This window comes from Odontesthes bonariensis, chromosome 20 (assembly GCF_027942865.1).
Source record: "Odontesthes bonariensis isolate fOdoBon6 chromosome 20, fOdoBon6.hap1, whole genome shotgun sequence".
Classification (NCBI taxonomy): Eukaryota; Metazoa; Chordata; class Actinopteri; order Atheriniformes; family Atherinopsidae; genus Odontesthes; species Odontesthes bonariensis.
In genome coordinates, this window is record NC_134525.1 from 28223564 (window position 1) to 28335575 (window position 112012).

The following is a 112012-nucleotide window of genomic DNA, read 5'->3' on the forward strand; positions in this document are numbered from 1 at the left end:
GTAATATCACTGGGCTGCATTGATCTGAAATGAGATTACACTATAGACCAGATAAACAGAGCAGGAGTACTGGATATCATAAGTACAGGTAGATAAAAGAACCTATGTGAGTTTGTGTGATGCTGTCAGCTTAGCACAATGACACGTCAGTATATCTGGCTAAATATAGCAGGGTTCTTCGGAGATAAAAAAATATTCTTCACAGTATTTTTTCATCACATCCATGCATGTCATTGTAAGTCATCCATTTCACACCTCAAATGGCACTTCATAAAATAAAACAAAACAAAAATTAAATATAGGAAAAAAAGAGGTTGTTTATTTTAACTGACATTGTAGGCATAAGGAGGAGTCCAGGATCACACTCAAGGAATGAGTGTACGTGGAGCGAGTGGGTTGCTGCTATTTGTTTGAATAAAAACTCCAAATATTCTTTGGGCTGCACTGTATTAAATGTTTACACAATACCACCAATGCACCAGAGAAATACAAAACGCAATGTTGACAAATGGAGACCACAAACATTTAGAAATGTGATCCTGAAATTATATATTTGCACAGGGAAAAGCACAAGAAATTCTAACCTCAACCCAATTTTCCCTTTTTTTTTTTTCAAGTAGCAGACACAGGTTAACATACATATAAAAATCAATCATCTGACACTATGAAAAGTTGGCAAATCTGTCAAATGATAAAACAACACAATAAAACAGTAAAATAAAACAACACAGTTTTGTTGACAGGCAACATTTTCAGAGGCAGCTCAATCAGGAGTCCCAAACTTACTTGCAGCAGTACAGTAGCAGTAATACCAGTTGGCATTTGATTTGAGAAGTAGTAGAAGTAAATCAAGCAAGAGTCCGCTTTCCCCGTTTGACTCAGTGTCCAGGAGACCATTATCAAGTCTGATTGTTAACCAACCTATAAAGTGCTTTCAAAAAATAATCTCCCCCTCATAATAATCATCTTCATCTATACAACATGTCAGTTTATCAATTCGGGAAATGTTACGAGTAGGAAAGAAATGAGAGGAATAATTAAAAAGGGTCTATTCAGGCACGAGCAGAGAGCTCTTCTCTTTCACTTCCCCTGTCCCCTCCCTCCAATACTTTTCTTCTCCTTTCTGATTTTTGTTTCATTTCTTGAAAGGTGTCAGTCTCCCAATGTTATGCCAGAAGGTGGTTTTGCGCTTAGGCTCAGCCAACATGAAGACCTGCTGCTGGGGTAAAGCAGTGGGAAGGGAGGGGTGTTTCTGTCGTAGGAGGAAGTCGCAGTAAGGTCTGGTCACCGCTGAGAAGGAGAACAACAGATAACAGAACATATCTTTAGTTATGATGTTTTTGTGCAATATGAAGCAATAACATGGTGACATAAGACATATTTGTATTAACAAAAATATATAAAAAATAATGATCAATTACTTAGGAAAACTAAAAAGGAATTACCAATTTTAACTTGACAACTGGCAGTTCATAAAGAAGCCTGTTGAGGCTAGGTGAAAATAATCAGTTCCTTTCCACTAGAAAAATGTGTGGTTGAAATGCCTTCAATTTGAAACCAACTGTGAAGTATTATTGACAATAGCAACCACGAACAGAGTGGAACCTGAATATTTGTTTCTGCTGAAAAAGCCTATATTAGACATTTTGAGGTGGACATGTTGCCAAAGGAGTAATAAAACACCAAACACCCGGAGCAATAAAAGGATCTGAAGAGTATTATCCAATCTTGCAATTTTTGGGTAAGAGACATTCCGCATTATGCACTAGATGCAAAATGTTAAAGCGACTTAGTTGTGTTTAACAGTCTGATGGCGTTTGTATAAAAGCTGTCAAAGAACCTCAGAATTTTGCATCTCAGTCTGCAGTACCTTCTGAAGCTAGGAGATAGAACCGTCTGTGGCATGGTTGGGTAAAATCCTGAATAATTCTCTTTGCCCTAGACACGCAGCATTGTCGGACAAAAACCCAGCAGGATGCAGTGAGACCCCACTGATCCTCTCAGATTGCCTAACCACTCCCCTCAGTGCTTTCCTGTCTGAGGCGCTGCTGGTTAGCGCATTCTCTATCATGCCTCTGGAGAGAGTAGTGAGGACTGATGAGCTGAGATGTGCTTTTCTTCTTCTGCTTTATGTGCTACTAATAATTTCATCAAATTCAAAATTCTACCGTTCCCTAAAGCCCCGAAATGCATACCTTTAGGTTTCCCAGCTGGATGGCTTTTGCAGGCATTAAGCATGGCCTGTTTCTTCTGGACCTCAGTGAGAGTAAAGCCTGCAAAAAAAAAAAAAAAAAAAAAAAAGGTTTGCTTTGAAATTTTCTCAATAAACAATTATTTTTTTCAAGAAAAAACTTAGAAACTGAAAGAATGATCTAATCTAAATAAGCTAATTAAAAAAAACACTGTTTTTTGGGTTTTTTTTGTAGAATTTGAGAAATTGAGTATCTGCGCAGATATTTGTTAGCAAGACTGTGAGTCTGTTTGTATGTAGGTAGGGTGAGGAGGATGAACCCTCTAGTTACATGAGAGGTCCTGACTTTCCAGATATATTTCAGCAACAGTCAAAGACATAAATCAAGTAGTTCACCAGGACTGTCAAGTCCAGCTAATTATGACGACCAATGATATGTTTAATATCAAATATATAAAATTATAATGAAGTATATAGTGGAAGCTTTTGACGATTGAAAACTATATAGTATGATCCTAGTAAAACCAGTGTCAAATCAACTGATGTTATCATGGGATATTTTGTGCTTGATATTGCATAGCTGATTTCTGCTTGGAACAGGAGTAGCGAGTATGAGATAGAGAAGTTAGAGAAGATAGAGACTATGGGTACTCTCAACTATGCGTAATTTATTTGATAATACTGAGGATAAACATTAATCAGAACATACTGATTGACAAGACATATTATTCTTATATCCTCCAACTTTGAATATAATTTCATTCAGCTGAAGATTCAATCTTTATGACAGGTGATCATTTAAATAAACAATAGAGAACTTTGTGAACCTTAAAACTATGTGCTACCCTCTGTCCCTTATTATGATATTAAGTCTTTTTTGTTGTTGCTGAACCTAGTATTAATTGTAGAATTTGAATAGATGTGGTTTGCAGAGAAGGAATCATTTCAAAGTTGTTTTTGAAGACAATGTCAGATGACTTCTTGTTTGGCCTAATACATTTTTAGGTGTTTTCTGATTTTACAAACATGTTGTCTGACAAAAAGTCCAAACTTTGAAAACCATGTCTTTCTTTTAGGCGCAAACACGATCTGTTTGTAAATCTGACCTGTCTCTCGGTCATGGTGGACCTGTCTTCTCTCATCACCAAAGGCTCGGAGCCAGCGCTGTTTCTGTTCAGGTTTCTTGGTACACAGAAGGTGGACTTCATCACCAGTGAGAGATCGAAGTTTGAGGGCATTCTTCACACTGATGTTAAAATCCTTCTCCTTGCCATCCTCTACATCTATCACCTCCATGTGATCCATGTCCATGCGACCTTTGTAGTACAGCATGTCCCGACGCAAAAGATCCTACAATGACACAAAGTGCAAATTAAGCCAACAGTTCTTAAAAAGAGATAGAGAGAACAACACAATACTGTAACAACATGCCTGAATGTCCTTCAGCTAAGTTAATGAAAAATAATGTATTCCAAATTGGGAATTTGTTTACAGAGTAAGCAAAAAACATTGATTATCTTGTAACAACCACACATGATAAAGTCTTGGAAATGCAGTATTAGACACACAATGAACAAAGAGTTGTTTTTTGTAGTCATTGTGCTGGATGTAGAAGAAAAGGGCAGACCAAGATACCACCTTTAAAAAGTCTTATTCAGTAAAGGCTGCATCACGTCAAATTGTTTATGTGGTACAGAAAGGACCAACTGCCATATGAGACATAATGTTTAAGTTCAGTGGTTATGTCTTGAAGGCGTGACGCTATTAAATTGATTGCAGTTCATTAATAGATCATATTTTAGCACATTGATCTTATATCTAACAATTAATCAGTCAATAATTAATCAATGTTCTGACTAACCGAGCATGTTTTGAGCTAATACACGGGAGCTATATATATATATATATATATATATATATATATATATATATATAAGTTATTTTCGTGACTGGATTCCTATTCAGAAAGAATGCACTATTTGGGCTAATCCAATTATATGCTAATTAAATCCTTCACTGTGTGTGCTCTACTCAAGTGTAAAATACAGTTGGGCTTGAAAGTTTTTGGATTTCCCTTAATCTTCTATAATGCTGTACAAATATGACTGAAAGTTTTTCCTAAGTCCTAGAACTAGATAAATGATAGCACAACTGATGGTGACTAATAATTATACTAAAATACTACACTTGTTTTTTTTTATTATTGAGGAAAATGTTTTAATGTCACATATGTGAATGGCAAATGAATATGAACTTCTAAAATTAGCAGCCAACACTCAAAATTAGAAGTGAATATAGAGCCAGGTGTTTTCACTCAGTGGGGTGACAGATGTCAGTGGGTTCCTTGTTTTATTTAGAGATCAGTGATTTATTAAAGTTTAATCTTCACAAAACATGTTTTTCTAGTTGCATCATGGCATCGACAAAGACAATTTCTCATCTGAACCCCATTTGTTGTCTGCATGTGAGAAAGAAAGAGAGTGAGAGACACACAGTAAGAGATTTCCCTGCAAAGTCCATCTTCCTCCCACAGTCTAAAACACTAATACACACTAACGAATAATTCTATCAAAAGTACAGATGAGAAGGAACAAAAATGTACCAATTTTAAGATACTGTGCTACCATATACAGCTAGGGCAACAAAGCATATTTTTTCAGACCACTGCTCCACATTGATTTCTTACTGTGTATCTGGGACATGGTCCACTGAGAGGCATAAACAAAGTTACAGAGACAGTGTAAAGGAACATCTGTCTTGAGTATGGGTTAAAGTTCTCAACCTCTTGGAAACACACAACTGAAAGATGCAGAGAAAAACAAAGCTCCTGTGTTATATGCTGAGGAAGATGTCCTTGACAAACAAGCAGCTGGTAGCCAACTGACCAGTAACAGTGACGGTAAACAAAGACTTGTGTTGCAATAAATGTGGTAGTTGCCACTGAAGTAACATCAGGAAGATAAAATTTGGATTGATTGAGAAGTACTACAGGGTTGAGGAATGATGGATGATCTACAGCAGATGTAAAAAGGTGAAATCCAAAGCAGTCCCTTAGGTAATCAGAGCATTAGGGGCTGAAACAACCCAAAACAGAGAGTGCCAACAACAGATTATGGGCAAAATATCTCTGTACAGGGCAGATCTCTAAAACTTCTAGGGTTTTGATATAGGACCCATACTTGAGGAACACATACACACTACCCCAAAAGCAGGAGGTATGGAAGATATATTATATGTATATATATTTGAATTTCCCCCACAGGGGATGAATAAAGTATTTTTCTATTCTTCTATTTATATTCTATTACAGTACATACATATGTATATATAGTCTAGAATATAATAGAGATATAATCAACAAGTCTCTTTGAGCAGCACTTGGAGACAGTGAGAAAAAAAGAAACTGACACACAGGAACATAAAGGAATATATCTGGCAGAAATTGGGTCATGCAGCAAAACAATGACCCTAAGCTCTTAAGTCATTCAACCAAGGATCAACCGAACAGCATCAAAGTCAATGTTTTGAAAAAACTTTTATTTCACTCAGAAATAAATTATATCAGATCATTTTCATCATTAAATAGAAGACCAAATATAACATTTTGTCCTATTTGTTAAAATGAGGTCTCTTAATTAACTTTGAGGACTTTGTTTGTGAAAATGATGATGATGATGATGGCTGATGTTGCACATCCTTGACATGAAAAATAAAATTCTAAGACCTCATTCTAATTTGTAGACATAGATTGGAATGAGGTCTTAAATTTTTATTGGAGACAGTCCCCATCATTAAAACTAAGACATGTTAAGTCACAGCTTTGAGCTTCGGAAAGTTGTAATAAATTATTATATTTTATTAATTCGATTAAAGGTTGACTTGAAAATGAATGTTAATTAACATAAATGTTGCCCACATTTTGATGCCATCCAAAGTATAAATGTGTAATCAACTCTATCTGAATTAGAGTATTAGGAATAAGGAGGATGCTACCAGTATCAGATTTCTGTTCTCTTATTCCTCTCATAGGGACAATTATTCTTTTATAAATTTATCAGTATCAATTTATGTAGCATATGCTGTGAAATAACGAGGTACCTTTTTGCAATACACCATCTGATAGTCAAAGAGAAAGAACATTCTCTGTTGACTCTTCGTCTGAGGCTGGGAGAACTTGGTCAACTCGCCTGAAAAGATTAGTTCAGAGCTTCTGCTGAGAACGTCTTCACCCTGCATGAATCAACACAAACACACACACACAGCTATTACTTGCTTCTAAGAATTGTTAAATGAAGGAAACCATTTCAGAACCACGTGTCATGTCTTACCTCCCAGTCCTCTATTGAACTCTGCCACTGAGCAATCTTGTCAATGTTCTCAAGACGCCGTTTCCTCTCATTGATCAACCTGGCCACATTTTTCATGGCATTTAAGGCTGCCTCAACATCTTTATAATCCCTAAAAATCAGAAAATGACATACAATAGGCAGTGAGGATAAGATTTAAAGGATAATGTAAAAACTTTTTTGTCATCTAAAATTTTCATCTGATGTTCAAAAGTGACACTGCTAACAAGTACTTATAGAAAGCTTTTTGTGTTTTTTTTTTCCATGCCACAAAACTCCAATCCTGTCCAACAACTCCCCACAACACAAAGCCTCACTGAAAGAGACATGTTGAGGCTACAGTATTTTCAGAAGACGCTTTTGACCTGTTGACCTGTCTGGAAAATAAAGATGCATCAACTAATGAAATATATGGAATTTCTGTCAATTTCTTTAAGAGAACAAAAAATCATTTCTAAAAATCTTGGTGTTTTCAGTACGAAATGTAAAAAAAAAGGCCAGGACATTTTTGAGTTGCAATCATATTAGGAAAATGTTTTTCTATTGACTTTTGTGTTATATGTCAACCTAAACTGCTGGCTGTTTTGTTAGTACTCTCTGACAAAAAATTCTTGATGCAAGTAATTTTGTTAATGGTACCGTTGCCATTACACAAAAGCATAACATGCTTAGTATTTTATCATTACCCACTGCTGAGGAAGCCTTTCACAGTTCTTTCAAAGAAAAAAACAGTTGTAAATTCTGACACTGCTGTACACAGTTAAATATGCTTCATTTCTGCTTTCCCAGCTAGCCAATAAGAGATATTTAGACTTTTGTTGGTAAGTGACAAATTATTATTATTAAATTACAACTATATGTGCAAAGTAAAAAAAGGAGTAAGGTTAAAATATAATAAAGAAAAATCAAGTTTAAAGTCACCTGTGCTGAGGGTTGGTGTATTTGAGGAGTTCAGCCAGCTGCAATGGATACTTGCAGATCTTCTGAACAGGAGTGAGCAGGAAGCCATCCAACGAAATGTCAATCATCTTCTGGAGCAGGCGGCAGGCTTCAAAGAAGAATACATACTTATTGATCTTCATCAGCTTGGACAGCTGGGCGCAGGCATTGGGGTGGTTGTTACAATACTCTGAATAGATCTGGAAATCTGTTTGCTGCACATGAAAAATAACAACAACAAACTGGTTAGTCAAAACAATACTTTGGCTTGATTGTTTCACCAAGTCTAAGTAAATTACGAGTGCACTCACAGTAGTTTAAGGAGTAAGTATAATTTTCAGTTATGTATATCTAATAACTACATTAGAATAGGTGTCACAAAAAGGGCAATGGGACAACTCATAAGAAATACTTATAAAGTAAGACAGGCTTAGACTAACTAGTCTCTGCCATTTAATATGTGCAGTCAAATCAGTCCTATAGCATCATGCTGAAATATCTACAAAACAAACATAGACATAATCAGTCTTTGGATCTGAGTTTTTTTATTTACTTCAGTGACTGAGCTTACATGTTCAAGGAAACAACAGCCTATCTCACTGAGATGTGGCTTTTCCTTGTTGAACTTTTTCTCCAGGCCTTTCAGGAACTTCCTCTGGAATCGGTAGATCTCCTCAATGTTGCCAAAGATTGTGCGAAGCTGCTCTTCAGTGAACATGTCTGTCCTCTTACGGCACTGTTTGATGTAACCCTAAGAGAAAGAGAAATAGAATCTAAATGTGCTGCAGAGAGTTTTAACCATTTCATAACATTAAACACTGACTATCTTACTAGACAGTAAGATAGTCAAGATCATTTTTTTAAATATATTTTTCAATTACTCAATAAGTGGTATGTCTACTTTTGATTTACATTCTCTGGTTGATATGCATCATAGCTAAACATCTTTACTTTAGTCCCAACTGTTCCAGAAGTCCTCTGGGTTTTTCATAAGGAACTTTGCAAACCTGAGCTGTGCTGCTATGTTTTTCTTTTATTTGGGAAAAGTGACTTTCTCTCTAGAATCCTTACAAATAAGCCAAAATTGTTGTCGTAGGTTTTGTCTGTTTGTTTACTTTTTTCAATTTTACTGTCATGAACTTTAACATCTAACATTCTAACTGAAGTTTGCACAGTCTGAGATGTAGCTCTTTCTAGCATGGTTTGACCTGTGAAAGAAGGTGATTTTTTTTCACAAGACTAAATATCCTTATCTAACAGGAGGGTATGTGTTAATTTATAGTGCAAAAAATCAGCTAATTCAAAAGGAAATTCCTAACGAGTGCATGAGTGACCAAACCTCACCATCGGTTTAGACAGTGTTTGTTAGACAGCAGGTGGAGCTCTTCTTCTAATGATATCAAATTAACTTTAAAAAAAGTAACTTTCATCTCTCTATTGACAAGAAGAAATTTAGTGAGCTGACAGCTAATCAGAATTTTTTTTATTTATGGTTAAGACATAGGTTTAATGGAACTGTCAAGACAAGAAATGACAGCATGCCTTTGCATGACTGAATCCAGACCTCACAAATATCTTTCAGGTGCTTGATGTAGTCTCGCTCCGTGCTCATGATCTCATTGATGACGTTGGTTCTCATCTGTTCTTTGCATGGTAAACCAGGTCCTAACAATAAGCTGAGACTTGCCCGGTCCTCATCTCCAGCCTGAGCCTCCTCCAGCTGGGCTAGATACTCCTCCATAGGTTCATCCTGGTTCACACGCAACTGAGAATACAGATAACAGTTGAAAACATTTCTGTTTTTCAGGATCATCTTTTAAAAACTCTTTTGTTATTCTTTCTTTCCAAAAAACATCAGCGTGAATCCCAGTTTCAGCCTATAATTGCTCTTTGTTTACAATTGTGCAATTGATTTAATGAGAACAAAGCATTTGAATTACCACAACTTGCAAAAACGTTTCTTTGAAATTTCTCAACATAGATCCTTGTGTAAGAATGTAGCGCATGAATTTTTTTAAGTCAGGCCTTGATGAAAATGAAAATAAAATGAATTAGTACATTTTACTAAACAATGACAGATAGGATAATAAACTGAGGCTTCAAATAACTGTTTAACAGTTGCAATCATGAATAAAACAATTTAATAAAAGCCGTATGGCTGATCATTTCTGTACTACCAGTCTGGAAAGAGTCTCTCTCACCCGTACAAAGCTGGCAGGGAACCAGCCCTCACTGTCCATGATGCGGCCCCACCACCACTCCTTGTTAGTGGCATCTACTACTTCGATGACATCACCAGCCTTAAAGCCAAGCTCCTGGACGTCCATTGTGACATGGTCCCAGAGGGCCTCAGCATAGACCACACTGCCATCACTGATCAACTGAAGAGGTAGCACCACAGAAAAGAAACGTGTTTCTATTAACTTCATTTCTAGTTTGGTCACATGGCAATGCACCCACTGAGAAAATTTGTCAAAGCTTTGTCTTTAACACTAGATAAGACTAGATATTTTTAACAGAAAGACATGATTACAAACTGGAGGTGTAGAGTTTGCAAGAAATGGGTGTGTACCACAAAGGGGAGATCCACAGTAACACTTAAGGTTCAAGGCAGAGATAGAAAAAAAGCTGCTTGTAAGCCAGGTGACAAAGATGACAGGTGACAACATGGACAGAGCAAAACTCAAAGTTGGCTAGAAAGTGGAGAAGCAGAGATATCCATAGAGCAGAAACTGGAGAGCAGAAAAACAAACTACACAGATGGTACAAGGTATGCTTTTACTAAGACTTTGCTCCCCTCACATCTACAGTCAAGAGTGACAAAGCATCTTTTGTGGTTGGTAGAGGGTTCTAAGGAAATTGAGCACAACAACTAAAGTAAGTAACAAACTATTTAGTGATGAATTGTTAAAGTTGACTCTCTTTTTAGTTGCTATCAAATTTGCCTGCTAAACTAACTGATGCGTTTTATTATTTTGATTACAGTTGTCACAATGTCTCTTATTCTGAAAGAGTTGGACTTTGCTGTATTAAAAAGTATTCACTATATACAAAATGGCATTAATAGGTTTATATGGCAGCTTCTGTTTCTCTTGTCAGTGAAGTGAATTCCACAATGATTTCACTTAACTAAGAGGAGCAGCATGAAGAGAAGTAGAAAGCTGGAGAAGGAAAAACAGGGAGCAGGGAGAACTGTCGTGGCAAAGAAAAAGAGGAGTTGAGAGAGGGTGAAACACAAAAGAGACTACAAGATGACAGGATTAGAAGTTGCCCCAGTAACGCAGTAAATTTTCTACATGTATTTTTTACACATTCAGAATAGAGCATTATGTCTTGCACCTCCCCTGACAACATGAAACAGTTAAAAAGAATGTAATGAGCATACAACGCTGTCATCAGTGAATAAGATTGCTAACTAAAACAATTCAATTTTAGGCATTTTTACTGTAATCAGGTTGTCTGAGATTTACGTGCTAATAGATTTTTATTGACCCCATAATTCCATAATGTCATAGCTGGTTTTAAGACACATACGTCTCTCTGACCGTTCTTGTTTGTTTGTTTTCTCGTTTGTCTCAAGGGTCCCTCAATTTAGACATAGGCAACCAAGTGGGCAGCAGACATTACGCATGTCTGCATGAGAAATCAATGAGAAGCTAAGATGGAAGTGGGCTTAGACAGGAATTCATTATCTGGAAGAGGAAGGATGAGAGACAAATGAAGATGAGACAGAAAGAGGGTGAGACCAGTGGGAGACTGAAACAGTGCTGATGATGAAGACACTGCAGTGATCATATTTCTATTACACACCGCCAGTTTCACCGCAACATGGGCCAAAGCTCTACAATAGCCTCCAGGATGCTGTTCTGTCCCTCTTTTCTGCAGACACAACACAAATTCTGGTGGACCCAGCTCTCACCCCTTTTTTCAGACACTCATCGCCTCCAATGCTAGAAGAGAAAATGTCAATGTATCACACTACACCTCTCGAGGCTTGTTAAAGTCAGTGTTTTATTTTTCTCCCTGTGATCTAACTCTCTGTTACACTGATCCTTTACGGCGATGAGGGATACAGACAATATGACTGTTGCTAAGCAACACATTCACACGATCATGCCTGTTTGATGCCTTACCCTCCGTATTCTAAGTTGACTACATTACAACACGATCCTCTTTTTAGATATTGTAACACTAAACATCTGCATACAGCATTTTTTTTAAATGTTTAGCATTATGTTACTGCTCACAGAGCTCCAACAGTAAACAGTAATGACCGTGTGCGCGCACACATACACACGCACACGCACACACACACACACACACACACACGGTTGCTGCACTGTCACCTATCCCTATAATCCTACAATAAACTGCTGAATGAGGCACAAACAGGTTCTTCCTGGGTCAGACAAGTGCATTTTTTGGGTTCAAACATGCACATACGTATGACCTGAAGTGAAACTGTGAAAATGAATGAATCTATTTCAATAAATATTTACTGTAATGATCCTTGTTTAAAACAGAAAGTAAAACATTGCAGAATTATTCTGACTGGTTTATTATTTTAGCTAAATCACAATCTAATTAAAGCCTGGCTGCCCTAATCACCAGGACGCTCCTGGTGAAGACTGGCTTGTTTGAGGGACTCAAAAATCAGTTTTGGAAAAGCTGGTTTAATTTACATCTTATTCTTTGAAATTTAACTGATGTTTTCACGTGACACTATCAAAAAAGTGTGTATGTGCTTGAGTCTGAGACAATACTACTTGAAGTAAAGTTTGCAGCCACTTACTATGAAAATTAAAGTGTATACATGTTGCAAACTCAAAAAAACTCTGCAGTAAGCAGTTTAGTGATAATTTTCATGCTGACAAACTGTAAAGTAATATTCATAATTCTTGCCATCTTCTGAATCTGTGTTACATTACTCACTTTCCTTTTACCCCTACCGAACAGGTTGGTGGGATATTTCCCTATGAATGTCTGATGTAAAGAATAGATTCGGCAGCAAAGAGATAAATATATGAATACATCATTTGAGTGTAAAGGATTATATCAAATAAACTGATAACAAGCCCTGCTCAAAATTAATTTGCTGTCATTTGAATTTGGCTGATTAATCTCCATAAATGTGTGTGCAGGTAATGAATTTATTTCAGGCTGCTTGATGATGAAGTTTCCCTTTAACAAACATATCTGTTAACATTTGTTATTTGTTATCTACGCTGTTATGTGTCCTTCAAATTGACTTACTTCATTTCACAAATTTACTAAATTCAGATAAAATTAATTTGTTTTACAACCCAGGAGTAGAGAGCACATTTTCAGTCATCGCCATAATTACATTTTTTTCTGCATGAAGGATATTGTGACGCTAAAGCACCTTCCTTCAGTACCGTATCCTGAGATATCAATCATATCGACCTGAACAACTTGAACATTCTTATTTAGTCAAGCAGAAAATGTTTAAGTATGAGTACACACTACTCTAAATCATAGTGTCTACTGTTTGCAAGCTGCAACTTGATATTTTTAGAGTAATTTAGAGTCTTTTTTAAGGTTGCATTCAGCCTTTTATAAAATAAGCAGGTCATATAAAAACAAAAATCAAACCTATATGCTCAGTTCTATTCAAAATGCCAAATAGTAATTCATTCAATTCAATTCAGTTTTATTCATAAAACACATCATATGTCATCTGAGAACACTTCACAAAGTAAGGTTCAGATTTTATGATATTATAGAGAGAAACACAACAATTCCCTTTGAGCAGCACTTGGAAACCGAGAGCAGAAAACACGGGGAGAAACCTTGGGGAAAATCGAGCTCAGGAAGGGTTGTCATCTCTCTGAATCAGTTAGTTTGAAGAAACAGCAAAAGAGAGAGCAGCAAAAGGGTCACACATGTTCGGAGCACAGTAAGTCATGTTTACCTAAGAGTTGAGAACATGTAACAAAGTTAGCACAGCTTGTTATGTCACCTGAAAGCCTTCTGTTTTACCACAGTTGCTTTAAAATGCTTGATTCATCGATTTTCAACATGTGTTGCTTGTTGCTTACTCAAAAAAAAATTATCCTGCATGTACATTTCTTTTCTGCAACAGAGCTCCATTGTTCAACAAATTTTTTTTAAAAATTGAAGTATTTCTTTCTGTTTCACTGACACTTGATTAGAGCATTATAAAGATTAAAGTAATAGTAAGCTAAAATACAGTCACTCACAATGTGCTCAACCAAATGGAAGAGCAAGGCATTAAAGGGTTCAACTAAAACTCCTTAAGAAGGTTACTAAAGGCTTACAGACTTTTTTTTTTTACATTTTCCATTCATTCTTATCCAGCACCTAGAACATAACATGTGGATGTAATTAGTTTTTAATGGGTTTGAGACATTTCAAATACATACAGTAGAATAACACAATCTTCATCCCTCATGCAGCAAACCAACTCCTTCCTTGTAAAGGGGCTGAGACAAAAAAAAAACTCAAAGCCTGGACAACTAATGACCAATGGTCACCACATTTGACTTATTTGTGACAACACATATGAACACACGTCATCCATTCTCACGTTAAATGATCTTCCCATTCCTCCCGGTTGTACCTGTGTTCTCCTGCTGCCATATTGGAAACCCATCGATCTGAGCTGCCTGGTCATTAACAGGGCAGTTCTTCTTGAGTCTCAGTGTATCTGGTCTCCTCTTCCATCTAGAAGCAAGTGTCTGCATTTGTGCATCTCCATTTGTGTATGTGTGTAAGAATATTAGTCTCTGTGAGCACTCTACTGGAAGGCCAGCAGGAACATGAGCACAACGTTGATAACGATGAGCAGCATCATGATGAGGAACACCACTACCTTCTGGGTCTCTGGGGGTAGGTTACAGCGCAGCACGGTGTTGAAGAATCCCATCCTCTGCCTGCTCCACCTTCCAGAGCCATTGCCGCGAGCCATCAGTCCCCTCGCCTCTTCCTCCTCCTCAGCACCACCACCCCTACCCCGTCGCCTTTCCCTGAGTGCTGAGCCTCCACACCACACCACGTCACCTTGTCCTCTTCCTCGACTATTTCCGTCGCTGTCCTGTAGTGCTGCTTTCCACCTCTGCTCAGCTCCGGTGGTCACCTCCCCTGCTTCTCCTGCCACTTTGCCGATGCCCAGCGTTGCCCCGGCCTGCCAAAGGAGGCTCGGTGCCTATCTATATCAGTGAGAGTGAATCAGTGAAGCTATTGTGTTTGCTGAGCACTCCCCCTCTCCTCGACTCCCTTCCTTCTCTTTGTGGCACAGGCACCTCCCCTCTCTTTCTTCTTTCTATCTGCAACCAGTGTAGAATATCTTTTCCTTTTGGCTCTTCTGTCACCCTCCCTTTTGGTCAGGATATCAGGACGATAGCTGGTGGAGGGGATGCTGCATCTCTCCGGTACACGATCATGCCTTCTCCTTTTTTTCCGGCCCCTTCTTGTTATCTATCTATCCGCTTGTTTTCCAGTATGTTTTTTCGATCACTCTAGCCTACATACATAGGCTACATTCTGTTTTATCACTCAATAAACCAATCAGACATTTGTACACCCTCTGCTTTTTTCTTTTTCTCTCTCTATTACAATACCTTCTATCTCCGATAAGAGCTCTTTCTAAAATGGTGCTCTGCCTTGAATCGTGCTACCTCATCCATCCATCTAATAACCAGAATCACCCTCTTTTCTTTTTTTTCCCCGTTCCTTTTCTTCCTTTTTTGGTGTGCCCACCCTTACATAGCTGGCAGCCAATCAGAATGCAAAGTGTGTCGGCATATCCTGGATACCAGAGTAGTTGAGGCAAGGCCATAGCAACCCCTGGGAGCCAGACACGTAGAATGGGGGTGGGGGCTGAGAGGGATACAGGGAGGGGTACAGAGGAGGCCATGCAGAATAGTGGAGCAATCTCAAGGGAAATAGCATCTGCGTGTTTGTGTGTGCCATGTGCTGGATTATAATCTTGAATGTTGTAATAATGTTACATATGTAAATACATATAGTGTAGTATTATATTAAAGTCCATTTGTTCTCACTAAAAAAAAATTAGTTTTTAAACACTGGCTTACAAATTGGTCCCTTTTGTGCTGGTACTAATTAGCATGGGTGGTTGTTAGTAATAACATTATTTAATCTTGAAATGAAAATCATTAGATGTTACTTGAATTAATCTAATTCTGTTAGGTTCAAGATATATATAAAAAAACATACACTCAGACAGTATTTTTGTTGATATTGCTATTGTTTTGGGTCTTCCAATGAAATGTGATAAAAACAGATAATAGCAGCATGTAAAGAAGACTTTCAGGACATATTTAGTAGAAAATAGGGCATGTAGTAAATAAAATAAAAAACAGACTGTTGGATGACAGCAGAAATTATTTTATTTGTGATGAAAAACTTATATAGCCATTAATATTTCAGGTGACTGCACTCGATCAACATTTGCTGACAACAATATAAATGTATTTTGTTGAATTTCTCTAGTTTTCTTACCTTGTGCATTAGTTTTCATTTTTAAGAGTACAAATACAGAATTTCTCTGATGCACTTGTAAATTGTGAGATTAATGAAAAAGAGAGAAAAATTTAGGGCAAATAATCTGGTGCAAGGTGGAACTATTGAACAAATACCTCCATCCAAGAAACTGGAGGACTTACATTTTTCTGGATTTCCAGAGACAGATGCAAAAGGCCCTGCAGACTCTTCGCAAAAACAATACTTACAATACAATACAAAATACTTCTTACAGTTGAAAGTTCAAATAAAATTTACAAAATCACCTTATATCAGTTGACTATAGATCTTAGGATCAAACTCTTAATTTGCCAAAATGAGAAAAGGCCAGTAAGGCCTTTAAAATTCATAAATTGGAATTGGTCACAAAAATTGCTGTGTAATGGTAGTTTTATTCTTATACGTATATAATGCTGTCCATGAAATTTAAAAAAGCAGGGCTCTTTAGTGCTTTAAAATGTATTTAATTATATAGCAATTTAAACATCTTTTTAAGAAAAATAATTAACATCAAGTCATCTAAAATCAAAATGTAAACTAGATACTATTTTAAGGGGACTTGAGCAGTGACTGCGGCTTTTCAGGCACATGTAAGAGAGTCAGGACCATATTTGTAGCCCCATGGTGGATAAACATAGCACAAAAACATTGATAATGCACCACTGCTGCTTGTAAAGCTCAGTGCATTAAGTGTTTGGCAATAAGTAAAGAAAAACTTTTTAACAGACATATCCTCTATCAGTGTGATACTTGGACAGTCAGAGGACACTGTTTCTATAAACTACATTCAAGCTACATTCACTTGATTGTTTACAGACACTACTTATCACTGAGTCTCATATTGTTGTATACAATGTATTCTGTATCCTATACTTTGGTAGAAATGTTTCCTCTCAGAATCTCTTAGTTTCCCTTTATGACCTCACCAACATGGAATTGAAGAAATGAAGGATTTCTCAAACCCATGTTTTAGTGAATTAGCTTGAAGCAACTGACCTGGTAAAGTCAGTGAGCCGTTGATTTCCTCACCTCTCTTTGGACCTGACCTCAATATCCAGGAAAAATCACCATTACAAACTCACTTTACCACTTTACCCACTGTACTTTATGTAGTATTGTCTCAGACTCATACACGTTACCTTTTTTTATAGCGTCAAAAATTCAAAATAGATGGACATCACCATTAATGTGTTCCATCATCTGCAAGAGCTTCACCACAGCTGTCTTTAGTAACTGTTTGCTTGTGGATCTGTCTGCCTTGCGTTGTATTTTCAGCAGATGAAATGGAGGCACAGTTGGAGTTAACTGAAAATTACAGAATTTAAATAACAAAGAATCTGTCACTGTTCAAATATTTCTTAAGCTCAATGTAGCCTACAACAGTGAGCCACTTGATGGCAGTAAAGCTCTGACTCTTTTCAGTTGATCTGATACGCAGGAAAAAATAGGAAACTGGGCGATGGAAGCTGGTTGCATAAATATTTCCACCGAATGACTGTCAGTTTGTCACCACCTGGTGATTTAGAGCAACAGAGACTGCAATAAGATGGGAGAGAGGAGGAGCAACATATCATGACCTGGTTTGATTTCATACCTGATTCCAAAGACAGATTATTAAAAGCATTATTAATTTTGGGGGGCCAAAGGATTTTGTGACATAGATATTTTTCATGCCCAAAGCAGATTCTGGAAGCTTCCATTAAGATGCCCTTTCTCAAACAATAACAACACATGTAGTAGATCAACTGGTGTCACACTGTGCATTATGAATCTTCAGTGAGGTGCTGTGAGAGTGCATGAATCCACTCTGTAAATTACATCTTACTGAAGCTGTGCAACAGCATACTTCAGAGTCTGTATCCATGACGACCAAAGAACCCAGTAACCCCAGAGTACTCAGTATTTTTGCGACCTCTCCTGCTAAAGTCTTGTCCTCTGCTAAGCAACAGCCCTGTTTCACCCTGACACCTCATTTTGCCCTAGTCTGTGCACCCTCATAGGATACCTCTGAATTCTAAAATCTTATTAGATTTTGTCTTCAATTAAATTTGTATTAGTTCTCACTTCTCATAAGAGAAACAAATGCCATGAATATAAGTGCTGCAAATGACAATGGTGCTTTAGCAACACAAAGTTTTTTTTCCATACTTGGTTGACTGTAAATCAAGCGCCCCACTTGAAGTTGGAGAAAAAAATTGGAGACATTTAGCAAAAAAAAATTTGTTTCTTCCATTTTGTATAACACTACCAAACGACAGTGCTGCCTCTCTTTTTCTGCAGAGTCTCTTCATTGATTTTCATTTTAAACTAATGGTAACAATTCTATGACTAATAGTTATCCAAAAATGGTGAGAACTGTTAGCATTTTAAAAAAGCTAGTTCAGAAAATATTATTTCAAAATACTAGTTGTTATGTAAAGACTTCATAATCTAAACATTACATATAAGCTGTAAGCATATCAAATCTTAACATTATCAGTTATAAGCAGTTATTATCAGTAATAATCTTTTCACAGTTAAACCATACAGTTTAAAGTAGGGTTTAAGAATACCAAGTGTTGGAAATTAAAAGACAAAACAAGAAGAAGATAAAAACTTAGCATAGCTGCCTTTATCGCATTCATTGCTTTGTATTATGTAGTATCTAACCATAACTGTGGAGAATGTCCATAATTTGGTGAGACTAATGTTCATTTGTAAATTAACTACCTCATTGATGGCTAGCTGCTCCCCTCCACCTCCTCCTGGATGCCCAAACCGATGTCCAGAACTGCGAAACTCTTCATATAGAAGATCCTCTTCACTGCCCAGCTCGTCACCAAGACCTGCCTTCTCCGATGCCCCATCAGGAACAACCACAGCTAGGACAGCAAAGAAAAGGGGTGTGAGGACAGACACACAGACAACAGAAAGTCTGATTAGATGACTTACACACTGAAGTGGTTTTGTCATCTAACCTATAACTGTTGGTGCTGAACAAGTTAATATTCTTAACTAGAGCAAATCAATTAAAAAAGAGCATAAAGGATTTCAGACCAGAACCTTTCATGCTCATGACAAACAAAAGAATCTCAGCTATCAAAAGGTTGGGACCTAACCCAACACTGAGTGAGAGGCAGGGTACAGCCAGGAAAGGTCACCAGGCCAACAACCATGGACATTCCCACTCCTATGGTCAATTTGGAGTCACCTATCAACCTGACATGAATGTTTTGGACGATGGGAGGAAGCCAGAGTACCTGAAGAGAACCAACACATCCACAGAGAAAACATACAAACTCCATATGCGACGTGCCAGACAAGCCAGGAACTATCTTGCTGTGAGGCGACAGTGCTAACCACCTTGCAGCAGCTATATGGAGGCAGTCATGTGTAAATATTGTCTATATTTTTTGGATTAAATGTCGATAAACAAATACATTCACATGAACTGAAAATAACTGATTTCCAACTGTGATATTGTTTTTACTGTCATTCACAGGCTGGTGTGATAATCTTCTGTGATAAAGGCCCGGTGACACAGCGACCTTGCAGTTCAGCAAAGGATGGGGGCAGAAGCTCCTGTGGCTGCATGTTTGCATAACAAAAACAAAAACAGAGCACACTGCCATCTTTCAAATACTTTGACATCATCTGACAAGTGCCTACAGTCAGACAAGCCATCAATGTCTTGGAGCTGTGTCAGAGGAGTTGACTTAGGGTTAATGTTATGACCATGATTACCGATTACTTTTTGCATTTTCTAATTAAGTTTGTCAATGACCCTTGTATAATTATGTTTTGAGGTCATACCCATCTCATTTCTACCACCAACCTGTATTAAATCATCATCATCATGCATAGCACCACAAAATAAAAATAGTGTACAAAAATGTACAAGCGATGTAGTTTTTGTACATGTCTCTGTAACTAGCATTTATCTGTCAGTGAGGGTGACTGACGTCTGATAATATGATGACAGAGATTAATTGCCATGTTCCACAAAATTTTTCAAAATGAGGATAAATATGGCATAAAATGTCCTCTATCAGCAGCCTCCTTCCATAATAAAGAGGTTCTCTCTCTTTGTTTTGTCTGATCACAGAAAAATCCTTTAAAGTGTCTGAATTCACAGTTTGTGGCTACCTGGCTGATGAGCTAAAAATACTCAAGCGTGTGACAGCTTCATCATAGGCATCAAACTCGCCTGCCTTGCCAACAGCTGTTTCCATGGAGAAAGTATCTGTGGTGACAAATCACTGTCTCGAAACAGAGAGAAAGAGATATAATGCAAGACCACTAAAGGCCCAATGGCCTATATGCAAAAGATGCTCTAAAAGACTCTAAACAGGGACATGATTTACTAAAAACATCTCGCATTTCACATCACCAATATGTGAATACATAAAGGATTATCTTAAACATCATATAACTCCATAATGTCACACCACCATCACAACTATCATCAGGACTGAGAAAATTACAGCTGTTGCCCTGATGAGGGCAGTGTAGGACATCCTGATTGAGTGACACTGTAGAGACACAGAATAGCTTCAGGTATTCACTGGCCTTCATTTGTGAGCAGGGGGATTCAGCAGTTCCATTTTCAGAAACATAAAGGGGAGAAAGGGGGTCCTAAACAGTTATGGCAATATCAAAACATCAACCCCTAAAGAGTGATTAATGAGGTTTAGATAAGGCAGATGAAATACTCTGAAAGCATTATAAACATTTTTTGTATATTCTGTAAATTAAAAACACACACAAAAGAAGCTCTCTGATCACAACTGGATTCAACTGTCAGGGGGCCCAGGACGAAAAATGTGCCGGTCAGCCCCTTCTGATAGTTTAGATTTTCTGCATCAATTTAAACAAAGCCAGTTTTATTTAGGAATGAACATCACTCGCACACACATAAGTGCACGAAAAACAAAAGATAACAATTACATATCTTTGCCAATGTAGCTAATTACAGAAGAGTCTGCAAGATCACCAACACAGAGATTTTGAAAAGGTACACAACAAAATGAGATGTTTGATGATTTAAGATACTGAGATAATAAATACTAAAGGACTCTGTTATAATCAGTATTGTTAGCCCTTGGTCCTAGAATGACTGAATCAATTCAGTACTGTACTACAACTTAAAGTTGAAAACTAGACAACTAGATATTAAAACAATCAAGATCTGGACCTGGTACCACTGACCTTGTACTTGGTTATTCTTTTATGAAGCAAGACCCAAAACAATAAAATTAAAAACAATTCAATACAATAGTTTATATAGTTAGATAGTTAGTTTATAACTATAGACTTTTTCTCCTTCTTTTTACTCTCAAAGAGGGTAAATCTTACAAAACAACATCTAGTAGGGTGTAGGGTGATGTTATATTATATCACAATATCATAAAAGTTTGTGAAACTTATAACTATGTGCTTCTGACTCCTTTCAAAGTACATTGACTTTTATCATGCAAATTCCCAGACTGGAAACTGCCCTAGCGCATACGGTGGGTTGAAATATCACAGTTCAACTTTGGTTTCCAGACTGGCACCACACTGTTTTGCTTTATGGTTGCTTGACATTTTTGTGGGCTTTTGGTGGCATCTATGTGGCTTCCTCAAGTATATACAAAAAATTTTGCAGTGTTCACACAGAGATTTGTTTTGATGACAGGGGTGTTACACCCCACAACTGTAGGGGGAGCCAAAGAGCAAAAGAAATGGCCAAATACTCGTGTTGCTTTAATGAACAAAAACATAACATTCTGTAGAATGGAACTGTGACGAAAGAAGGGTTCCCCGATGCTGATCAATCTATCACAATAAACAAAAGTAATCAGTGTCACTCAGCGAACAGTAGCAGGTTCTTACACAGTCCCTCACAACAGGAAAGGAAAACTAAATTGTACCGTTTACTGTTGACATCTCAGTTGGCTGGTCATCCTGTCCTTGAAAAATGTGCGTGTTAAACACACGCACATTGTGAGATGCTGACAGGATAAAAAAAAACAAAAAAAACACAACACTGATCTAAATGGGTTTGTGTGAAACCACTAAAAGCTGAGGCTAAATCAAATTGCCATAGTGACTTTGGACTGTAGCATTTAATCATCCTTAGTCTCCAAATGTAGGTTAGCCATATTAGTGGATCAGATTTGTCTGCACAGAGAACATTCAGTAGTGACTGGCACGGATGTGTGTGTGTGTGTGTGTGTGTGTGTGTGTGTGTGGTCAGGGGAGGAATTCAAGCGTGATGGTTGCATTTTCATTAGATGTCTGTGTGCTGCATTGTGTCACGTGTCTATTTGCAACGCGTGACTGGATAACCTCGTACAACTAACTGCCCTGAACCACTTGGCCTGCTTACCAGGATGGAGGAGAGAGAGTGTGTGTTTGTTTCTGTCTGTATTTCAAAATAAAAGGATTGTCATTTGTTTCCATTTGTCAGTAAATTCCACATATACATGACACCAACAATTAATGTATTCTTCTCAGAACAATTGCGCATTCATCTGTTTATCAACACCCAATATATTTTCTTCTGCTGTGCCATAGGGGGCACGCTGTTATTCAAGGGGGTAAATGATACAAATGAGTAGTGAGTTGGTAAACAAGTCTGCTGTGCTGGTAGAACGTCTTGAATGTTTTTCTCACAGTCAATAGTGTTTCAGTATTGGAAATACTTAGGTTAATAATGTAATTAAACTACCATGCATTTATACTAAGACAATGAAAGTGGCCCCATGTAATGGCAATGTTGAGCTTTAACCAAACCCCAACTTATATCCAATCTCCCTTTTATGTCTAAAGTTCTTGAAAAAATAGTTGCAGCTCAGCTTTGTGATCATTTACACAGTAATAATCTGTTTGAAGAGTTTCAGTCAGGATTCAGAGTGCATCATAGCACAGAAACTGCACTGCTGAAAGTTACCAATGATCTCCTCTTAGCCTCTGATAGCGGACTTGTGTCTGTGCTTGTCCTGTTGGATCTCAGTGCTGCATTTGATACGGTCGATCACAGTATCTTATTACACAGACTTGAACATGTTATTGGGATTAAAGGAACTGCATTAGGCTGGTTTAAGTCATATTTATCTGATAGATTTCAGTTTGTTCTTGTAAATGAAGAATCTTCCTCACACACCAGAGTAAGTCATGGAGTTCCCCAGGGTTCTGTGCTTGGACCGATTCTTTTTACTTTATACATGCTTCCATTAGGTAACATTATTAGACAGCATGGCATAAATTTCCATTGCTATGCTGATGATACTCAGCTGTACTTATCTATAAAACCAGATGAAACCAATAGGTTGGTCAGACTACAAGCATGTCTTAAAGACATAAAGACCTGGATGACTCAGAACTGTCTGCTGCTAAATTCAGACAAAACTGAAGTCGTTATCTTTGGACCTGAGCGTTTCAGGGAGAAATTGTCTAGCTATATAGTTACTCTAGATGGTATTTCCTTGGCTTCTAGTTCTACAGTGAGGAACCTTGGAGTTATTTTTGACCAGAACTTATCATTTGACTCGCATATAAAACAGGTTTCTAGGACTGCCTTCTTTCACCTTCGTAATATTGTTAAAATCAGGAACATCCTGTCTCAGAGTGATGCAGAAAAACTAATTCATGCATTTGTTACTTCAAGATTGGACTACTGTAATTCTTTATTATTGGGCTGTCCCACATATTCTCTGAAAAGCCTTCAGTTGATCCAAAATGCTGCAGCCAGAGTTCTGATGAGAACTAACAGGAGAGATCATATTTCTCCAGTTTTAGCTTCTCTTCATTGGCTCCCTGTTAAATTCAGAATAGAATTTAAGATTCTTCTCCTTACATATAAAGCTCTTAATGACCGAGCTCCATCATATCTTAAAGATCTCATTGTAAGATATTTTCCTAACAGAGCACTTCGTTCCCAAACTGCAGGTTTACTTGAGGTTCCCAGAGTTTCTAAAAGTAGAATGGGAGGCAGAGCCTTCAGTTATCAGGCCCCTCTATTGTGGAATAAGCTGCCAGTAAATGTCCGGGAAGCAGACACCCTTTCCACTTTTAAGACCAAGCTTAAAACTTTCCTTTTTGATAAAGCTTATAGTTAGGGATGGCTCAGGTGATCCTGAAACATCCCATAGTTAAGCTGCTATAGGCCTAGACTGCTGGGGGGCCTCATCTGACACACATTTCCTCACTTTACTCTCTTTATGTATATGTGATATTATTGTGGTCATTAACTCGTGTTTCCCTGTTCCAACAGATATCCTTTGAATGGTGTTACAGTGCCGCCGCCGCTGCGGCCCTCCCCCCCTTTCTGTCTTCTCAAACCCCAGCTGGTCGAGGCGGATGGCCACCCTTCCTGAGTCTGGTTCTGCCAGAGGTTTCTTCCTGTTAAAAGGGAGTCGTTTCTCTCCACAGTCGCCTCAGGCACGCCGCTCAGGCCGGGAGATTGGACCGAAAAACAAAAAGTTTTCAGTGCAATCTGTTGGTTTTCTTAGCTAGGAAATTGTTTTTGAATTGGCTCTATATGAACGAATTGGATTATTTTATGAATTATGATTATTATTAATTAATTGAATTCCAATTGGCTTGAATTGGACTTACTATATAAGTGCCTTGAGATGACATTTGTTGTTTTTGGCGCTATATAAATAAAAATGAATTGAATTGAATTGAATTAACTTTGCATGTAACCACGCTGACTGAGGAGAATACAACGAGGGAGCTGCATAAATGAGAGCAATATAAGTCTGTCTGTCTCCAGAACAGACACAAAAAAAGTTTGATTTAAGGACGGCTTTTGTCAAATAGTTGAATATAATCATAAGGCATAAAGCATGCTAACAATCCTCCAAAAATTATAAAGGGTAATGTGAACAAGAAATTTAGAATCATTTGCTTTAGGCAGTATGAGCTACAGATACAGAGACATGCCGGGCATATAGTAATTGTTGGAGAAAGAGGAAGCCTCAGTCATAGTGTCTGAAGATGTGCTTTAGCCTTTATTTTGTTTTTGGGGACATGTCTGGCTGGCCAAAGGAGGTTAATCGGTTGCCTGGCTGATGACATCAAAGAAGTCCTAAATTACACAGAGAGAAATCAATGTGGATCATCAGAATAGACACCAGTTTCTCTCGCAATATTGATCCGTATGAGATTACTTCCATGAAGCCACATGAATACAGAACTGAAACTACTGCACTGTTACATGGTTACAGGGTCACACTGTAGACTGATGGACAACCAAAATCTAAATACAAAGAAATTTGTTTTAAAAGTATTGTTCCCTTGATGGTAGAATCCGGCTTAGCCGCGCCTTTTGTTGTTACTTTGTTTTTGGAAAATAAATCACCCTTTACCTTTGAAGTCCGCATCCGTGTCCTCCCTTCACCCTCAACCCACACCTGACAGAATAATCTCACCAGCCATGGACGCGGCGGACTCTGATATCTTCTGGGACTTAATGGAGGCCTTCTGGACCACCACCTCATGGCAGAGGCTGGAGGCAACGAATAAACTGCTGGATTTTCTCTCAGTGGAGCGTACTCTCCTCAACTGGACTGAGAATCTGCCCGATTTCCAGCAGGTGGCGAGGAGTGTGCAGCGTGCCTTACTGATGGAACTTTTCGGTTTGGAACCAGAGAAGGTAGGCACACTGTGCACATCCTCCCTCACCTCTTTTACACCTCAGCCCGCAGATTCTCAGTCCAGAGACCCAGCAGCCACAGTGTCCAGAGACCCAGCCGTCCAAGAGCTGGCCCCAGCCGTCCAAGAGCTGGCCCCAGCCACAGAGGCCTCAGGGCCTGACCCCGAGCCTGACCACGAGGCCATAGGGCCTGACCACGAGCCTGACCAAGAGGCCATAGGGCCTGACCAAGAACCCGACCTCGAACCGGACCAAGAGGCCACAGAGCCCGACCACAAGCCTGACCTTGAACCTGACCACGAGCCTGACCATGAACCCGACCAAGGACCCACAGGACCTGACAAAGAGGCTACAGGGGCAGACAAAGCCTTAGGGCCCATGGGGCCCCGGCCCATGGACTCACCTCTTCGAGCCCCTCCCTCCCACCCCCAGACATTGGGGATGTCTGGGATCCATCCCTTAAAGAGGGGGCTCCCCCCGCGCCGGACGTCCGGCCGACCGTCGGACGGTCCCCGGCTCCTCCTCCTGCCGCGCCGACGGAGGTCTGGGCGTCCGCCAGACCACCGCCTCCTGCCGCCGCGCCGACGGAAGTCTGGGTGCCAACCAGACCACCGCCTGCTGCCACGTCATCGGGGGTCCGGGCGTCCGCCAGACCACCGCCTGTTCCTGCCACGTCATCGGGGGTCCGGGCGTCCGCCAGACCACCGCCTGTTCCTGCCACGCCGTCTGGGCGTCCGCCAGACCACCGCCTGTTCCTGCCACGCCGTCTGGGCGTCCGCCAGACCACTGCCTGTTCCTGCCACGCCGTCTGCGGTCTGGGCGTCCGCCAGACCACCGCCTGTTCCTGCCACGCGGTCTGGGCGTCCGCCAGACCACCGCCAGTTCCTGCCACGCCATCTGCGGTCTGGGCGTCCGCCAGACCACCGCCTGTTCCTGCCACGCCGTCTGCAGTCTGGGCGTCCGCTAGACCACCGCCTCCTGCTGCCCGAAGCCGGTACCACATGCCTGTTTCTGGTCCCCCGCCTGACCGGCTTCGAGCCCCTCCCCCCCATCCTTGGATTTTTAAGGGATGTCTGGGATCCACCCCTTGAGGGGGGGGGCTCTGTCACGCCCATGGACTCTTGTTTTTAGTTTCATGTTTTAGGTCACGTTTTTGAGTTTGAGTCCATGTTTGGTTTTCGGTTCATGTCATGGTTCAAGTTTTTCCTGCACCCTGTTAATTAGTTCATTCACTGCACCTGTTTATTCCCCTCCAGCTGCACCTTGTCCCCAATCACGCTCACTCCCTATTTAAGTTCTCAGTCCTTTTTGTTCCTTGTGAGATTGTTACCCTTACCCATGATACGCCTGCCTGCCTTTCCACGTTCCACGTTCCACGTTTTTGCCAAGTTAAGTATTTATTTATCCGTGCCATGTTTAGTTCCTTATTTTGTCAGTTTGGTTTTTTGAATCCGGCTTAGCCGCGCCTTTTGTTGTTACTTTGTTTTTGGAAAATAAATCACCCTTTACCTTTGAAGTCCGCATCCGTGTCCTCCCTCAACCCACACCTGACAATTACAACCAGTAGTTATTATTGGAATTCAAGGCAGACTTTGTGTAATAAAGAAAACAGAGCAATATGTACATACGTTTCTGGAGTTTGCTACATTAAAAAAGATTATCACTGAAATATCGTTAAAATTAAAATGGGTAGGCTTATGGCACTTTTCCAAAGAGATGTGAGCAGAGACATGGCTAGGCTTTACGCATGGTGAGAGGAGGTAAGGCAACTAATATAAAAATATATAATTTCACTTTTGACCCATTATTTTAAACTAGCTTTAATTAAATAATTAACTATCTTGATGAATTTAAAAGGTATTTGTGAAAATGCATATTTACTTTATGAAATTTTTTCATTATTTTTGTCTTTGATCATTGATGCAAAGAAAACTTTCAGAAAAAGGTGCACCGGTGTATCCTGGTATACTGTTTTAGTCTTGTGCCTCTTCTCTCCTAATTCCTGTGTCCTCTAAATACATTTTAGGACTTGAGCCAAAATTTATTTTCCTGAAATCGAAATTTAAACAATAGGGGAGACAAGGAAGCTCGAATTAGACAGATGAGATGAGCCAACTGTCTACAGTGGAAAACAAAGTAAAGAAGTCTCAAGTTGAGCTGTATCACGGAATGGAAAAATTGCATTATTAGTCCTCTATCCTTAAGAACATACTTTCATTTTATGCAATATCAAATTAGTCATGTCCAGCTCCATCTTCTCCGGGACATTGATTACAATACTCGTCAACACTTAAAGTGCTTATGAAACGAATTTTAATTGTTGGAATTTCACAGTTTTTGCTGCTGATTCTAAAGGTTCCAAGCCTTGCGATTAAAATGAGATATTGTCTGGATAATAATTTATCCGGGAAGTCATGTTAAAACGGGCTCAAAAGGAGCCACATTTTGTCTTTTTGTGCGAATTCTTTTTTTAATGCGTGACGTCATAGGGTTGACACAGCAGTTCTCGTAGTCTAACTGTAATGGCGGCATCTATGGCTAAGACATCAAAGCACGGCAGAAAATATTGTGTTGCTGGAGGAACAAATGGTGTTAGTTGCAAAAATAGCAGCTTCACTGAAGGGATCTCTCTGCACATGTTTCCCAAACCAAAAACTACTGGAACTGAGGCTGACAAGGAGAAGGCAAAGACGAAAGCACGGTGGATACAGTTTGTACGGAGGCATCGTCGTGATTTTGAAGTGTCCTCAACATCCGTGTTGTGCTCCGTACATTTCCATCACAACTGTTTCACTAAAAATGTGGAGATCGCGGGAATGGTTGGGAATAGGAGACGTCTTTTAGCTGAAGCTGTTCCAACTATTGACATCGCTGGACCTGGTGTGCCGACGGAGACTGTCCCTGCTCGAACTACTGCTCGGGCTCGAAGACAGGTGAGTCTGAAATTTCCAGATCGGACATAATTGGACTTGTTTTTTTTATATATAATAATGTTCGCTTACTGTTCGCTTCTGAGAGGCAAGTGTCGACCACTGCTATTGGCTGAGAGCACGGTGGATCGTATCACTGCGTGCTGCCGCCTGCCGATAGCTGCACCTGAATTGCTGCTCGGAAGCAGGGGACTGCTCGCTTTGCTCTTCGGTCTGCACACATATCCAGCTAGAATTGCTGTCTGGTCTCTCCGGTGTTTGCGCCGGCTACGACATCCGAGGCTCCGTGGATCAGTCCTACCGATGGCTGCTGTCAGTCGTGCCGAGGCCGGGTGCCCATCTCCCTGCCGCCGACCCGTGAGGATCCACAGATGGGGCCGCGCACTGGAGGATCTCCGACCCGTTAATCCACGCCATTGTTTATTAAGCTTACATTAAAACCATGTTATTATCACATACGTTTTTTTTAAGTGGCTGGATTTCAAAGTGCCCCTTCGTTAGGTTTCAACGTGTCAAAGACAGCGCAGCAGAATGCCATATCTGCGAAACCGGCATGTTCAAATCTTTTCCAGTTTACCACAGCAAACATACACTATTGTGTCATTTGATTGATAACATCTTAATAATAATCAGCGTGTAGTAGGAGCGATGGCTGTTTTGTGCCGCCGATCCTGTGCCAAAAATGGTAACTTTCTTTCATTTCCATTACCCATACGGAGGTGCAGAGCCTCTACAATATAGATATTAAATCGATTTGTGTGCCTTAAATTCAACAAACGTTTTTCCACATAATGTTAGAGGTGTGTTCTTTCGACCTGCTGATGTTTGTATCAGAATTTTGGTTCCTTTATGAGATATAGGTCCATCAAATGTATGTTGTTTTCGCAGCCAGCCATACTAGCAAATAAGGGAGTCAACCCTATGACGTCACGGTCACGTGGCCAATTTCGCACCAAAGGCCACATAATTCCCACTTTTAAATGGCCGTTTTAACAAGTTATGCCCGGAAAATTTAGTTCAAGTTGGATTGATGGTTTTAGAAAAAGACAAAAATTTCATTCGAATGATAGATGAACATTCGTTTCAGTTCATCTTTAAGAGGACTTAAGTTGGCTGTAGTTGAAGTAGGGCAGTCGGGATGAAAAGGTATGAAAATGTCTCTTTTCAGAGTTGTAAAAAAAATCAAGTGCTACTTAAATAAAAAAAATTTTTAAGACTTGTTAATTCAAAAAAGTAAAAAATTTAAAGTTGAGAATGAGATTTACTTTCATTACAGGTCTCAGCTTTTTTAATGTATAAATAACTGCCATCTACCATAAATTCCGGACAATATAGCGCACCTGAATATAAGCCGCACCCTCTAATTTTAAAAAGAAAATCCATTTTGTACTTGTATAGGCCGCACCGGATTATAAGACACGGGTGTCCACATTGTAATATGAGATATTTACACAGAAAGATGTTACAGGTGAGGATTTTTAAACTTTTAATTAAATGTGTATGGTAAACAAATACATACTGCAAATGCTTTTTTCGAACAGTGCTTGTAACATGGCTGATAAAAAAAAAGACAGTAGCCTACCAGGAATAGTCATTGATCCCCTTCTTCTTTTTTTTTTCTAGAAGATGGCGCCGTTGTGTGTGGCTGGCCATCTGCTGCTACCCTTTTTTGTGTATTGTCATGTTTTGATCGTTTTCATGACTACTGGTGTATGATCGAATCTCCTAAAAATCCGAGATTCTGTGGACATAATACCGATCCAGGACAACGATCAGACAAAGCCACCGCCACCTGTTTTGGCGTCTGTACCCTTTTACCTATGGCATCTACCTGGTCGGTTGCCACGCAACAGCCGTCGCAGAAGACGTGGAAAGAGAGGTAGAGTAATATGCCACCTGGCTTCGTCCTCCACGAACAACGTTCTCCATCTGCTGTCTGGTCTCTCCTGGGATTGCGCCGGCTACGACATCCAAGGCTCCGTGGATTACTCCTACCGATGGCTGCTGCCGGTCGTACCAGAGGTTGGGTACCCATCTCCCTGCCGCCGACCCGTGAAGATCCGCAGATGGGGACGCGCACTGGAGAATCTCCGACCCGTTAACCATGCCTCCCAACAGACGGATCGGCGTATCGTTCGCATGGCTCTCATCAACGCCATATCCGTTGCAAATAAGACTTTTATCCTAAATTACTTTTTTACTTTGCATTCCTTGGATTTCCTCCTGTTGACTGAAACCTGGCTTAAACCAGGTGAAAACAGTACGTTCTCTGAACTCCTCCCACCCAGCTGTTCTTTCTTCAGCTCCCCGAGAGTGTCGGGGCGAGAAGGAGGACTTGCTGTAGTGTTCAATGACAATTTTAAATGTTGGCTTCTTCCCACAGGTACATACTCCTCGTTTGAACTGCAATTGTTTGAGGTGGAGTTCGCAAGTCCTGTGTTGTGTGCAATTCTCTTTCGCCCTCTGAAATATAATAAGGGCTTTATTCAGGAGTTCTCTGACTTTCTGGCTGACATTCTGGCAAAATATGACAAGCTCCTTGTCTGTGGGGATTTTAATGTTCATGTTTGTTGCCCATCTGACCAATTCGCCACTGACTTCAAAAGCCCGTTGGCAACTTTTAATTTGACTCAATCCGTGGATAAACCAATGCACCATCTTAAGCACACATTGGACCTTGTTATTTCTTTCGGACTCTCAGTTTCCCTTTTAGAGATTTCTGAGACTGCAATCTCAGATCATCTCCCAATCGTTTTTGAAGTGATGGCGCCCCAACCAGTCAGCAAACCCCTTGCTCCATCCCGTCAACGGCGTATCATCACTTCCTCCACGGCCGATTAATTTACTGCTGCTTTCAATGACTCACAGTTTTTTCCCTTGAATGGCTTTGCTTCCCCTCTCTGTCCTGATTATTATCTATCCTCCTTCCATTGCACCTGTGCTGGGATTCTGGACTCTATTGCCCCTTTTAGGCAAAAATCTGCCAAGCCAAGAACGAACCCCTGGTTGAACGACACCACCCGCGCCATCAGGCAACGTTGCAGGCAGACCGAACGCAGATTGAAGAAGGACAAACTCTGGAAATGTGTCTCTGGAAATGTTAAGGGACTCTCACATAGTTCCCCATCCTAGTGTCCACGTGGGACAGTGTCTTGTGCAGCATGAAGGTTATGGCGTCATCGATAGATCTGTCTGGGCGGTATGCAAACTGAATTATGATTACAATTAATTGAATTCCAATTGGCTTGAATTGGACTTTATTTTCTAAGTGCCTTGAGATGACATTTGTTGTATTTGGCGCTATACAAATAAAAATGAATTGAATTGAAGAGGGTCCAGGGTGGGGGGCAGAGAGGAGGTGATGAATGTTTTGACCAGTTTCTCAAAACATTTCATCACCACAGATGTGAGGGCTATGGGGCGATAGTCATTGGGGTTACTGGGCTTGGTTGTCTTTGGGACAGGGACCACAACAGACTTCTTAAAGCAGGTGGGAATCACACACTGTGAGAGGGAGAGGTTAAATATCATTGTAAACACCGATACAAGCTGTTCAGCGCAGGCTTTGAGGACTCAACCGCTGATGTCGTCGGGCCCCGCTGCCTTCCTGGTGTTCACACTCCTAAACATCCGTCTCACCTCTAGCTCCGTCACAGTGAGCGCTTCCGCTGCTCCGGCTGGGAGCGCAGCTTCTTGCCTGCTGTCCGACTCGAGGCGTGCGAAGAAGTTGTTGAGCTCATCAGCCAGCGAAGCATCGGCTCTCATCTTGGTTGTGTGTGTTGCTCTGTAGTCCGTGATAGTAAGTAGCCCCTGCCCCAGCGCCCTGGTGTTGCTCCCCTCCATCTGCAGCTCCAGTCTCTCGGCGTAGCGGCGTTTAGCCTCGTTCACCGTTCTCCGGACAGCGTAGGTGGCTTCCCTGTATGGCGTCATGTTTCCAGAGACGAGTCCAGAGTTGTAGGTAGCAGTGCGGGCTCTCAGCGCGTCGCGGACGGTTTTATCCACCCATGGCTTCTGATTTGGAAAAGTTCTGGTGGTGGCTATTGGTGTTGTGTCTTCCACCATTTTCCCAATAAATCCCACAACTGCTTCTGTGAACTCGTTGATGTCACCGCCCGAACTGCGCTGGAACATCTCCCAGTCCGCTGAATCCAGTGCACCCCTCAGAGCGGTTTCCTACTGATCAGTCCACAGTGTCACTTCTCTGACTGCAGGAGATTCCTGCTAAACCGGTGTTTATATTTCGGCATGAGGAAGACGGCACTGTGATCCGAAAGACCAAATGGAGGCAGAGACTTGGCTTTGGCATTGTCCTTGAAAGGAGAGTAACAGTGGTCCAGAGTCCTCTCTCCTCTGGTGGGACAGTTGATGTGTCGTTTAAACTCTGGTATCACCTTCCTAAGGTTGGCACTGTTAAAGTCCCCGCCACGATGAGGGCTGCACCAGGCTGGTTAGCCTGATAGGTGGAGATAGCCTCATGTAGCTCGGTGAGAGCAGTGTCCGTGTTCGCCTGAGGTGGGATGTAAACGGCGCTGATGATGACCGAGGTTAACTCCTGGGGCAGGTAGAAAGGATGGTCAGGGGAACAGTAGTTTCTGAGAGACTGAACATTCCTGTTGTCACACCAGTTGTTGTTCACCATTAAACACACACCACCTCCTCTTGATTTACCAGACTCACTCGTTCTGTTCCTGTGGTGAACTGTGAAGAACTCTGCTGGTTGAACGGCATGGTCCGGGATCAGGGGGGTCAGCTATGTCTCAGTGAGGCAGATGACGTTACAGTCCCGTATATCCCTCTGAAACTTTATTCTGGCCCTGAGTTCATCTAGCTTGTTTTCCAGTGTCTGGACATTGGCGAGGAGAATGCTGGGCAGAGGCGAATGGTGTGCTCTGCGTCTCAGTCTGTTCCTAATGCCGGCTCGTTTCCCTCGGGGCCTCCTCCATGACCTGCGGCTTGTGTATCAATTGTTGTTGTTGTTGTCGTGGGCGACACGTTGAATGTCGCCGGGCCATGTCGGGTCCGGTTTTAGGTTGATAGGAGCACAGTTTGGGTACTGTGTTCCTAAATGAAGTAGGGTCTGTCTGTCGTATGTGTTTTACGACCTAGTACAGGAGCACTTAACAAATTAAGAATCACACAAAAAAGGACGAGATATAAACAAACGTTGGGAGCAGGTACAACGGCATCCAACCTCACCGGCGCCATCATTTGAATCACTAGTTAAAGGTGCACAACGATATTGCTCTGTCTGTGGATGCCAAGTGCCCTGTTGTCTTAGTTCTGCTTGATCTCACCACAGCCTTTGACACGGTGGACCATGCAGTCCTGCAGTCCATAATCAGTGTGCTGGCAGCAAGCCCCTTGCAGGGTCCTGTCCACTCCTCTCTCCTCTCTCGTGGACTGAGCAGGAGATATTTCACCCTCACCCAGAACTGTGGCAGTTGCATGTCTACCTGTTGAGAGGTCCAACTTAATTTGCCAAGGGCCTGCTCCCCACTGTGTTGGCGACAATTCAGAGCGCTAGTAGGCTTTTGAGAAGTTGTGTCAGGAAAGGAAGATTGGGCCTCATGCAAGAACATTTTTGTATCTTTATTCTAAATTTCTCTCACTTTTTTCGTAAGGTCTTGTACGAACACACCACGTCAGATTCAACAAACGCTCTTCACTTCGGAAAAAGTGTGTAAACGACCTGCGTAAATGATGAATACCACACGTGCGTATTTAAATGCACTTGCACGAGGATAGTAAAATTGCATACTCCACACCCAAAATAATACCATATAAGTCTACGCTTCCTCTCTCCTGTGCCAGGAAGTGTTGAGTGTTGAGTCACGAGAATGGCATCAGTGTGCAAAAAGAACAACTTTACGGACTCTGAGATTGAAGTTCTGCTTTCAGAGATCCAAAAAGGAAAATCTGTAATTTTTAGCAGTGTCAGCAGTGGAATTACGGGATCTGCTAAAGCAAAGAAATGGGAAGCAATGACGAGTGCTGTTAATTTCCGTGTCACCTGTAGTTCATAATGTCACAGAAATAAATAAGAAATGGTTTGATATGAAAATGGCTTTAAAAAAAACGTTTCACCATGGCCAGGCACTCGATGACTGCAACTAAAACTGTGCAATCAGTTGTTGCCTCATCATGATGGCACTTTGATGGGGCAGTCTATGAGGGGTGTCTTCTGGCATGTTGTCTGCCGACTGGTTCAGGTAGTGGGAGACCCTCGTTCATGTACTTTGATGCATATATGTGTGCAGTCTATTGCTCCGATTATGTTTGTCAGTCCAGCCAAGGCATGAAAGCCCCTCTTAACTTGTACTTGTTCAACAGCGGTGTATGGGAATTTGATGTACCATGGGTGATAAACTGATGAGAGTTTTGATGACCAAAGGAAGTACGACTCACAGAGGCCTGGGACACACCCAATCTGTCTCCAATGTCCCTCTGAAAGGTTTCCGTGGCCAAAAATCCAAGGGTGGTGAGAACCTGGACGTGTGGTGGAATTGGGTTTGATCCGTGTGTTTCCCTCTGGAGTTGTGGCTCTAGCAAGCTGCATATTTGTAGCAGCACAGTCCTTGGCAATCTAAATCGCGATGTCAACCATTTGTCTACACGGTCTCGGAGCACACATGCACTAAGGCATCCAAAAGTAGCAAGTCAGCCGCTGGTTACACTTCCAATTGGCCTTGTTATATACAGTCAAATTAACCTTCAATTAGTGCATCATTTAAGTCAAAAAGAATAATGTCAGCATAATTATGGGGTATAATGTATATATTTATTTATAATTGCTTCAAAGTAATTAAATATACAATCCATTAGTCAAGCAAACTTCGAATAACAGCAGACTATTTTACGAAACTCCTAAGACAGGTCTGGATCACTCGTAAATTCTGTCCATACCTGAAAGAACTTAAAATACGAAAAAATTGGTGAATGCGCAAATTCTCTTAGATCACTAGTACGACTTAAGAACAAATCTGTCCGTACGATTGGTTGTTGCAAGAGTCCCATTGTTCCTATTCAGTACTCTATTGTGGATGTTTTGACATTTCTAAACGTCTCTCCTTTTCTGCAATCAAAGTCTACTTAGCTGTTATTTCTGCCTGCCAAGTGCTCATCCTCTGGCCATGCGTTTTTTGAATGGGGTCCGCAGACTGAGACCTGTATTTAAATTAAATGTTTCTTCATGGGATTTGACCTTAGTGCTGGAGGCTCTTTGCGGTCCTCTATTTGAGCCAATTGAGTCTGTGGATATGAAATTTCTTTCATACAAGACCGCTCTATTCTTGCTATGACCTCTACAAAAACGAGTCAGGAAAAGAGTAGTAATATACATAACATTGAATTTTTAGCTTTGTAGTAAACATGCTTCCGTCTTCAGTGTCTTTTAAATTCAACACTACTAAGTGCATAGTTTGAGTTTAAGTCAAGGAGGATCTCTCACCATTCTGTCACCATTGCTCATTAGGTCTTGTAAACTGGTGTCCTAGCAGGCTGATGTTAATAGGGCACTGGAGCAGCTGTATGATGTGATTTGTTATTTCAGGGTATGTTATTTAAAAAAAATTAGCATATTGTTAGATAGATGTCAGTGCATCCCTGTATGAACTTCACCAGCATAAAATGCACCAGCAGCTTTAGGCTATGTTGAGGGTGTTTTCTGAATTCGTTTTGAACATTTTGAATAAATTTCTGTGAAATAGAACAATTTAAAAAATATTAGTTTGCATATTACCTTTTGTAAGTCTAACTCACGAAATTTTACTGATCTAAGAAGAAGAACCATATGCTTTATTTTAAGGGTTTCCCACCACACATGATCTAGCAAGAAATTGCAAGGATGTTCAGCAAATTGCAGGACCAACTTCTCTGAGGGTGCATCAGTGACACCTATTTGACTGTAGACCGATGTCCTACTGGTTTGTCTGTCCAAGTCAAAGAAGTAAGTTAACTTTGTGCTGTCTCTATCTATTGGTTTCTAGAACAATAATCAAAAGATTGAAACCCATGAAACTGAAAATTAAATAATTACTGAACAATTACCATCACCCAAATTAAATGTGTTGACAAGTCACTAGTGTAACATTTAATGTATCCAATAATGAGAATTACACAGTAGGTTGCATAATTAATGAGAATTATCCTCTCAAAGTTAAGTTACACACCAAAACTTGACAAACAATAAGCTGCTCAAAATGACTCACTTAACGTAATCTAATTATCCCATGGTGTGCATAGTTCCCGAATGCATGACAATAATTCACAATAACCCCCTGTTGCTTGCATAATTTCTCCTCATGGCTCACACATGTTCTGAGGCATGCTGTGCTCAAAGCCTCTTTGAAAGCAAAACTTCAATGATCCCTAGTCGTACAACCAAGACCCTGGTATGATAGTCTGACTGAGGAAAACATGACTCCACCAGGGAGTCCACAAGCAGGCCTTCTCGTAAATGAAAATCTGAAAGGCCAAAAAACTAATAATTGGACCAGTTGAAGAATAAATTAGTTCGGCTGGCTCACTCTTTATCTAAACAGGTAAACCACTTACAGACTCAGTTCAATAGCATACACATACCAACAAATGCCAGGTGGTATATTAACATTTTAATTTACATAAGTATTTTTACCCTATTAATGCTTATTATATCAGTATATATAGTCTGATGTTGTGTTGGATAACCAATTGCCTTTGTAAAGCTGTACTAGTCTGTCATGTCTCATTGACTTTGCAGCCCCACCCCACTGTCCCTCTGTGTCTGCAAGCAAAACTGAAGAGCAGCAAAGCCACTCACAACTCTACTTTGTAGAAACAGAAACACTATTTTGTCAGAAACAGGCTAAATGGCTATTTAGAAACTTTTTGGACAGCGTAGCTACTTTCTGTTGTGGAGAACAGCCTCATGAGATCAAGGACTTCTGTCTCTGTGTGCCCCAGTCAGATTAAGATTAGATTTATTGTCATGTAGATATAGGAAATACACTAAATTACTCTTCCGCATTGAACCCATCTAGGTTGGCACCTGTTGAATACACACATGCACAGGATCACACACTCATGGAGACAAATGCCATAAACACTAGAGCGGTGGGCAGCCATTCACAGTGCCCGGGAGCATGGGGTTACGGTGCCTTGCTCAAGGGCACCTCGGCTGTGGTTTGTTACAATCCCAACATAAAGTTTACCATAAAGGTATCAAAAATTAATTAAATAAATAAAAACATTTTTTAGAAATGCCTGGTTGAAGTGAGAGAATGTGGACAGGGCAAGACAGAACTTTTAAAAACCAGTAAACAGTTTCCAGTGATCGGAAGACTATTGAGTAAAGACCCCCAGATTATCCTGGAATTAATTTCATGGAACTAGGGTCTTTCCTGGGGGTCCATTCCTAAACCCACTCCTTTTTCACTGCAGGAACCAAAGGCTAAATGTTCTGTGGAGATATTTTAGCTCTTATTTAATCGCTATCGTAGCTCATAAAATCTGTTAACTTAAGTTGCACAACAGTAAAAGTTATTACTCTTTGTAAAGACAACATTCAAACTCAGCCATTCGTGCCGTGTCATTCACACTTCAATCAGCTGGAGACAAACTGCGATGGACAAGCAATTGAGAATGAATGAGAAGACGAGGCAGCAATTATGACAAAAAGCAGTGACTCAAAGCAATAAAATGTTTATTTCTGCTAGTTTCACAGCAGTGATGTTGTAAGACGGATATTTAAAAAAAAAAAACACACAACCACATCTAACTAACTAATTCTAAGTTAATACAGCTGAAGCACAGTTGCTTGTTTCATAACCCTGTGTACAGCAGTCCCAACAATCCATCGATGAGAGATGTTTCACACTTCAAATCTCTTAATTTGCCTTAACTTCCCTACACCTTAGACCTTGGTAACTATATTTACATGCTTGAGCTTCTGAACCTGACCATTTATTTGAACCACTGTCGTTGTCAAGATAGCTGCACAGGAGAGGAAAGAGAGGATTGTCTGAAACTGCAACAGTAGGTGCAAATATGCTCCCTTATAGCTTGCTCGTGCTGGGGTTCTGTTGGTTGACCTATTATGTCAAGGAACAAACACTTTAGCTGTTACCATTGTTACCATGTCAGGCAGTGAATTGGACACCTTTACGGCTCCGTAATTTTTTCAAGTTCTGTATCTATAAAATACTGTGTCTGTGATAGTGCTGACCCTCCTGTCCATGTCAATGTCAATTTCTTCTTCCTCCAGCAATACAGCCCAGTCTGTGACATCAAAGCAGCCTTTAGAGGAGCCATCACTCCCCTCTGGTGACCACTTCCTGAAAGATCTGGTAGTAACAGGAAGTCTTTGTACACAATTACTGTATGTGTGCTGTAGAAAGACCGGGAGGGGTGCTGGAGCGCAACTCAGCCACTACCTGGCGAGAGGCAGTGTACACCCTGGACGGGTTGCCAGTCCATCACAGGGCCACACAGAGACAAACAACCATATACACTCGACGTCACCAGTTAACCTAACATGCATGTTTTTTTGACAGTGGGAGGAAGCCAGAGTACCTGGAGAGAACCCACACATACATGGGAAGAACATGCAAACTCCACACCAAAAGGCCCCAGTCAGGATTTGAACCTGGAGTCGACGGTGTTAACCACACCACTGTGCAGAACCTATTTGAATAATTAATAACCTAAACTAAAACCCACAAATAATGTTGAAGGGCTTAAATATTCTTTTAGGTCGCCTTAAAGCATTACAATTTCAGATGCTTTGGGTGAAATGAGTTCTTTCTTGTGCATTAGTTAAATCATTTAAGATCCATGTGTCTAGAATTTTAAAAAAATTTGTCCTTCATGCATATAAAGTCCTACAATGCCATTAAGACATCCAAATGTTTATACTTACAGTTATGTCATATCAAAGCTGGTATTCATCACTCCAACCCTGTAAGACCCAGCTATAGAAATAAATTAGCAAAAAAAATTTTGACCTCTCAGAAATTGTTTTAGGAGGCATCTGATGTAGAAATTAAAGAGTTTTCATATTTTTTCTACATTTTAGTAAGTTTTTAGGGAAATGTTGTAAATTTGCAACGTTGGGCATAGTTGGGAGCAGAACTGTCTGGGGTACTACCTGCAGGCATTTCTCCCTGAATAAATTCAACCATTCAACCACAATTTTGTCCTTCTTTTCCATCTCTGACACAGTCAAGTTGTTTATCATACTAAAAGGAACACATGCATCCCCCCCAGAGCACTTACAGGTTCTCATTCTCACCTGTCCCTGAAAAATGCAACAGGCATCCCCCCAACAATAGCAGAACATTCAGAACCTGTTTTTCTATCTCCTCATGCTACTAACTGCTGCTTGGGAAACACTGAGAAAAATAGCTCAGGATCATTTAGAAGTTAAAAAACAAAAAAACTACAAAGATACAGGAAGTTTCAAATACTGCTATAGATGCTGGAGTTTCAAATAACCCATACAATTTATTCATGTGTTTAATTATGGTCTAAGTTAAACTAAGTAAGGATTTAACAGAAAAGCACATTTAGCACTTAGTTACAATGAATCATCTAACACTTTAAATTTCTACTACAATTTTTTTTCAATTTGTGATCATGTGAGAAGTGCAGTGTCCTTATGTAATGTGTAAGGAGCACAGGCTATTTTGACTACCACTCTGGCCCAATGTTGTAGAATTACAACATAGACATAACAAGCTCAAAATCAAAGTTGATGAATGTTTTTCAAAATAACTAAATATGTACATGTTCTACACATTGTAATAAACACAAAAAAAATATCTAAGGAATTTTTCTTACTTTAATCCTGACAAATCAAGTTGTGCAAAAAAAGGAGATGAACTCAACGGGAAATTTGCAGGTAGAATGAGTTCAAGGACAGATGACCGGACCTATAAACTCCTTCTATCCAATAGCATTGTGAGGACAAACAATAGGACCCATTAACTATGTAAATGTAGTCTTGATAAAAAAAACAAAAACATTTGCTGGCCTTTTTTTAGAATTGTTAAAAGTGATGTTGTAAATTTGCAACTGTGGGTTTTACAGGGAGAAAACTTGCATGTTTATTTCCTGGCAGAGCATCTCTGTGAGCATTCCAAGGAATGATAGGGCTGACAAGTGATGATTTCCAGAGTTCAATCCATGACTGGTATGATGAGTTAGTATCAAACATACATATACACAAAAGAGAAATGAAAGAAACTATTTAACAAACAGAAAGAACACTGATAAGCCCATGCCTAATGAAAATCTCTCTCCAAGTTGAATAGAATGCAGGCTGTCCTCCTAACGCTTCATATCCCAACCCTAACCCCCAAACAAAAGTATCAGTTAACTTAACAAGCAACATTCCCAAGCAAATGAAACAATCACTAAAATACTATGGAAACCTTTAAGCTATTTTAGATATTTAGATTCTTTTCTACTGTGCAATACCATCAGGGATAGTCTCTGACTGTCTCTGATTCAGTCACCAGCAGGAACATTACCTAAAACATCCATCCAAACTTAGTCAGGGTAATGATTCCTGCAGTAACACGAGAATGAACACAAAAGATTTATGAGTTGTTATTCTTCTATTGATGTAAAAGTATGCTTTGTAATCTTTTTTTATATGGCAATAGCAGACATGAGTAAGATCATAGTAGTGCTAACCTGTGCCATGTTTCCATATTGTAAAAGGTTACATTTCTATCGCCCATCAGTCTTGTCCAAAAAGTTGTGTGTACAGTGTACTATTTAATGACGGATCATATATAAGAGTAAATGCATTTGGATTGTCAAGACAAGTAGTCAGGAAAGTAGTTAAGTTTATACCCCTTGGGCCTTGTGCATATACATTTGACGGTATAAACACAAAATGTACAATATTTTGAACTTTAATGCCAAGTAAAGGTAAATGGGTTTAATGACATTGTAACCAGAGAAAGAAATCATACTCCCTCTGTGTGTTGTAATCCAAGATGCTTTGTTCTAGCAACCGGTGTCACCCGTACATGTGAATTGCAGCCATACAATCCAGTGGTAAAATGCTCCGGCTTCCTCCCACTCTCCAAAAACATGCATGTTAGGTTAATTGGTGACACAAAATTATTCCTAGTTGTGAGGGCCCAGCCACTGGGGAGCATGAGCTAGTGTATTTCTAGTGCCGGTCCCAAGCCCAGATAAATGGTGAGGGTTGCGTCAGGAAAGACATCCGGCGTAAAACATGTGCCAAATTGATGATGCAAGATAAAGAGAGAGGTCAAAGAAGAAATAAAAAGAATCCAGTGGTCACACATCCAGATTCTTTCCAGTTAAAAAGCCTCTAAGAAGACATAATATACCATATTTAAATAAGATGGCACAATTTCCTGAGGTCTTATCAATTTTTTTTAGATATGCTCTGAATGGAGTTTAAAAGGAGTCAGACCCTGAACAAGAGAAAGAACTTTGACCACCAAGGCTTCAACTAGACATTGGTTAACTTTTTTATGCTTCTATGTTGGCTGAGGACATACTGTCATCTTCTTTTTGTTTTCTAAGGTGTTTTCAGCACTAGTGGCCTTTATTTCAAAATAGGTAGACAGGAAAAGGAACAGAGAGAGAGGGTGAAGACAGCGAAGGCCCCCAGACTGGGTTTCAAACCAGCCAAGCGCATCGAGGAACAATAGCCTCTGTACATGGGGTGCTGCTTAACCAGTTCAACTATAAAAGCGTATTAAGTGCAACTTTCAATGGCTGTGTGTGTTTGTTCTTTTCCTTTTTAATTCTTAACCTCAGTAGAGCCTTTTCTTTCTAAAATTGACCTTCAAAGCAAGTATCTCTGCAACAGACTAATGACCTGTCCAGGTAAATACCACCTCTGCGCACCCACCCCCTGTGACTGAATAGGATTAAGCAAGTATAAAAAATAGAGTGATTGTTATGGTTTGGGTTGTGCATAATGACTGTTTATTCTAGAATGATGTTGGCCAAAATTATCTTTAATTAACAAATGTATGTAAAGACATAGGAGGATATCAGAATAACTCCATATAGAAACATGTCTGTCACAATATTTATATTATTGGACAAAAACTATTATGAATAGTTATATTGACTATCACAGTGGTTGAGAAAGATTAGATCACAAAATGCATTTTATTTGAGCATGATGGTTGACTTTGAGGGGCAGAAATACAGAAACATTAGTACGCAGAGCTTCAATGAGCTCTAAGGACAGATGTGAGCTGGTGGAGAGAAGGCAGTTTGTCTTGTGGTATGTTATCATTGTTCACATAAAGAGCAACAGCGGGACAAGTTATCCACCAGAACTGAGGGCAAAGATCTGGTGGGAAACAGAAGGAAAGAGATGACACTTTAATTACATGCTACCCCCAGGGGCCCAAATCCAAGACAAATTTAGAATACAATGTTATCTCAGGGAATAACATGGAACAAGGAGGATGGGTCAATGGATAAAACACATTCACTTGCTGGTTTATGTTTTCCATCTAATGTCAAGCTCATTTGAGAAACCTCTGAGCGTAAATTCAAACACCTAAATCTTGCTAATATGTTAGAAAATCAATATTTGCTTTGAGTGGTCAAGATATAACTGTTATTTCCGACAGTATTTATTTTCCAATTTACTATGAATATTGTTCCAGTGAAATGTGCACTTCACATCTGTTATGTAAGATGATAAAGAAATGATTAAATATCTTATAAGCATGTACCTTAACTGATCAAATAAAAAACATTTATTAAGAACTGAGCTACATCTTTAAAAATAGTAATAGTTTCTAATTTCTTTGTATGCCTCTCCTGTGTACAGTAAACAGCTTAGAGTATTAATAGTTGCTAATACTACGTAATTACCCTTCTAGTAAATAGTTCTCTGTCTCTTAAGAGGGATTAACATTTTTTTATCTTTGTGATGGTCATAACATAGATACTGTAAACAGATACTTACAGTTTCAACAAATTCAACTTGTGCTTTAATGTAATGTGGAAAGGTTGAAAGAATTCCAAAGGCAAATTAACCAATACAACCAAAGAAAAAAACTAGTTAAAATGGATGAAAAAAAGATTTGATTGTCTATAGTGTTGCACCGATACCGATACCAGTATCGGGCGGGGCCCTGATCGGCACTAAAATGGCGGTATCGGTGAGTACCAACAAATAGGGCAGCGATACCATTTCCGATACTTGTATGACACTTGAACGTCTCCCGACACTCGCTACACTGTGTTGTGATCACTGTGCAGCTATCGCTATTGGCCTGCTCCAGACCAATGAGAGCGGGCCAATAGCCGCTCTTAACCAATGCCGGGGCAGCTTTTTCTATGTGTGAGGAGCAAGACGTCTGGCGACACGGCACTCTGTCAGCTGGGGAGGATGTCGTTCGCAGTCATCTAGAGCTGCCGGCGACGAAGACAGCTAGCCAGGGGGAGTTTGCAGCGCGAGTGTGAGGAGGGGAGGCTGGGTGCCTCCTGTGGTCAAAACAGGGTCCACGATAGAGAGTGCTGGGCCGCCATCGCTCCCTGTGCGGTCGTGACAGCGCACTACCAGCCGACAGCCAGTTACCGTCTTCGCCGTCCAGCAAAGCCCCGGGGAGTTGGACGGTGGCACAAGCTCAGACCCCGGGGGAGGGTCTCGCCATGTGGGCGAGTTAAGTATTCCTCTCCTTTTAACTTCGTGTTTTAGTGTTTATTTATAGGTCGGCCTATTGTTATGTGGTATTAATTGGTGGGGTTGTGTGGGGAGGAGTGACGGGTCTGTGGTTAAACGGGCGCCATATGCTGCAGGTTAGCCGCGTGTTTTGTGGTGTGTGGTGTGACTCTGTGTGCTGTTTAAAGCATGCCTTAAAGCTAGTGAAGCTAGCCTGACTTGTAGTGGGTTTTCATTCCGTGTGCTGTGTTAAGGGTTAGCCTGTGTGTGTGTGTGTCGCGACCAAGGAAGCCTGCGTTCCCAATCCTTCTCTCTCTCCATTAGATCGGAGCCCCCCACCCCATGTGTTTTATGAACTTGTAAACTAATAAAAAAAAAATTATATATATCTATATATATATAATTTTTTTTTTTTTGTATTTTTTTTTTTTTAAACAGAGTGGTATCGGTATCGGCCGATACTGCACAGCCAGGTATCGGTATCGGGGCCAAAAAATGGTATCGGTGCAACACTAATTGTCTATCTAATGAGAGAATTGTAAGTTTGCTTTTTCTTTGGGTGGATGATGTAGTGGTTGGAACTTTAGACCTGGTGACTATACCAGCCAACTGGAGCAGACTTCATCTACACTAAGCTCAACCCCTCTGCCAGTCAAACAGCAAGAGTGCATGTGTATTCATGTGTGCGCTCGGGTTTGAGTATGTGTGGGTGTGTACAAATTCATAGGGATTAACAGGCCAAAAAGGAGTAATTCTAGCCAGTGAATGACATTATTATTTCAAATCACTATTGGATGCGAAAGATTAGCTTTTCATACAAATAGGAAGAGTTTTTTCAGTGATTCTTACCTCCTCTATCAGTGGAATATAGACTGCTGCATTGACGAGAAATTACATCTGTATCTGAACATTTGCACAAAGGCAATATGTAAGTTTAAAAAAAATAACCACATTGTGTTTGTAGAGAGGTGATGTAAAATCTGTCCGATTCAAAGGCTAAACTGGAGCACAAGAAACTTTTTTAGGCAAGTGGATAGTAGAAAATAAGCACAAATTTCAAGCGATTGTAACATCTGATCGTAAGCTACAAGGATATCAAAGTAACAATGTATGAATGTGTAGTCTGATTTGTGAGTGTGCAGAAAAATAAAAAAGACAATGTAAAAGACATTTGTACATATGTAAAAGAATATGCAACTAGAATATTCCTAAGAACTAATTCCTGCATACCATCTAACAAACAAGAACATTTGTTAGGTAGGATGTCCTCAACCAATCACATCCCCCAAAAAAATTAAATTTACAGTATATATCTACAGTTTGTGAAAGTGTGTTTTCTTATCTTGGATTTGTTCATCTCTCACCTACTTCGAAAAACTGATGTGCAAAGAGGCTCCAACTTTTTTGTGGCAAAAGCTGTTTCTTTGAGGCAACAGACTGGAATGCACTTGGATTGCCATATGGAGATGATATAAATTCCATGACTGTACGTGTGCAACGCTGTATGATGGTGTCTCCCCCAAGGTCCTGATGACCTGTGCAGAACAGCTATTTGGGACTCAACAGCACCTCTTCAGTCTTAAGCTGGATTTATAGTTGACGCGTTGCTCACGGCGCAGCCGACCTGTGACGTCAAAATTACTTTCAGGCCTGGCACTTGCCTTGAAAAGATGGCACAGCGCGTTGTGTGCACCAGTCGATTTTTGTAACTTGGCTGCACCGAGAATGACAAACTGGATGGACCAATTTGAGACCAGGCTCAGTCAGGAGGTGCGTTTGTACAGGCGAAACTGCAATGAAACAGCACAGGGACCACGTAAACTCCCGAAACTTGTGGACAGAGATTGGCAGAACTTTGGGGAAAGAGGGAGAGTTCTGTAAGAATGTGTGGAAGAAGCTACGTGACAGATACGTGAAGGCAAAGAAGAGGGCAGAGACTTAAAGTGGTGATGCTGGGGGCTTTCAGACCTTCACCTCTATTGACTACATTGTCTTGGCCTCACGAACTTCGTGAAACACACTAAGCATTTCATCTTCCAGATACTGCAGCAATATCATTGATGACAGGGTTCCTGCTCTTGACAGGGGCATTGTTTTCTTCTCGACTTTCTTCGTTGTAGAATAGCGGTAACCTTCATGTAGCAGCGACACCTCTGTGACGAAGAAAATTGCAACTACTGGCACATCGACTTGCGCCACCGTATATAGCCGGCACGAAATCGTGACGTCATCAACACCGCTCACGCTTGCCGACGCGGCAACCATGCTTAGAGGCTTTAGCCTCCTGACATCCTGCCTTGTTGACGTACCAAAACATTCTTATCCAGCTGAACACAGTGGCAACAGACTAGCTGCCCTAACATTCTACATCATGAAAGTCTTGGGGAGAGTGGTATTGGCTCACCTCTGTAGGCAAGTGATCACCAATCAAACCCACTACAGTTTATTTATTGTCCTGGGGCCAAAGGAAATGAACAAACTGATAAAGAAAGGCTGGTTCTGTGCTGGGATCTGCTCTGGAACTCCTGGATCAGTCAGAGACTTCCTCTGCTTCGTTGCAACACAAAAAGGCACAGGAGGTCATTCCTGCCACCAGAAATAACCATACAAAATGACAGCCTATGGAAAAAAAAATACTTCAACTTTACAATTTTCCTTTGGGATGTATTTTTTTTTCTTGTTGTTGTTTTAATTTTAAAAGTATCAATTTATTTGCGAAGCAGCAACAGGCTTCTCAAAGACAGAAAGGAGAAGTCACACCCAGGTATAAGCAAAGGCTTTAAACCCACAGTTTCAAACAACTTGCTCAGTCATTAGCTGGTGGTTTCATTATCCAGTCACAAATGAGCCAGGCTCAGATAACCTGAAGGTAAATTCAGTCATTTATTCCGCATGTTTGGTTGGTACTCATTGGAGGAAACTGACCTTTCCATAGCTGTCATTGCAAACTAGCAGTCACTGCTAACTTGGTTACTTTGCTCTATTATAAAGTGGGAGCCATGTACTATTTATCATTCTCTGAAAAAGACTCGCCGGCTCTGAACAAATGAAGAGAAGAAAAATGAGAGAGTGAAAGGGAATGATGGGGGAAGGTGGGGGGAGGGGCAACGTATGTGCAAGGAAGTGGCAAGCAGAGCTATGTTTTGGCTCTGGCTCTATGTTCACAGCCATGCATGGAAAGTATATGAAAGCCAACAAGGATAGAGTTCAGGAATAAAAATGCACTGATTTACACTAAATGCAATGTGACTTCCTCACACTGTCCCTTTTTTTTTCTAACTATGTTTGTATATTTCCTCATCCTAAAAATGTCAATAACATTTAATTTACATACCTAATTCATATGCAGGAGTTGCATTTTAGTTAAAAACCTCTTCATCTCTGCTGTCTCCCATTATGAGTGTTAAAACGTCTAGAGCGGAACTAATGGCAGTTTCAAGGTAGCTAGAAGCTTTGTTGCTAACTTAAGGCAACACAGTCCTTATCACACCACAAGCAGGTCAAAAACTCAAAAAGTTAGCCCCCTAAGAAGCAAACAAAGTTATGGACAGGGAAAAGCATGCAAATTGTTGGGAAAAGCACCACTGATGCCATGGTCTATGTTCTCCCCTAAAGCCTTAAACACTGTCTAACCCGAACCTAAATTTATCCTTCAGTTCAAATCAAGTCTTAGCCCTGAAGATATAGTTTCACAGTGGGGATTTCAATGTTCTTCCCCACGGTGGCACAAGCCATATGGGTTATACTGTTAAATTCAGTTAAATTCTTCTATGAAAAAATAAAGATGACCATAAAGGCCAACACACACACATTCTCCTTTCAGGTCTATAAAAACCTCAACATCCACCCTCTGTCTCACAACTTTTATACCAGGTTTTGAGACACTGCTTTCCTGTTCTTAATAAAAGCCCTGGTACATTCATCTTATATTGACTGACAGTTTATATTTTCTTTTCTTATCTTTTTTACCAATAACATTGCTCATAACATTCTCCAGATCCCATTTGTTGTTGGTAATGGAAAAAATAACAATGACAAATACCAGATTTAAATAATGTCTTTGTTTCCAGCAAATATTAAAGCTGCGGTCGGCAACTTTTTTTTAGTCATATTAGTTTGAACTGTCATGGGATTCTGGAAGTAGAATATTAAATAGGCTGTTTAGGAAAAATAACAAAATCTGTAGCTTCCTCTGAAGCCTGTAATAATGCTTGCAAAAACCGAGCGCTCCTGGCTGTTTTTAACCAATCAAGTTAGGGTGGAGGAATCCTACCTGTCAATCACAGCTTGTGCACACGCTGCTGAGCGTGAGTCTGCCCCAGCTTGTGTGCGCTCACACTGGTGTGAACTCACGTGCACAACCTTGTCCACAGAGGGGGAGGGGTTTGGGGGGCGATTCGGAGCTTGTTAGAGGTTGGGGGAGGGACCTGAAAGTTGTATCAGTTCGAATTTTCCGACTTTAGACTCGTAATTTTGAAAACCTGCCGACTGCAGCTTTAATGTGATAAACACGATCTTTACATCCTGCACTTCCATTCATGCCTGCTGCATAGACGATTAAATTCACATCACCAACATTTTATATTCAATATGGAAGCTGGAATTAAACATACTGGAAATAAACCCAAACAACCTGGTACTTGTGCCTTGTTCAAAAGAATGGACAGTAGAATTCACAATCTAATTTTAAATGGTAAACTGATGCAGAAATCTAAAAAAAACACAACACAACAGAAACTGATTCATCTTGATAAGTAAGCAGAGTCCTTGTGCTTGTAATGGCTGTTATTCACAAAATAAGACCGGATGCACCAATGCATATATCTCATTCTCACATATGAAATGGAATTTGCTCAGGCAAATTCACTGAAAGGACTTCCCTGCAAACTCTGTGATGTCAGCTTGTAATGAAAGTGTCCAGACCCTTAAAAAATTTTTTTAAAGGGTCAAAACTTACAATAAGAGCCAAAGGTTTAACATTTTCATGTCATTAATTAATTGTTTCTTCAGAGAAAAAGGTTTTAGTTGACACACAAAAAGTTGTGTCAAGTTGTTCATTAACCACTCAGACTTTAGGAGGCGATACAATACCCTTTATAACATTCAGACCACATGAACTTTTGTTCTTCTAAGTATTGGAGGAAGCTCCCCTGTTTTTTGTGTGACTGGTCTAGATGAAAGGTGTTCAGAAATTGTTTGAATATACAAACACTGCCCCACTCTAACAAAAACAACAATATTAACATTGGTAACATATTGCCCTTTAAAACAACAGTTTGAAATTTAGCCTTTAAAAAACGGGGTTTATTGAGCCTATTAGCGACTGAAAGTATGTGATGGGTTTGTGGCTCATCTACCCACTATAGAGGGGATGCTGCTGTAATGTCACTTCAGTTTTCCTATTTATAGTGTGATTGGAAAAATCAGCCCTTGAAGGTATGTTGTCTTCTAGGAAGTTCCTCAGTCCCGACAACTATTTTACTGCCTCTAGAATGGTTTGGTCTGAATGTGCATATTTACAGGTTGGTAGGCTATGTACCTTGTGCCTCAACCCCTCTAAGTATTTCAAACAGGACAACCTTAAAGGTCCCTCTGCTATGTTATTTCCTTCTCATTTTACCCACAATTTAAGGGAGTAAAGTGATTTCATGAAGAGTTTCAGGCCAGAAGATATACGATATTAGATACAATGAAAATTATGAAGACCTTTAAAATTTGCTCACTTTATTCTATGAAGTCGGAGATGTTGACAGATTTTGGTGCAATTTGAAAATGTACACTGAAAGGACTTCCCTGCAAACTCTGTGATGTCAGCTTGTAATGAAAGTGTCCAGACTCATGAATTATTATCACAAGTGCAACAGCAGCGACAAACAGTAACCAGTAGGACAGCACTTAAAGGTGCGACTAACTTGAGTTTGACAGGACCAAGGTTTTATCTTACATACCAAGCATTCCCAAAGTCTGTCTGCCTTCTGTTTTTAGTTCGGTCACTAGAGCTAAAATATTTAGGAATCAGGAGCTTTATGAGGGAGCGTTGGTGTATGACCATAGAATTTCTTTTGAGTAACAGTGTCAAAAAAAACAAAAGCCAAACAAAATCAAACAAGCTCATCTCCCTGTTTGTCCCACAGCAAGAGGGTTCCTGGTTCAATTTCCAGCTAGGGCCTTTCTGTGTGGAGTTTGTTTGTTCTGTGTTTGCATGGTTTGCCAGGTACTATGGCTTCCTCCCACTGTGCAAAAACATGCATTTTAGGTTAATTGGTAACTCTAAATTGACTCTAGCATCTGAACCTGTGATGGATTGGCAAACTGTCCAGGGTGTACACTGCCTCTCACCTGCCGGCTAGGATGGGCTCCAGCCTCGCTGCAATTAAGTGGGTATAGAAAATTGATGGACATTATTGGAAAGTCCTTTTTACTTTTTTGTGAAGTTAAACCAAAAGTGGGAGTAATGTCCTGTTACCCAGCCTTTCTGCAGTCATCTCAGTGAATAGCGAGAGACAAGAGACAAGCTCTGTGTGATTCAAAGTACTTGTCAAATGCAGAGCAGCATTTTTCTGATCACTGGACTGGATGGGCTCAAAGCATACAGTCTTTTTCATTTGTTGTATTTTTTGTTGTTGTTGTTCTTTTTTGTTTGTTTTGTTTATTATCCCAGATGCTGGATGTAAAAGACATTGTGGAGAGTCAATTTCAGGCAAACAGAAAAACAGACAATACTTTATCAGAAATTCAGTGAGTGCTATTAAAGAATAAAATTACTAGGGCTGTTGCATCTTTGCATCTGAGTTCATTGTAGGCTACCTATGATTAATGAGAAATGCTGGTGGCTTAAGAGGTGGAAAAAGACTGTGGCTAACTCAGACATGACATGGAATGCGAGTGAGCTCACAACAGCAGCTGACCTTGTGAAAATACTGATCACCAGGGGAGAAGATTTTTTTTTCCAATTAACAGTAGCTGAAATGGAGCTGAATGTAAATATGAATGACCAAGGCTCGTTTAGTTCTTACACATTTTACTATTTTTTATAATAATTAGGCTTGTATCATCAAAAAACAAAAATCAAACAGAATTTGTTTTTGTTATATTCTATCATGGGAGACTGAGAATTCTTTTCCAATATTAAACTTTGACAAGATTTCCAAAATTGCTTTGTAACGTTTCAAGCAAAGAGCACATGTTCTACAGTTTCAGCCAAGAACAAACCACATTTTTTTTCAGTCAAAGGTAATCTTTCTTCATTGGAAACATATTAGAATGATGAATATAACTTATCATCTTAAAGTGAGTCTGTCTGCCATTTAGGTAGGTATACAAAGCTCTAAATCTAAGAATAACCTCATGGGTCATCTTTAAAGTTAGTTTTTCTTTAAATTCTGTCAGAACCACTCTCGTCAAAATGAGACGAGAACAGAGATGAATTTCAGAAGCTTATTCTGAATGCATACAATTTATGTTTGGCGGTATGGCTCTGTTCGGAGGAAGTTCCCGACTTTTCCATGAGCTCCATGGAAGCCAAGACAGGGAACAGCAGCATCCTCAGGTGGAGTGCCTTCCATTTGCTGTAAAGGCAACAAACCCCCTAGAACAGAGCAAGCAACAATGAACAACAGTATGACATTGTTTGGCAATGAGAAGTCGGTGGAGCAGGGGAGGTGGTGGGTGCAAGCAGAGAGCAAAAAAAAAAAAAAGCAGTGACAGCAAACCAAGTTTAAATGAAGTGCCCCAAATGCCAGCATCCAATAGCGAGCATCAGCTGATTACCCATTGAGTGCAGCTGGCCATAAGGGTTGGGTCGGCGTCAGCCAATAGGCAAAGGGCGCGTTGACTACGTGGTCTGCCAGAACTAACGCGATGCTCCATTTCTGTCAGAACCACTCTCGTCAAAATGAGACGAGAACAGAGATGAATTTCAGAAGCTTATTCTGAATGCATACAATTTATGTTTGGCGGTATGGCTCTGTTCGGAGGAAGTTCCCGACTTTTCCATGAGCTCCATGGAAGCCAAGACAGGGAACAGCAGCATCCTCAGGTGGAGTGCCTTCCATTTGCTGTAAAGGCAACAAACCCCCCAACAGACCATACTGAAACACAGCCAGCCAATTGGATTGTTGGACAAGGGTGTCCTACAACCCCCCAACTGACCATACCGGAATGCAGCCAGCCAATTGATAAGTTGGAACCAGGGTATCCTACCCCCCCAATGATTTATTAGCTACCAACGTGTGACACCATTATGATTAGTAGTAGTAATATTACAAAATAATTATTAAACCGCGACTAAGCTTGACGTTAAAAAGGTGGAACTGCCGTAGGCTCACATAAACACAGACTGAAATGTGATGCGAGTATTTAATTGGGGCAAGCATTGAACTCAACCACTTAGGTACACCATAAAAATATATTCGGTCTCCACAGCAGCGACAGCGCTTTGCGGCAGGGCAAAGCAGAGCAAGATCCAAGCAAAGCAGCAAGATCCAAGCAAGCAGAAAGGGTTCCAAGCAAGCAGAGCAACATCCGATCCAAGACAGCAAAACGAGAGCCAAGCAAGCAGAACAAGATCCAAGCAAAGCAGAGCAAGATCCGATCCAAGAACAGCAAAACGAGATCCAAGCAAAGCAGAGCAACATCCAAGCAAAGCAGAGCCTTAACACACTTCACCTGACCACCTAGGAAGTTAAAGTCACCGTGAGCTTGCATATTTTTCTATCCACACAATTAAAAAGCCATAAAGCATGACACAATGACCTCTGTCATTGCTGTTCGTGCCATCAATTCCGGGAGCGGTTTTAATGATTTGACTTCATCCCAAATTTATTTGCGATGTTAATCAGCATCTTTCATGCAAAGTTAAGCCCTACCAGTGGCTCTTGTTTTATTTACCAGAGGCACAGCTGCACAATTTTTTTTTTTTTAAATACCAGTAGGCAGCTATTCTAAGTGGAAAAACCTTTCAATGACCCATTGAAAACTACCTTCCCAACGCACAAACTCCAGCTAGCTGAACATCAGCTTATAGCAGGTTTAAGTAAAAATATACTGAAAATCTAGCTGTGGCAAGATGACACGTAGCATGGCAACTTGCATCAACAGGGCATCACAATGGCTTTAGTAAGCAGAGAAACAGGATGCCATTTATTTCAAACTTCCAAGAAGACCGGCAGCCTCCAAAATGACAAAATGAGAAGAGGCAAGTGCTTCCTAACACGAGCACATCACATGCATAAGTCGTATACAAGTTCCCAGAAAGCAACACTCAGTATTTGCAAGCAAGAAACTAAAGGGAAGAAAGAAAAGCCTCCAGTGTTTCCTGCAACATGTTTCTCAGAGGTTCATCCTGCACCAGTACTTACTGGACAGATTGCTCTTTTATCAGTTCACAGCTGAATTCAGCTTTTACAGGCTACTTCTCACAGAAGGAAAAAGGACAACGCTCCTCCTGAAGGGATAAAGGCTCGTGTATACTCTCGCAGCAGTGTGTCGCAGTGAGCTTGTCGCAGACACGACGCAGTTATTTTTGATTTATGCCTTGAAGCGCTGTCTGCGCTATGTTAATCCCACGCCACAACGCAAGAGGGACAATCACGAACAAGCTAGGATTGTGGGTGTTACGGTTACGGAGGTCATTCAACAACAATGGCGACTGGACGAATGCGCACTTTGATTGAGATGCAGCTGATCGATCTAGAAATAGAAATATTGCTACTACTGGAGCTGCAGAGAGGGAAAGAATCGTCACGGTTAGCACGGTTAGCGTCAGCCGGTTAGCAAACCGGAAATACGCATAGTGTAGAGCGGATGTAGAGTTGACCAATCAGAGGCCTCCTTCTCTCCTCCCTGCGGCGATGTTTGCGGTGAGTTACAATTTTGAGGAGGTGCACCAGAGTGTCTGCGTAGTGTCTGCGTAGTGGGGGGGCATGTCTGTGTTAACTGCGACACACACGCAGACGACCTGGTTTCCGAGTATAAATCAGGCTTAGTTGTGGCATCAACCGTGGGGACGATGGTTGAAATGTTTTGATGTCATGCAAATTAGCATGCCATTTGCTGCGCAAGAGCCAATCACAATCAGGCTGGTGTTACACGAAGTGGCCGGACGCTTGTCCACAAAGCATCACAAACATATGCTGTAGAACTGCTACAGATGTCAGATCCTTTAAATCATCGAGTGCATCACTGATCTCAAGTGCCATCTTGTGTTTATGCTCAAGCCTTTAAACACAAAAACTGTTGGACGCATTGTGCCTGAAATTGTCCCCTAAATGGCCCCAAAGAAACGAGTGAGGACGGCAGGGATTGTTTGGACGGGAAGCGCAAAGCCGTTGGCCAGTACGTATGATTCTCTTAGTATACGAGCATCGCAGCTCACACAGCAGTGCTCAGGAGAGCAGTATGTATCCTTATGATATGGTGTTATTTGTAGCTTAGAGGACTGCTTTATAGAGCATAAGACTAGCTATCTTATTGTCAGTTATAGAGCGTTAAATAAAGGATTCCTGTTAGAGGCAACAGTTGTGTTTTACTGGACAAGTCTCTTTAAATCGCTCTATATGAGCGTCTGTAGAGACCTCCACTGTTTAAAATTTTATAATTCCCAGAGCTCATTTACCAGTTGAATAAATATTAAAAGGTAGTTCAGTCAGCCAAGTACACTTAGGCTCCATTGTTTAACGATTGCCTAAGCTAATCAGCCTCTTACTGTTGCTTTTGTTAAGCAAAAAATGCAGCTAAGTAGTGAAGTGTCACTGTAGGTCTCTGGAGGTTGTTATACGACGAAGTGCATTCCTATAGCAAACAGGGTAGCATCCTGACGTTCTTCTCTTCAGGATCAAAACCTTTTCAGGGCCTATCAACGATGAGCCGAATTAATACAAGCAGAACATACATGAGCAATAATAATCACAGTGGATCTACATGAGATCAATTCGACCACAGCCACAGTTGGGCTTCATTCAGAAAATGCTTTTGTATCCATCCATTCTTCATCCATTGAGCATGGGATTCAGTTCATGACACCGTGGTCATTTCAGCAGCGGAACAGCTCTGACTTTAGCATTCTCCATGCACAGAATTGATTCTCCCTCTACTGAGTTCACAGTGAAACCCTGAAAACTTGTCAATGAATCTCTGATTTTATTATAAAAGCACTCACTTCACTTTACCTGGCAGCTTGCATTCAATACAGTGGGAAAAAATAAAAATAGACTTGCTTGCTGGTGGATAAACGAGCAATGCTGTAGCTAGCACTGAGAGGAGGAACTAGTCCAAACAATGTTTCCGACATTGACCGAGGAAAGGCAATAGTTGTTAATCCTCTGACTCACATCAACTCCCACCGTTTCCACGGCACAAGCACTCACACCCGACACGACAGGTGACGCCGCACCCATCAGACTGTAATGCAGACAATGCCGATCAACAGCGTGTAGCGCCAGAGGCGCGCGCTCCACCTTAGAGCATCACCGCGAGGATCCACGGACCAATAGTCACGCAAAATCATGTGAATCGGTGTAAAATAAGCCGCGTGTCTAACCGCGGCAAGCCCTGCCACGTACAGGAGCCTGCCGTGGCATACCTTGACTCTGACTGCCGCACGCTGTGACAGCTCGCCCGGTGTCGCGTCTTGGCTCGGCTGAATGTCCTCCACGCGTCCATCTCAGCCGAATCTCAGCCGAATCTCCGACTCCGCCGGCAGCGGGGATCCATGCCGGACGACAGGGTAAGCAGCACAATAATAATACTAGCATCGGCGCGTATGCTAATCGGAGCTACGTCTTGTAAGCAGAAGCAAAACTTTTGCCCCTACTCGGGGAGCTGCTGTGGAAGGCTGCAAGCAGAGAGCAAAAAAAAAAAAAAGCAGTGACAGCAAACCAAGTTTAAATGAAGTGCCCCAAATGCCAGCATCCAATAGCGAGCATCAGCTGATTACCCATTGAGTGCAGCTGGCCATAAGGGTTGGGTCGGCGTCAGCCAATAGGCAAAGGGCGCGTTGACTACGTGGTCTGCCAGAACTAACGCGATGCTCCATTTACTAAGGGAAACAGCTAAGGGGAAAGATAAGTTTTTAAAATGGTTGTATATTTTTTCCTTGTAAATTTCAAATCATCTATGCAAATTGAAAACATCTGTGGAGTTTCACCACTGTTTATGGGATACCATTCATCACTTTCAAATGCTTTATTTTTTCTTCACTTCACATTAAATTCAATAATGAAATTGATTTTGCTAAAGAAAGTTGCTGCTAGTTTCTATCAAGTGTACAATACCAAAGACCTCTCCTCCACCCATTAAAAATCATGATAATTTCATTTTGGACAGAACTCATCTGTTATGACAGATTGGAGATTAGTGCACTCAGACTGTCTTTATAAACTTCACGTATAGGAGGACTTGCTGATAAAACCTAATGGGAAGTCTACAGACATAGAAATCACACATAAGTAGGAAATCTATCGCATTTTAAAACATCCATCCACGATCAGAAATAATGTTACAAAGAATAATATTTTTTACAAATGCATTTTTTGAAACCAGTTTAACCATGACCATGATGTCTCACAGCAGGTCAGCACTATGCAGCACCACATCAAATACAACACATATATGGTCTGCTATGACTAAATTATTTCCACCTGTTCCTCAGTTTACCTTTGTTAGTGTGTTTGTTCATCTTACATGTACCTTCCTGCCATGTAACTAGTTCCATTTATCTTGCAAGGCTTGATTTGTAATCAAGATTCAGTTAGCTTCCCTTTTTTCTACTGTTGACTGCCTCTTCTTGGATACCTGTTGCACTTTTTTATGTCAGATTTGCTTACATAAATTCTAACTTTTTCTGCCACACGTCTCTTGTGTTCTCCATGTGGGTCCTTATCCAGGTTTACATGTAACTTTTTCTGGTAGCATCTATAGATTTTTGTCCATCTAAAGTTTACTTGTTGTCCACTTTCTATTCTAACGAAACCGCCAATCATGCCAGTGCTGTCTCTTTCCATGACTAACATTCAGGACCAGCACGAGCAGTCAATGTGAAGTCAGCTGTACCATTGAGCCTTAAGACCAACTTGCCAGCCTTCGTCTAAATTTTCAAGTAGTGACGGGTTGAGCGGCAATGAGGCCAGGGCCAAGAGAACAATGGATTCAATGAAGAGAGATGGAAGGGATGCAAGTTTCAGCCTCAGTTCTTTATTAGCCCAGGCAGATCAGCATGCCTTACCATCAGAGGAAAGCTATTTAAAGGAGCAAGACTTCTCACAATCCACCTGCCCATGAGAGGTTATCTTTTTCTTGCCCCTCTCCTCTATCTCCTAAAGAAAATACCCTCCATCAGGAGGATGTTGACATTATACTCTGAATAAACCTGTTCTTCTGTATTAAGGCCTCAGTATGCTTCTCCGTTGCTATCCGTCAATCCGTCTCCGTAGTCACGGAGAGGCTTTATACCTTTCGAAGTTCTCCGTCGGGATGTCAGATAAGCAAGGCAATCACCTTGACGGATAGATAGGAATTTTGGCCAACGCACACAAGCGACTGAGAGCCTCTCCGGGAGGGTCGACAGGGACGACCAAAAATCAGCCTTTAAACAGATACTATAGAGGCTAGTATATTGTATCTGTATCTTTATAAGTTATACAGTTATGAGAATCATTTAGGCCATTAAAAAATAATGATTAAAATAACACTGGTTTATTTTTAAAATATGGAGACCAGGGGCCTCATGTACAAAGACTTCTAATTGTTGACGTGAAAAGGTGTGTACGCCACTATTTTGTGCGTACACACCCTTTGTACATGAGCCCCCAGGAGACAAGTTAAGTTACTCTTTGTGTATAATGACAACATACAAATACCACAGCATTCATGTTTGCATTAATGTAGCTCTCTAATGATTTTTCCCTGACAACCACTCTCAAGGTTGTGTTAATTTAAGAATTAATCAAATTAATCAAAAAACATTTTCAAAGCATAAATAATATTTTGTCAAAGCTGGAAACCAAATACGACAAATAAGGAAATCAAAGGCTTTTGAGTTATTACATTTCATAAAAAAGCTTTTAAACCACAAACAAGCCACCCAGTTCTTGGACAACAAACTCGTAACTATAATGCCAGTGTATCTTAAAGGCGTATGCAATGTAATCTTTATCACTTTCACCACTTTCCTACATAACATTTGCTAATAATCTACAAACACGTATCAAAGTATTGGTCAGAGACATTTTAGCCTGATGATGATAATGAATGCCGCAGGATTACAACAGAAAGTTATTACATTAAAGTTCACCCACGAGGGGATATGGCTGCAAATCATGCAATTTGTCTTCTATTTCAGTCCAAACATTTGTGGGGGAATTTGACCTTTTTATATGAACACATGTTTTCTGATGGTACTTCCTGCACTGACTGCAACAGTTCTAAATCTAAATGTTTTCTTTATAATACTACTAATAAAAAGAATCATGGACATTATGAAAAGGCCTTTACATATTTCTATTGAAATAATTAATATATCAGCAAACCTTTCATATGTTTAATCAATTCTCATTGATTAAACTGTAAAAAAAACAACAACCTCTAAACCATCAACAAAATGAATATTAAATATTTCAACATTAAATTTAAAAACATCTCTTTGGTTGCTGTATGACATATATTTATCATATATTTTCTCTTCCTTGAAAAGAAGAGAATGTGTTCTCTTTTAAAGAACACATTCTTTTCTTCTGACTTCAAGTAATGGACTGTTTGGAGACAACAAAGTGCTTCTGATTTGACACTTGCATTAGCTGCAGGGATGACAGTAAACCTAAATTATATTGATCACTCTCAGACACTTACAAGAAAATGTGCAATATTGATTCTCAAGTCATTCTTTGTGATAGTGCTTCCAGAGGTTGAAGTGTGGGAACATAATATAAATCAAAATACTATATAAAATCTTCTTCTTCTTCTTCATCTTTATCTATACTCGGTTATGATGGGGACCTTAATGTAAACTACAGATAGAAAAAATTACAAATAGTTTCTCAACAGCTGCCTCAGTATGGCTTAGCATGGCAGCACTGTCATAAGAAGGAATGGTCATGGATGAAAATAATCGATGTTACCATTACAGGGAAAATTTGGTGGTATTCATTTGCATTCATTTGCAATCCACAGATGGATGATAAATCAGGAAGACTTTTCAGCAGTAAAATACTGAGTTAATTTTGGATCTTTTAGAGATATTTTGTCTTTTTATGGTATTATTTATGTTTGTTGTTGATCAAACATTGATTTATCACAAATGACCACAAGCATTGGTAAAGAAATGGAAAAACTACAATTTAAAATGTTAACTGACCAAGTTGTTCTTCATGCTGGAAGCACAAAAATCTAAATGAAACATGAGTTTAAATTGTATACCATACTGTAAAGAGAACTCAACAACAGACTCCCAAGAAAACCCAAATTTGGCCACAGTGACCATGGTATTAGTCTAGACTCAGCTTATGTTCTGTTGTACTTACGTTGCATGTTTTCATTGCTCTGGTCAATTTGATTGTAAACATAATAAAGAAGTCTGTTTATTTTAGCATATATTCAGAGCTGTATGTGCTTCGTCATAGCGGGTCAAAAAAAAATAGATGAAGATAACAGGGACAGGAAAACAAAAAAAAGCCTTCATGAAAATGTAAAAAAAAAAATTACTTTTTTCCATCTTGTCATCATATGCACGCATGATTGCTCACAGCTGATGGTTTGATCATGTGACGTCCAAGTGGCAGTAAGCTTACCTTTTAGTACTTCTACAATATACCTTAGAATTAATGTGATTATTTTATTTTGTTGTATTTTTTATGACGCACCTTCTTGCCCAAAGTGAATAGTGTTCTTGATAACATGTTTTAGTGACTCTCATCATGTAACCTCCCCAAGATAGTTTGGCCTTGATAGGGGTGTTTCTGTACCAAATATTAAGTATATAAGTTGGCAGTTCAATCAGAAGTTCTGGGAGCATCATTTCTAGTGCACAGACTATATGTTTTACGTTTTCCTGCAGTGGTGCTACCAAGCTCCACCATACTGTAATCATGTTTGCTGCTGGCAACATTAATTATTAAAATAATGAGCAAAGACAAACAAAACAAAACACAACTGGACTCGTTTTTCAGAAATAAAATATCCAAATAAGGGCCGTGCTTTTTATATTATATCACGTTCCATTACTTTCTTTTTCAAATCGTTATCTCATTTTTGTCATGTTATTCAGAGTGCAACCAGAAACAAAAATATGTTATAACTACAACCAAAACTAAATTTCTGAGATACAAGGGATAGACACATTCTATGCAAAATTTAAATATAGTTTATCTGTATTTCTTTGATGCTAACATTCAAGGTTGATTCGGGAGCTAATTTAGACTGTTACAATGATGTGAACATTTTTCTTTGGTCAGGCTCACCTCGTGCAGACAGCTGCTGATGTATGATAATGGATTTCATAAAAGAAGATTTGAAAAATGTATGAAATAAGTAAAATTATTGCAGTTACATTTGTAGTCTCCACCTCAATTATTACGAAAGCATGTAGAACATGGAAATGCCTTAAACTGAATAGCTGTACAATGGTGACCTATTTCCTGGAGAGTATCTCCAATTTATTTTGTGATGGATGTTTTCAGACATCCTCTCGTCCTTGCTGTTTCACGCCCCACAGATGAGAACAGTTGGCAGTGTATCTACTTGGGTGGTGTGCAGTCACACAAGCTCGTCGAACTTTTTAATCAAAACATTAACACTAGCGGACCATTAAAATACAGTTTTACACGTGACCACTGTGGCAAAGGTATAAGAAAGAGAAATGACATGAGTAACGGAGGTTTGTGGATAGACCTCACAAAGCCCTGCAGGGGGCAAGATGTAGCACTGCTGGGAAAAAGAAGCCCCATACTGTGTGGTAAAAAGATTAGAATGAACTCCAACTAGGAATGACAAAACAGGGTAAAGATTCAAATCTACAAATGTCTACATTATTGTCCAATAAAACCATAGACATGCTGGTTCTCTTACTTATAGGTGCTCTTTTTCCTGGTTTGGCTGAGGTTTCTTTATTCCACTGAAAGGAAATATCTAAACTAAAGTGCACACTGACAACACAAAGCTCTAAATCTAGTTAATCAGTCTTCATTTATTGCGGAATTGTTTAATTGCAGCTCTGCCCAAAGTCACAAATAAATATGAAAACAGAAAATATGTATATAAGTTTTCTCAGAGCTCTGTGCATACTGTTGTATTGAAAGGAGCAGATACCTGCAGAGCTCCGAATGGAGCATTTTATCAGAAGAAAGGAGGCTGTTCTTGCAGCAACATAGCACACAAGGAGTGGAATGTTCAAGTGGTCACATCCTTTGACAATTGGTCAACAAGCTTTCAGCCATATGGGAAATATGTTTCAGTGGGTAAGTAGTTCCGTTGTTAATGTAAACAAAGGTAATCTGAGTAAGCCATTGATGAATAAAACAGTATACTACAGTTGAAGTTAAGACAACCTAAAATAGAACCAAATCAAGACTAAAACCAAAGGCTGGGACAAGATCAAGACCAGGACCGGGAGCACTTAATAAATTCAAGTGAAATCCGAGGAACATTTTCACACACAAAGATGTGGTTTATGCATAGAAAGAATTCTAGTACGAGAGCAAATTAAGCTATTTTACTAAACATTTTTTACAATGGCTGCACTGTTGTAGATTTACAGAACACACGTGTTCATGATAGTGTCCTGTCAATACCATTATCTTATAGTTAAGCGCTTTGAATGAAAAGATTTTGCAGTTATGGCTATAACAGTCAGTCATATGAGACTGAGGATGCCACCATCATTTGCAGTGACACTTGCAGAACAACCCCAGTGTTTAAAGTGCAAACCATGTATGAAGAACTAGGTTTTAAATCATGTCCACATAAGTCTTAAATCATAAAAAGAAACACATGAAGTTACATAGCAAAAGGGAGATCAAGGATTAGTTTAATGATATAAATTATGGCTTCACAAAGGAATACTGATAGTGAAAAGATGAAAATGCACTGGCGAGAAGCAGACCGTAGTTTTATAATTATGAGCCTGATGGGCATTGAAAAGACTGGGAAAGTACAAGGATTAGGAGAAATATCATCTATCATTTGTGGTGTGAGGAGAACCATCAGAGGACAAGCTCAGTTATCCACTGGAGAAACTGATGAAGTATTGCTGCTAATCCAATGCCATCAAATGGTTTGAAGAACTCTATCATCATAAACTGACTCAAAATTTAGATAAACTGAGCACTATTGCGGACACCATTTACAAAGAAAAGTGCAAAGTTAAAAAAAGAAAAGAGGTGAATAATAAAAGCATTTGAATTGTGATTTGGATGCTGATTACCATGGCAACAGCAGAAGCTTCGAAACATATGTCAGTCCTCGCACATAATAAGCCTACATCCTGTACAAGATAAAAACTACTGCTGAACACACACGCATAGGCTGATATAACTGGAATAACAAAGACCAGGAGTCACAATAATGCTAATAAGATTCCATTTCAATGAGGCAGAGCCTGACTAAATGTCACAGTGTAAGGAGATAAAATGTTTCCTGTTCACTGATTTTGCTGCACCCAGTTTTCATTCCTCAACTCAAAAAAACATTTGGCTGGGGTGTTTATGCTTCTTTCTGGTCTTCCTTTAAAAAACTGCTGTCCCATGACAACAACATGAAAATAGACAACTATGTGTGTGGAGAGCAAGCATATGAAGTTCAAAAGGAGCATGATCAACTACTGATGTACAAAAACAATGTAGACACGTGCCAGCAGGCACCGTTATAAGACAACAGAAAGGCCTGCAGCTTGTGCCAATGAAATGACCAGCAAAACAAATGTCTCTGACAAAAACACCATTTATGAAAATATGCATGAAGAAAATTTCATTTGCAATTCCAGTTTATAAAATGTAGTAATCTGGTCATTATATAAAAATGCTTGGTCTACTTTAGAGATTTAGGCCAATTAAATTATCAATACTTCTGTCAAAGAATGCTCATCTTTGGAAAGAATAATTTATTCCTGTACATTGAGAATTAAATATTTTTTTAGAACTGAGATGAACTAAAACAAGAAAAGTGATCAGCTAGTTTAAGTATTTTAGACATGTACATCATCTCCTTTTAAAGAACGATTTAAGGAGAAAATATGTCTTCCATGAGTTTCCTGGTGACCTAAGGTTTTCAGACTCCTCAGACACTGACCTTGTAACCGTGATTAGTACTGGTTTGTCTGTCGGTGTACCGTTTGTCTTCCATCCCTCTCTTATCTCATCACTGTGCTGTTATTGTCAAACTGGCAAAAACTGTTTTCGGTTGCTGAAAATGCTCAATCATACAGATAAAGAACCATGAGTGCAACCTTGACAACGAGCAGTCGATTTAATTCATAGCCGAGTGTTACAGACCTGTACACAGATTTCATATCACAAGACACGGTGCTTTAAGGGAAGGTGATGACATTTTTCTGGCTCTTTCTGCATGACAAGAGAGCCAAACAGTCGGCCCACCCTAAACATTAACACAGCAGCGGGCATGACGCGTATACACAGCCGCTATACAACCAATCCAATCCAATTCAATTCTGAAAAATGTACACATGGCAGTGTGTCAGCATGTAAGGTCACATTAAGTACGAGGTATGTATGTGTATCAATGTAAACTAATTGCTTTATAATAAGTAAATGACTAATCAAATATTGCAGCATTGATTTTGCGACAGATGGTCACGGACCTGCATCGTGTGCGCAGGACACTTACCTGTGGTGGAGTGGAGACTCTCCAAGCTCCAATAACGAGACAGGACCCCCCTCAGAGTGCCGCCCAAGCTGCCTCCACCTCCGCCTCCACCCATACATCCACCCACACCGAGACCTCCGTCTACCATGCTATCTACCCCTCCGCCTACTGGGCTCCCTCCGTCTGACTCGGACCCCGGCGATAGCCCAGAGCTGCCACTGCCGCTACTGCCACAGCTGCCCCCGGGCAGGGGCACGCCCCCCTCCGAGCCCTGCTGGGTCCGCATTTCTATCAGGACTCACAACAGGGAGGGGGGAATAGAAGTTCGCAGTGAGGAATAAGGGAAATGAAGAAGCGGCGAGGTAGCGGGTAAGCAGGTAGCTTATTTTCCCAATGGTAAGAAAACGCAGCGAAGGAGGAGGAGGAGGGAGCCTCCTGGCTCCTGATATCTGCTATACTATTCGCTGAGGTAAGCTTCAGCTGTCAACTTGGTGTTTTCTCCTCCCATACACAGAACAGGACGGTTGTAGCAGCAGTCCTCTCCTCCCTTTAACTCACTGCAAAGGATCGACTCCCATCCAACAGCTCCTCTCTATTCCCTCCCTGCTCCTATATTTATTGGTCTCTCTTTGCAAATGGTTGGACAGTGCTTCATTTCCTCACATCAACTCACACAGTTTGTTTTCTCTCTCTCTTTCTCTCCCTCTCTCCCTCTCTCTCGCTCTGGCAGGCTGACATCAGTGGGGGTCCTGCAGGGGGGTTTATGTGGCTCAACCATGCTGTTTGCCTGCTAGCAACAGTGTTTGGCTCACTAATGGAGTAAGATCCATTAAGGTGAAGAATGAAAAATGCCAACCCTCCCTCTGCTCTCCAAAACATACAGACATGCATACACAGAGGCCTGTATCCATGGCCTCTGAGGACATTGAACTGACTTTTATTATACTCTAAGGGCTTACTCTAACCATAACAACTACTTGCCTTATCCTAGCTCATACTCTAACCTTACCCTGGATGTGAAAACATGCATTTTCCCTGAGATGTTATGAATCATGTTATGAAGACATGATTTTTGTCCCCATAAGGAAGCATAATGTGGCTATGAAAGTATATCTCAGTCCATAACCAGCTTAGTAATGAATGCTAAGCTAAAGTAAATAATATAAGTGAGAAAAAGTCATGTAGTAATTGAATATAAAATATTAGATTTAATGTTAAACGTCTGGTATGCTATTGTTAATTAATGTAAATACGGCTGTTCATATTTACATTATACATAATAACAGAATAATAAATCATGGTTTGAAAGATATCCGGTTTTGAAGGCTGATGGCAGTATTGTTACCTAAGTACAATTTTAAGGTTTCAAATTCAGAATATTTTAAACCATCATCAAAACAGTTTAAGATAACCAGACAATGAAAGAATGGTCCTGAGAAGTATAACCACACAAAACTACTACTTATTGTTTGCTAATTTATCAGTGCCAAGAAAAAGAAAGCAAAAAAGAATCTCCCAAAGCATTAAATGATGGCTGTTAGGCATATATGGGGTTAGTAGATCTATGATTTAATTAATAGCTCAGCGGTGTAAAGCTTTGAAAGTCCTCAGTAAAAAAAAGGCACATATTATTACAATATTCTTTGATTTCCTATCCTACACCATGAAAGTTCAGAGATTTTCTGAGAAAAAAATACAATAAAAAAAAAGAAGAGCAGCATCATTTTGGACACAAAGCAAAATAAATGTTTTTTCTCGGCCCATTTATTCTTTTGAATGCTTAACTATCACTGACAACACATTCTGTGGCATGTCCATATCTAGAAAAGTAAAACCCAAATTTTCCATAAGGAGACAGAGTTTGGCTTTTGTATTTTGTGATTCAGGTGTATATAAACTTTAGATTTTATGTAAATAAATAGATTCTTCACATTCAGTCACTTTATAGCCGTGTTGTCCGTCATTTATTCTTTCTACAGTCAATTTACAGTTTTGTGTTAAAGCTCAGACTTCAGTGTTGTGCTCTGTCAGCCCACAAACATCAGCAAATGGAATGATAGCTGAGGCTGACTGTGACACTGTGGAACAAAACATACACACACAGAAGATTTATTTCTTCTGTGTGTGCAGAAAATGCATATTTTATGCACTGCCATTTTTTGAGCTGTTCTAACAGAGATATGAATCTGCTCTGAAGCGGTTACTGACAAGTCTACGGGACAAATAGTACTAGAACCATTATATTTAATAGCATTCCAAACCATTCGAAATGATATGTTCTTTCGTTGAATTATTTGTTGTTTTAAGAGTTGTTTGTGGATTTGATGACAATATTATTTCTGTGAATGTTGGTACGAAAAAATGGCTACTTAGCTAATTCACAGATTCCTTTACAGTTTAAATTATCTTTATAAGACAGTAAATAGTATGAGTGAGAACACATTTAAACTCAAAAGGTTATTTTATTGATAGATTTAAGCAATACATAAGCAGTTCATATGTAAGCATGAGGGAGTTAAAAAGTTAAAGAAGGAGTAATTTGATTTCTGATAAAAGTATCGTACAGTGTATTACCAAGATTATATACTGTATAAGAAGTACATTTTATAAGCATGTTTCTTTTTAGTCTGTTCTCAGTTTCACCCTTTACTAGTCAATTAACCTGTGGACAAACTGATCACTGTCTTCAGAGTTTTGATGAACGAAAGGTGTTTATCTTTCTGCCGAGTTATATTCGGAACATATAACAAGGCCATTTCCAAACCATTCGAAATGTTGAAAATGTCTGTCTAGGCAAAAAAGGAAGAAAGAGAACATCCTATATGGAATATGGGTTTGATGATTTGATTTTAAAACTTCTTTTATTTCTCACCAAATACTTTCCATGACATTCATTGAAATTCCCTTTAGAAACCTTTCTTTTTTTGCACCGTATTTAAAATTGAGTCCAAACTCAAATGCAGCTTTGGCACCTGATTCACAGTTGGCAAAAGAGCTATGGCTTCTAAAAGCTGAGGCTAAAGGCACACGATTCCACGGCTGACAATATGACTTGTCATCATCAGGCCACATTACTAAAGGGTTTAGGTCAAATTAAACCACTTTAAAGAAGATTACACAAGCACAGGAGACATATCAATATGTAGATTATTTCTGCTCGGCTGGATATCAGAAGGATAATGCAAAGTATTGTGTAGAAAGATTAAAGTGGCTTTATTATGTGTGTGCTGTTTCATTCTCAGTCTCAGAGAATGACAGGGGTGGCACTGTACTTTTAGTTCATCTTCCCATTTACTTTAGTCTAGCGAATCTAATTACATTAAGGACATGTGCAGCAAAACCACCGACCTCGCCACAAGAACGTCCGAAAGAATGGATTCAGAATGTTAGTGCCCGACAGTACCTCTGCAAAGCTGAAAAATGCTTTCACTGCACTGCCATTTTTTGAAGACAAGTCTACAATTTAGTTCATGTAAATCAGGGGTGTCAAACTCTGGCCCACGGGCCAAATTTTGCCTGCAGTGTAATTATATTTGGCCCGTGAGGCCTGCCGGTATTATACAGCGCATGTACCGCTAATACTACAAATCCCAGAATGCTCTGCTGGTGTTTTGGTTCTGCTGATTAAACTCCAGTGTAGTGACGCGATGAAGTCAAAGTATGATGCAATGGGCGCTGCACAGTTTCCACATTTCATCCCTGACACGATGCCTCAGCTCTGCACCCAAGCTGCTCAGATGATCTCCATGTTCGGCAGTATTTATCTATGTGAGCAACTATTCTCCTCGATGAAGATGACCAAAACATCTCACAGGAGACGTCTGACTGATGAACACCTTCGCTCGATCCTGAGGATTTCCTCAAGAGCCTCAGCCCAGACATTGATGAACTAGCATCCAAGAAGAGATGCCAGGTATCTGGCTTGGACACATCAGAGTAGATCAGTGTAGCAAACCAAGATATAATTAAAGTTTTCTCTATGCATTTTTTCTTGCTACTCCCAGACATGGGCTTGAATGGTTGCACTTTCATTGAAAGATATTATTATTTGTAAATTAGTTTATTATTGTTATTTTATTTTCAAATTTATTATTAGCCTGTGGAAAAAAGGTTACTGTCAGAGGGTTGCAAATAGAAAAAGAGGCATACGATTTCTATTTAAATATTATTTAAGAAATGAATGCCATTGATGTGTTTTTTTAATTTGAAATTCGATTTTGCATGTGTGCAATATTAAGTTTTATATTGTATAGTATTAAGCGTTGGTTATATTCAGTGTTTAGGCAAAACTTATTTGGGACCATATGAAAAGGTCTGGTGGAATATTTTTCAATAAATATTAATGTTGGCCCGTGACTTTGTCCAAGTTTAAACTTTTGGCCCACTGTGTATTTGAGTTTGACAGCCCTGATGTAAATAAAAAAAATAGAAGAAAATTTCAACCTTAATGGAATTATACTGATTTAGTAAACACAATATATATATAAATCCATATACATACACAGTACATAGAGTCTCTGTTAGCCTCATTCAGCAGACAGTGAAAGAGCCACTCAGTCAGCTCAGCTTCATTTTAAATCTTAAAGTAGTGGAAAAAGTATTCAAATGCATTACTGAGGTAAACATACTAAAACAACATTGTATAACTACTACTTCACATCTTAAACAATGAAAACTGATCTCTTAGGAATAACTGACTCTGATTATTGTTTTGTTTTTTTTTTTGTTAGATTCTCAGTTGACTGATTCAGAATCTCAGAAAATAATCTGAACCAAGAGTGACCTGATCACATTGTTTGCTTTGTCCAAACCTCAAACTGAACAAAACTTTTCTGAAGGAAAATTACTTCAGTGATCATCAAAGATCATTTCTTATAAAGCAATATTAAACCAAGCATTTCAGCGCTTCTTTTTTTTAAGGAGATTTCATCTTCATCAAATGGAACAGTATTTTTTAACCAAAGATGTGGGCATATATAGAGAGAGTTTTATGTGTAAAAAAAGAAGCACTCATCAAAAGCAAAACCCTTTAAACTAATTGTTTTAATAAGCAGCAGTTTGAAATACTATTATCTTAATTCAATTCAATTCATTTTTATTTATATAGCGCCAAATACAACAAATGTCATCTCAAGGCACTTAGATAATAAAGTCCAATTCAAGCCAATTGGAATTCAATTAATTGTAATCATAATTGTAATTATGTAATCTTAATTGTAATCTTATTTATGAAAAGTTGTATAATAGTAAAAAAAAAAAAAAAAGTCTGGCGCTTCAAGACTGTAATCATTTTACAGCACTACTTTATTCATATAAAGGGAACAAAAATATTGCACACCTATAAGTTGAACAATTTAGGAGGTGAAGCACCACCTGCTTTTAATGCCACATGAGTTACACTGGTAATTTTTGTGTTAGCAAATCCAAAATACTGTGAGAGCTGTATTATTAGCTCTATAAAAAAAAAAGCTAAATAAGCAAGTAATCAAGTCACTGCACATGTAACCGCACATTCCCATACAGAATCTGATGTTGCATTGGTTCTTTTTTTTGTTTTATCTTGGTGGAAAGAAAGAAATTCTGAGCTGCAGTAAGAACTGACTGCAGACAGCAGGTCACATGCAAAGTTGTAACAGTGTACTGTAGTCATTGGTTTCAGAATAAAAATTATTCCTAAATGTCACAACATCCTACACACTGGATCATTGACTAAATTTGTCGTTAAACCTGCAGAACTTTTGTTTGGCCCTTTTGGCTGTGAACACAAAAGTAATGAATCTGAAAAGCATTCATGTATGTCTCATTATTCTGTGTGTGATTCTGCTCATTATCATCCTAAAGGTGGCGCCAATATTTAGCAATAGACAGTCACCAAAACTGACAAATACACAGGAGTGTTAGAGTACCAAGAACATTCTAAGATATCGCTGGTCAAACCATCACAGAACTACCTCCATGCTTCAAAATTGAAGTCAGGCAATCACGATCAAGAGCTTCTTGGAGCATATTCCATACAAATATTTAACATGAACAAGAAAGAAGCATAAATGATGATTTGTCAGATACTGAACAAAATCATAATATTAACTAAAAATGTTGTATTTTAGTTAGTATGTTTTTGCGTGTTCAATTCATTGTTTCATTTGTTAGTAATGGCCCTTTAAGAAAAACAGGAAGTGGAGGCGCATGACAGTAAAACAGCTAGTCCAGCTGCCTGTTTCTATCTAAAGACATCTGCCTACATCTCATGCCTTACATAATCTTATGATATGTTCTTTCGTTGAATTATTTGTTGTTTTAAGAGTTGTTTGTGGATTTGATGACAATATTATTTCTGTGAATGTTGGTACGTAAAATGGCTACTTAGCTAATTCACAGATTCCTTTACAGTTTAAATTATCTTTATAAGACAGTAAATAGTATGAGTGAGAACACATTTAAACTCAAAAGGTTACTTTGTTGATAGATTTAAGCAATACATAAGCAGTTCATATGTAAGCATGAGGGAGTTAAAAAGTTAAAGAAGGAGTAATTTGATTTCTGATAAAAGTATCGTACAGTGTATTACCAAGATTATATACTGTATAAGAAGTACATTTTATAAGCATGTTTCTTTTTTGTAAGTTCTCAGTTTCACCTTTTACTAGTCAATTAACCTGTGGACAAACTGATCACTGTCTTCAGAGTTTTGATGAACGAAAGGTGTTTATCTTCCTGCCGAGTTATATGTCACGCCCAGAGACTCATGTTTTTAGTTTTCATGTTTAGGTTATGTTTTTGTGTTCAGTTCATGTCCAGGTTTTGAGTTTTAGGTTTTGCCATTAGTTCATTCCCCTCACCTGTTCATTCCCCACCAGCTGCACCCACTCACTTAATCACTCACTCCCTATTTAGTTTCCTGCCTCCCCTTTCAGTTTTGCCGGATCTTTGTTGATGTTCCTGTTACTGTTGTTGCGGTTAGTTCTCATGCCACGTTTCAACGACTAAGTTAAGTATTTATTCCATGCCATGTCAAGTAATTTTGTTTTGTTTTGTTTTTCCAAGTATTAAGTCAAGTATTTTGAATCCGGCTCTGCCGTGCTTTTTGTTTTTACTTTGTTTTTGTGAATAAACCTGTTACCTTTTTTTGAAAGTCCGCATCCGTGTCCTCCCCTTCTACACCACACCTTGACAGAAAGATCCGGCCAGAAATGGACGCGGCGGACTACACTGCCTTCTGGGAGCTGGCTGGGGACTTCTGGTGCCTAGCGGGATCGAGCTGCACCTCCTGGGAGAAACTGAACTCTTCCAATGAGCTCATTGACTTTTTTTTACAGAAGCAGGTCCTCCTGCACATGTCAGGAGTGACGCACATCTGGGAAGAGGTGAGGTGTGTACAGCGCGCTGCCATGCTGGATATCTTTGGCCTGGAGCCACAGAAGGTAGCCGCGCTGTACACACCCTCCCTCACCACTCCAGCATCCCAGTCCCCGGCCCCAGCGGTTCCTGAGCTGGCCCCGGCCCCAGCGGTTCCAGAGCTGGCCCCGGCCCCAGCGGTTCCAGAGCTGGCCCCGGCCCCAGCGGTTCCAGAGCTGGCCCCGGCCCCAGCGGTTCCAGAGCTGGCCCCGGCCCCAGCGGTTCCAGAGCTGGCCCCGGCCCCAGCGGTTCCAGAGCTGGCCCCGGCCCCAGCGGTTCCAGAGCTGGCCCCGGCCCCAGCGGTTCCAGAGCTGGCCCCGGCCCCAGCGGTTCCAGAGCTGGCCCCGGCCCCAGCGGTTCCAGAGCTGGCCCCGGCCCCAGCGGTTCTCGAGGCTTTAGAGCCTGACCACGACCAAGAGGCCACAGGGCCTGACCAAGAGGCTTTAGAGCCTGACCACGAGGCTTTAGAGCCTGACCACGAGGCTTTAGAGCCTGACCACGAGGCCACAGGGCCTGACCACGAGGCCACAGGGCCTGACCACGAGGCCACAGGGCCTGACCACGAGGCCACAGGGCCTGACCACGAGGCCACAGGGCCTGACCATGACCAAGAGGCCACAGGGCCTGACCACGAGGCCGCAGGGCCTGACCACGAGGCCGCAGGGCCTGACCACGAGGCTGCAGGGCCTGACCACGAGGCTGCAGGGCCTGACCACGAGGCTTTAGAGCCTGACCACGACCAAGAGGCCACAGGGCCTGACCACGAGGCTTTAGAGCCTGACCACGAGGCCGCAGGGCCTGACCACGAGGCCGCAGGGCCTGACCACGAGGCCGCAGGGCCTGACCAAGAGGCCGCAGGGCCTGACCACGACCAAGAGGCCTCCGGGCCTGACCATAAGGCGGCAGAGCCCGACATGGACTCACTAGTTCAAGCCCCTCCCTCCCACCCCCAGACTTTGGGGATGTCTGGGATCCATCCCTTAAAGGGGGGGCTCCCCCCCCGTCGGAGGTCCGTCCGACCGTGGGACGGTCCCCACCCCCTGCTGCCACGCCACGGGATGTCTGGCCGCCCGCCAGACCACCGCCTCCTGCTGCCACGCCACGGGATGTCTGGCCGCCCGCCAGACCGCCGCCTCCTGCTGCCACGCCACGGGATGTCTGGCCGCCCGCCAGACCACCGCCTCCTGCTGCCACGCCACGGGATGTCTGGCCGCCCGCCAGACCACCGCTTCCTGCTGCCACGTCATCGGGGGTCCGGGCGTCCGCCGGATCACCGCCTGTTGCCACGTCATCGGGGGTCCGGGCGTCCGCCGGATCATCGCCTGTTGCCACGTCATCGGGGGTCTGGGCGTCCGCCGGACCACCGCCGTCTCCTGCCGCCACGCCGACGGAAGTCTGGGCGTCCGCCAGACCACCGCCGTCTCCTGCGCCATCTGCGGTCTGGGCGTCCGCCAGACCACCACCGCCTGTTCCTGCTGTGCCATCTGCGGTCTGGGCGTCCGCCAGACCACCGCCTGTTCCGGCTACGCCGTCTGCGGTCTGGGCGTCCGCCAGACCACCGCCTGTTCCGGCTACGCCGTCTGCGGTCTGGGCGTCCGCCAGACCACCGCCTGTTCCGGCTACGCCGTCTGCGGTCTGGGCGTCCGCCAGACCACCGCCTGTTCCGGCTACGCCGTCTGCGGTCTGGGCGTCCGCCAGACCACCGCCTGTTCCGGCTACGCCGTCTGCGGTCTGGGCGTCCGCCAGACCACCGCCTGTTCCGGCTACGCCGTCTGCGGTCTGGGCGTCTGCCAGACCACTGCCTCCTGCTGCCCGAAGCCGGTACCACGCCCGTTTCTGGTTCCCCGACCGGCTTCGAGCCCCTCCCTCCCACCCTTGGACTTTTGTGGGATGTCTGGGATCCACCCCTTGAGGGGGGGGCTCTGTCACGCCCAGAGACTCATGTTTTTAGTTTTCATGTTTAGGTTATGTTTTTGTGTTCAGTTCATGTCCAGGTTTTGAGTTTTAGGTTTTGCCATTAGTTCATTCCCCTCACCTGTTCATTCCCCACCAGCTGCACCCACTCACTTAATCACTCACTCCCTATTTAGTTTCCTGCCTCCCCTTTCAGTTTTGCCGGATCTTTGTTGATGTTCCTGTTACTGTTGTTGCGGTTAGTTCTCATGCCACGTTTCAACGACTAAGTTAAGTATTTATTCCATGCCATGTCAAGTAATTTTGTTTTGTTTTTCCAAGTATTAAGTCAAGTATTTTGAATCCGGCTCTGCCGTGCTTTTTGTTTTTACTTTGTTTTTGTGAATAAACCTGTTACCTTTTTTTGAAAGTCCGCATCCGTGTCCTCCCCTTCTACACCACACCTTGACATTATATTCGGAACATATAACGAGGGCGGCACAGATACCGTGGCATTCTTCCACTGGTCCAATGTCAACTTCTTGTGGTCTTTGCACGGTTTTATATCCATTGTTCAAATTTGTTGGGGGCAAGGAAACAGTTAGTAGTATGAAACTTTTTTTTAATGGGTTACTTTATAATGTTTCAAACTATCCATCCATTTTCTATACCCGCTTAATCCGTCGGTCGGGTCACGGGGGGGCTGGAGCCTGTACCAGCGGTCATGTTTTCAACTAATTCTCAAAATTCAAATTAAATTTTTACTTTATAATTCTTACAATATTTTACAGGTATAGTTCTTTAGTTCATAAATAAACTGTTAATAGAAATCAATTTAGGCTCTACAATATTTATAGTTGCAGGAATAAGTTCTAAAAGTTATACTGCCAGTCAACTCCATGGCAGTAAAATTCTCACCAAAAAACTTTAACCTTGACACATCTTGAGTCACTCAAGATGTGTGCCAGTAGAGTTTGGTTAGAGACATTATCTATTGACTACAGGTGCCACAGGTTGAAATGCTCCAATAACAGTTAATAACTCGACAGCACACGGTCAATCTGAGAACAGCACAGTATCTAACACACTGAAGACTTAACCAAATTAGGTACTTACAGAAGATGCCTCTTCTCCAACCAAGGCAGTCAAGACCAATAGGGGTGCTCTGAGAGAAGCAATGGCTCTTGAGGGGCATCCCCCGGAAGGCCTCTATGGGCTCCAAAGTGGCTTCAGTATCTGTCTGTGGAAATGGAGAATTATTTCATACTACTGACATAATAACTATTGGGCATCATCTTCCTAAAGAACTATATATGACAGAAAACAGAAAATCAACTACTGAACATGACTGAATAATTTTCAAAGAAAACAATGCAGTATGAATGGAAATGTGTAAAGTACTGAGAAATAGATCAGATAGGGAGTTCATGAAGGAAGCAGAAAGTGAAAGGACTGAGATGCCCAGGCGTTATATCCAAGAAAAATGGTTAGAAGCCATTAAAGTAAACAATTTGTCCAGGAAGAACAGAAATTAAGAAGTGAGATAGAGGTGGAAAAAAAGTAGGATGACAAAGACTCTCAAGGTTTTGATCTTTGGTCTGGCAGCTCACAGCACTGTGGCCACATCTTACTTTGTCCATCGTCTCAGATAACAGTGCGTTGAGTTGGCCCATGCTGCCTCTTGTGCCTCTAGCCAGTTTGCATTTATATTTCTTTTGCTCCTCAATCCAGAGGTCATCTATAAACTTTTGTCTTTGTTGCTGGCAAATTCCATCGTGGTTCACATCCAACGAGTCGCAAAGTCTCCCACAACGAAACACAGAAGCCTTCTTCTCGTTCTTCACCTCCATCTGCTTTCTTACTCTGGAGTGGCTGGTAGATCTTCCATTGTTTTGTGTCACCTTTTGAGTGTACAGTTAACTGATTAGTTAATGTCACAGTCACATTTTCTAAATGAATCCCTCCCTTTAACCCTAAGAAAACAACCCAATACTTTTATTCTACCTTTTATTATGAATATATAAATATGCTTGAGGAAATTACAGACATGTGCAACATGATAAGAAAAATAAATAGATAATAAAAAAAAATGTTTAGGTTAATGTATGCTTGCAATGTTTTGTTTTGATTGAAACAGAGTCACATGGCACTTGAGTTGACCAATCAGCCAAGGCTGGAGAAGGTGGTCGTGGTGCTGATCTAACTGCCAGGTACAAGTTTTCTATAGATTTAAAACCAAAAACTATAAATGACTGCAATGAAAGACATGTTCATATCAATTCTTTTCTTTATAAAACAGCATGCCTCCCAAACTTTGAGAAATTGTACTCTCATACACAAGTCTGACTACTGCAATTTTGCATGTCTTTCAGTCTTGCATTTCTAGGTTGTTTTAAATCTGTGTTCATTGGACTGTTTGTGGTTGTTTTGTCTCTTTTGAAAGCCAGTAAATTTCTCTAAAATTAATGTATCTATTAAGTCTCTTTAACTAAATATCACACATTTAGGCTATTTTATGCGATCTCCTTGTGATAAGTAACTCAATAACTAATATTATATTTCTTCATTTCCATAAACTGAGCCTCACTTGAAACTATCTGCAGCCCCTCTGTGAAGGCCCACCTCCCACTTTGAAAACCTATACTTTATCATAAATCAAGTTTATCAGCAACTTTTTCTAAGTGTGATGGCAAAAACATGAAAAGAAGAAGCTAATGCAGCTCCTCAAAGTGTGAAGTTAAGAAGAGGGCGGGAGTGCCAACTCTCAAGCATTGAGCATGACACTGCAATTCCGCCTTTTTCACATAAATTTTCTCATAATATAAGAAAATAACCGAAGACTTGTTCTAATTACATGATGAATCTACAGTTTGCAATCTTCAATGATGATGTTTTCTATGTGAGTGTCAAACTTGGGGAAAATACTTGAAGCAGCTTGTTTATGGAAGACTTAAGTTACATGTGGGAGGAGGCCAGAGGGGGGTGCTGGTGTTGAAGTTATTCTGACCTGGCTGTTTATGACCATTGTTGAAACCGGCAGAGAAATAGGTAGGTCAAAGAGTAAGACTCTTGAATAAGGGCCATGTGATCGTTTCAAAACATTGTGCATACATATACATACATATATCTCTCAAAATGTGCCTTTTGCAAAACAAACTAATTTTTTCTTACCTCCAATTCATTGATGGAGCCAGTGTCATAGAGACTGATGTGTGACTGACTGTCTATTCTGCCTTTTGCTGCATCCAGAGGACTAAAAGCAAAAGCCCCCAGAGGGCTAGCAGAGGGTTTTAGGGTCTTTGGTCTTTCAGGGGGATTTGTCAATCCCTCCACACTGATTGACTGGCCCCGAAGGATAGAAGAGAGAGAACTGGCTCTTGTTGAGTAAGGATAGTGAAAAATTCTGCGCTGAGCTGGTGGCCTAGGGCTGTTAGGTTTAGGGCTCATTGGCCTAAGAGGGGGCCCAGCCAGTCCCTCACTGGCCAGTGTGTCAGATCTGGAAAAAGATGGCGAATTCAGATTACTACTTCTGGCTGATAAGAAGGGGCTCGTAGGTGAAATGGGGCTTGTGTAATTAGGCTGTTGGACTGTGGCGTCATCTAAAACTGGAGGTTGGCAGTACAGACATAGCATGGTAGGTAGACTATTAGGTGGACATTTTCTCCTCGGCCCTTCAGATTTACATCCTTTGGGGTTTTCATTTCCACTCCTTTGCGGAACTCCCCTCTTGGAAATAGGATCAGTGTGGCGAAGCGTTCTGAGAAAGGATGGTGATCCTGGGCTGGTGAGTCCGTCCTGGAGTGGTGAGGAGTTTAAGTCTCCATGGTAATGCTCAGAAGCAGTTTTGCTACTTTCCCCCTCTGGTGCTGAAATAGTTCTTTTCAGATGACCAGGCTGCATGTTTTTTTTAAGCTTTCTCCAGGATTGATTAACGTTACCAGAATCAATATCAATGTTCATGGTGGCCTGTTCATTATTCTCCTTATCCAGTAAAAAAGACTCAAACAGGCTAGAGAGGGACTTGTGTGCTTGTGCAAAGCGCATAGAGATGTTTAAACTGTCATTGCTCTTGCTCCTTTTGTAGCTCTGCCCATTAAGTGACTGGATTTGCCTCAAGTGGTTGTCTGAGCTTGGTCCCCCCTTATCCTCACAACTATTTCCTTGGTTCACAAATTGATGGACATAGCAAGTGATGGGAGAAGGAGAGATGGAGCTATTGTCTTCTTTTTTTATCTCATAATGCACTGGGGATACTGCCTGGTGGCCTGACTGGTAAAGGATATCATCTCTGACAAAAACCTCATCATCTGAAGGGTCCCACTGTGACCCTTGTTCAGACAGGAAGCCTTCGCTCCCTCCATCTGATGAAGTCAGAACTCCTTCATTTTTTGCAGGTTTTGAGACCTTCATCCTTCTAAAAGAAGGCATTTTAGAAAACATAGAAAACTTTGAGACTTTTTCTCCAGTCTGGGTGCCTTTTGATCTGTCTCTTTTGGCTATTTTTTCATAATTGATATTACTTGCTGAAATAGCAAACGGTGGATCCCTCATCTCATTGCTGTTAGCTGTGGTGTAGGACAATGCATCATTGGCAACAGTCATAGGTGTACAGTGCTTTTCACTACCAATGCAAAGGACAGGAAGTACTGAGTTCATCTCGGATTCCAACTCAGTTGTGATTAAAGATTTCAATTCCTGCACAGTGTGCTGGTGTGGAGGCTTTGGCCTGGAGATGCCTCCCGAAATGTTGACAATATTCCTAAGTAAAATCCCCTCCTCAGAAGGATTTATGGGTGTTTTTTCTTCCTTTTTCTTCATTATTAACTCAATCTCCAATGTCTTACTAGGCAATACTTCTTCCATTGAACAATCAGCCTCCAGTATTGGCAACAAACTATTACCAGCAACCAGTTTGAGGCTGTTATTAGGGTATGAATGCCATGCAAGCTTCACTTCTTCTTGTGAAACTGTGTTTTTTTTGTGCTTAATCGTACAGTCTTCTGATGATCCTAACAAGTCTATTTGACTAGGTAAGCTATGGTCCCCCATCTGGTTAAGATCTTGCCTCTCCTCTTTAAATTCACTGTCCAATTCTGAACTTGACACTGTAACCTTATTGTCTTTATTTTTTTCTGAGTTACAGCAGTCCCAACTTCCTATAACAATACCAGCCTCTATATACTTCTGTTCCGTCAGTTTCTGTAGGTTGTCTACATGAGCTATGCTTTTGTGACCGTGGTTATCAAGATCTTTATCTATTATGGGTACCAAGTCTTCACTGTCCCAACGGGGTCTGTCATCAACAGAAGGCAAGACAACCTCTGAATCTTCCTGGGGCTTGACTACATCCTCAAAAAAGTTGAGGCTCACACCTTTTGATGGTTCAACCAGGGAAAAAAATATGTTCTCATTAATTTTGCAGTTGCTCTGGACCTCCCTTGAGGAACAATCAACACCCTTCTCTATCCACACCCCTTTTACATTGGTCTTGGGATTATTGTTGGAGTCCGACAGTAAGAGAGAGGATTTGAGGCTACAGGGGGGTTCAGGTATCTCAACTTTCAGCTCAGCCTGTTTCCAATGACTAGTAACTGAGCTGACATGGCTTTTTATGTTTGTTTGTTGAACTACATTCTTGTCTTGGATTGACTCAGTAGAAACATCAAGTGTTGACATCTTTTCTCCCTTGTTAGGCAGAGGCTGAGCAAAATAAGCATTAGGATCATTGGTAATTTCTTTGAAAACTCTCAGCCTACTGCTCTCCAAACGTTCAGCTGAGCCAAGTTTTGACTTCCAAAGATAGTCTTTACTTACTGTTTCCACAGCTTGTTCCTGGGCAAGATGAACATGATCGTTCCCCCTCTTCCGTTCCTCTTTAGGCCATAGAAGGGAACAGGGTGATCTTACACATGCCTTGCCTTCTATGAGATTGTCTTTTAATAGAGGGGAGGAATTCTCTGCTCCTCTTTTGTCAGAAAAAAATGACAGAGTATCCAGGAGAGGGTGATGAAGGTGACATTCCTCATGCCCCTTTCCAGGGTCAGAACAGAACTGAGTTGATTCAGGGCCTGGTTGTGTCCTCTCTGAAAGCTTTTCCACAGAAAGGACCTGCCTATGAGGGGCTTTTTCTACTCTGTCGCCCACCTGAACCAAGCAATTAGGGCTTACATTTTGGGTTCGATCTGGAATGAGGCAGAATTGTGACCTTGTACTCTGAGGATTATTTGGACCTGATTGCCACTGAGTGAGCTCCCTCCTGTCTAAGTCTCCTGACAGAACAGATAAGGCTAGTTTTGGAGCAGCAGTCAAGTCAGTAACACCGGTATCCAATGGAAAATAGATTGTTGTTTTTTTGGAAAATGAGATGGAAGTAGAGATTTCATTCAATGCCCGAGGTGATTTAGTTTCTTCTGCTGTAGTATACCTCTCCTGGAAACAAACATCCTGCACACATGCCTTGTCCTCAGAATTTGTTACCTGAGGGAGGATCTCTGATAATCCTCTGTTAAGGCTTTCTTCATGCTGGGCTTGTGAGCAATAACAATCCACCTCCTTTGCCACCACACTGACTTGCGGTTTAGGTGTGACTATGGACAACAAATTTGTGTTCTGTGATACACATTTTGACTTTGTGCCAAGTACTTCAGAGATGTTTGCACTTAGTATGGCAGTTTTTGTGATTGACTCGCAGTCTGTGTGTTCTATCTTAGTGTCACATTTTACTGCATCAGTGGCATTTGTAACAGCTAGATGTGAGTTACATTTTCTCTCAACTTTGTGATGTGTTCTATAACATGTCCTTAAATTCTTATTTTGGTCCTTTTTGTCCTTGCTGTGGACCTTCACATCTCGTATTTCCCTGTCCTCATTGACTAAGTCCTCAAAATGTTTTCCATGTTCCGTGAAACTGTTGCATCTTTTTAAAACCGCATTTCTCTTTTCAGAATGAGTGCTGAGTAGTTCAAGAGTTTGTGTACCATTATCCAGAACGTTATAGATTTCAAATTTTTCTTCATGTTCTTTCTTTCTACTTTTGATATCTGTATTTCTAGTGAGTGGCCATGTGTTGTGTTTACGTGTGCTTTGCTGTTGCTGTGTTTCCACAATTTTGTCCTCTATATATATAATGCAAGATTCTGAGAATGTAGATTCATTGAGTTGAATGGGATTGCTTTCTTCAGGTTGCACCTTCACTTCTTGAGTGTCTGGTAGAGTATTTACCTTTGCATCAAAGGTGTCTGTGTTGTGTTGGCTTTTATAAAAATTGAAAGGCTTGGTGCTGCTCTTGAACTTAATTTCTCTCAACGCTGTTGGTACATTAGACTGCTCTTGCTGAAAGTCAATTTTTAGGTTTCGTGTATGGGGTTGGATTTCAGCTGGGCACAGATCCCTGGTGCTAAGCTTCAAGGAAACACTAGGGTCCATGTGGATCTCTGGACTTTTTCTTCTGCTCGAACTGCATTGGCTAGCACAAGTCTCTGTTGCTTCTCTGTGGCCATCCTTAGCTGGCACAGACTCCCTCCTCCGAGCTTGAGTGTGTCCAGAGCAAAAGCTGCCCTCTGTTGCTTTCCAACCAAAGTAGGCGTCCTCCAATCCCAACAGAGCATCCGAAGAGTCTTCTCCGTCTGGACTCACATCTGATAAGGTGTTGCTGTGCCTTGAGCAAGAGTCAAAATACTCATTAGATGTGTCACGCCCCTCTATGCTTCTCTCACACAACTCCAGGGAGTTTGCAGCAAAATCCCTCGCCTCTGTGCTTAATCCTTCAGAGAGGCTGGAGGAATCTTCAAGGGCTTCCTGGTGCTGTGGAGAAGGAGAAGATAGAAATCAGGAACAATATAGGAAGTTTAGCACAATACTATTTTAACAATGCGATCAAGAATCTTAAGGCTTATCCTCAAATGAGCACTGGTAAACTAGATAAGCAAAAGTCCATTTGAATGTCCTATGTACAGTAAAGATTCAAACTCCCACCCACTGAGTTCATCTCAAGCATTGTAATTTCACTGCATTCAAATTTTTATCCATAACAGAAAAAAAATTTGTCACATGACAATGTTCAAGCCTCCATGTCCCTCTTCATTTTCTGAATTTCATTGCCATTATACTTATACAGTGGGCATGTGTCAGAGGTGTGCAGGGTGCTTTTACACATGGTGCATGCTTAGCAGCTTGAGAACATCACCAAAATGCACAATTTAAATAACATCAAGGATACCAAATATTTTACAGCATACGTCTTACATCAACTCCAGCTTCAAAGGATATCAGAGCCCAGTGGTTAACCTTTTTATGAGGGTAATTTTCCAGTAAGAGTGAGCAAAAGACTGTGTGCGTAACAACCATTTTTGATTTGACTGTTTTACTAAATTAGACCAGTTTAATGCTGGACTCATCATGAAATTGTAATTCAAAGAGGAATCAGTTCAATCTGTCTGTGGCCAAACTTCAGACAAGATGAAATAATTTGGCTGGGTCTTTTTTTATGAAATATGTATGTCTTTTTTTTTCTTCGGAGTCTGGCTCTGGTTCAAACTGATATGACTGCATGGTCAGTCAGTGGGTCTACATGATGAGATTAATTTGATTATAGATATAGTTGGGTTATGCTCCTTATTTGAGCAAGTGTAATTATCCTTGGATATATGATGGTGAATGAATCGAATCATAGGCACAAAAGCATGTCATACCCCGAGACGATAGGTGGTGCTGTACCCATTTCAACTATTGCTAATAGAGCCACTTCCAGTTAGCCTCTTCACCACCAACCACAACAACAGACTCAGGCATTTGATAAAGATGGCAAACGAAGGGCAAGATGAAGCTACGTCCCTATACATTTCGTTTGTGATGAGCATGCTTATTGCACAAACGCAATGCACAACGGCGCATTCTCCATCGCGTTGTTTGTTTCTTTCCGATGGCGGCAACAACAACAGTAATATCGTCTCCTTTGACTTCCGGTTCACGACCCTGGGAAAAAATCTCGAGCATGCGCAGAACGCAAAGTCCAATTCACCACGTCTACAAGCACGTTTAGTGTGACTTTCAACAAAGTTATCTCGGGGTCTTAATCTGACCGCGAGTAACCCGATCCAATCCAATTTCTTGTCAGATTAAGATGTATACATGAATTTAATAACTCATTAATTAATTAATAACCTAATCCGATTTTTACAGTGCCATGTAACCCCACTGTGTGACGAGACAGTTGATGAGACAGTCTTATGGTATTTCACCCCATCATCACTTAGCAGCTGCCATAGTATGGAGAAGTCACTGGTCTAAAGAGAGCCACACCCACAGGAAGAGGGGGGCAGAATGAAAGATGGTGCAAGAGGCTGCTTACTTTTGCACTCCCCCACCCAAAAGCAACCTGGTCTGAGGGAGTCCTGTTTTAATAAGAGTAAAAAAGAAAGCTGTTGTGTTTAAAAGCCAAGTGATATTTTGACCAAAGCATATCTCATTTTAATAGGACATTGGGACATTGGGACATTGTGCTAACTTGTTAAAATAGGGCATAATATGTTTCTTTTAATGTTAAAATATAAATATATATATATATTTATTCTAAATGGATACACGGTGGCCCTACTGTCTGCAATGCTTTAATTTACATTTTGTTTCTTTAGTACCCACCTCCCATAGGGGCCCATTATGCTGTCCCTGATCAGCTGATTGGTATGGGAAAAAAATGGCAGAGTGCAAAGCGGCCCTCTTTCGTTTTAGTCAGAAATTATGCAAATGTGTATCATGCTTATGTGGACAAGTGAGTGTAAGAAAAGCCACAACTACAAACAATAAACCTTCAACAATTTAGGAGCAATGTATAAAACCTGCACTGCAAAGATGAAGTACTTTGGTAACGCAACTAATTTGAGAAACCATGTTAGCCATTTCAATCCCAACCTAATCTCTGCAACGTTAAAGATCACCCCAGCAAGACTAATGAGCAAAGTATTTAGGAGATGCTATAAATATTGCAATCAAACTCTGTGAGAGGATCACCAAATCTGTGACAAATTTATGGCTAAAATCTGCAGACTTGTTCATAATTAGAAAATCTTCTCCAGGTTCTAAATACTTTGTAGCTGTCTTATATGCTCCCATCACAAAGTCACTTTCCAGAATTCATTATATTTGCACTTTGCAATATTTTCTACATCTCTACACACACACACACACAAACACGCAACATGAAAGTCTTTACCGATTGACAACAGAGGCAAAAAAACAACAGATTCCTTGGAGTCTAAAACCAATGTATATACAGAAACACACAAATTCTTTCATGAAATCTTATAGTGACTTCATACTTACTCTAAAGAGCTTCAGTGCATCAGCTGTATTCAGCACAAGGGCACAAATGTGAGCAGAAAACCAGCTCAGCACTGCTCCCATGGCGTCCCTCACACTCTCGGGGTTTCCTCTTTCCAAGAGCTACATGTCAATGGTTTTCCCCTTTGCTCCTCTTCCCTTATCTCCGTGTTTATCCTCCAAGATCACCAATCGTGCATGAAGTCTTAAATTACAGATCCACCCCTTTGTTCTTCAACCTGCAGTGGCAGGCCTTTATGAAAAAAAGCCTTGCAAGTGCAGACAGGAAGAAGCAGATCTTCCAGTCTCACTGGATGTAGTCCTACACCAACCCGGGCTTAATCCAGCCTCAAAACAGCATGTACACAGACATCTCTGCATAACAAGGAAAGACACTAAGAAGCCCTGCTATAAATACAGAGCAGCAACTTCAGGCAGTCCAGGGTGCATGACAACTCATGGACCACACACTTACGCAAGGACAGGTAACCTTAATGCAAGCTAATTCAAATCACATTAGGTGTCACGCAGTTCCATGGCTTGATTATAAGCAGGAGCATGCATAAGACCTTTAGAGCATTAGTCAATCAACAAATAAGCTGAATATAAGAAAACTAATTGGATGCGAGTCACTTTTCAAGAAAACTCAATCTAAACTTTTTAAATGTGAGAATCTGTTACTTGTTTCTAATCTTTCCTTTAGTAAAATTACTTAAAGTTTTGGACTGTGGTGCAGACTAGGATTAATTTCATGATTTCAAGGTTCACATGAACATGGGAAAAAAAGGCAACTTTCCCCACTCTTTTTTTTACCCACACCCTATCCCCTTTTGGTTTACACAGTATTGTTTCATTTACAGAGTGGCCACTGTTATTTTTTTCTAATTAATTGGAGTTCAGTGTTTTAAAGAAGCTTAAAGGCTTAGAATCGCTCCCTTTCTAGCAGATAGTGGAGAAGATGATTGAGGCTCCACAGCGACTCCAAACTAAGACTCCAAGTGCACATGGTACAGATCAGTACCTCATGTAGCTAACGCCTTGAACAGGAAAATAGAGGCACCCACTTTAGCTTTAATCTAAATAAACTTTGACAAGATATGAGGTGCGTGTTTGCTATTCAATACATGGGTCTCAGTCATGCTTTTAAATTGTGTTCCACAACTTTCAGATTTTTTTTACATAAATGCATTTACAGAGTTCCCAGTGTTCAAAGAGTCATTCTCTGATATCACCAAACACTGCTTAAAGCAATACAATGTAACTTCTCAAAAAGCCCATTATGGAGCTCCCCCTACAGGCTGTTCTGAGAGCAACTCTAGTCCGGTCTCTGGCTTTGTCGGCCTCTATCTTTCTCTTCCTTGCTTCATCAGTCAACGTCTTCTTCTGTTTCTTCGGTGCCTCTTCCATGATGATCGTACTGACAATGTTGCGCTAGCTTAGCCTTATACCTGGGAGCGTGAGAGGGGTCTATTTGTTTTTGCGGTAGGTGTGCCAGAAAGCAAGTCGAAGTACTTCCGCTCAGCTCCCGGGCCGGTCCAGCAAAGTTGCATAGCGCAGTTTTTCCAACTCAGACCCCCGAAGGGCATAGGAGACAGGCCAATCGTAATATTAAAACTCATTCTAGCCGCACAATATTTTTCAAGCTCTTATTTTAAGGTAGAAATGTTATATAGTATTGCTTTAATAAAATCGGATGTTTTATAAAGTTAAATAAAAACGGGGGCCTTTTCGACAACCAAATGTCACAACTACACAAAACGGACTTGCACTAGGTCTGAAACAATGGCACTGCTATAAGTAAAGTTGTACACGACAGCCAGTCTAAATTTTGTACTTATTCAGTGTTAAATAACTTCACTATCTGGAAGAAATTTTGTAAATTTACTACTTCAACTAATTGTCAACATGTTTGCTGTCATTATAAAGTGTTTCTTAAAAAGAATCCTTTATTTGCCAGCGTGCTTTTCACACACATGAATGTTACGTCTGCATTTAATCACATCATCTCGAATCGACAATTCATAAACACCCACTAGGAGATTTACACAATTTAGGGACACAGACTAGAGCAAGTGAACACACACCACAAGCAGTGGGGATTGGATTAATTGCTAAACAACAGTTAAGCCCTAGTGGGACAACACTGATTGTTCACTGCCCAAGCCTAGGGCATATATATAAATATATACAAGTTTTGGCACTTGTATATATGTTTTCAATTCAAAAATTCAATTCAAATTCAAAAATACTTTATTTATCCCAGAGGGAAATTAAATGTTGATGTAACTCAATTAAATCAAGGAGTTATTATAGATGCTGATGGCTGTGGGCAGGAAAGATTTCCTGTAGCGGTCCGTTTTGCATCCAAACTGAAGAAGCCTTTGACTGAAGAGACTCTGTTTTCCGATAACAGTCTCATGGAGAGGATGTTCAGGGTTGTCCATAATTCTCTTGATTTTATGCAAAATCCTTCTTTGCATTATTGTCTCCAGAGGTTCCACAGTCGTCCCCAGAACAGAACCAGCCTTCCTTATCAGGTTGTTGAGTCTTTTTAGGTCCCTGGTTCTGATGCTGCTGCCCCAACAGATGACGCAAGAGGAAATGACGCTCTCAACAACAGACTTGTAGAAGATCTGCAACATCTTGTTGCAAACCTTGAAGGACCTTAGCTTCCTCAAGAAGTACAGTCTGCTCTGTCCTTTCTTGTAGATGGCTTCACTGTTGTGTCTCCAGCCCAGTCTGTTGTCCAGATGAACACCAAGGTATTTATATTCCTCAACCACCTCCACTTCTTCTCCCATGATGGAAACAGGGTTTGATCTGACCCCATTTCTCCTGAAATCTACAATCATCTCCTTTGTTTTGTTAACATTCAAGATGAGATGATTGTTCCCACACCATGCCACAAAGCGGTCCACCAGCTCTCTGTACTCAGCTTCTTGTCCATCTCTGATACACCCGACAACTGCAGAGTCATCTGAATATTTCTGTAGGTGACAGGAGTCTGACTTGTACTGGAAGTCTGAAGTGTACAGAGTGAAAAGGAATGGTGAGAGTACAGTCCCCTGTGGTGCTCCTGTGCTGCTGATCACCTGGTTAGACACACAATTCTTCAGTCTGACAAAGTGTGGTCTGTTTGTCAGGTAGTCATTAATCCAGGTGATTATTGAGGCCTCCACCTGAGTCTTCTGGAGTTTCAGACGAAGCAGATCAGGCTGAATTGTGTTAAAGGAAAACTCCGGGGCATTTGAAGCGCAATCCCATTGCTAGAGGTTGTCAAATACTGATAGTAGGACACAGACAGGTGCAAATCGGCGCTCCCTGTGTGGAGATAGCGCTGTTTGCGCAGCCAGTTATGCGAGGCTAATACGTAGTGGCTAGGGGCAAGTGCTAACCCTTCCACGTAAAACAACAACTTGCACACTGCAGAAACGTCACACCACTTTATAAACCATCCGACAATAAAGTCACAAGCCTTACCATCAAAACCATATGCATGGTTCTCACATTACTGGCATGGGGACGTTACAAAACAACTTTATAAACAGCATGTAACTCACCGGTTATTTGTACGCTCGCGCATGTGAAAGCCCAAAAGAGTCGATGGACGATAATCACATATACAAAACAATTAATCTTCTCTAGAAAAACTGCGTTCAAGTATTTAAAACATTACAACAATATTACTGGGCATGTATTGTTGTAATGTTTTAAATACTTGAACGCAGTTTTTCTAGAGAAGATTAATTGTTTTGTATATGTGATTATCGTCCATCGACTCTTTTGGGCTTTCACATGCGCGAGCATACAAATAACCGGTGAGTTACATGCTGTTTATAAAGTTGTTTTGTAACGTCCCCATGCCAGTAATGTGAGAACCATGCATATGGTTTTGATGGTAAGGCTTGTGACTTTATTGTCGGATGGTTTATAAAGTGGTGTGACGTTTCTGCAGTGTGCAAGTTGTTGTTTTACGTGGAAGGGTTAGCACTTGCCCCTAGCCACTACGTATTAGCCTCGCATGACAGGCTGCGCAAACAGCGCTATCTCCACACAGGGAGCGCCGATTTGCACCTGTCTGTGTCCTACTATCAGTATTTGACAACCTCTAGCAATGGGATTGCGCTTCAAATGCCCCAGAGTTTTCCTTTAAATGCACTGGAGAAATCATTTATAACTTGTGTCATCATATCTGAATGTGTGAAAGGAAGTACAAGCACAAATAAAATCTATATGCTTTCATGTACAGAAAAAAACCAGCAAATACTGATCACATTTAAGAGTATGAATAAAATCAACCAGCCAAATTGATTTTTTTTTAAAAGCAAAAGAAGAACAACAAATGAATTAAAAAACTAACACTTTAAATTGTTTTTACTGCAGCTGAAGCTTCTGCTCACTGTCTGATTACATACAGTATCAGTATCAGTAACGGCTCTCATTCTAAATGATTTTGTTTCGTTATTTCAACGTAATGCAATTTTGTTAGTTTGATATGATTTTTTTTTCTTTCTTTTCTTTTTTTTCCCCAAAATGACATGTCATGAATGTGTGGTTGTTTGTCTCGTTTGTCTCTGTGTGGCCCTGTGATGGACTGGCAACCTGTCCAGGGTGTACCTCGCCTCTCGCCCAATGATGGCTGGGATAGGTTCCAGCCATCGGTTCCAGCCCCGCGACCCGACAGTTGGATTAAGCGGGTATAGAAAATGGATGGATGGATGGATGGATGGACATGTCGTGAAAAAAAATTTCAGTTACAAAGTTTTGTGTGGTTTGCATCTGTCAATCAGCAGTGATGTTGGGTGGGGGGGGGGTGCCCTCAGATGAAGTCAAAGATAACATTTTCTTTAGTTGAAAAGACTAGATTTAACATGTAAAAAAGTAATATTTTAAGCTTGTATGTTTTGCATAAATAATCGTGGTCTTGGCATGCTGCTATGAATTTTTTTGACAATATGATGTGTTGTTGTGAGAAAACGGAAAAAGCAAATATCACGTGTGTACCATGGCTCTTTCTGTCACTTTCATAAGCATGTCTAAATGAAGCTGTGAAGAACATTACTGTAAATGGAACCAATGTCTGAATGACATCCCTTTATAGATTGAAATAACAATAATGTAGCAAATCTCATGTTGGAAAGGGCTCATGTTAACCTAGCTAAGATCTTAAATTCCACTTGGCTGCAGCTAGACTAGCTAGACAGTTTATTTACTCCGTGCTCTCGGCTATCATCACACGAAGTTCGCTACTGCTAGTTTTGTGCAACATGGCAGAATATTTAGCAGATTTTGACGACGTGGACGACGACTTTGAGTACGATTGAGTGAATGAGCTGTGAGAGACACACAAAGAGACGACACAATGCATATGTCACAAAGTCTATACATTACAGTTCCATGGTTAGATAATGTTAAGCCTATAAATTCCCATTGCGGGCGTTCCCATGGCAATGGATAAATCATGTCAGTGAAAGTCAGTGTCAATGACTTTGACTTTGACTTGATGCTGCTGAAACACAATGTAATTGGTCAAAATCAATCAATACTAGATACTGTTGTAGCAACATGCAATAAGCAATATAAGGCAATAAGCACACAAGATGACAGCAAAGTGTATCACTTGGCTGTATTCATCCATCCATCCATCCATTTTCTATACCCGCTTAATCCAACTGTAGAGTCATGCGGAGGCTGGAACCTATCCCAGCCATCATTGGGCGAGAGTCAGGGCACACCCTGGAGAGTTCGCCAGTGCTGAATTCATAAGAGAATAAAAATGATTAAGAATTTGACACAGAAAGCATTTCACATGCTTGTTCATAAAGTTTACCCTAACTTAAAAATATGCAAAATCTGATTTATCAAAGTAACGAGGTACATTTTCTACAGGTGATGAAAGAGTAAATTGTGATTAATCTTTATATTTTATCTCTATACTTTGTGGTATGGCTTTTACAACCAATACCAGAATATACAGTGTACTCTATGGGTCTGTGTCACTCTCATATGAATCCCTGTGTTGTCATAATGCATAAGCCTCGATGATGATATTTTTTTTAGACCAATAGACACAATACTTAAATGTGCTTTCTGTTGATTTATGTTTTTCTGTCATTCAATTCATTGATGTCTCTTAATTATCAAAAACCATTGGTAGTGTTATACAGAAGCAGCTTTATAGAGTCATAAACTATATTACAGCTACACTACTGGTAACAGTTTGATTCCATACTTTAGCGCCTACAGTAGAACAGACAGACACACACAGATAGAAACAAACTCACATATTCAGAGATGAGTTACTTCAGAGGACATGATACTAAATTACTTTTCTTAGAACCTAACTTTATCATATCTGTCAAACTTTTTATCCCCATATTTAGTCTCTATAAAGTAGCTGTGCACCAACATGGTGCATTATCTGCATGCCTGCATATCTGTGTTAACAGCCAGCCAGTGCCTACACTCAGAATACCATTAGTTGGTTATTATAAGAATAATGAGACAGTGAGCCTGTCCAAAAACATGGTATTACCACCTGCTCAAATGGAAGACTCATGAGGACCTCTACTGGCTGTGTGAAATATAATTACTGTCTGTGAGGAGTAAAGGCAGAAGAATTTTTGCAGAACACTCAGTACTCATTTCTGTCAGACACTGATGGCCTCTTAGTATGGGCTTCATATGAGAAACTGTAAAACTATATATTTTGTCTCTGAAAGTGAGGTGACACTTTACCTCACTTGCTGCTCTTTTTTTCCCCTACTGCTTTTATTGATATATATGAATGTTCCCATGGACTACTGATAAGTCAGTTCCTACTAACAATGAGTTACGGTTAACATTAAACAATACCTATCTAAAGGCTTGATTATTAATATTTTTTATAAGAGTTGTCCACACAAAACCGCATTTTTCAAAACTGTGTGATCACTGATTGTTAAAAAAAATTCAAAATTTAATTATTTTTTTTATTAAGTTTTAAAAAGATATCTTTAAAAAAAATCTAATTCAAAATTGTTCAAACACATCCAGTGAAACATTAAATCATTAATGTTACAGTTTAGGATGCTGTAATTACAATTTTCTATAATGATGTAAAATTATTGATTAGTTTTACTGTTGAAAATTAAAATTCAGAGAGGTCTCTTTAGGCACATGTAATGTTGAAAATAACTCACGCACAAGGTGCTTCAAATGTCGTCTATTTGATATCTATTATTTCCTTTCCTTAATTCTATATTAATTTTCCCATGGACTACTGGCAGACATTGGTCCCACAAAAAAGAGCAAGTCATTATCCAGGTTTCCCACATAGTACAGATAACAAACAGAGAAATATAAAAGGGTCATGAACATCTATAGTTATTTCATTATGATACATACCCATTGAAGTATAGTACATCCTTATTACTAAAAATAAAAATGTTTTAACATTGCTTTCTAGTTCTTTAAATCATATCTTACCATCAGAAGATCTCTCCTGTGAACAATAAATGTCCAAACAGCTGCTCAGTTGATGTTTTCATTTTTGTTTTTCACACATTTCTCAGTAAAATCTAGAGATTATTCTGTTGACGTTCCAGAAGTTCAGCAGTTTTAGAAGTACACACAAGCACCAAAATGAAGTCAATTGTTAAAGACACTAAGATCAGATTTCCACATGAAATAAACAGTAACTCCTTAAGTCCTGACTTGTATCTACAGGAATTTTTGCACTGCGCATATAAATAAGATGGTCAACAGCACTTATTATGTATTGAAGTATAACTCAGATCATCAAATTTCTTTTTGATTTCTTTCGACAGACTATCCAACAAAATCTCTCTCCAAAAAACCCTTTTATAAACAGTGACATAACAGAAAAATGGTCAGTGGCAGTTGTCACTTCTCCCACTTTACTTTGCGGATTAGGCGTCAATGGGAAATTTAAACTAGGAGCAAAAGAAGTGCAGGTTTTTGCAATTAATTCTGGCACATTGACTGTTGCCTAAGACAACTACATTATTATGCATTTTATGTGAAATAGCACTTATTCATTAGTCCACTGTCTCATGATAAATGGACAACTAATCTCTCACCATCCAAGTCCATGGGTCCAGCAGTCTTTTCAGTAAACTGTGGCTAAAAATTAGATTTAGTTGCATTAGTATTTGAAGAAAATCAAAAGGGCTGGTAAATCTCAGCCTACTCTACCCTTGATTGGCTGACACTCAGGCCTCATGTCTAACCCCCAACCAACCAGTGTAGGTAACAAATATATTAAAAATAAATTGAGCATACTACTGAATATGATGCACATCAGAGGGGATTCAGAAGTGTGACATTTCAAAGCTGACAGAAAAACATCAACTGATTATATAACCTGCACCAAACCACTGATTATGACTTAAAAAGCATTAGCACTTTCTAGATTCGGCAGGAACCGTTCTCAGCATTATATTAGGTTACCTCACCTCACACTGCATGCAGTGATATAAAGTACTAAAGCCAAACTTCACTAAGAACCCTGAGTCACCATTTACTTGTGAAACTTTGTCAGTACAAAACATCCAAACTTGCAATACACCCCTCAAACCAAATTGACACACACAGACACACATACAGTGGGCTCCTCTTTTCGGATCATATAAAAATAGAAAAAAAAGTACACACAAACATACACACAATGTATACCTGTCTTTGAGTTAGGTTTCCAACTTACATGCCTTTCCTTAAGCTCTTCTTTTTCTTTATCCCTTATCAACTATTGCCTTGGCATCTTAGTGCATTGCAGAGCCAGGCAGTTTCCTGCTGACAGCCTGGATATGCCACCTACACCCAGCATGGAGGGAATGCATACGTGGGTGCTGCAGCCACATTCATATGTCAGAGTACGAGAGACAGCTGGCCATTGTGCCCGTAGAGCTCCACTGTGTTCATACATATACACACAGTGCTCCAGCTAAAACCCAGTATGAATGAACACACATACATTCACCCACACAAAGGAACAAGGCTTATTCTTTTCCTTTCCAAGACACATTATTCCTCACTCTCCTTCATCAGACACAATCAACACTTTACTTCACCATATCGAATTCTTCAATTAGACACCCATTTTTATGTTATAACAGTAGATGCAAATGACAGAATAGGAAGTGACATTGAGACAGTCTCATTATTTGAATTAATACAAACCTTTACAGAGTAAGCCACACCATAGTAAAAGTTACCTCACCGTGGATTTAGGACGAGTTTGGCAGACTGGAGATCTATCTATTTGTCTTTCTTTCCTCCCCTTCTGTCTAGCTTAAATCTAACCCCAGACTCACCCCCCACATTGCCCCTCCTCCCCCTGCCTGCTCTCTGAGGTCAATTTCGAATCGTCTAAGGAGAAACCAAATCTGATCTCCACTCTAAAAGATACTTGCAGCCAGTTAGGGAAGTCCCTGGGGTTGAATGTAATCATTCAGAGTGAACCATAAAGTAGGAAAACAGTTCCCCACAATAATTGTAAAGTAGGATTTCCACAATTACAAGTGATTGACAGAACCACACAAACTGTGAAAAATTTGACCCACAAAATGGTAATCAGGTTTTTCATATGTACATTTAGGCCACTATTTTTGTGTCTCAAATGTTATGGCAAATATCATCAATATGTGAGTAACTCTTGACATAAATGAAAAAAGAGAGGTGTTTTTAAGAGCTTTCCAGTCTGGGGCAATATTGATTACAACAAATGGGTCATTAAGTCCACCCCTTTTGACTTTTAATCTCACAAAACAAAGTAATTCACTCAATCAAATCAAACCATTCTTGTAGACATGCTTTACTCCTCTTAAAAAATGTAATCTCATTTTAGCCCCTCAGAGTTATGACATGCAAATTAAGCTCAATTCTATTCAGTAGCAACCATAAGAGTGGGGGATATTCAAAAGTGACCCTTATCACACCTGTGTCCCTTAGTACCTCAGTCAGGTCAGAAGGAGAAACCTGTAGTCTCAGGTTCTGTTATAGAGAGACTGATGGTAAAAACATTTTTTAAGTGGTTACACACAGGAAGCAAAGTACACTGACCTACTGTAATGGATGTCTATAGTTACAGCACCCAGCCGTCTCCATTTACATCAGACACTCAATTATTAATGAGAAGAAAAGAACATCCAAGCTGCTGCTCAAAGAAACATATCGTGGTGGACACATTGTGCACAGAAGATTAAATAGATGGATTTATAATAAAGTTTATGTTCTCCTCAAACTAATTTTCAAACATTTAATTCAAGTGCCATCCTTTTGCACAACTTGACTTAGCAATTTATGTATTTGCATTTTTTAACATCATGAACATCAACGTAAAAAATTGCCTGGACAATAAATATTTAATATTATTTGTAAACCTAGAGTACATGACCCATTAGCACAGTATGCCTGACCAATCTCATGCCAGGATGTCTTTGGTGTCAAATTATCTATAATCTTTCTTTCCTTTACTTAATGCAAAGCGCATGACGAGTGTCATCATAGAAAAGAGTGATATCAAAGGGAAACTGTTTTTATCAATAAAATTGTTTTTTGACAAAAGCAAAAGGACTACATTTGAATGATTAAAATGTATATCAAATGTATCTTAAACAAGTTCTGATTCACTGTAAGGTAAAATTACCAGATGGATAAGGAAGATAAGGAGGTTTTATAGTGATTTTCTTTGTGACTTTACATTGCAATTTACATTCAGATCAAATCAAAACAAGAAATGCAATTAGGAGGTACATCATTTTCTGTTATCCAGCAGAGGGAAGCATAGACCTGCCAAAATCAAATAATCAGAGTGTCCACAAAGATTGCAACAAACTCTTAATAATAAATGTAAACATGCTAAATGAGCAAAGACTCTTGTCCAGCTCTAAGTTGTGTGTCCCACTACCCAGGTCCACAAGTTTTCCCCTGTTAGCCACGCCCATACATTCCCACTCAGCGCACAGATTTTTCATTGGACTGACTTCATGAAATTCAAACATACTTTTCAAGACTCCAGGACAAATAAAATAAAAAAAAAGAAATCCTCAACAAAATAAAGATGTGACACAGACAGCACAAAACTTAGAACGGTTGGAAGTGTTCTGTTCATTAGTTTTATAGAGGTCCCTTTTTTATGATGATTGAATATGTGGCAAATGCTTTTTGGGTCACAAGGGAGTGGTTTATAAATATCACCCTGAGTTACCAAACAATGAAAAAGTCCAACTGAAAGGCTGAGCTTCACCTAACTTTGGCACTATGAAATAGTAAAACGTGTATTTTTCTATTGGAAAGTGTGGAATAGTTTCTTAAGTATTGATTATTTGTTTTGTTTCTTTAAAAATGTGCAAACCTTTTTTTATAATATAACTATAACATATATATGACATACATATATTGTCTAACTTTTTAAAATTAAAATATCCCCAAGTGATATTTCAATTGCTTGCTTTTTACCAGTATCTCAGAATCAAACCAAATTCAACTCACTCCCAGATATGAGTTGGAAACAGCAAATATTTTAAGTCTTAGGGCTAATAGGGTTCATTCCACTAGAAAGCTTCCTATAAGCCCCACCATAGCCCCGGATAATAACAACATGGCAGCTATGAGCTAACAGTGCAATAGTACGCGTTCATTCATTCATTCGACTTAAAGTATTGGTGAAATAAAGACAGATAATGCCTTATTTAGAGGCTGTATTGTCTCTGCTCTCTTCTCTCCCGTTATATGGATATACATGAATGGACACCGACTTTCTCCAAACTGTTATCGGTGAGTAGATGAACATATTTTATGCAAGAAATAAGGTCTAGGTTTAATAAAAACGAATTTCTCCTTTAGGGCTGCAACTTGAACAAATCTTAAATACATGTTATAATTTTACATTCAATAAGACAATAAAGCTGGTGTTATGGCTGGAACAGGCAGAACAGATAACAATAAACATGAATTAGTGAAAAGGTCAACCCTGACTAATGAGCTTGCCCGAGCACATTTACAAGCTTTAGAAGACAGTGAAGACTTCTGTTCACTACTGTCTTAGCTCAACATGTAGAAAAAAAACAAAATTGTGCTCCCCCCTCACCCCATAAGGCAGATGGCCGTTCTGACTGAGTCTGCGTGAAATTTCATCACTTTAAAAGTGGGTTGTGTCCTCTTCCATTGTTGTTAATATTGACCTCTGCGTCTTACTATCAACAGTACAGTGAGATGGCATATGTTGTTAAGTGTTGCCAAATCTTAGAATAGAGAGTAAAGAAAAAGGTCAATTCAAAGTCAATTCACCACTATGACAAAGAAGGTCAGCACATAGCACCTCGACACTGAACGGAAGTCTGGTCAAAACAAATTTAAATGAAAAGCTGTTAATATCTTTGTGGGAAATCCTGTGATAAAAGATTTCTTTCTAAACCTTTTTGGAATAAGAAAAAAATAAGAAGCATAACAAAAACAACATTGTCCCTTCTTTTCTCTTTCATTTTGTTTCCTTATAGCATGAAACTGTAGGACAACAAGAGCTTTTTACAGTAAATGACACACTACAGTTTGTAATTGAAGGGCTTGCGGCTTTGCAGCTTTACTATGTGCTGACCCAGTGTTGGCCCAGTTCAGGCTAGACCATGTGTTCTTGAGGAGGAGCTTTATAGGCTAAAGACATTCCCTGTAGAACCTTTTTCTTTCTAGAAAAAGTTAAGGATTTGCCTTAAATTGGAGCCATAACATGTTTTAAAACATTTGAACGTGTTGGTCTTTTTAACTTAGAAGATATAACACAAAATGTTGAATAAAGTGTTTTTACTACATCAAAAAAATACACATTCACCCATAAAAAAAGCCCTTTCATTTAGCCTGAGGGATGCTAATGGAAATGTGACACAAAGCGTGAAATGTTACACACGTGAAAACTGACACAGTGTAGGTGTTGTATTTTTGTAGAAAAAGGAGTGTTTCACCTAAATACAGACTCAAACTCAGAGAAAGGCAGGTGGAGGTAATGAATAGATTTCTACTCAAAACAAAACTTAAGGCAATGCAATGGCAAGCAGTTCAGAGCACAAAAATCCAAAATGTATCATGTACCATGTATCATTCCATCCATCCATCCATTTTCTATACCCGCTTAATAGGCTAGAGCCTATCCCAGCAGTCATCGGGCAAGAGGCAGGGTACACCCTGGACAGGTTGCCAGTCCATCACAGGGCCACACAGAGACAAACCAAATAAACAACCACACACACACTCACACTCACTCCTAGGGACAATTTTAGAGACACCAATTAACCTAACATGCATGCTTTTGGACAGTGGGAGGAAGCCGGAGTACCCAGAGAGAACCCACACATACACAGGAAGAACATGCAAACTCCACACAGAAAAGCCCCAGCTGGGAGTTGAACCTGGAACCATCTCGCTGTGAGGCGACGGTGCTAACCACCACACCAAAATTTAGTGGTTAGAAAGTGCAGACTGCAACTTGGTGGATAGTCTGCAGTTGCTTTGGTGTTATAACATGCTGTAATAGTTGCAGCTCAACTTGGTGATCATTTACACAGAAATAGTCTGTTTGAAGAGTTCCAGTCAGGATTCAGAGTGCATCATAACACAGAAACAGCACTGGTGAAAGTTACTAATGATCTCCTCTTAGCCTCTGATAGCGGACTTGTGTCTGTGCTTGTCCTGGTGGATCTCAGTGCTGCATTTGATACAATCGATCTCAGCATTCTATTACAGAGACTTGAACATGTTATTGGGATTAAAGGAACTGCATTAGGCTGGTTTAAGTAATATTTATCTGATATATTTCAGTTTATTCTTGTAAATGAAGAACCTTCCTCACACACCAGAGTTTCACAGTATTTGGACCGATTCTTTTCACTTTATACATGCTTCCATTAGGTAACATTATTAGACAGCATGGCATAAATTTCCATTGCTATGCTGATGATACTCAGCTGTACTTATCTATGAAACCAAATGAACCCAATAGGTTGGTCAGACTACAAGCACGTCTTAAAGACATAAAGATCTGGATGACTCAGAACTCAATACACTCGGACTAAGCTCCACCCTTTGCAACTGGGTCCTGGACTTTCTAACAGACAGGCTGCAGTCTGGGAGAATCCATGAGGTCTCCTCCTCCCCCATCACCCTCAGCACCGGCTCCCCCAGGGCTGTGTGTTGAGCCCCCTCCTTTTCACCCTGCTCAAACACGACTGCTCAGCGAAAACATCCGAGCTGTCGGATTGTGAAGTTTACGGACGACTGTGCTGTGTTTGGACGAGTTATGAACAACGATGAGTCCACAGGCAGGAGGTGGAGCACCTGGAGGGTTGGTGCAGAGAGAACAACCTCTGCATCTATATGAAGAAGAACAAGGAGATGATCGTGGACTTCAGAAGGGGCAGACACCTCCCCCCTCCCCTGCACATCAGAGAGACAGTGGTGGACGTGGTATCCAGCTATATGTACCTGGGTGTACACATCACTGACCTCACCTGGAGCAAAAACACTTCCTACCTGATTAGGATGGCACACCAGCGCCTCTACTTCCTCAGGAGGTAGGGGCGCGCCGGACTTGGGAGCTCAGTCCTGACATCATTCTACTGATTTGCAGTGGAGAGCGTCCTCTGCTCCTGCATCACCGTTTGGCATGGCAGCTGCTCTGCGGCAGAGAAGAAGGTGCTGCAGAGGGTGGTGAAAGCTGGACAAAGGACTGTGGGACACAGCTTATCCACCACCACAGACATTAACACCTCCAGATGTAGGAAGCAGGCCTAATGCATCATGAAGGACCCCACTCACCCTGCACACACACTGTTTGTCCCCCTCCCCTCAGGCAGGAGGATGTGGAGAATCAAGAGCATGACCCCCAGACTGAGGAACAGCTTCTGCCTGGAAGTTGTGAGACTGTTGAACTCTGGAGGACCCCTGTAGTACCTGCTGGTGCTTCTGGATCAGAGACTTTCTCACCATCAGGCTAATGGTGCTAACCACCACACCACCGTGCAGCCCCATGGATTGTTCAATTTAATTTAATTTTGTTGATTTTTTTTTTTCTGTTTGCTTGGAAGAATGCAGCTAAAGTTCACAGTTAGGTTTAAGACCCCAAAACCAGTTGATTTGGACGACATATTATTACAATTATTCAGCATACACGTTTATCCAAACTGAATGACAAGTAAGGAAGACTATCTGGGGTTCAATATCGTGCCCAAGGACACTTCACGGGTTAACAGGGGAAGTTGGGGATTAAACTGTTAGAAAAATACTCTAACTCTGTCATAATCTCTGGGTTTAGTTAGGATTTTATCTTTTGGTGTCTGGGATTGATGTCACGTTCTCTTGCTACCCCCTGGATAAAGTTATGTTAGTCTTAGTTTTCTGATATTCACTGCTTTTAATCTTTATTCCTGTTCTGTGATGGGTTGGTGTATGTCCCATTTCCATGTCTTGTATTGTAGTTACCTTTAATACTGGTTTATTTTTTGCAAAGCCTGCTCCTTTGTTATTGTCTGTCACTTTTGCTCTATGCCCTTCCCACACACCAGGTTTCAGTCACGTTCATTACCTCCCTCTGTGTGTATAGTGCCAGGTTTTCTTTCCTCATTACCAGACCATTGTATTTGCCTCCGCTCCTGTTTTGTTCCTGCCATGCTAATTCCTGTTTGTTTGATCATTCTTTGATTCCTGTGGACTTTGCTTTTTCCTGAGTACCTGCTTTGCAACTAAATTTTGCTCTGTTTTGTAAGGAATTAAAGACTTTTATTTTCTATTCGAATGCCTCCCATGGGTTCCGCAATTTGAGTTCTCTTAATCCACACACCACTTCATGAAAACCTCCTTAGGTGAGGAGGTTTAAACCCTTTAGACCCTTTCAGAAAGTTAAACTGCATGTTGGAGAATAAATTTCTTCCCTCTGCAGCAAACTTTTCCTGCATCTTCTGTGTTAGACTGACACGTTAATCTCCCATTACAACATTAAGGGGAACACACTGTATCCAAAAGCGGCTAACTTTCAGAAACCATCACATTTTTTTTTCTATTCTATTCTATACATGAGACACTGAAGGTTTTAAGAGTCCAGACTGCTTTTGATATTTTTACATTCTCCCTGACAATGACAATGAAACAAAGACTTACAAATAGTCCAATATCCATGACCAATATTACTCACTATAACACGTAAGCTGTCCAACAGCCCCAGAGTGTCCTGTCCTTATGACCCACTGTCAATGACAAAATCTGTCTGACTGGACTGGACAGCTCCCCCAATCACTACATGAATGCTCAAAGCACTAATTCCCATGTAATTCAAGTTGCAGCTGGACATCCATGGTGACAGCAGAAATATTGTAGACAGAAACACATTCACGTGTAAGCACTACAAAATGGAAAAGGCTTACCACACCAACTCAGTTGCATGAGTACTTGATGTTGCAACATACAATAGACTTTTGCCAAAAATGCAGTTAACAGAGCTGTCCTGTTCACTTTTTGTTGAAACCCAATTATTATACATCAGATTTATGAACACGTTGAAGTGTTTCTGTTACCAGCAGTTTCATAAAATGGGTTTGTTTTCCATGCCTGCTTCATCGTGTTCAAGGCTGCAGCAGAGCTGGAGCCAATCATTTTATTACAGGGTGAAAGTCAGGATCGCCAGGGGATCAAAGAGACAAATGAGACAAATAATGCACACTCACACCTCCGGTCAAATTAGATTCACTGGTAACCCGTTTTTGGACTATGGGAGGAAGTCAGAGTACCAGGACAAGGCCCAGGCATAGGTGGAAACTGCAAACTGTCACACCGCAGTGAGGTCAACTTGGGTTTTTGTCCTGTCTCCATGTCTTGATCACTTTCTCTTCCTCGTGTGTCTCGGTCTGATTGTGTGCTGATTGTTTCCACCTGTTCCCTGTTACCTGTCACCCCGTGTAACCCTGTAAGAGTCTGCGTCTCCCTTTGTCTTGTGCTAGTGTGTTCGTCTTCGTTCTTGAGAGATTTTGAGTTGTAAGTTTCATGTTGTAGTTTTGTTAATATAGTTAATGATTTCATAATCTCTTGTTTCCTCTGCGAGGAGCAATTCTTTATTTGCTTACCTTTTCATAGACTAGTGCCTCCAGTTTTCAAGAGTGTTTTCTGTTGTTTTGACTTTAGTCTGCTAGACCTTTGCCTCCGTAGCAGAAGTGATTTTCAGTTACTGATAACGTTTTATAGGCTTTTGTGTTTTTCTCCTTTTAGTGGAGCGATTATTCTAGGTTCTAAATATTTTTTCTCACCCCATATATGACAAACTATAAGAAAGGTGCAAGCGTCATTGACGTTGTTATTTAGGTGTTCTATACAGTCTGTTCCTTACCATGTAGTTTGTGTGAAAATGGCTCACATTGACATTATCTATTAACATTGCCATTGAATTTTGTATGTTGTTTCATTTATTTTCTATGCAGCTCACTGATGCACAACCCCACTTGCCAGAAATAATTTAAGTTACACAAAATATATTATAATCAGATTTAAGTCAGTACCGATTATCAAGAGAAAGGATTACTTTAACAAACTTGTCAATGTAGTCTATAGGTGACACCCTTTTTATGAGTCTGAAACACAATATCTTGTTAACAAGGCATTTTATGAACTGTGTCTCTTGTTATTTATTAATTATATAGCATTATAACTAAAATCGATGTGGAAAATTGGTGATGGGTAGATGACTGAATAAAGTATTACATTTTGATGAGACAAATTTTCACTTTTTATTTTGGTGAATAATTCAACAAATAAATTAGGTACTAAAAGTAATTTTTAAAATACCTTATTTAATGGAATCAATAAAAAAAAAACAATTACAAAGATAATTGAAAAAAAGGTGCAATCCATCATGTAATGAAAGGTACAACGTGTACAAGGCATCAGCGAAGGTAAATTTTGATAGTTAACATTTTCTGTCCATCCATTTTCTATACCCGCTTAATCCAACTGTAGGGTTGCGGGGGGCTGGAGCCTATCCCAGCCATCATTGGGCAAGTGGCAGGGTACACCCTGGACAAGTCACCAGTCCATCACAGGACCACACATAGACAAACGAAACACACAACCATACACACTAACTCCTTGGGACAATTTAGAGACACCATTTAACTTAACATGCATGCTTTTGGATGGTGGGAGGAAGGCAGGAATTGAATCTTTTTGCTATGAGGTGACCGTGCTAACCGCCACACCACCGTGCAGCCCTGTTAATGTTTTATTTAGCCATAAAAAGTCAGGATCAAAAGTAAAGTGGTTTGAATAAACTATTGACATGACATCAAGTAAACCGGAAGCAGTAATAAAAGGATAAGCAATTGGTTTGTTCCAATCAGATGCATTTTAAACAGGTGTCAGATAGGAAAAGATTTAAATAGTTGAAAAGAGGACAAACATATCACATCTGTATGTCTGATTAGTACTTGACTGAACATGCTGCTCAAAAAACAGCAGGGTTTTGAATGTTTGAAGAATGCATTAATAGCTTTTAGTGTGCAGCAGAAGGGACACAGCAGATGTTCCAACAGCTTAAGTTTCAATGATGCTGTCAACACCTCAGTCCCAAAGCTGATAATACCCTTATGTTCTTGTGACATGTCTTCTCTACTTTCACTAGCATTATTTTAACAGTCTGCTGTTATCATCAACACATTTCCTTACCAGTAGAACAGAATTTTTAATCATTTTGAGCGTACTACAGCTGAAAATGAGCTGAGGAGGAAGGTCCACGATGCCTTTTGGTTAAATGTTCCCATATAACAATTTAAAAATAATCTAAAAAAATTATGATATACTAGTAAATCTTGGAACAGCCAACTGCTTACATGCTTAATTACTCTTTATTTTACTTATGCTAGCAAAAGGCTGTGAAGCTGAAAGAAACTCTCCCTCTATCAAAACAGAAACAAAGAGAAAGTGTTATCAGTCACCTTGAGACTCTCTCTCTAAAACCTAATAATCAAGTTAGAAATCTATGGGTAATATTGGACTCAGACCTGAACTTTAACAGCCACGTTAAATCAGTAACATCAGCAGCTTTTTACTATCTAAAAAACATTGCCAGAATCAAAGGAATAGTGTCTAAACCAGATTTATAAAGACTAATCCATGCATTTGTCTCCAGCAGGTTAGACTACTGTAACGGCCTGCTTACTGGGCTCTCTAAACGGGCTGTAAGACAGCTGCAGTACATCCAGAATGCTGCTGCTCGAGTCCTGACTAGAACCAGGAAATACGACCATATTAGTCCAGTGCTTAGGTCTCTGCACTGGCTTCTTGTCGCTCAGAGAATAGACTTTAAAACAGCTCTGCTTGTGTACAAGTCACTTCATGGTCGAGCGCCAAAGTACATCTCTGACATGTTAGAGCCACATGAACTAATTCGGACTCTGAGAACCTCACGGAGGTGTCTCCTGCTGGTGCCCAGAGTCAGGACTAAACAAGGTGAGGCTGCGTTTCAGTTTTATGCTCCTAAAATCTGGAACAGTCTTCCAGAATATGTGGAACAGGCCTCAACACAATGTTTAAATCCAGGCTGAAAACAGTTCTATTTAGCTGTGCATATGACAACTGAAAGTATTTTATCTGCACTCTTCGCTTTTAATTGAATTAATTGGTGATTATATTTTATGTTTTTTGGAATGATTTTATTTGCCTTCTTGTGATTTTATGTAGGTGTAAAGCACTTTGAATTGCCTTGTGTACGAATTGTGCTCTACAAATAAACTTGCCTTGCCTTGCCTATCAACCGGTGAAATTTAACCATTCAAAATACACGTTGGAAACTAAGTCAGAGGGCTTACCTGGAAGATGGTGCGGAGGAAACATATTATGCTTAGCATTCTTGAAGTCTTCAGTCAGAGACATAGAAATACAAACATCTTTTATCCCCTTTCCCTGCCCTTTTCAGCAGTTTGTTTCTAGCTTGCTCCCGAACCATGTCTGAGTGTGTCAGAGCTCCAGCTTCACAACCTGTTGCTATTTAAAAGAGACTGAGCCCTGATCACAGAGAGAACAACAAAGGGAGAGAAGGAAGGAGGAGGGAAGAGAAAGTTTTGTCACAGTAGTTACATAACAGTGAAAGCACAGAAGACCACACTTTATTGCGTTTCAGTCAGGATATTTTTGTTCTCTATCTCCGTGCTCTGTGACAGTCGGCTATCTTCACACAGAGTTTGCTGCTGCTAGTTTTGTGCAACATGGCAGGATATTTATCAGATTTTGACGACGTGGACGACAACTTTGAGTACGATGGACGTCCTTACCGGGGTGAATGAGCTGTGCTGCAGCGGCGCGTCAATGACGTCATCCCAATAGATGCGTGTGTAGAAAGCCCCCCGATAGCCCCTAATAACAACAACACGGCAGCTCTGAGCTAACAGTGCAATAGTACACATTCATTCATTCTTCCGTCTTAAAGTATTGGTGAAATAAAGACTGATAAAGTTCATAAAGTTCTATTCATGGTTTGGAATGGCTTCATGTACAGCAGGGATGTCCAAAGTCGGTCCTCGAGGGCCGCAATCCTGCAGGTTTTAGATGTTGCCCTGCTTCAACACACCTGATTCAGATTAAATTGATCTCTACAACAGATTGTTAAGTTCTGCACAAGCCTGTTAATGATCTCTTGATCTGAATCAGGTGTGTTGAAGCAGGGCAACATCTAAAACCTGCAGGACAGCGGCCCGACTTTGGACATCCCTGATGTACAGCAACAACAGAAGGGAGCTGAACACATGACCCTGGGTAGACAATACAACTAAGAAGCATGTTTTCACAAGGATCCAAGAGAAGAGCAATTCAGCAGATACATGTGAAATCAACCGAAGCAAGAACTGTGAGCACAGGCTGCCCATAGAAACACCAACAACATATCCACCCACAGATACATACCATTGACGAATAGGTCAGACTCAGACTACTCAGGGAACCAAACCAATGACTGACAGACAGAGCAGAACAGATATTCTTCTCTGATACCTACTGATACCTAGTCAATGCAGACATAAATCTAAGTAGAGCTTGGGACAGAAGTCAGGAACGATTTTGGGAAAAAAAGAAGAAAAAAAGGGGGCTTATAACTATAAATGCCTACTATAATGCATACACAATGCCAATGAGTATTTAAAACCAGCAGACTTGGTGGTTTTAATCGTTGGTAATTAAATGGACCAGTACAGGCTCAAATAAAGCTGATTAAAATCTGATCCTTCCTTACTGAACTCCACTGTGTTTGGCCCACCTCAATTTGCTACTACACTACAGTTTTCTTTTGCCATAGCTGACCTTGTGCAACACCAAGTATTTTTTATTTTCCAAGAGTCAGTCAAGTAAACTATCAATTGTTACATAAATCATTTATAATTGTCAGTGTAACTGCTTTGAAGCTGGTCTTGTTTGGCTCATGTGGCAAGTAAAGAATCATTTGAGTCAGATTTCAGATGTTATTACAATGAGTCGAACACATTTGAAGAAATATATTGGATCAGACTTAGGATCAGATTATTTATTCAAAAGAGGAAAAAATAAACTAACAATATTTGGTATAACAAAGTACAATTGCTTCTTTTTTTTAAATCATGTGCATATGAATAGTTCACAAAAAACATAATCATGTCCCCCACGCTTGCATCAGTTAAAAAGAGGAAACAATAGCTTCACTGTTTTGTGCCTAAAAGGCTTAGAGTGAAAACAAAAGGCCAGAAAATGTCTGTGTTGCTCCATCACAGCAATATGCAACTAAACTATTTGCTTATTTTCCATTGAATGTTTTTAGAGGTTTTCCAGATTGGTTTTAAGTACTTTATTTACATTTACAGTCATATAGCAATACCCTTTTGTGTGAGTGCAACTCTATGATGACCGTTGCTTACTGCAGCTGGATGTTTCAGAGTGTAATGTCTTCATTAAAGTTTTTGGGTTTTTTTTAATCATTTTTAAGTTACCTTACATCCTCCCCTCTTTAATGTGCAGAATGACATTTGTTTGTGCTTCAGCAGGATAGACAATGCTGTTTATCTAGTCTTTAACGGCATCATAGGACAATAAATAACATTAATCATCCGTTTCGTTTTTGCAACATGTAGGTAAATACATCACTGAATACGAAAAAGTCTAAATATTTCTGAAACAGATATATACAGTTAAAAGCAAATAAACTGTCACAACTGAACAAAGACAGGAGGGGTTAAGGCTTGGCTGAGCAAGGATCAGGCGAGGTCTGTGCAAGGCACACCACTCATAAAATTCATGTATGAAGTGTGTGCATGCACAATAAAGGTTACGTACACAGGGTTCCATGCCTTATTTTTATTAACTCCTGTCTGAGACTACGAACTGTCCCAGCTGCCTTTAAACATGCTGTGGTCAGGCTCCTTCTTAAAAAGCCTAATCTTGACCCCTCAGTGTTGTCAAATTTTAGACCTGTTTCCAATCTGCCCTTTCTTTCTAAGGTTTTAATCTGGGAGTGACCTTTGACAGTCATCTGATGTCATTGCAGGATATGCAACAAAGTACTCAACGTGTCTGCTTTAATGTACCTGCCATGACTTTGTCCCAAACATTATGGTGCCCTGAAATGAGGGAGAATGTGTATAAAAGGTGTTGTAATTGAAATGTATGAAAATGACTTTATATTAAAGTCTGTAATATGCACTTTAATCATTTGTGAATTGTTTGATTTCAAATTTTACACTATGGAGCAGAGGGGGAACTCAAAGAAAAATGTGAGTTTGTCCCAAACATTATGGTGGCCCCTGTATGCCAATGAAAAGTCATTATTATGAAAGCAGATCCACTGGTAGTCGGATGATATATAAGGGTTTAGTTCAGACCAAAAGCCACCTTGTGTTCTCTTTTCTGTTTACAAATTATTAGGGCTGGGCAAATTAACTCGTTATTATCGCGCTAACTCGTTAATTATTTAACGCCGATAAATATTTTACCACGCATTAACACAGTTTTTTTTTTTTGTTTGTTTGTTTTTTGTTTTTGTTTGTTTTTTTGTTTTGGGGCTTTTGTGCCTTTAATGGATAGGAAAGCTCAGAGAGACAGGAAGCAGGGGGCAGAGAGAGGGGGAACGACACGCAGGTCGTTTTCAGCAGGCTTGAAATAAACCAGTGCCTTTGACCAGGCTGCTGGCTGCTTGTCAGGATTATAGAGGGAGAAAAGAGCTGCTTGTGGTTCAAGAGCCAAGCAAAACCCATTCAAATAGTGACACGTCACCAAAATGGACAAAAAAAGAGTTGTGATGATCAACCAGATACATCTTTGGCAGCTGTCGTTCAGTTGTGGAAGTAAGATGGATTATGTACGATTACTATTTACAAACTTCAGGAAATACAATATTTTGTTTAAAAGATAAAATGTTCAGGCCAATAGAAATTAAACTACTTCTTTGTATTTTCTGTAACCAGTAGCCTATCAGTATGCTAGATAAACTGTTGGACAGTAAGAAGCTACTCATCCCCTATGTTAATGGGTGGGGGTAGCTGTAGCTATTTGTGCAAAAGTCGAAAAGGCCTTTTCAACAGGATAATGATAAGCATATATACACACTATACCACACACCACCATATTCACTAAGGAATGGTTTTAAAATAATAAAGAGAGGCTTATGGATCAGTCTGGTCAGAGTTTAGTTTTGAATAACATTGAAATGTCTAAGAGAGATTTTTAGAATGAAGGAGTTTTGTAGGTGCCGTAGAAAATATAGCAATCCTGATGTCAAGGATGGGTTGGAAATACAAGCCTTTAAGCCAATAGATTAGCGGCTTGCAAAAGTATTCATCATTTAGCATATTTCCTACTGTTTTGCATCTCAACCAGTAATTTATAATGATTTTTTTAATGGATTTCACATTGAAAAAAAATTACAAAAAATATTCCAAATGTGTGAAGTGAAATTAGAAAAAAAGAAGAAGCAGCTGTCTCTTAGGGTATGTGTCTATGTGCTTGGCACATCTAGCAAATTAAATATTTGTCCATTCTTCAAAGCAATACTGCTCCAGCGCCCTCAAGTCGGAAGTTTTTCAGCGGTGTACAGCAATCATTAGGTCATGCCACAGATTCTCAGATTAGATAATAGTCTGGACTTTTTAACGAAAAAAGTTTCCCTCTAAACTATTCAAGTGTTGTTTTAGTTCTCAAATCTGTGGAAGACGGAAAAAGGTTTTCATGAATAATTTTACTGTATTTAGTATCATCCACCATTCCCTCAATTCTACTACTTTCCCAGTCCCTGCTTATGAAAAATATCCCCACAGCATAATGCTGCCACCACCATGCTTAATTCTGGGGATGGAGTTCTTGGGGTAATGAGAGGTGTTGGTTTTCACTGATGACCAAAAAGATCAATTTTAGTCGCTATACATCGCTATTTACATATAGTGTCAAACACATGCTTTTTGGAACGCTTTTCTGTAAGCAATGGCTTTTTTCTGGCCACTCTTTTGTAAAACCCAACTGAGTGGATTGTACGGCTAATAGTGGTCCTCTAGACAGATGTACCTGTCTCTGCTGTGGAGCTTTACAGCTCCTTGAGGGTTACCTCTGGTCTCCTTGTTGCCATCCTTGCCATTGCTCTGTGAGTTTTAGTGGACAGCCCTCCAAGCAGGTTTGTGGTGCCATATTCTTTTAATGCATCCGCCATTTAATTTTTTTTTATTATTATTCTATTTTTTTCATAATTAGTTTTGTTTTTTTCATTTTTTCATTTTCTCAGATGCAGATTTTCTTTTAAATGAAATCCTCCAAAAAACGTATTTAAATCACAAGTTGTAACAAAAAATAGGAAAACACCAGAGGGGTAAATAATACTGCAAGCCACTGTATGTCTTCCAGCACATAAACACTTGACTGCCATTGCACACTGATGATTATATTGAGGTGCTGATCACTGGAAATAGATTAAGACATTAAAATTATTACATACTCCAGCTCCATATACATTCTCTTTTGTTAAGCTGCTTATATTGAATTAAAAAATGCATATTCACAAATATATTTTACATTATTAAGACCCCAGTTAGCATGTTAAATGTTATTCATGACGAAAGTGCCATGATAAAACGGTTCATGACAATACAGTGCACAAATAACTGCTTTGATTTGGTTTGTTTGAAAGGGTTGCGAGGGAAAAGCCTCTCCTCTCTCAAAAGAATACGGCAGAAAAGTTGCATCAGAACAAACCACTTGAGTTCTGTAACAATGTACTTTGGACAGAAGAGACCAAAATGGAGATGTTTGGTCATAATGCACAGGGCCCTGTTTGGTGAAAAACAAACACAGGATATCACCAAATACCTCATACCAACTGTCAAGCATGGTGGAGAAAGGGTGATGTGTGGGTGTTGTTATGTATCCTCAGGACCAGTGCATCTTGTATTTTAGTAATGTGTTGTTAGCAACTGAGAAATCTCTATGTTCCAGTTTACTTATGTGAACGATGGGAACCAGCTCCACTCTAAAAGCTGCTCTTTCTCTTTCTTCCCTTTTTTAAAAAACAAACTAAAATTTAAATGCTTTGATGGGGCCTTAGAAGAGCTTTACAAAAACAAGTGACTGCAAACCTCAATCAGCTGAAGCAATGTTGTGATAAAGAAGAGCAAGCCAAAATTCCACAACAATGTGAAAGCTTGATAAGGTCATACAGTATTTGACTACTACAAATTATTGCTTCTAAAGGTGGTCCTACAAGCTACTGAATCTTGGGTTGTAATAGTGTCTCTCAGAAAAGAAAGGCAGTGTAAAACATATCATGTATTTTTTTTATCTGAGGTTGTATTTACCTGATTTTTAAACCTAAAGCCTAAGTCCTACAAAAATGTAAGTCTTGAAAAGGATTTACACTTACGAAATCTTTAAAGCTGAAAACAATTATCAACTCAGTTTCAATTATAAAGATGCACTTCTACCAATCATGGACATTTCTACAGTAAAAAGTACTAAATTGAAATGATTCAATAGTTTAAAAAGATAACTTTCTAGAAAAATATAACCAGATGTCCACAGAAACCATAACTGAGTCCAAATAGAATGAAACCAGCTACGATCACTCTTTTTCTATGAAAGTAAGAGAAAGACAGTGTGCCCCTCATATTTCCTGGGTAACCAACAGTTACAGGAAGAAATCATCATGCATCCACTTCTTAATTTGCATAACAAGAGTTGCAGAGGCCCAACCAGCTTTGTGAATCTCAAAGTGTGTTAGTGCATGGGAAAAGACCCACTTCTCTCAAATCCTTTTGGTGTCCGTAAAAGGCCACTTAAAACAAAGTTTTTGTTACTTGAATGGAATTATTGATGAGAAGGGCATGTAAATTAGCTGTGTAAAGCTCTGTGGGTTGATAGGATTGAGAATGGGCTGAGAATGCACCGCCAGACTCCTTTAAACAATATGGGTATAATAGCACTTCAGAAGGATGTCAGTGTTATTCCGATTAAAGATAGTGTGGATACGGATATATCTGTCATTCACCGGCCAATAATGTTGGTTTACCTATATATTCGTCATTTCCAAAAGAAAAAGTCCCAATATGCTTGTATTTCTTCTAAGTGGGGCAATGCCTCAGTCATTTTTTTTTCATTGGTTTATAAACTCTATTCACATTTCATGTCACAAAAGATCCCTCACTATTCATTTACCTCGTGATTAAAACCATGCTGTAATGAAATCTTTGGAAATTCTGTTATTTCTTGATTTTTGTTCTTCTTCATAAATAAAGAAAATTCAAAGAAAATTGCTAAGATTAGCAGACTTTTCCTACTTTCTGACAACGAAAACCTCAAAAGTCAAGGATAAGTCAAGTTTTATTGGGTTACCAGTTCTATAAGTATACAGCACATGTTAACATACAGTCAGAAAGAAGCTAAAGCAGATGTAAAAGCGCAACAGAGTGTGTGTTTTAAAAAAACAAATTTAAAACAAGGACATAAGTCCAATATGAAAGAAAATCAAGCAACTAATTTGTTTACCTCTCACTTAAATTAATTTTAGAAATAGGTTTTGGTAAACGGTTAAGGTGAAACTAGTTAAAGTTGTGTCAATTTGAATAGGGAAAGTTGTCACTTCAGTGAAAGCAATCTACTCCTGCTCAAATCACATGCAGGCCCCAGGTAAGGTCTGCAGTTGAGATGCTGCTTCTATGTTGCTCACACCTATTATGAATACTAGACATGGAAATAAAAAAGTCTTCTGAAAGATAAAATTGTGACATTGTGTTGTGGAATCTTCATCTCTAATTCTACTCATAATGTAGAATTATGAGTGAAAAGTCTTCATCAATTAAATGAATGTAGTATTATTAAACAAAAATAAGTTGTCCATTGAAAAATGTGTATTTTATTGATTCGTGAAATTTTTTCATAGGACATATTTATTTAGTACGTGGGCATATCAATTTATTTAATATTAATTTAATGATCAAATTTTGAATGAAACAGCATAGAAATATATACTCCCACAATATATGACACTGACACTGTGATGGAACTGCAGCACATCTACCAATGGCATTTTTAAGGTTGGCTAATACGCCTCTTTAATGTCACATGGAGGTCTAGTACAATACCACTGGAGTGGAAGAGCAAGGTGGGGGTTCCCATTTTTAAGAGGGGGGATCAGAGAGCTTTTTTCAACTATAGGAGGATCACAATACTTAATCTCCCCAGGAAAATTTACCCCAGAGCGTTGGAGAGGAGGCTCCAATCTATAGTCAAAGCTCGGATTCAGGAGGAGCAGTGCGCACTTTAGCACAGGTTGTGGAACGGTTGACCAGATCTTTACTGTCCCAGAGTTACTGAGTGTACCATGAGAGTTTGACCTTCCAGTTTTGTGTGGCTTTAGAGAAGACTTTATGACTGTGTCCCTCAAGGAATTCTGTGGGGAGTGCTGAAAAAGGTGGAGTGCCCCATTGGGTCAGGGATGAGTCCCTGCCTCAGGTGGAGGAGTTTAAGTATCTCAGGTTCTGGTTCACGAGTGATGGCAAGTTAAAGCGAGAGATGGGAAGATGGATTGAGGCTTTGTCTGCAGTAAAGTAGGAGCTGTGCTAATCTGTTGTGGTGAAGCGATGAGCTGGAAGTTGAAGCTTTCACCTTCCCTCACAGAAGCTCACAAGATTTGGGTAGTGACCGAAAGAAGGAGGTTGTGGATATAGTCAGGTTCACTGTGTACTTTTGTGGGAATTTTTGGGGGATTTGTTGACCTATACATTTTTGGAATCTGCAGACCTTGGGGATTCCAAAAACCAATGTTGCCACTTGTACAGACACCTGTATGGCGGCCATTTTGGAATTTCAAAACGGGCGCCCTAAAATAAATACAGAATTTCAGCTACCTTGGCCTCTAAACAACCTAAAAAC

At 40.1% G+C, this 112012-nt stretch overlaps 1 protein-coding gene across 3 annotated transcripts; it reads right to left on the reverse strand.

Annotated features, from left to right (window-relative positions):
• Positions 1 to 297: 297 nt before the first annotated feature.
• Positions 298 to 81086, reverse strand: arhgef4 (Rho guanine nucleotide exchange factor (GEF) 4). 3 transcript variants are annotated; one of them, XM_075452889.1, is made up of 13 exons: positions 76472 to 81086; positions 74932 to 75201; positions 74417 to 74540; positions 18709 to 18860; positions 9678 to 9857; positions 9041 to 9241; positions 8048 to 8227; positions 7459 to 7691; positions 6520 to 6649; positions 6290 to 6421; positions 3298 to 3541; positions 2196 to 2273; positions 298 to 1290 (listed from the first exon to the last, which is right to left on the reverse strand). In XM_075452889.1, exons 1-13 carry the CDS (start codon positions 80723 to 80725, stop codon positions 1136 to 1138), a joined length of 6333 nt encoding a protein of 2110 aa, XP_075309004.1. In that variant the 5' UTR covers positions 80726 to 81086; the 3' UTR covers positions 298 to 1135. The 3 variants fall into 3 exon arrangements, with proteins under 3 accessions (XP_075309004.1, XP_075309005.1, XP_075309006.1); XM_075452890.1 differs by lacking the exons at positions 74417 to 74540; positions 74932 to 75201; positions 76472 to 81086 and adding an exon at positions 64034 to 64660; XM_075452891.1 differs by lacking the exons at positions 18709 to 18860; positions 74417 to 74540; positions 74932 to 75201; positions 76472 to 81086 and adding an exon at positions 14078 to 15166.
• Between the last annotated feature and the right edge of the window lie 30926 nt (positions 81087 to 112012).

Excerpts from the sequence above, each read along its gene's own strand:
- arhgef4 (XM_075452889.1), bottom strand. The coding sequence starts at position 80,725 with ATGGACCCTAGTGTTTCCTTGAAGCTTAGCACCAGGGATCTGTGCCCA. Across the intron at positions 18,861-74,416 it reads TTGGAGAAGAGGCATCTTCT|CTGTGGTTGTTCCTGATGGG; the intron begins GTAAGTACCTAA and ends TTGCTGTCCTAG. Across the intron at positions 6,650-7,458 it reads TACACCAACCCTCAGCACAG|GGATTATAAAGATGTTGAGG; the intron begins GTGACTTTAAAC and ends TCTGATTTTTAG.